The sequence below is a fragment of the Thamnophis sirtalis genome, unplaced genomic scaffold, assembly GCF_051295495.1.
Source record: "Thamnophis sirtalis isolate CommonGarterSnake01/CBP01778 unplaced genomic scaffold, rThaSir2_p1.2 scaffold_11, whole genome shotgun sequence".
In the NCBI taxonomy this organism is placed as follows: domain Eukaryota; kingdom Metazoa; phylum Chordata; class Lepidosauria; order Squamata; family Natricidae; genus Thamnophis; species Thamnophis sirtalis.
The window spans coordinates 48,792,500-48,936,678 of record NW_028261391.1 but is presented as its reverse complement, the minus strand read 5'-3'; the positions used below and the strand labels follow the sequence as shown (position 1 = coordinate 48,936,678).

Sequence of the window (144,179 nt, the reverse complement as noted above, 5' to 3'; positions counted from 1 at the left end):
CATGTCAACCGCTTCACTGAGTTGGCACGGGGCAGACAGATACAACTGAGTATCGTCCGCATATTGATGGTATTTTATCCCGTGCCGTCGAATGATCTCACCCAGTGGCTTCATGTAGATATTGAACAGAAGGGGGGATAGGACCGAACCCTGAGGAACCCCATATTTCAGGGGCCTAGGGGTCGACCTCTCTCCCCCAACTAACACCGACTGCAGCCTGTCCGAGAGGTAGGAGGAGAACCACCGAAAAACGGTGCCGCCCACTCCCACCTCTCGTAACCGTCACAGAAGGATACCATGGTCGATGGTATCGAAGGCCGCTGAGAGGTCAAGGAGCACTAGGATGGAGGAATAACCTCCATCCCTGGCTCTCCAGAGATCATCTGTCAGTGCGACCAAAGCGGTTTCCGTGCTGTAGCCAGGCCTGAATCCCGACTGAAAGGCGTCCAGATAATCAGCTTCCTCGAAGGACCGTCGGAGTTGAGAGGCTACCACTTTCTCAACAACCTTCCCAATGAAAGGGAGGTTGGAGACTGGCCGGTAGTTGTTCAAACTAGCTGGGTCCAACGATGGCTTCTTCAGGAGGGGTCTCACCACCGCTATCTTCAGTGCCGGTGGGAAGAAGCTCTCCCGAAGAGAAGCACTCACCATCGCCTGGATCCAGCTCCGTGTCACCTCCTTGCTGTTCGCGACCAGCCAGGAGGGACACGGGTCCAGTACACAAGTGGCAGTACTCACCGCTCCGATGGCCTTGTCCACTTCATCAGGAGCAACAGGTTGAAAGTCAGTCCAGAGATGTTGTTCAAGACCTTCCCCCGGTAACCCGGCTGGCTCTGCGCAATTGGAGTCCAGGTCCATCCGAAGCCGAGCAACTTTGTCCACGAGGAACTGGACATATTCCTCTGCTCTACCTTGTAAGGGGTTATCCGCAACCCTCGTATTTAGGAGGGAGCGGGTCACCCTAAACAAGGCGGCAGGGCGTGACTCAGCGGACGCTATCAGAGCGGCAATGTGATTGTTCTTAGCTGTCCGTATTGCCGATAGATATGCTCCGATGCAGGTTTTCAAAAGTGCTCGGTCTGACTCGGATTTACTGGCCCTCCAGCGGCGCTCTAGGCGTCTCTTTTGGCGCTTCATCTCCCGGAGGTCCTCGGTGAACCAAGGGCCCCTCCTGGATCCACTGCCGCGGATCGGCCGTAAAGGCGCAATCCGGTGGAGAGCCTCAGACGCTACCGAGTTCCAAGTAGCAACTAAGGTCTCCACTGGACTGTGGGCGAGAGTATCAGGCATAACGCCAAGCGCCGTCTGGAAACCCTGAGGATCCATAAGACGCCTGGGGTGGAACCACCTAATCGGTTCCTCCTCCCTACAGCGAGGGATTGGTCTCCTGGGCCTGGTTCCGGCCCTCGGTTGTGTGTGTCGAAGGGCCTGTCGATGAATCCGGCAGCTGGGGGAGAGGGTGAATGGACCACAGATGCGGGAGTGGGCCGGAACATAGGGGTCATAATGGGGAGGGGCAGATATGGTGGGAACTTCAGGGCAAGCCGTTACCGGGGAAGGAGGGTTCCCTATATTAGAGGGATCCCCCCTTCCGGCCCTGTGAGTTCCACTCCAAGGCCAGATGGCGTGAGTAGTCAGGACCCTGCTCTCAGGTTGCTGTTGCTAAATGCCAGATCTGTGGTTCATAAAGCTCCCCTCATCCAGGACCTAATTATAGACGAGGGGGCAGATCTGGCATGTATTACTGAAACCTGGCTGGGCCCAGAGGGAGGAGTCCCCCTCACAGAAATGTGCCCAGAGGGTTTTCAGGTGCTTCATCAACCACGATCCCAGGAAAGGGGCAGAGGAGTGGGCATTGTTATCCGACAGTCTTTAGTTCCTCGTAAGATCCCTGCTCCAGAGCTTGTCGGGTGTGAGTCCTTGCTGGTGAAGATGGACCTTGTGGGTCAAGTGGGCTTGTTGTTGATGTACCTGCCTCCCAACAGCGTGACAAGAGCCCTCCCCTTGCTCCTTGAGTCAGTAGCTGAGCTGGCAGTTGAGTTCCCCAGACTTATGATACTGGGGGACTTCAACTTGCCTTCGCTCGGTGAACACTCTGATGGAGCACAGGAGTTCATGGCTTCCATGACAGCCATGGGCTTGACCCAAGTAATCCAGGGTCCGACTCACTCAGCGGGTCACACACTCGACCTCGTATTTCTCTCGGAGCAGTGGAGTTGTGATCTTGGTTTGAGGGGTAGTGAGATCTTGCCCCTGTCATGGTCTGACCACTTCCTACTGAAGCTTGACTTTCTGCCAAAGCACTCAGTGCAGGAGGTCCCGGCTAAACTCCCGGCCCGCCAGACAAACCCATACATACAGCCAATCACTCCCCCACAATACAAGTTAAAAACAGAAACAGCAATATAATAATAAAAGTGGGACATTCAGTCAGTTACAGTCATACCATGCACTCCCCATACACATAAAATATAAAACTTGAATAAAATTTACCAATATATAAAAATTAAGATCATGATTATGATTATGAGCCTGCGCAGTCCAGCCAATTGTATAGTCCAAAGAGGCCGGGGATTAGTGTCCAAGCCTCCCGAAGAACAGATATCCAAAGTCCAAGGATAGTGGGGCATAGAATAGTAGTTCATAATAGTCCAGAGCGAAACCAGGCAGGCCTGAAAGTCAAGTGGGCTGCGGGTAATAAAAAGTAATGGCGAAAGTTGTAGGGCCAGCCACAGGAGACGGCGGCCAGCAGCACCCCCTCCCATCGGGGTCAAAGAACACCCGGGAGCCAGGGATAACCCCACGGTAAAAGGGGGGGAACCCCACTCCTGGCTGTACCGTGACACTACCCGTGGAAGCAGCCCATCGGTAGGCCATCAGGCTAGCAACCCCACCCCCTCCCTCGCCCTAATCCTAACCTTATCCTAACTATATTTTAAACTAACCCACCCTAAAGTCTAACCTAACCCTACCCTGTCCCTAGCCTGACCCTACAGCGGCACAAACAGCAGAGGAGGCGTCAGGCAATCCCGGGGGGGTCGGGGGCCCCCAGCAGTCACCGATAGCCGCTTCCACAGCAGCCAGACGGTTTTCAGCCTGCTCTTCCAGGTTCCAACAGGTGTCTTCGGCCCCGGTGGTCGGGGGGGCACTGCCCGCCTCTCACCACAGGTGGCCCAACAAGGTTCGCAAGATGATAAGGCCCACAAACTCCACCGCATCCAGAAAAAATAGCGTTATCAAACGGTCACAACGTTCGCAAGTGGCCTCAATAGTTCTAGCAGTTCTCAGCAGCTCACACGGAAAGGCTTAGTTCTCAGCAGCTCAAACACAGAAACAAACACATAAAATAAAATTAACTTTATCTCTGCACATTTAGAAAAACAAAATGCATATATATATGCAGTTACACAGTCATAATAACCAGTTTTTTTAAAAAAAAATTAAATATTTGCTGTCCTGCTAGATTCTAGCATTTTAAAGATCTTTTTCAATGCAGTAAGAACCACTTTCATTTTAATTCAAAAACAAATAAATTAATAATTTAATTGTGCATCATTTCTGCAGTTACTAGGGTATTAACTCAAGGCTGGAGAAATGATGAAATAATCTGTGAATCAAATTGCAAAGAAAAGAAAAGAAACAAAAAGAAAAGAAAAGAAAAAGCACAGTAAGTTATGTAAAGAAAGAATAGTAATTTTAAAAACTAGTAGGTTTCAAACTAGCAACACTCTATACACAAGACAAGTGCTATACCATTGTGGTATTACAGAACTATGTTTAGGATCAGATTTTGAAGACATTAGATAGTAAGGCACCCATTAAATCTGTCAAGGGGGCATTCCTGTCTCTTTGAAGTAGTCAATCAATGTGCAGAGATCAGTCCAGAAAAATGTCATGTGCTGCAGGCAGAACAGTCAGTATTGCTAGAGACAACCAAAGTACAGAAAGAGTACTTCAAAATCACAGCAACAAAACACTCCTAGAGGTTGTTTTTGCAGTGGGTGAGTAGTGAGTTCAGGGCAATGTCATCTATTCCTGCCACCCAGAAAGATCATCAATCCAAACCAACAATGCGACAAGCTGACTAGGAACCCTCAATCATGAGAAATACATCCTAGGTTCTATAGATTTGACTTGACTTCCTTGGCTTTATCAAGAAAATCCATGTTCAAGACTGCATGTTACCAAGTTACCCCTTATCTTTCAAAATTGGCACAAAATATATTGTTCTGTATTTCTAGGCTTTAAGTGAGAAGATCCAAAGCATTTCCTTTTTGTTTTGTTCAAGCTGGGCTGAAGGCAGAAATTCTGAGTAAAATTGCTAAGGGCTAAAATTTGACATACTAGAAGAGGTCAGCAGTTCAAGCTGACTGGTGACAAGCTATTATAATTATCTTTTGATGTGGGGCCATTGGCAGAATGTCTGCCAGCAAGATTTTAAAATTATCCCTCTCCTAGTTTGTAATACAGGATTTCTAACATGACAATCCAGCTACTGGCATTCTCTAGCTATCAACCTCCTTTTGTTTTAGACTTGCTTTATTTCCTTCACTGTGGTTCTTCTGTGCGGGTAGAGATAAGCAACTGAATTCAGAGAGAACATGAGAGGATACAATGGTAAAGGAGAAAAAGTGTTCCTTATTTCTATCACCACCTTAGAATAGGATTTATAAGGAGCATTTACTGATATCTGATCAAACTTGAGATGAATTTTCCTTAATCTGCATTCTAGTCATCTCCTAATTTACTTCACTGACCTTCGATGGGAAGTATATCAATGCTCTCAATGAGCTTTATACAGTGGGAGAATAGCGATCAAAAGCACCGTATTCCAACAAAGAAGTCACAAGGACATTGACAGAAGTATCCATCTTACTAGCTGGAAATTACTTCAACATATTTCATTAGGTTCTGGGGACAGATCAACATACTGGGAGACAAAATAAGTATTCCAAATCTAAACCTCATTAAGTAGTATGCCCATAATAAAATCTTCTAATTTCAGGACATTATTGTTCTGCCCAATTCAACAAAGAAATACACACATACTGTCAGGGTTCTAAGTAACCCCCAATGAAAGAAGACCCTGAGGTTTGAAGTTCCTCAAAGTTCCATTTTATTGAAGATGGCATATTGGCACATCTGGGAAAACCCGAATCTGAGAGTTCCAGTTTTCCCCACCCAAAAGAAAGTCAAAGATCCGTCCCCTTCACCCACAAGTCTGTCACATGGTCCAATCAATTTACCATCCCAACTGGAGACAACCTCCAGTCAGTCCCATCCAGGTGCAGGCCGAATGCCCTTGACTCCCAGAGAAAGGAATGTTGTGTGGCTAATCCTCCTCCACTCTATGCAATCCCCCCTCCCATTTTCTGAAGCACTAAATGTAGCATCATACACACACTCACACACACACACACACACCTAGATCCAGAATGTTGTGGCAGGACAATCAAGGCACACACAGTTGTGATTATGTTAAGCTGCTCCTACCTGGATATTGAAATCCATCCCTGCCAGAATTCTGGAGGATCTTAGCACAATATCTATCAGAGAAGGAAAAGCCTTTCTCGGCAATAGAAAGGATGGCACACAAACAGAATATTCAGGTGGTCGAAATATCCAACATCAGATACGAATACTCTCAGTTGGCTCTAGAATGGACAGGAAACCTGAAGAAGAAAGAACATTTCTAGAGATCACAATCACTTCCACTTCCTGATTTGTTTTTATTTGATCTGGTACTGCTCTGAATTGCCCATGGAGGCTCAGCTGAGTGAAATTTCCAGCTCTCCAACTGTAAGCTATATAAGTTATGCCAATCCTCTCACCCATAATCAAAATCTCCTTCTCCCCCCCCCAAAAAAACCCATAGTGATTTATTGAAATTTAACAAGGAAGAGTTAGCACACAATGTAGTACAGTTAGATGGGGAAAGCATGTGAACTCAAGTGAGAACAAAGAAACCTCACCCTCATCTCCACTCCTGCCAATATAAATTAAATACTACTAGCAGTGTATATGTCCAATAAATAAAATGTGTAACATCTCCTTCAGGATTTATCCCTATAAAAGTTGTGCTGCCACTTCTTTCAAGCCTTTCATAAATTTAAACATATCCTTTTGCAGACTTGTAGGGCCAGGTAATGCCAATATCCAGGTGGAAAACATACATGGAAACTGCAGGTTTTTGGCAATTTTTGATCTAGATCATGAGCCAGCAGGACTACTTGAAAATAAAAGAAGGAATATCAGATCCTTCATTCTTTCTTATTTCCATTTCAAATCCAGCAAGAATGATGGAAGTTTCAAAGCCAGTTCAGTCTACAGCTGCAAATTACATTTATCTGTTGCTTCAGTCCTGATTGAAAACATTTACACAAGGACTGATGCTTTGTAACTGCCTTGGCTGAATGACTGTGACATCTACATGACATTTTCCATGGCATGCAGATATCCAAGCAAATAAACAAGCAACAAATACATTTAGGATGCACATGAGGCACTAATTTAATTATATAAAAAGTAACATAAAGGTAAGTGGCTGTGCTGAGTGTTATCTTCAAGCACATTTAATGGCAATTTTCCAGAATGTCCATTTTTCCTGTCCCACTTTATCGCCAAGGTCTGGGAAGTTAATTGTATGACTTCTGCATGACTCACAAGGAAATTCTGCAGTCTTGAGAAAGGTCGGCAAAGATAAGAAGCAAGCAAACAAGATGTCAATCAAAGTCTTCAGCTATTTCATCAAAAAGCAACAAACTTCATCTAATCCTCCTTGCTGTTTTATGAGAAGTTGGATGGGGTTGAAAGATCAAAAAAGAAAGGTGGAGTAGCTCATTATATTATTTCTTAAAGATAGTCCTGGCTAAGACTATGTAGAGATTAAAGCTTGAAATCCCAGACAAGCTTTCCATACCACTGCCTCTGCTTTGAAAATACCATTGAAGGAAGTTTCAGTTTTCCTGAAATGTCCAGCAAAATAATATTACTTTGAGAGGGATTAAAGAATTAATAGTATAGTTCTTTTTGGAAGTTACATATACACAAAAACATAAAATTTTAAAAGCCTCAAACTTGCTTATATTTACCTAATTGGTAGAAATCAATTTGTTTGTATTGATGAGATTATATCAGAGTGGATTTCATAGTTTTTATTTTTCTTTCTTTTGCCTGGATGGTACTGGAAATCTATCAAGCTCACATTTCCTCTATATTGAATATTTACAATTGAAAGAATGTTCATCTTTCTTAACAGTAAATCAAAGCTGAACAGTTCCAAAAGAAAACCAATTCATTAAATCAAATTCATTAAACCTGATACAAACACCAGGTGGTCTGCTTCCTTGACTCTGTGCACAGCATCCTATTTGATTTCAGAGTCTGGAGATAGAATCAGAAAAGATGACTACTGGAAAAACTTTCTGAAGTCGGGTTGTTGTTGTTTTTTTTCATCTATTTCTTAGGTAATTGTTAGTTGTTTATAGCAGTGTAGAAGCACTGCTATAAAACACTTGCACTCTAGATCAGGGGTGTTAAACTCGCTTCGTCATGGTGGCATCTCGTATCGGGATTTCTCCCCTCCCCCTTTGCTAAGCTGGGAGTGGGCATGGTCAGCATGTGACGCACCCATCCCACAGGCCAGGAGTTTAACAGCCCTGCTCTAGATCATATTGATTCCATGAACAAAATTGAATTATTTTTATTTTTCTCTTAATTCCATAAGTGAATTGTATTTGTGTAAGCAATGAAAATATGAAATATTGATTCTATGGCATAGAGATATATAAGCTGTATGACTAAGAGCTTGGGAGAAATTTAATATCTTTCCAAAACTAATAGTAAACCGGTAATATTTCAATGTTTTAATTTCTGTGCTCATAGCATAATTACATGGTGCACCCATTAAGGGTATGTAGAATTAAGTGAATGCACTTTGTTGTATACCTGCCTGAGACTCTTAAATCCTATGACAGACATTGCTGGCAATAAGCTAAATTAACTCATTATTCTGACTCAGTATTCAGCAACTTTCTATGTTCTAAAAGTTCTTTACCTTTGCTTTGTTTGTAGGCAGGATGCATATTTTTTTACTGCTTTAAGCAACTATGAAACAAAAGGAAGGAATACAAATATACAAATAAAGACAAGGACTTAAGAAACAAATGAAACAAATACATTAAATAAATTATAATCATTAGGAAAACTACATAAAAACTTCAGTTTTTAACAAAAATGGTTCAAACAAATTTAAATCTTGACCATATGGAACTATATTGTTCAGTCCTTTCTTAATAGCAAAGAATCAGTTCAGAGGCAATAATATGACATAGTTCATCAAGCCAGCTTTTGACAGCTGCTAAATGAGTGTCTTTCCAGGAACACAGGACAATTGTGTTAGCAAAAATGCAAGCACAGACTAGATATAAAGGTCTTCATAGATAATACATCCAAAATTTTAAATTCCACATTCATACCTTTCAAGAATCTGGTTCATCACAATAAGCAGATTCAACCCAATTCAAGCAAAATAAAGCAACCTCAAAACAAAACCAATGCAGATACCGTACCTTCAAATGTGCTACATCTCCAACTTAGAGGATAAATGGTCAACCTTTCTGTGAGATGCATATGGGGTACTTACCGGGAACTTATACTTGAAAAAAAAAGTAGATGAGATCCAAGATCTGGAAAACACCTCAACTTTATTTAATCACAAATTATTAATTAAAATGAAATTATTCCATATGACAGGGTCCAAAGTGGGAGTCCAATATTCGAGTTCTCCAACATATTTTATTTCCTAATTTCTGACTTTTGCACGTTCCCATTATTCCCTCTGTAATTTTTCCCACTCCCAACATGTTAAAAGAACAAGAAAGTGATAGTATTTGATGAGGCTCTGGGATTTCAGGCATTTGGGTTGCATACCCTGGTACATCATATCTTGAAATGTGTTTATGGCTCCAGAGGTCTGAAAAGTGGATTATTGTTGTTTTAAGTCATTCTTGTCTACTTTCCAATTAGCTGCAAGGTTATGTTTGCAGATAGCAAATAGGATGCAGATAGCATCCACTCCTCTTTTTTGTCATGTGATATACAATATATGTAGCTTGAGTACAATGATGAGCATTGTACTTTCTAGATTTTGGCATATTTGTTGTAAATTCATTATATTCAGCTTGCTCATCCAAAAAGCCATCCATCCAGTGTAGGTAAACCAGTTGCATAGGCCATGCATGCATTGAAAGCCCTATGAAGCGGTATATAAGTCTAACTGCTAAAGACATGGATCCATCAACCAAATAGCCAATGCCTTACTCCAAAGTTAAAACCAAATGACTACCCAAAGGGACCAGCTTGCCCAAGTGATGAACCTTATAGCTCTCAACAGGTTAGAATAAATCGATTGCAACAGAAAACCCAGGCTGACTCTGCTGCTCCTCCAATACTGTCTGTGCCAGCTATATAATAGGAATCCAAGCATATTTACTGCCCTCCTCAATTAATATGAACTTTATATCTCTTTGGATTTTTTCATTGATCAGGCCCCATAGGATTTGTAATGAGCCTAATATATGAAGGATCTGTAAAGTGTAGAATTCAAGCCAGCCCAGATAAAGAGAATTACCTTAATTTTGTGACATGTCTGATAGCCATCAGACAAACAAATGATTGTCTGGTTTATCAGCTTTGATAAAGGTGACACTTTTGTGAGAGTTTAGATTGCTAACTAAGGACACGGGCTAGAAAGAAAAATGCTTAATTGGCTAGTTCAAAGAGTGACTATCAGATGAAAATGGAGATGAACTAATACATTGAACTTTGTGTATCAAACATACAAAGAGGGACTATGATTGCCTTAAGATAGATCAACTTGGCAAAAAAATTGAAAATTCAAAAAATTGGAGAGACTACAGATGAGAAAGAAAGCCACCCCTTCATGTTTTCCTATTCTCCTACACATGTGAGACTTTAGAAGTTGAACCTATTCATCAAGTCTTATTGAACTGAGAACAATTATGCTATTTCTCATAAGGTTGACTAGGAGGCAGGGGAAAACCTTACACTTCCAGATAAAGTAAAATAAAGGAGATGGGGGAGTAGTGTGAGAAATAAGTGGAGAGACAGTTATTTTCAGGACAGTTAGGGAAACATTCAATCAACATTCAGTATTAAGGCCACTACATGCCATGAAAAATTCCATTAATTCATGGGAGAGGAAGGGCAGAAATTATGGTCTTAAGCTACTGTGGGTATAAGAAGCATTTACCATTACCCTGCAGACAAGCAACTGATATGTATTTTTCTGTCTACAATAAAGATTGTTTTCTAGCTAAACTGTTTCAGTGATATTTCTAACTTAGGAATTAGGTGTAGTTAAGTAAGAATCAAGACATCTGTGATTTATTGTCAAATCCTAATCACAAAATCTGACAAAAATTTTGTGCAGCTGCAACTACACCTATAGAAAGCCATCTAATTATTTCCTATTCTATATAAATAGCTTGGATTATTTATTTATTTTACTTTCACATAATACATTTTCATCCTGTGAACATATCTAGAGTGTGCTTCTATCAGAAGTGCTATAAAAAATCCAAACTGCAAATGTGAAATGAAAAAATAAGATTCAATTTCTCTTACTAACCCATCTACATCATCAACCATGGTAGATGTTCAACGTGTTTCTAAATAAAGTATTCTAATATAAGCCTCAGCAGATGGTAACATCTGGGCAGATGTTTCTGATTTCAGATGTTAAGCAGGGTTGGCTCTTAATGAAATCTGAATGGGACTATATGAGAATTTCTGGGGTACTAAAACAGACTAAAAGATGAGAACACATTCCAGAAGAGAGCAATGGCAAACTATGTTGACAGTATTACCAACAAAACTGCATGGAATCAAACACTACTCAAGGGTATCTTTCTCTCCCCTCCCCACTTCTAAAAATTCAATATATTTCACTCCTTAAGAAAGGATATGGAAATTAAGTACTGTAATGAAAAAGTCTTAATGCTATTCAAGGTTATTTTTAACCTGACATTTCTCTGATGCTGATGTTCCTTAATTGATGATGTTGCCTGGAAATATTATGTCTGCCTCCAGTATTTATAGCTTTCTAATTATCTGGGCACTACTAAGAAGCTGCTAACGGATAGGGAGAGACTTTCAAGATCCAGATCTTTCTCCACTATGATACACACAGTGCTATTAAGCCATTCACATTTGCTAATGGACCTCAGCTACACCCTTCCTCTCCCTGTCCCCATCAAATAATGTATCCTTCTGCCCAAATTCAATTGCCCTTGTAGGAGACACTGAAAGAATTAAATAAAATAATGATTTTCTCTGGAATAGAGATGCAGCCAAGTTTCTGTCCCTTTTGACAATGTCCCTTCTTTTTCTCAACATTGTTTTGTAAAGAAAATTCAAATAACATGCAAGGGAGCCTGGTCAGGAATAGCTGCTATTAGAATAGCAAGTTGTCTAGGGAGGAATGCCACTGAAGTGACATAATTAGTTTTAAACTGGCAGAAATATAACAATTTTCTGGGTTCTTTTTCCTCTACTGAGAAAATAGAAGTTAGCTGAAATAAACATTCACAAAAGAGAGATGGGCAAGTTTTCAGGCTTCCCGTGGTTTCGTTTCTGCCATCTCTCTCGAGGAGCCTAAGAAATACTGCTTAGATTTGGAAATGTTTTCCATTTTTTGGAAATGGAACAAAGCTTCATGGAACAGTTTTATATTAAGAGAATCTGAATTGAGTTTGGTTTTGGCTTTACAGTACTTAATGTTGAGACTATCAAGTACAGCATTTTAGATCCACTTCTCCTAGTGATGACTCTTTTCTTACCTTCTGGCCTTTAGAAGCTTAAAAAAATGTAAATGGCCATCACCTAATACTATTCTTTTTCTTCATATATTAAGGTGTCACATTTATAAATCTATTTAGCCCTTGTTAAGAACTAATATCACTCCCATGAGCATCATGAATAATTACATAAGCTACTGTTATGTCTGATCTTCTAAGAAGCTGTATAAGACCAATTGTTCTGTCCCGAAATCAAAATGCTAAATCATCCTTAGCATTCTATCTTCGAAAGTTCACAGAACACGTAGAATGGACCTAAGGAACAGGGTTAATGAAGAAGGAAAACCAGCCATCCCTTTTCAGAGTTTGCATCTACTTCTCATAAAATTTTCATTAACTCCTTTTGAGGATATGACATGCTCCATAAATCATGAGAAATCCTGTATCGAGTAGCAAGGCATTTCTTTTTAAAGGTTCATCATCCCTTCACAGTGGGCAGATTGTTCCAGGCAGCTAAAGGACTTTATTTTCCCCACTAATGATAACACCCTATATATTTATCCCTGTGTTTGTGTAAATATGAGAAATAAAAATGAATCACGGTAAGTACTTAAACTTTTCTTGCACAAGTTAAATGATTGGTAATGTTAACAAATTAGAAAGTGCAGAATGCCAACCCCAAAATATTGCATTGAGTAGCAAAATGCCACTAGGTTCCTTTTATGATTGGAGCTCAATTAATGTCCACATTCAAAACAGAAACAATCATTCAGAATTACTGCTTGTGAGAGAGATGCACATTGCCTTTGGTGGCACTTGCAAACAAGCCTTCTTTCCTTCATTGTCTGCTGAAATCTGCAAGTGATTAGAATCAAAGGAAAACTTCTCTCCCTTCCTGAGTAAGCCAGTGTTGCCTTGTGTAGCAATAGCCTGAAATGTATAGACACCGCTCTGGAGTCGCTGACATACTCTGCTGTTTTAAGTTTATTCTCTTGAGGAAAATTTAAACAGTCTACCTTAAATGTGTTCACACAGAGTGGGAAGCAGACACTTGAAAGACATATAAATAGAGATGGTATTCAGCAGATTCTGACCAGTTCTGGAAAACCAGTAGTAGAGATTTTGAGTAGTTCAGAGAACCAGTAAATACCACCTCTGACTATGTACTGCCCACATCTATTCTCTGCCTCTCAAGTCCCAGCTGATCAGGAGGAAATGGGGATTTTGCTGTAACCTTCCCCTGGAGTGGGGAGGGAATGCCCACCAAGCCACACCCACAGAACCGGTAGTAAAAAAAATTGAATCCCACCACTGCATATAAACATAAGTGTTCGATAGTCTGCTGCCTTTACTGGACAGCACAATAACCACAATGCTTACTATGGCCATAAACCCACAGGAGATGAATTGTATGATGGTGTAATTAATTTGTGGAGAACCATAAACTCAAGGACAGGACTAAGCAGAACAGAATAGGCAGAATTTTATGAACTCTCTCTCAAACACAGCACTCCATTAACAGTAATTTGAAGGAGGTCATTGAAATATAATGCAAACAATGAAAGGATTTGTGCATTTTTATGGTGTAATGTCATGCTGCAAGGGAACTTTGGGAGTTGTAATGTTAACACAACTGGATGAAATCAGGTTAGAGAAGAATGCTCTAAAAGAATTAAAATTTATTATGTAGCTGTGCATAACAATACAAATAAAGAGGGTTTTTAGTGTGCATGACTATAGCAGTGCATTTATATAACCAAATGCTACATAGCTATTTCATTGAGTTCAACAACATCTGTTTTTAGGTAAGAATATATAGTTTTCTTTCTTTCTTTTTCTTCAACACAGAGAAAGAAAATGTTTAGAAACATTTGGTGATGGGTAGTGAAGGGATGTGGTGGCTCCGTGGCTAAGATGCTGAGCTTGTCAATGAGAAAGGTTGGCAGTTCAGTGGTTCGAATCTCTAGTGCTGCATAATGGAGGGAGCTCCCATTACTTGTCCCAGCTTCTGCCAACCTAGTAGTTCGAAAGCACATTAAAAATGCAAGTAGAAAAATAGAGACTTCGGCGTTTAGTCATGCCGACCACATTACCACGGAGACATCTTTGGCTCTTCAGCTTTGTAACAAAGATGAGCACCACCCCCCTAGAGTCAGCTAGCACATATGTCGGAAGCTGCAACTGATCCAGATCGCAGAGGCATGGATAATTATGGGCACATAGCAGGTCTGTGTAGTTCTTCTGGTCCATGAGATGCACTTGTTGCCAGTAGGCATCTGGGAACAATTCGACATGATTGTTATAATCTCTATGGCTTTTATAGCCTAGGATAGCTACCTATCCCCTGTAGCTTCTGCCCATTCACATGATCTGTCAAGTAAACAAGGTATAGGTCTTTTCAATTAAAAAATGCAGAGCCTAGGAATGGGTTGTTCTTTTCATGCCATCTGCCCTATAGAACAAGTCCCTGCCTCAAATTCATATGGGTTTCACTCTGTCCCTGTTTAAATGACTCTGGGTCAGAATGCATGTTAGACTTCTTGCTTAATGTTTTAGTTGTTGGTCTTTTCCAAACTTTCTCTCTTTGATGATTAGTCTCTGTTTTTACCTGTTTTTTGTTGTTGCTTTGTTCTGTAAGTTGTTTGGAATCATAATGAATTGTAGCAGTTTATAAGTCAAAAGAAAAAAAGAAAGAAAGAAGGAAGGAAGGAAGGAAGGAAGGAAGGAAAGAAAGAAAGAAAGAAAGAAAGAAAGAAAGAAAGAAAGAAAGAAAGACTCACCTGTTTCCTCACTCACTCTTCCTAAGATGGTGTTCATCTTAATTGCCCTATTTTGCATATAGCTCATTTTTTTCTGAATTTTTGTCATACTGCATTTCTCAGAATTATCATAGTTAGCAATCTAGCTATTCAAAATGTATGGAATTATTGTTCCCTATGATTTTTGAAACTATAAATACAACTTAGAGTTTTACTTGCCTTTGTAGTCTCATGCTTAGTTTTCATATTGTTAATTCATATTCATATTGTATTCATTTATAATTCCAAGATACTTTTTACAAATCAGCTATTAAGTCAAGCATACTTCATTCTATACAAGGGCATTTAATTTTTCTTCTATATGAGGATTTTGTGTAGTCTCTATTAAATTTCACTCTATTACTTTCAGTACAATGCTCTAACTTATCACAACCATTTCGAAACATGTTTCTGACTTCTACTATATTAGCTTTCTTGTCCATCTTCAGAGGGACAGAATAGCCTGATATAAATGTGCTTGCTTTGCAAGCATTCACAATATTGCTGGATGTGAGCCAGAAGTCTTCCTACTTATGTATATAAAGGCAGATATCTCATTCCCCCCCCCCCACTTTCTGAAGTTGAAAAATGAGTCCATTTCAAAGGCAGAATGCCAGAAAAGGTGGTTGAACTGAGATTGGAAAGAACAGAGTTGATTCCATCACTGCAGTAGCATCAGACACCCTGAAAATTTGAAGCAGATTGCTAGATACATCAAATAGCAGAAATAAAAATATTTAGCCATGATTTTGCACTAAATTCTTATTTATTTTTCTGTGTTGTGCATGTTTAATATTTTTATAGTTTTGTAAAAATTGAAAGTGAGTGAGCTTTTATCCAACCATCAAGCTATGAGACATTTAAAGAATGTCTTAATAATATATCATAATGATTTGAAAATCATAACCTGTCCCATTTTTACAAGACTTTGAACCAAAGAAAAAAACGATTTGTGTCATTGTATTTTATCTTGTATGTTTCTTCAAAATTACTTTTTAAAATCATGAACTGGACAGATCTGGAATTTATATTTATATTATAATGTATATGATTAATAAGGGATTCTAGGTTTATGTTTCCTTTTTTAAAATGTTTCTTTATCTTCATCACTGGTCAAGGTAGTTTATCTCCTGTATGAATCCAGTATTAGAAGTCATAATTGAAACCATCCTAGATCACATTTAAAACAGGCTAGAACCCATTTAAGCTTTGCAGAGAAAAAGCTGCTATTACAAGTTGCAGCTAAGGCACATAAACAAGAAGAGAAACTGCAAGTTTTTAAAGAAATAGTGTGTGAAAAGTGTGTCTGTTCAAGGACAACAGATAGTTACTATTTCACAGCTACTGCTTGCTCCAATAAGGTATATGTACAGGTATGTCAAAAGGAGTGCAGTGGTTCAGTAGCTAAGATGCTTGTCAATCAGAAAGATTGGTTCAGCGGTTCAAATCCCTAGCGCCACATAACGGAGTTAGATCCTGTTACTTGTCCCACCTTCTGCCAACCTAGCAATTCAAAAGGATGTAAAAATGCAAGTAGAAAAATAGGAACCACCTTTGGTGGAAAGATAACAGCATTCCATGCACGTTCCGCATTTAGACATGCTGGTCGCATGACCACAGAGACGTCTTCGGATAGAGCTGGCTCTTCAGCTTTGAAACAGAGATGAGCACTGTCCCCTAGAGTTGGGAACAACTAGTACATATGTGTGAGGGGAACTGTTACCTTTACAGGTATGTTGGAAATGTGGAAAACATGAAGGGTCATTTTATCACATGTGGTGGATTTGTAAGAAAGCTATAAAGTTCTGAGTTTAAACACATACAGGGATACAAAGAATTTTAAATATCACCATACAGTTGAAACCAATTTTTCCCCTTAGGAATTGGTGGATAATCATGTAGAAGAATACTCATAGAAGAATGTTTTTACTTATGGTAATTGCAGTGAGAGTATTATATGCATGAAGAGGAATGTTTGGTGAGTTGACAGAATTTATAAAGATAGCAAAATTGATTTGTTTGATTAGGGAGAAGACAGAAGCTATATTTATTAGTGACTAGAAACCCTTTTTGCTGAAAATGGAAGAAAATGAACAGGTGATTAATGGGTTTGAAAATAAAAAAGCTTCTGGAATTATTTTCAACTTTTTGTTGCAATTGTTAGGAATTAGCAGAAATTCTACATTCCCAATGAGGACAGGAAGAGTTGAATCCTCTAGTCCAGGGATGTCAAACTCCTGTTGTCATGTTGTCATCACGTGATGTATTGTGACTTTTCCCCCCCTTTGCTAAAATGGGGGTAGGCGTGGCCAGTATGTGACACATGTGACCTGTGGGCTGCAAGTTTGACACCTCCAATTTAACAAATGCCTCCACAAAACCTAACCAGCAGGTTGTACTCATGTTGTACCCAGGTTGTACTTGTACTATTTTGCTTATTGTATTTGTGTTAGGTAACAGTGAGCTCTCAGAACAACCCCAATTCTTTCTTATTCTTCTCCTCAGGAATTATAGTAATAGATAGGGAAGTAGTTCATGGTGACTAGTACTGGCCTATAAGGTTGCACTGTCCAAAAAAGTGAATCCTAACCCATTCTGTTTTATAGTAGGCTGCCTTGCACAAAATTCATTCATTCAATCACTCAATCAGTTTCTAAAGCTGTCCATCTTACTCCACGACTCTGGATGGCTTACAATTCAAAAAATATATTACAATTATAAATACTAAAAATAATTTGAACATTAAAAGCAATCCTCAGTATGGACTAACTTACCCATGATTTCAACCAGGAGATTTAGCGAGATCACTTTACTTATTATAGTACTAGTTAGTTGCCCCCCAAAAAAAAAACCTTAAAAAAAAAAATAGAGTCAGGCAGTAAATGTTGTTGCCTGAACTGTTCTGATATACCCAAGGCACCAAATTAGGGGAAATTGATACACTGTAAGTGATGTGTTCTTTCTGGTACCACATTGAGCTGTACCAAGTCCTCACCAATTTTTTTATAACTTTTTCCTACACACTTGCTGAGTTTATTTCCAAAGTACCTATCAGGGTTCCACAATAAAAAAGACCCCACACAGAAAATGCTAATGACAATGTGCATAATAAATTTGTGTACCAGTTTTCTTTAATAGTAAAACACCACTAAATTGGCATTTCTGAAATTTAAAAAAGATGCACAAAATGGCACTCACACATGACAATTATTAATTCTTTGTATCAAAGCTTCTACAATCTACTACAAACTATTGAAGCATAAAAGCATACTAATAGTCACTAGTTTAAAATTTAACAAGACAAAAAAATTGATTGAAGAAAAGCGATGGTGAAACTACATGTATGGAGACTGAACGTCCTAATGTAATTTTTGCAGGAAAATTGGTCTCAAACTTATATTGCCCTAATTTAAACTGAGCACAGTACTTTAGTAGTGTAATCTTTTTATTCCATCTATTTCTTATATAGAAAATAGCTATGATGATGACATTATTTTTGATATTTTCTAATTCCTAAAGGGTTTAAAAAAACAATTTCCTGTATAATTGAAAATAAAATTAAATACTGGGTAATTTTAATTAGCAAATCTGCTACTGAAACTAGAGGAAGGAAATCATTAGACAGAAGACATGGATGAGTTTAAGACAAAACTATCTAAAACAGCAGAGAAAAAGAAGTGATCCTATTGATATGTTTTTGAGAGTAACAATGGCTAAATAGCAGTGGTGGCACAGTGGTTAGAATGCAGTATTGCAAGCTAATTCACTGCTGGCTGTTAAGAGTTCGATTCTGACTGGCTCAAGGTTGACTCAGCCTTCCATCCTTCCAAGATTGGTAAAACGAGGATCCTGATTGTTGGGAGGCAATATGCTGACTTTGTAAACCACTTAGAGAGGGCTGTAAAGCACTATGTCTAAGTCCTATTGCTAGAGCTAAGCATTGGACTTCTGGATTCCACTCTTCTTCAGTGAAATCCTGAAATCAGAAGAATCCCAACTGGACCAGGTATAAGAAAGGTGAATATAACAACAGCAGATGAAAAAGTATCTCCACCACCAATAATAACTGAACTGAAAGAAGTGGGAAAATAATGGACAGTGATGTAGGTAAAATGGAACACTATATTTGCTCAAAATTCAAACTATAGAATTCAGTGATACCATTTCTTAGATGTGAATGTGTAGAAATGTAATCCATGTTTTTCCCAAGATATTTTTTTCACCAGAAGAATTGAAACTTGCAGAACAATTATTTCAAGTCAATATGAATCCCATCCTCTCATCTTCCTAATTTTACCTTGACTGCTTCCATTGCATATTAAAAGCTAATATGTTGATAACATACTATGATACATGTCATATGGTCCCATTTTGCTAATTGGTTTACCATTTTTAATTCAATGTAAGTACTTCTTTTTTTAAAAAAATCTGAAGGTCATAGTCTCCTAATGTTCTCTAAACTTAAGGTTTCAGTTAATAGATTAGAGCTATGAGCCAATGTGACCAAAAAAAAACTTTTTTAAAAATCACAGCTTTCTGATTATAAATGTTGACTTAGTCTTTTGTGTTAAAAGTGAGGTTATAAAGCCTTGGAATACTTTGACAATCTGAATTGAATACTGCCAACTAAATGAGGTTCCAAAGGGATGTTTATATTATCATATCTACAGAGAGATGTGCAGGAACGGAACCAAGTATTTCAACACCTTATACTAGATAACTTTCCTGACCTGCCCAAAATGATGTTTATACATTGTCTCCTAATTTAAGATGAGCCCTGCGATTTTTAAATTATGTCATGTTCAAATATTAAAGAGGATAATTTTAAATAAGGGGAAAGAAAGTCACCTGAATCTAAGAAATAAATCCAGGATATAAGCCTGTTATCTATTTTTGAAAAATCGCTGTGTTCTGAAAATAAGATGACCCAGTAAGTTGGTAAATGATCTAAATAATAAAGGAAAGGATGGAATTAAATTCATGTAATTGTTTAGATTTGTTTATGCATATTTTTCTTGCTAGATTTTTTTTATTTTTGCTACATTTTTAATAACTATAATATAGTTAACATTTTTATTCTCTTAATAATCACTATTAATTTGTTTATTTGTCACTTTTAAGTCCACATTTAAGTCAATTCCATCTTTATCCAGTAAAAAGTATTTCTCTTCCATATCATCATCTAAGTCTTTCAATAATGGCAAAAATATTTAAGAGTACCTTCTGAATCATTTTTACACATAATCAGTACATCCATTATTTTATTTGCTTCTGATGCCCTCTGGTGTCCAACCTTCAACAACTTATCACATTTTTTTTCCTTAAAGAATTCAAGCAGTCATAGTTTTCCATGGTTAGGATTTTATAATTAATTTCAAGACTTTTATTCCAAGTCTTTCTGGACCCTTAATCCATTTTTAATTTTCCAAAAGCATAACTCTAAACACTTTTTGCTGTATTGCCAAAAGTAATATTCTTCCAAATCCTTAAAATTGTATTTAAAACTTCTTTCTACGTTTTCTAGGAAGAAAACTCACCCAATGAATACAGTAGATCTTAATATTTTCAAAACAATAAAAAGATAATTCAAAAAGTGATTATGAAATGAGGCTCAGACAAGCTTTCTGTCTTCAAAAGACTATGTTATGACTGTGAGCTTAGATGGTATCCATGACTCTCAGCTATGCAATTTATAAGCTGACCATAAAATTGTGCTTTCTGCCATCTACTAACAAGAAGCATCTGTCCAGAGTCCTTTTGGTTATGTCATGATCTCACCTTTCTTTGGAAATCAAATATAAGCAGAAAAAATGAGACATTTTCACCAAGAAAAGCACAAAATGCCTCCTTCCTGTATTTGATGCAGTGGAAAAGGAACAGGGACAAGTGTGGATTTCTCATAAATTAAATATTGCTACTGTGCTGTATATTTGTGCTTTCAATGCTTGATGCAAATGACTCTCAAGGACATTCTACCATGAAATCACAAAAAACTGTATGTCTGATATGTTTGCAATTTACAATTTTGAAACGACTAGACAGTTCTTCCTTTTGATTCTGCCTGATTTGTGCTATGCCAAGATTCAGTGACAATTCCCCCTTTTGCATTTCTCATATCAGATAACTCTCAGGGGAACTGTTTGTAAGGTCTGGTTTCTAACATGCTTCCTTTCAACTTCAAACTCCATTATTATTTGCCAGTGATAAATCTCTATTAATACATTCAGTTCTATGTCCTTTTCTAACTGCATGACTAACAAATTGGAGTCTAAATCTGGACAATACTGAACATCTTTAACATGCAAAGTAATTCTCTTCATACACTTCAGTGTTACTTTATAGCAGCCTTTCCAATCCCCTGAGAGCTTATTTACTTTTCAGTTACACTATGCTATGCCCTTTGCAGCATGCATCTTTGTTTTGGAACAATTGCTTCTCTAGCCATGTTGATCTTGAATTCAGATTGTCACCACCTTTATTGGCTTCTGAAGTAAGGCTTCTTTGAGGTTTCTCTTTCAAATAATGCATCTTTTCCCATCCTTTGAGCTTAGCTCCAGCCTTCTCTTGATTTAACTATTTCTTCCTTCCTTCTTTTCCAACCTTCATTTTGGCCAGTTCTCCCTTCATTTGCATTTTTAATGTGCTGGGTAAGTTCTTTATCTGGAGAAAATGCCATTAGATATGATTTGCATATAAAACAATTTTTTTCTAGCTTCAAAAGCAGATGCTTCTGTTTACTTATAGGGTCTTCTTTCTAGGCATGTACATTGAAAATACAAAGGGTATGAATCATGCTGCCTCGTGCAGTCTGCATCTTCATTCCTTGATGTTACTTCCCAAACAGAAAAAAGAAAGGAAGAAAATCCATTAAAATTTTGCCTATTTACACTTCTCCTGCCAAACCTGAAATCACTGTACTTGACTTTTATAACCCTTTATTCCTATTATCCAATAGCAAGATATTCCAGGGGTAGGTACTGTGAATTTGAAGAGCTGTTCCCTAGGCCTCATCAAGTAATACTGTAGTCAGGATTGGAGCTGGTACATACATACATACATACATACATACATACATACATACATACATACATACACATGCACACAATCACACACAAACCCAGTAGTTAAACAAATGGAGGATTTTATTCTGGACATTGTGTCTACCAGTGAAATAGTGCGATCTAATAATATACAGAGGTGAAAATATTATTTACAAAACCAGGATGTGTTTCTTTGTATGTACAAAATAATATAAGACAGCCAACTCCAACCTTTGTGAACCAGTGGGGTAGGGGGGAGAGGGGATGGGTCCATGTGAGCGACGGGCAAGTACACACCAGTGGTGGGTTTCAAAAATTTTTAGAACCTCTTCTGTAGGTGTGGCCTGCTTTGTGGGAGTGGCTTCCTGGCCATGTCACTGGGTGGGAGTGGCTTGCCAACCAAGTGACTTGGTGGGCGTGGCCAACTTGTAAAATGTGGTGAAACTCACTTAACAACACTCTTGCTTAGCAACTAAAACGTTGGCTCAGAAACTCGGACATTTGAAGCATGGAAGTCTTAAAGCTCTCAAGTTACAAGACCCTTGCGCCCCTACCCCCTATAGAAAAAAACCCCAGGGGTGTTCAAACTTGACAGCTTTAAGACTTGTGGACTTCAATTCCCAGAATTCCTCCTCCAGTCATGTTGGCTCAGGAACTCTGGCATTGAAGTTTGCAAGTCTTAAAGCTGTCAAGTTACAAGACCCTTGCAACCCTAACCCTTTAGAAAAAAAACCTGGGGTGTTCAAACTTGACAGCTTTAAGACTTGTGGACTTCAACTCCCAGAATTCCTCCTCTCGCTCTTCATCTTGATGATGTGCGGATGGGCCGGGTGAGGGAGCTGGAACCGGTTCTAAACGGCACTGTAGATTTGTGGAACCTCTTCTATACAAGAGGTTAGAACTAGCAGGAACCCACCCCTGGTACACACCCAGCTCCATTTGTACAAGCAGCAGGTGCGTGCACATGCTGCTCACACAAATGGAGTTGCGCGTGCATGCTTTCCCCCCACTTCTGCATCCCAGTTCTGAATCGGCCAGGGGCCACTAATAGGCCATGACATGTGGGTTGGGAAGCCCTGCTATAAGAATCATACCAAATCAAATCTTTTCAAGTTCTTTTTCCCTTACTTTTATTACACCTTTTTCCCATCCTTATCTCAGTTACTGATACTGGCATATCTATGAGTTTTCTTCTAACTTCATTGCCATTTAAGAAAAGCCTTTGGTTCACAAAGTCCTACTGTCTACACCAGTGATGGGATTTACTTCCCTACTGATTCACAAATGTAAGTGTATGCGCATAAGGTCACGCATTATGCCGTGGTGGGTGGGCAGAGCCTCTCGCAGCCGCCGCTACCAGTTCACCCAAACCAGAGAGGACCAGCTGAATACCATCTCTGGTCTACACTCTGAATCTTCTTACAAAACACAGTTTGTCCTTCTGGTCTTTCCTCACAAGTCTCTCCAGACTAGTCCTCCTGGTCTACCTTCTCATCCCAAGGATGAAATCTCTGGCTAGCTAGTTTGTTCTTTCACTCCCTCCAAGTTAATGAGGTGGTATCCTCAGCAGCAGCATATACTACAGCATCTGCAATATAACTCCCTCCCTTCATCTTTGTCTTTTTATAAAGGCATGTATGTACCACTTTACAAGTGCATTCTAACATTTTCCCCCTTTTTTGCCTACCTGCTTTTGGTCTTGTGCTGCTGAGTAATCTAACTTCTCCACACACAAAAATCCATGATTTTGGCAGAGACTCAGCCATGTTCTTGTAGCCAGACCCTTTACCTTGCAACAGTAAACCAGTCAATGACTCATCACTTCTAAACAATTTGGCTTATAAAACCACAATGTATTTTAACAAGCCAAATTGCTGAGAAATAATGAGGTCAATAATATCTTTCTCTAATAACAGTGTTTTTTCCAGTTGAGCTTCATCAGTCAGTAAACCTAAAGAATGAGTATTTACAGGTAGTTAAGAACCGTTTAAAAATATTGGAATATCTCAGTACACATTGACACACATTGTGTGTTTGTTTGTTTGTTTGTTCGTTTGTGTGACTTTGAGTTGCTGCTGACTCCTGGTGTCCCTGAAGCTTTTGTGCAAGAATTTCAAAAGTAGTTTGTTATAGCCTGCTTCCTAGAGCTGAGAAAAAGTGATTATCCCAAGGTCATCAAGCTGGCTTCAGACCTAAAGTGGGACTAGAACTCACATATATATGGTATATTTCATTATCCAAAAATTAGTTAATATTAATGACAAATTTCATATGCTTTGTTGTTTTCTAAAATGTTTTTAATATATCCAGAATGGTGAGGTGGTTAGAATATTAACCAGGAAAAAGTTTAAGAAACAGACAGCTGCAGAAATTAGTGTTGGGCCATCAACTAAAGCAGAATGTTATATGCCAGTAACTCATCAGCTGGACTTACCATATATGTATGCTTTTCATTCATCTCAAATGACATGTCATGTTAGTAATGATAACTTCAACAATGACAGATGGGCCTCCCACAAAGCAACAATGTCTTTTCTGCACCTGCTTCTTCACATTCACCTAACTAAATAGATGCAGAAAATATTCCACCTCAATTGTTAATAACCAGTATAGGTTTGTGGGTAACCATTCTTCTAGCTTGTTTTACTAAACTTGGAACAGATGGCAAACTGGCTCCGGACCAGGTTATCTGAGGAACCATCTCTTGCCGGTTACCCAAGCCATCTGAGCAGGGAGGCAGGGAAAGTTACAGGATTTTATTATATTGTACTGTATTAATTTATTTGATTCTTTTTGTTAGCTTTTATTGTTTTAAATGAGGTTTTATATTCTGTAAGCCGCCTTGAGTGTCCATGGGTGAATAGGGTGCAATATAAATGCAGCAAGTAAGTAAGTAAGTAAGTAAGTAAGTAAGTAAGTAAGTAAGTAAGTAAGTAAGTAAATAAATAATAATGAATAAATAATGAATAAATGATAAATGATAAATGATAAATGATAAATGATAAATGATAAATGATAAATGATAAATGATAAATGATAAATGATAAATGATAAATGATAAATGATAAATGATAAATGATAAATGATAAATGATAAATGATAAATGATAAACGATAAACGATAAATGATAAACGATAAACGATAAATGATAAACAATAAATGATAAATGATAAACGATAAATAATAATAAATAATAAACAGGTAAACAGGTAAACAGGTAACAAGTAACAAGTAACAAGTAACAAGTAACAAGTAACAAGTAATAAGTAATTAATAAGTAGTAATAAGTAGTAATAAGTAGTAATAAGTAGTAATAAGTAGTAATAAGTAGTAATAAATAATAAAATAAACATTCCTAAGGAATGGAACTATGCAATCATTATTCCATTTCACTAAAAGGGGAGAAAAGCAGATCTAGCAAATAGACCAGGGGTGTCAAACTCGATATCACAACTTTTTCCCCCTTTGCTAAACTGTAAGCATGGCCAGCTCATGATGCATCCAGCCCATGGGCCGCAAATTTGACACCCCTGAAATAGACTATTCTGCTAGCTGTAATTAGTAAGCTTATGCTCAATATCTCTATTGGAAATTATTTGATTTACCAGAGCGAGGTAACTTTTTTTCAAAAAAGCAACTATGAATGTCTCTTTTTAATAAAACAAATATTATTATTATTCCACCACTATCCCATAATATTCTAGATTTTAAATCTGTTTTTAACACAATCATGCAGAAAATCTAAATTACCTTTTTCAAAAGATAATTATTTCTTGTTCATCAACTCCATAAAAATGCTTCCTTATTAATCCAGATATAGCTACTTGGGTTATGGACCATATGTAATTCAAAGAATTAGGGGTACATTTTCACCTTTATTTTTTTTTTTACATTGATCCAACTCACCATCTGTTATTTTATACACAGGTCATGCCACCTAGCCTTTCCATTTCATTGGGAATAAGAATAGTGCCTAGCCACATTGGAAGACTAAATTTAAAGTTTGAATGTGATTGTGATTTTGTGTATGTATGTGTGTGTGTGTGCATGCATGTACAATGAATCTAATCAAAAAAGTAAACTAGAAGAGCCAGTTTGGTCTAGAGTTTAAGGTACCAGGCTAGAAACCAGGAGACCATGATTTCTAGTTCCACCTTAAGCATGAAACTGGCCGGGTGATTTTGGACCAGTTGCTCTCTTTCAGCCCATAACTCAGACTTGCCAGTTGATTAATTCCTGTCACAACCAAATGGATCAATGCTTGGTTGATCTGAAAAGAATAGACCCTGAATTTGTATATAAAGCACTGGGTGGGAGGGGGGGACAAAATAAACATGAGTTACCCAAATATTTGAGATGTTCTTCCATGCATCAGTGAAAAGTGGGTACATTCCAAATATACTGCATTTCTGAGAAATCTCAGTGAGACTGCCATTAAAAAGTTATCAAATGATGTTATTATATACCTTTTGCCTTAAAGTTAGCATCATTGCCACAGATATCAAATTTTGAGGACTCATATATCCTATGGAACATGGAAGCTGAAGATATATCTTGGCATTCTTACTATTGCAGTTCCCAGTTATGTGCTAAATGTGTTACTATACTTGGAGACAGACTTAAAGGAAGTAGGGATCTGATTCTTCTTTTTCATCTTTGACTAAAATTTGCTTTCACATCATTTAGATTCACTGTAATTGTACATATGGATTCTATGTTTATATAGAAGAGAATCTAAATGGGAATTCCATTTTATGATTTCTCTCCTGAACTTGTTTCAAAACATGCCAAAACAATTAAAATATCTGAGATTACAAAGGCCTGGTGTCTATGAGTATTTGAAACGTCTTGATATAAGGTGTTTTTTTTCACCTTTGGACCAGGTTGCAATCTGAGCACCAGCCTGGACTTAACAGCTTTTGTGAATTGAGCCTTTGCATAGATCCATCTATTGCAGTAGTTGTGTCCATTCCTGGATTCAGACACTATTCAGAGACTCATTTATGTGGTAGTACTCTACATGGGGCCCTTGTTGCTTGTCCAAAAGATGACAATGTGGGCAGTGCTGTCATCCCATGCGTCATTGCTATTTTGTGAGCTGCTCTGGTTACCAGTTGCCTTGGGGCACAATTCATGGTGCTAAAAAGCCCTTAATGTTTTACAGCCAGGTCATTTGTGAGATTGCTGTCTCCAATAAAAATCAAGCAGTGTGTGTGCACTCCAGGTGACCTCAATTAAGCAACGTCATCTCTCAAGACCAAGTAAGTATGCCATGCACCATGTCAATTGCACTGCTTGCCCTCTGGAACATTTGCCCAGAGTGTCATCCAGTTCCCACCTTGATGATGTTTTGTGAGTGTTTGAAACCTTGGTTTTGTCTCAGGCTGCTGCTGAGGTGTTTTTTTTCCCTTGGGGTGCTATGAATGTTCCGAATGTTCATGATCTTTTTCTTCTGATTTTATTGTTTTTCACTTTTAAAATATATGTGTCCCAGAGTTATCGAGCATTGGGTGTCCTCTAATCTTCATTACATACATGAATAAATACTGGAAATACTGAAAACAATGTAGGGTGAGGGTTTTTTTCCTGTATGAAATCTAAAAAACATGAAGGCTAATTGCATATTGAAGTATGGTTGATAAGGAATGACATTTTATTCTGGTCTTTTTCTTCTTCCTATCCCCAAGTTGTGTGCTTTCATCTTTTGGTTAGCACACTTTATTTATTTTTCACATTTCTGAACCACCCATCTCCCTCAAAATGAATGTGATGGGAACAGATTGAAAGAAACTTAGACAGAAATAGAATAGGCTGCCCATATTCTTCAAGAGAAAAAGTAGGGAAATAACCCAAACATGCTGACAATATCTTTTTAGTTTTATGTGCATTAATAGGATGAAAGTCCCATTATTGCCTAAAAGCTGTTCAGCTTTTGCTATTAGATATAAAAAAATAAAATGGTAGTTATTACGGGCCAGCGTCATTGTCACAGACATCTGATTTGTTTACAACTAATCAATGCCCTGATAATGCATCAAATTCTGGAATTTTAACTCTGCCTCTTTTAATGAAGTTGCTGTGTCATATATTAGTCCCCTCAAGCTTCCATACTGAATTGTGTTGCCCATCCCTACCATGTCTTTATACTGTCTTGAAGAAGCATTTTCCCATTAAAGTTCTCCTCTGAATAGCAAATTCCATTCAGACAGAAAGTAATTATGAACATTCTAACAAACAGTAGGAGAAAAGATGAGTAAGCAATTACTGTGCAAAACTATCATTCCATAATCAGAAATATTATTCGGAAATAGAGTAGGGAAAATGCTTACTGAAACAAGTCAGGATCAGTAGATTTCAGTATCATACCTTAAAAAGCTAAAATCAATACTCTTAATTTTTTTTGTAAATTGACATCTATTTTTCTACAGAATTCAATATAAGCCTTTACTATTTTAGCCTTCTTTCCATTAAGTACAATCCATCCTTTCCTTGATCGTTCATCACCATAACCCATGCAATTTTGTATTCCAAGTATTTACACAATCTGCTACAGTCACTAGAAAATAAAAAGCCTGCAGCATGAATATCTTATTATTTGTGTTTAAATTTTTTTTTCTAAGGATATAAAGTATATAAAGTAAGAAATGAATGTCATAGAAATGATTGTATGATATTTAAAAAAAGAGCTGTCTTTGTTTTTAAATGCTCCAGAAAATATAAAAGCCAAATGAATAATTTGAAATTATAGGTATTACATATTACATGTATCTTTGTTACACTGGGCGGTGTTTTTTAATCAAGAAACAAAAGTGACAATCACTTACCAGTATGATTTGCAACATTTTCAGTGGTTTCATTTCTGTTGAAAGTAAACTCTGTTACTTAAATCCAACTCTATTCTATTTAACATGTCAATAAAATGCACATGATTTGAAAATTAATGAGAAATTTTGATAAGCTTGGAATCTTACTTTTCTTTGCCAAATAAAAAAGATGTAAACTATGAAATACAGGCAGTCCTCAATTCATGACCACAATTGAGCCCAGAATTTATGTTGCTAAGTGAGAAATTTAAGTGAGTTTTGCCTCATTTTATGATTTTCTTGCCACATTTGTTAAGTGAATCACTACAGTTGTTAAATTAGTAACATGATTGCTAAGTGAATCTTAGCTTGTCAAAAGATCACAAAAGATGATAGATAGATAGATAGATAGATAGATAGATAGATAGATAGATAGATAGATAGATAGATTGTTTATTTATATGCCGCCCTTTTCCCTGGGGGGACTCAGGGCAGCTCACAATCAAAAGGGAAGGGGGGACAGACTTTTACATATAAGACAGTACATGATTAAAAACGCAACATTCATACCATTCGGGCGGGTAACAATCTTTAGCCCCAGGCCTGACGGGATAGCCAGATTCTAAGGGCTGTGCGGAAGGATTGGAGGGTGGTGAGGGTACGAAGCTCCACGGGGAGATCGTTCCATTGGGTCGGGGCTACCACCGAGAAGGCTCTCCTCCGCGTGGTGGCCAGTCGGCATTGGCCAGCGGATGGAACTCGGAGGAGGCCTAAACGATGAGATCTAATGGGTCGTATGGAGGTGATCGGCAGTAGGCGGTCTCTCAAGTACCCAGATCCACTACCATGAAGGGCTTTATAGGTGGCAAGTAGCACCTTGAAGCGTATCCAGAGATCGACAGGTAGCCAGCGCAGCTCGCGGAGGATAGGTGTTACGTGGGTGAAATGCGGTGCACCCACGATCGCTCGCGCAGCTGCATTCTGAACTAGCTGAAGTCGCCGAATACTCCTCAAGGGCAGCCCCATGTAGAGCACATTGCAGTACTCCAGCCTAGAGGTCACAAGGGCACGAGTGACTGTTGTGAGAGCCTCCCGGTTCAGGTAGGGGCGCAACTGGTGCACCAGGCGAACCTGGGCAAATGCCCCCCTGGTCACAGCTGACAAATGGTGTTCGAAAGTCAGCTGTGGGTCCAGGAGGACTCCCAAGTTGCGAACCCTGTCTGAGGGGTATAATGTTTGACCCCCCAGCCTGAGAGATGGAATATTTGCCAAATTGGCGGGAGGGAAACACAACAGCCACTCGGTCTTATCCGGGTTGAGTACAAGTTTGTTAGCCCTCATCCAGTCCCTAACAGCTTCAAGTCCCTGGTTCATCACGTCCACCGCTTCATTGAGTTGGCACGGGGCGGACAGATACAGCTGGGTATCGTCCGCATATTGATGGTATTTTATCCCGTGCCGCCGAATGATCTCGCCCAGTGGTTTCATGTAGATGTTGAAAAGTAGGGGAGACAGGACCGAACCCTGCGGCACCCCATATGTTAGGGGCCTAGGGTTCGATCTCTGTCCCCCAACTAACACCGACTGCGACCTGTCCGAGAGGTAAGAGGAGAACCACTGCAACACAGTGCCTCCCACCCCCACCTCTTGCAGTCGTCGCAGAAGGATACCATGGTCGATGGTATCGAAAGCCGCTGAGAGGTCAAGGAGAACCAGGATAGAGGCGTGGCCTCGATCCCTGGCTCTCCAGAGGTCATCGGTCAATGCGACCAAAGCGGTTTCTGTGCTGTAACCAGGTCTGAAGCCGGACTGGAATGGGTCCAGATAGCTGATGATCCAATGACTCCAGGATATTGCGACTGTCATAAATATGAATGAGTTGTCAAACATCCAAATGTAAATTATATACCATGGAGATGCTGCAGCGGTCATATGTGCAAAAAATGTTCCTAAGTCCCTTTTTTCTTTGCCGGTGTAACTTCAAATGGTTGGTAAATGAACCAGAGGTGGTATTCTGCCAGTTCAAAGGTGTCCCTCTTTACCAATCTGAAAATCTGGTCACCTTAATCATAATTGTGTTAAATATTTTCTGGTGTGGGGAGAATGTAATCAGCATGTTTATGTATGTATGTGTTTATGTGTGTCTATGTATGTGTATATATATATTTGTGGTTATAGGTTTAAGCCATAAATAAAATGTATGAAATTAAATTTAAATTTTGAATATACAGGAAATTCAAAGCAGAACAAGTATGAAAGATAACAAAGATATGTTTTTTGGAGCAATATTTAGTTCAAGGTTAAAATGCTGCACTGCATTAAGATTCTAGTCAGATAAGTATATTATATATTTGCTTAATAGGTTCAAGAACCTAGAAAATGCTACAAAAGCTTTCTCCCCATTGAAAAATAGCTCTAAGATGCATAGATGAAAGAATTCTCTTCTACTTTGCTCTTCAAATTTGCAATAAAAATGTTTTTAAAACATTAACCCATAATGTTCAAAACTTCAGAAACAAGAATGAGTATACATTAATAAAATATTTTTCAGCATCAAAACAGTTTATAGTATAATGCAGTAAAGTGCTGTTTGATTAAATATACATTCAAACTTTAAAATGTATTATCTTGATTCATAAATATAAATCTAATGCTAGGTCTGAACTCTGATAATCATACATCATTTTTATAGAACAGTGTGTGCATTAATAATTCACCGTATATTAAAAAGAGTTCAGAGAAATCCTTGTCCATGCAAAGTTTTTATTTCTCCACTGAGAAATTAGTGAGATAATCTTTGCAAGTCAAGCATATGTTGTTTTAAGTCTTAAATTTTATTTCTCTGGCTATAATAATGATGACGTTTGATATACTACTTATCATTAAATTATAATCTCAATGTTTTGAAAGTTCTCTGATTTAATTACATTCCAACAATGCATGTAAGGATATAAGGATTCACAGTATGTTATCGTTCTTATTCACTTTACAGAAGTACTCCCAAATCCCCCCCAAAAAATAAATTTCAGTCATATACATTTCATTATTTTTTCTAGTCATCTGAGCTGGGAAAATCACAACCTCAGCTTCTACTTCACATGGGAAGAAGAATAGTGAAACAGTGCACCAATGAATGTTAAAAATAAAAAACCCAGAGAAAATAGGATCTGTTTTTTATATGTTTCTGCCAGTTTTTCAACTAAGCAACCTTCTAAAGTGATGGCTTGTGTTCTTCATATCCCTGGGAGAACATGATGTTATCACAGGAGCTCTGGGAAGGCTTGAAGAAATATCATGAATTTAAATATTATTTTAAGTCTTGGGAGTCCATGGCCACAAAAGGTTAAAGGGGTTCATAGTGAAGAGAAGTTTGAGAACCACTATTCTAATAGTAGTAGTCTGTAGTATTGGGCTACAGACATGTAAAGACCATTACTAAATCTAGTGGGGTGGGGTGGGGGTGTAAACTTCAGAATAAAAAGGACAACAATAGTTAAACATCTTAAAGAACATATTGGTTAGATATTTTGGAAAATGTTTAGAAAAGTTGGCTATCTTTGTTATGCTGAAAGTTTACAGAGAAATATAGCTTGTCTTATTGTTCTGTTTTCATTCAATAGTTATACATTTGTTAATATGATCTGATAAGAAGAATCGACTAAATATGTTAATGAATTATATACCAAGAGTTTGGAATTGATTAGTATATCAGAACATTTACTCTATGATACAACTAGGAATATTGTTGTGAAAATTAACAGATCAAGGTAGTTTTATTTGACAAAGAAAATGAAAGAAATGTATTAAATGATTATATAGCAAAAGACTAGACCAAGCAATTCTCTATTTTGATGAAATGTTTATTAACAGTGGGAACAATTTGTCAACTGTTGTAACAAAAATAGCTAAAATTATGAGGTCTGTTGTGAAGAATAAATCAAAAACATTGAAAATAATTGCACCTAACAATATATTTCTGCCCATTTGTTATATAAAAGAGAAAATTGGTTATGTCATGAGAATCATAGAATTTGAATGGAGTAGGCACAGAATATTATTCTGTAGTAAATAAAAAATTGTAGGAAGGTATAATAAACAGTATCACCACAAACAAACTGGGGATGTAGGTATAATTGCTCTTTTTTCCCTTTATTCCATGCCTTTAATTTCTTTGGCTTCTTATCTTATTCCTTGATTGTTTTCTTCTCCTTGCATAACATAGGTTACCTTGAAAAAATGGCAAAAACTAAGAAACCATATATTTGTATTTATCAAGAGCAGTAGTATAAATATCCTTACTAGTACATCCTTTTCTCAAGAAATCACTTCCAAATTCAATTATTTTGGATTATTATCATCCATTCACCGCTTTCCATATGTTTACAAAAGATTATGGGCACACAATTATAGGTAGTCCTCAACATACAACTGTCATGGAACTTGCCCATTATGATTATATGTCATAATGGTTGTAAATCACATGACCAACCCAATTTTACAATTTTTGGCAGTCATTGAGCAAATGCTGCAGTCATTAAGCGAAACTATTGCTATGTCATAGGTTGAGGAGTACCTGTATAGGGATATCTGGGAAAGCAGATTATCTGGACTGTTATCTGTCAGAATTCAGGCCAGGGTATGGAAATATGGGATACACACTGAGTTAGTCATGCACAGACAATCTCTGATAAGACTGGAACGAGCTGAGTAAAACCCTCTTGATCTTGAATGCAGGCTTCTTGATTTATCAATAACATTTAATACAATTAATATTATTAACTTGCTGGACCAGGTTTGAGAATGGGATGGGATCCATACATATGCCTAATTAACATTTTTAATGAAACTATGTTGCATAAACAAAAGGCTTTCTATTAATTTTTATTGTTTTTAAAGAAGAATTACTAAAATCTAAATTCGAAGAGGAAAAATGTAAAAGAAAGAAAAAGTAAAAGATAAAACTAAAAGTGAATAAATTAGAAATATATATATAAAGACAAATATTCTTCACAGAAGCTATTAGTAAGCTAGTATTAAAATGTTGCTGCAAAACTTGATCTCTGGTCTTCTTGACAAACTACATAACACCTCTTGGAATAGTTCTTAATTTTGCAAAGCATGTATAAATTCTATAAAACTTATCAATCACTGTCTAGTGTCTTCTTTTTCCAAGTCCAAGTAATTGATAAAGACTTAACAACTTTTTGTCTAGCATCTTCTCCATGTTGTCGAATATCTTTTCCATGAATTACTCTAAATCTTAAACAAAATTATTTTTCTGTCAATTGTAGTAATGCCAAATTGTCTTTCTCTGTTTATAACTTCTGTCCTACTTTCCAAAATTTCCAATTCATTGTTAATTTGTTTTAGGTTTCTGTTGTGACTCAGCAGCAGCTTGCTGTGAGTTGTTTCGGGATGCAGGAATAATGAGCAGCTGTTGCTTGTTAGGGTCGTCTTCTGCAGATAAAAGACGGATGGTGCCATGCCTTAGTTGCAGAAGTCAACGTCGTTCATCGTTCGTGGTTCGTGGTTCGTTTGTTCGTGAGTTCAGTTTCGTGTTTCAAAGAGGCACTTGGATAAGTGATTTGCTTTCTGTAACCCTGATTCAAAGAGGCACTTGCATAAGTGATTTGCTTTCTGTAAACCTGGTTTGCTGTAAGAGTTTTTTGTTTTTGCATTTGCTGTGTAACTTTTTGCCAGAGACTTTATCTACATTTATTTTGGGCTCGCAGCCAGCTTGAGCAGGACTGATAAAGATATTTCCTTTGAAGTTCTGTCTGACTGTCGTTTGTGAACGAGCGAAGAGGGGGGTCAGAACAGTTTGACTTCTGCCCTACAAACCTCCATTTATTTAATTATAGAGCAATTACATGCTGAAAATAGGCAACTGGCCGAACAGATAGCGGTATTGGCGGACCAAATTGCTCAGCTGCAGAGAGCTGAAAAAAAACCCAGCCAAGTAGGAAGTGCCCAGTAGCCATGCCAGATAAATTTGATGGGAGTCAGGCCATGTTTGCCGCATTTCTGGGACAATGCCAGCTGTTCCTGAGTTTGAGAGCGGAGGACTTTCCCACTGACCGGACGAAGGTGGGATTTATGATCAGTTTGCTCTCAGGCACAGCTGCACGTTGGGCTACCCCCTTGTTAACTCAGCCGAGCCCTTTGCTGGATGACTTCCAGGGTTTTTGTCAATACTTTAAATGGATGTTTGAGGATCTTATTAAGGGGGAAACATCAACTAGACGTCTGAAGTCACTGCAGCAGGGGAGTGGTTCATTGCAAGACTATGTCAGTGAATTCAGGCTGTGTAGCCAGGATTCAACGTGGAATGAACCAGTTCTGATGGACACTTTCCAAGATGGATTGTCTGATGCCTTGCAAGATGAACTGGCGAGGGTGGACAGGCCACTGACATTCGACGCATTGGTCCACTTGTGCCTCCGGATAGATGCCCGGCTGCAGAGGCGAAGGCCTCGCTGTGCATTCCAGGAGACCACCAGCATGCTGATTCATCAAAAGACTGCAGTGGACTGGGAGGAGCCCATGGTGCTGTCAGACCTCGAGTGTCACATACAGAGATGGACAGACAACGTGCTAAGGGATTGTGCTTCTACTGTGGGGATCTTGGACACCTGGCGGGGAGTTGTCCCAAGAAGAATAGAAGGGTTGCGTGGACTGCAGCCATCTCTCAGCCACAAACTATCGTGTCAGACAACCGGCACATTTGTGCAGCTGTGATACCCCGTTCACACAATGTAGCGTGCATTTGTGGGGTGTGGAATCCCAGGGCGGATGCCCTAACTAGGAAATCAGAGAACTCTGACCCGGCGAACTCGCTTCCACCTCGGACTGATCTACCCGTTGCATCCTGCGCTGCAGTTTATCATCCCGTGAGCATACAGTCTCAGATACAGGATGCACAGCGGGGTGACGAATGGGTGGAGCGACGAAAGGCAGAAGTAGGGTCGGCTTCCCCATGGACTTTGGAAGGGGATCTTTTGAAGTATCGGGGCCAGCTCTATGTTCCTGCAGGGCACATCCGTAGACGGGTGCTCTCTCAGGTTCATGGCGCTTTTGCATTGAGACATTGGTTTTTTTTTTCGGACATTGCACCTGGCATCCCGTCAATTTTGGTGGCCCCATTTAAGAAATGACGTACAAAAGTGTGTGGAGTCATGTGTCCAATGCCAATGGGCCAGGTCTGCGAGGAGGGCGCCAAGATTCCAGCCCTTGCCAACCTCGGTCCCCGCAGCACAGGACTTCGTTTCTAGGTTCCCGGCAGGGTACCAGTGTCTTGGACTGTGTTCCATGGAGGCCTCCACCAACCCTTCCGGGCTGCAGCCTGAGCATCAGAACTGGGGGAAGGGCCCTGAGGTGGGGGATAGTGTGGAGGCCCGGCAGGAGTCAGTGGAGCTGCCGCCAGACTCCGACTGCGAGGGGTCTTATGAGTTGGCCTTGGAGGAGGTGGAGGACCCTGGACCCTATTAGAGCTGCCGCCAGACTCCGACAGTACGGGGGCTGGTGGGTCAGCCTTGGAGAGGGTGGAGAACTCTGGATGGGGTGTCGACGCCACGCAGGGCGGGAGGAGACGTGATGGCCACCGGATACCTGGGGAGCATTGGATCAAGGGGAAGGTTACTGCAGGTATTTGGGAATCACGAAGGTGGAAACACAGGAGATGAGTGCGGGCCATCTTATGGATAATCCATTCCGATCGCATCCAGACCATCAGAACCCAGGGAAAGGGCCCTGCGGTGGGGGATAGTGTTGTGACTCAGCAACAGCTTGCTGTGAGTTGTTTCGGGATGCAGGAATAATGAGCAGCTGTTGCTCGTTAGGGTTGTCTTCTGCAGATAAAAGACGGATGGTGCCACGCCTTAGTTGCAGAAGTCAACGTCGTTCATCGTTCGTGGTTCGTGGTTCGTTTGTTCGTGAGTTCAGTTTCGTGTTTCAAAGAGGCACTTGGATAAGTGATTTGCTTTCTGTAACCCTGATTCAAAGAGGCACTTGCATAAGTGATTTGCTTTCTGTAAACCTGGTTTGCTGTAAGAGTTTTTTGTTTTTGCATTTGCTGTGTAACTTTTTGCCAGAGACTTTATCTACATTTATTTTGGGCTCGCAGCCAGCTTGAGCCAGGACTGATAAAGATATTTCCTTTGAAGTTCTGTCTGGCTGTCGTTTGTGAACGAGCGAAGAGGGGGGGTCAGAACAGGTTTCCAATCAGTTGCTCTAGAGATTCTTCAATCTTCTTAATTTCTACTTTCATATCTTTTTATTCCTGAAAATCCTTCTTTTGTTTCTTTTTTTAAAAAAAAAACATCCAAACTATTGGCAACCATTTTCAGTCATTCTTTTGCCAAATTCCTCAAACAGTTTCTGCAACAAATCTGGTGAAATGCCCTTATCTATAAATTGTTTTAGTGAACCTTCCCATCCTTCTCCTAATTTGACAGTTTTTCTTGTGATTGCTATTATGCGAAAGTGAAAAATATTCAGTTACTGTTGTAAAAGTAAAAGACAGATTTCTCCTTTTTTTCTTTTTTGCTTTCCCCTATCTTTAAAACTTAAATCCCAATTACCTCTCCTGAATTACAATCAAACAGTTTAGCTCATATTACCCTTCTCTTATTTTGTAAAGTTCACCAATTATCTATGTTCCCTAATAATAAACCATCAGTATTCCAATAGAAGTCCAGTTTGTCTTATTAATTTTGTTGTTTTTAAAGGCATTTTCATCTTTAAAAAAATCTTTTATTTTGTAAAATTATTGTTCTTTTATCTGTTTAAAACTTTCTTGAGTTACAATAGTAATTTTTTTTTGCTTTTAAATTAAAATCCTTTATGATAAGAGTTTTTCCTGTTCTTAATTCAAAGAAGAATGCAAATCACCGAGAGTCTTTCATCTTTACTGATGTTCAGAATCTTCCCCTAAGTTTGTAAATTAATTAAATCTAAAGGCATTTAAGAGTCTCTTTTTGATGGTCATATATTGTAAAGGCTGCAAAGCAGATCAGAGTATGTAATAATTCCCAAGCTATGAAGCCAGTCAACTGGTGATTGACCACAAGAAACTCAGTTCCTGTCATTTCCTCTCCAGAGCATAAATGGGAGATCCTCCAAACTCTCTTTTTCTTCAGGGAGATTTTCATTAGCTAGAACTTGGTTCTGGACATCACATTTCACCATGGAATTGTCTTCATTCATGAAACTGCTTGCAAGCAGCCACACATCTTCATCTGGAAGCCATATATAGTGTTATAAACAACAGACAGTTCACATTAAAATATTTCAGTTTATTTAATGACTCAGTATAGTTATTTAATATCCTAAATGATCTCTTTCTCTTGTTGTCTAAAAATAAAAGTTTTTTGCTTTCTTTTAAGATTAAAACTACAAGTTATAGCAACAGATGAGCTGCTCTTAACAATTCCCCATAACCTAAATCCCTAGAAATTTATTGTGAGAATGAAATATTACTGTTCTTACATGCTTTTGGTAAACGTATGTGCACAGACTGAGCAAAAATATTGGTCCTAATTAAACAAGAATTTAAAGATAGAAAAGTATAAAACCTACCATTGCCTCAACAAGATAAGCAGCTCCAAACTGGGTATAAAATGATTCACGTTCTATAAAACTGTTATTTTCTACCCTTTTGAACTATTTCCCCTTCCTCTATTTTCAGTGACATCCCAGCACTACAAAACCTTTAAGCCAGTACTATTTCACTCAAACAGAATGACCACAATCAACTGAGCATAACCTCTGTTTGTACAGGGTCATATTAGCTTCAAAATTTATATGCTGCACTGTTCTGCTATCCTGCTATTTTTATTTGCCAACATTCACTCATTCTTTTTCGGTTTATAGATAGATCAATCTCTACAAACAAATTTTTGACTAATCTTCCCTCCTAACCTGATTATTAGCATAGACCTATTTTGCCAACAGTAAAATTACTCCTTATCCAATTTGAAAATCATAGAAATATAGATAAAAGAAGTTTCCATTTTCCAAGGCGCTGCTCTGGAGAGTCCAAGCAAGGGTTAAATACAGCCAATCTGCCCAGAACTGAATTGAAACTTTAACTTTAAAAGAAACTTTAAGCCTCTGGTGCTGACTATCTTCAGTTTTTTTTTCAATTCAGCTAGCCCATTGGACGCGCTTTCGAGTTTCTCTCCAATTCTACAGATTGCTTGGACTGTTCTAGAGTTAAAAGTAGGAAAAAATTTCTTAAGATGTTCATTACGAGCAGGCTTGGTGAGGGAAAATTCCTCTTTTCAATTTGGCTATTTGCTCACCTTTTGGTCCTCCTGGTGCCCTGGGTTTGCTCAGGCACTATAGGGTCACGAGCAGCTGTCGTGGGAGGCCCGTGGGTCGGAATGCCGACATCAGTGCTGTCGCAGCACCCCTGTGTGGTGGGGACCCCCGCTGAAGGCTCCATTGCCGCCGTCCGCACTTTGCAGAAGCCGGTGTTTGCCGCGGTTCTTCAGGGCTCCTATCTAGTGCAGCAGCCATTTTAGGAAACAGGAAGCTCAGTCCGCCATTTTGTTTTTGCCATTTTCGCTTCTGAGCACTTTGCCGCAGCTGCCTGGTCGCCTGACTCATTGCAGGTAGCTGTGTGGAGGCTCTTTGTCCGGTTTGACTGGCGATTTGGCTCCTAATCTAGTGAAACCATCACATTGGTGCGGCAAAGGATCGTGGCTTATTTAGGTCTCCTCCTTACCTGACTTGCAAGGTGCTGGGAGCTGCCAATGCTCACACCGCTTTCCTGCTTGGCTGGATCTGATCTCAGTGACGTTCTGTGTCTCTCTTCTGAGCGCTTGGGTCCGTGGTCTGCAACTGCGAAGGTGGTGAGTGGAGGTACTCCTTGCCTCTTCAGTTAGACCCAACCTTTCAGCCATGGCAGATCAGATCCCTGAGAATTCAGAGAAGCTTGGGACCTCTTCCAGAGCTTTCTCCAGGCAAGCCGGCAGGGCTGCCCGGGAAGCCATCAGGGGCAGCTATTCTACGCCTGGACCCAAGCATGTATCAGGCCTGGATAAGGATGCCATCTGTCGCCAGAAGGCCTTAGAGAAGCACTTTTCCAAAGCTCAGTAGCAGGCCCAAACCTTCCAACCGGTGTCTCCAGTGGAGCCCTCCATGGGGGTTCAATCAGATCAGAGGCAGCCCATCTCGGATAGTGATGAGGAGGGCCAAGATTTTTCTCCCACTGCTTCCCTTGCCATGGCAGCTTCTCTAGGTCCATCAATGGTTCACTAGGCCGATCTCTTCACCTGTCCTTCAGACCTGGAGGAAGGGCCTGTTCCCGTGGGCCCCTTGGTGCCCAGCAGCCAGCCTCCTGACCTATTCCAGAGGCTCGACCCATTGAGGACCAAGATCCTAACCTTTCAGCAGAGATGCAGGAGGTCATTAACAGGGCTATATCCCAGGGCATAGAGGTGGGCATGCTGCTCGACATCTTCAGCCCCAAGATGCTCCTAGAGAAGTGTCCTTCACCCAGCCTTCTCAGTCTCCACATTCCTCTCTGGCCAGCGATGATTCTGACTGGGAGGAAGAGGACATCCTACCTAGGCACAAACCTGTGGGGACGAAGGGGTTGCGTCCGAAAAGCCTGTCTTTTCAGGTTTATTTAAGCTAGCTAACTTCAAAACCATCTGGAATAAGGCAAAGGTCTCAACCCGCTTGGGTCTACCCCCCCCCCCCAGATCAGGCGACTAACAATCCAGATGACCTATCTGGGGATCTCTTTGAAGAGCCCATGTCGGCCCAAGAGATAGTGCCAGTCCCCAAACTCTTTCTGTATGTGGTTCAAAAGCAATTGGCACAACCAGCCACCCTTGCTACTCTCAGTAGCAATGATAAGAGGTTGTACATGGTAGATGCCAGTCTGGAAGACTTGCTCAAATTACCTCCCATTGCTCCTCCTATGGCAGCCCTTACCTCATCCTCTGTACTCCTCCCGATTTACTGGAGGGACTTAAGGAAGAAGACAAGAAAACAGAGAACGCCTGCCATAAAATGCACCAGGCAGCAGCTTGGGCGATTAAAACGTCCGCCTCAGCGTCCTTCCTTTCTAGGGCCGCCCTTCTCTGGTTGAGACAGTTGCTGACCAAACTTCCAGCCGGAGATACCAAATTAAGGCAGGATGTCAATAAGATTATGGCGGCTACTGAGTACACTGCTGACGCCACACTGAGCATAGCCAAATTTGCCTCCTGGGCCTTGATGTCCAATGTCACTACTAGGCATCTCTTGTGGCTCAGGCACTGGAACGTCGACATGCGTTCCAAGTGGAAGCTTGTCTCAGCCCCCTTTAAAGGTGACAAGCTTTTCGAGGAGGTCCTGGACCCAGTCCTTGTAGAAAATAAGGACAAAAAGAAGGTGATGCCATCGGTCACCAGAAATCTGACCGGAAGGGCTCCAACTCCCACAGGAGGCAGTCTTTTCAGAATGCAGAGCCTCCATCCAGCTCCACCTCTTTCCATCGGCCATACTCGCAGCAGACTGACCAGTCCCAGGACCCTCAGCCATTTCACGACAGAGTTCACCAGCAGAATTTCTCTAGGCATCTCTTTTGAGGGGGGTCTGGTTCCTGACCTTGCAAAAGATGCAAGTGACCACCAATGATCAGCTCCCATAGGAGGGTGTCTTCAGTTATTCCAAGCCCAATGGGAGCAGATCACATCGGACCAGTGGGTTCTACAGACAATCTGCTTGGGTCTCACCTTAGAATTTCTCTCGTCTCCCCCCCCCCCCACGACACTTCATCCGCTGTCCCACTCCTTCGTGTCCTGTCAAAAGGACTCTTATGAAACAGGAGATCAGGCAGGCATCTCTGGGACATCAGAGCCATAGAACCAGTTCCACCAGGTTAGGAAGGAACAAGATTTTACTCCATTCTGTTCCTGGTCCCCAAAAGCTCCAGGGGGGGGGTGGAGGGGAATCCTAGATCTAAAAAGATTAAATGATCACATAACTTACCAGAGATTCAAGATGCAGTCCCTACAGTCCATCCTGGGCTGCATCAGGCCAGGAGATATCTTGACATCCATAAATCTCAAAGAGGCCTACCTCCACATACCCATTCGCAAAGCTCACTGCAGGTACCTGTGATTCGTTTATGCCGGCCGCCATTACCAGTACCGGGCCTTGTCGTTCGGCCTGTCATCGACCCCCAGGACATTTACAAAGATCCTTGCAGCAGTGGCAGCCTTTCTCAGATCTCATCCTGTGCGGCTCCATTGCTACCTAGACGACGTCTTCATCCAGTCATCATCGCCACAGCAGGCGATCCAAGACCTGAAGTACATCATGGACTTCCTCCAGGACCACGACTTCTCCATAAATTTGGATAAAAGTCATCTTCAACCAACGACCAGGTTGCAGCATCTGGGCGCCTTCATCGACACTGTCACCTGCCAAATCTTCATGTCCCCAGAGCGGGTAGCAAGCCTCGAAGAAAGGATCTTACAGCTACAGCAGTCCCCTCACGCCAAGGTTGTGCAGTTGTTGCAACTCCTAGACAAGATGATATCATGCCTGTCCATCATCCCATGGGCAAGACTCCATTCTCGTCCCTTGCACTGGCTCATGCTGCCCTACCAGAGGGCCAACGAAAGCAGCTCAATGAGGTTGGTACCGGTCTCCCCGAAGGTACGTCACTCCCTCAGGTGGTGGCTGTCTCCAGCCCTGGCGAGGGCACCCCGTTCAGGGAACCAGCACATCTCACCATCACGATGGATGCCAGCCTTTATGGCTGGGAATCTCACCTACACAATCAACTTGCACAGGGCAGGTGGTCTTCAGCCGAGGCCTCTCACAGCATCAATTGGCTGGAGCTGAGAGCAGTCAGATTAGCCCTCCTCCATTTCCGTCTCAACATACAGGGACATCAGGTGAGAGTGCTAATGGACAATGTAGCGACAAAGGCGCACATCAACCACCAGGGGAGTTGTCACTCCAGATCCCAAATGGCAGAAGCTGACACTCTAGGTCAGTGGCGGAGAAACGTCTCCTGTCGATACAAGCAGAGCACATTTCCAGAGCAAGCAACATCCAGGCAGACTGGCTGAGCAGGGCCACGGTCAACCACTCGGAGTGGTGATTACATCCACTTCTATTCCAACGCCTGTCCCAGAGGTTCGGCTGTCCACTGGTCGATCTGTTTACCACCCTGCCCAACACATACCTTCCCAGGTTCTTCACGAGGTTCCACGATCTGCAGGCCAAGGGAGTCAATGCCTTGCACTGCCCATGGCCGCGGTGGCTGTTGTATGCGTTCCTGCCATTACTTCTCCTTCCCAGAGTCATCCGGAAGATCCTGTCGGAGGCAATGGAGGTCTTGCTTGTGGCACTGTTCTGGCCCTGGAGAACCTGGTTTGCCGATCTGGTGAGTCTCTCCATCGACCCTCATTGGTGGATCCCGCCCCATGAGATTTACCTCAGCCAGAGGACCCTTCAACATCCAGAGCCCCAGTGGCTGCAACTGGCCGTCTGGCACTTGAGAGGGATCTTCTAAGCAGGGGCAGCCTCTCAACCAAGGTCATCTACACCATACAGGCGTCCAGGCGTCCCTCCACGACCCGTATCTACAACGCCACCTGGAGGTCATTTGTCACCTGGTGCTCCTCTCATGAGGTATCTGCGACTTTGGCCACGATTCCCATCATCCTGGACTTCTTGCAAGATGGACTTGACAAGGGACTAGCGCCCAACACTCTACGACGTTGGGTGGCCATGATTTCCACAATACTTGCGCCTGATGAACACTCCTCCCTTGGGTATCATCCTACTATCCGTAGCTTTCTGAGGGGCGCAACCAATCTGAGGCTCCCAGTGGTCCACAGATATCCCTCATGGGACCTCAACATTGTTCTCTGCGCTCTGATCAGTCCTCCATTTGAACCACTTCGGTCAGCCAGCATTAAACATTTGACCTTTAAGACCGCCTTTTTGATCGCCATCACTTCTGCACGGCGTATCTCAGAGCTGGCAGCCCTATTGTTTCGGGAGGACTTGATACAACAGGACAGGCTGGTCCTTCGGCTGGACCCAACGTTCATCCCCAAGATCAACTCCTGGTTGCACCGGGCCCAGGAGATCATTCTCCCGGATTTTTGCCCGCATCCCAGGCACCCGAGGGAGAAGCATTGGCATATGTTTGATGTCCGCAGGATGCTCTGCAGATACATCAAGCGCACGGTTGTGTTTCGGCGTTCCAAATCGCTCTTCATTTCTTTCCAACCGGCCTCCCAGGGCTGGAAAGTTTCCTCCTCTACTATCAGATGGTGGTTGAAGGCCTGCATTACCCTCACTCATGTTCTGCAGTCTAAACCTGTACCTAGACACATCACAGCACATTCTACTAGGAGTGCCGCCACCATGGCAGCCTGGGTGACGCAGGTGCCGATTGAGGAGATTTGTACTTGGACTTTGTTATCTCTGTTCGTTCAGAATTACAAGTTGGACAAGTTTGCCTTGGCGGAAGGGGCCTTTGGGAGGTCTTCATTGAAAAAATCTGAAGATAGTCAGCACCAGAGGCGTGACTTAAAGTTTCAATTCAGTTTTGGGCAGATTGGCTGTATTTAACCCTTGCTTGGACTCTCCTTCACAGCACCCTGAAAACAACCCTTCAGGTAAGACAACATTCTCTCTCTCCCTCTCTCTCTCCCTCATCCCTCCTTCCCCCCCCTCTCAATTATCTCAAATACAATATAGGCTGGAGAAAAACAATAATCTGAAAAGTATTTTTTTCCCAATAATTTTGCAGAAAGTGCAGAATGCTTGCCAAAGCCATTCGTCATCAGTAATTGGAATCAGCCACTTGTTTTTGTTTATATTGTGACTTCATCCTTATGCTCAGTGCAATTCTTTTCACCTAATGCACAGGGTGCATAAGAAGGGCATTAATACTGTGTATTAAAAATCTAAAACAGATTTCTAGATATACATTTCTACACAAGAATTGTCATATAAATTGTATTTAAAATCAGCTCCACTTCATTGCAGATTCAAACAAAGCACTCGTGAGAGTCTGCTTCCTTGTGTACATCAATGCTATTTTTTTTAAGATTTCCTAAGAACTATGATTGATACAATTGATGAGTTACTTTGGTTGGCATACACCAGTCAGCAAAAATGACTGCTTGCATAGAATGTTCCAGACATTTTACAGTCATTTAGATCTGAACTAGTGGATCCTTTCTCTTCATCTAAAACAGTTATCAACATTCTAATGAAATCATACTGCAAAGAATTAGGACTTGTACAACTACTGGATTTAAAGTATATAAATTTAAAGGAAAATTCTGGAAATTGTATACTGACTACTTCAAAAAGTATTCTTTCTTTTGTTCCCTTTGTTAGTGCCCCACTGAGGTCCTATTTGAAGGATCACGTCTCCCACTACAAGCTTGCTAATTACCTAAATCCTTTGGAAGATACCCCTTTTGTCAGATACTTTGTTACCTGACAAAGAAGGAAAAGACCTTCTCCAGGGTGGTTCTGAAACTATAGAAAGGAGGGCAGTTACAAAATGCTCTCAATTTTCTTCCAGTTGGAAAATCCATTATTAGGAAAATGTTCGTCCAGAATTACTGTAAATTCAGTGAAGCTTAGTTCACTGTGATTGTGGCTGGACTTTTAACATATTTCATCTCTAAATAATCTTCAAAACATATTTTACAAAATTTGTAAGCAAGAAAATGCTATATAACTCCAAAGCATGTGGATCCATCTGCAAGTGTATCAATCCTGGTAAATACTCCAAAGATGTGTTTACAACATAACCACTTTGTGTATAGACTTCTGTGTGCAATCTTTGCACTTTACAGCTCACTGACATTCTACACCTGGAAATTGTGTCCTTTTTTTTCAAAGCCTATGTAATTGGTTTTGTGAGCTTTATCTTCTTCAAGCCTGAAAATTTCCTGAACCTATAAATTGCTCTTTTTTAAAAAAAAAGATCATTCACATCATTCACATTATGAATTGATCTTCCTAACGTATCATTTAAAAATGATATGAAGAAAATTACAGAGGAGTTATAATCCATCTTCTGTGGAAGCAGTCTGTGTATTTTGTATCACTTGTCAGTGACACTTCATCTCGCTTATATTATTTTGTCTGTCTAGATCAATGAAGAGAAAGCAGCAATATGTTGATGTAAACAACAAGTTAAATATAATACAACTCTATACTGCAATAATAAGGCCACACTTGGAATACTGTGTCTAGTTCCCCACGAAAAGAAGACCTAAAGACCATCTTCCAATATTTCAAGGGCTGTCATGGAAAAGAGATGGGTTGATTTATTCTCCAACGCACCAGAGGGCACAACAGAAGCAATAGCAATAGCAGTTAGACTTATATACCGCTTCATAGGGCTTTCAGCCCTTTCTAAGCGGTTTTCAGCATATCGCCCCCAACAATCTGGGTCCTCATTTTACCCACCTCGGAAGGATGGAAGGCTGAGTCAACCCTGAGCCAGTGAGATTTGAACCGCCAAACTGCAGCTAACAGTCAGCTGAAGTAGCCTGCAGTGCTACACTCTAACCACTGCGCCACCTGGATGGAAGCTTGTCAGAGGGAAATCTAACCAAGGAGAAACTTCCTGACAGTGAGAACAATTAATCAATGGAACAGTTTGCCTCATGCAATTGTGGGTGCTCCATTACTGAGGTTTTCAAGAAAATATTGGACAACCATTTGCCTGAGGTGGAATAAGGATTTCCACCTTAGGCAGGGGGTTGGACTAGAAGACCTCCAAGGTCCCTTCCAGCCCTATTGTTCTATATTTAAATCTCATAAGCCTACACCATGTGGAATCTGCTGCAAAATTTTAATATGTTATAGTCCAACATGGCTTGCTAAAAATATGATTGATGGTTATGTAAGTCCTCGCGGGGAGCATACTGCATTGTCTTTAATCTACTTTGAGTGGGTATATCATTTTACTGATTCCATTACCCATTCATAGTCAAATCAGGATGTAAGGCACACAGATTTGTTGCTGAGGCTTAAATTCTGCTGCTTTCTAACTTACTCTTGTTTACTTAATTATCACTCTGGTTCCATTTTAGAACTTTCTAATTCTTTTTGCTTTTGAGTGCAATCTCTTCCCCTGTTTTAGTTGATTAAAAACAGTTTATAGTTACACACAATCTGCTGTATACATGCAATATAAAAGCCTTTTATAAATAGATACTCAATAGAATGGAGAAAACTTTATGCCACTCAGACATTACAGATTGAGGCAGAATTGAAGAGATCCAGACATTGATATCACTTTTCATTTGATTTTAAACCACACAACAACACATAATGTGTTAGTGGAATTCCTTCAACTTTACCCTGGCTATTTAAGCTTGATCTCTGCTTTTATTTAGCATATAATAGCACCAATTTCATGTTAGAAACACTGGAATTAATCTAGTAAGGATCAGTATATTTCTGATATGTATCTGTTTCTCAAATCTGCTTCAACTTATCTCTGCATCAATTTTAATTATTATTTCAAAACAATATAAAGTGCATGGGGATGAGCAGGAGAATGATCACTAGAGGTTCAAAGAGGTTAATGTCTAGAAGTTGAATTAATTGAATTCAGAACTTATTGGAGGGCAGAATAAGATATTTTTTGTTCTACTGTGGATTCCTAAAACAGCAAATTAGAGGAATTTGTTTCACATCTTACTTGGCAGGGAAGGGTGAAAAATAACAGGACAGTTGCTCCTGATTGGCCCATTAACAGAAGCCAGCTGTTCTCTGCAGAAACCATTGTTATAGATAGCATATTAGTCACTTCATTTTTATATATGTAAAATAAATTAGGTATCTGTTTCTAAACTATAGTATTTTAAAATAAAATAATAATATACAGTCATGTGAAAAAGTACGGAGCCCCTCACTGAGATTTCTGACATTTTCAAAATATTGCAACATATGGATGCTTGATTTTCATTTCAACAATACTGATAAAGGGGATAATAATAATATAATATAATATAATATAATATAATATAATATAATATAATATAATATAATATAATATAATATAATATAATATAATATAATATAATATAATATAATATAATATAATATAATATAATATAATATAATATAATATAATATAATATAATATAATATAATATAATATAATATAATATAATATAATAATATATAATATAATATAATATAATATAATATAATAATATAATATATAATATAATATAATATAATATAATATAATATAATATAATATAATATAATATAATATAATATAATATAATATAATATAATATAATATAATAATATAATATAATATAATATAATATAATATAATATAATATAATATAATATAATATAATATAATATAATATAATATAATATAATATATTGCCAGATATTACATTTATAGTCTGTGTAATTTAAATAAACATGAGTGCAAATTTCATGTGCAGAAAAACTAAGTATTTGTACGTCCATATACAGTATCTCAGATAGCTAAAATTATAATCAGCTACACCAGATTAGATGCAAATGATTAGAACATTAGAGAGGAAGGAAATTGCATATCTGTTAATTTTTTGTTGAATAAATGATTGCAAAGTCACATTATCATAGATTTTTTTAGTTACATTACCTTTATATTTATAAACTGTTTGAAGATAAACTATTTATATATCCAGACATTTAAACAAATAAAAAACTATATAATGTGCACTTATTTTTCATATGATTGTAGCAATATTATTGTATTGCTATTTGCTTTTTATGTAATATCATAGTTAATTTTTTGTTAATTGTAATGTTTTCTTTGGGTGTAGAGAGTTGTAGTCGCAGTTTAGGCACAAAGCTAGCTGGGTGACCTTGGGCCAGTCATTCTGTCTCAGCCCTAGGAAACAGGCAATGGCAAATTACTTTTGAAAAATCTTGCCAAGGAAATTTCAGGGGTTTGTCTAGGCAGTCAGCAGGATTCCAGACATGCACAGATATATTTTTTTCCAATTAAAATTAAAAACTAAAAGCCACTCTGTTAAATACTACTTACTGCTTGCTTCATTTTTGTTGCTGTTGTTTTAAAACATCAGCCCTTTAAGATAAAAGGTGTTGGTCTCAGTCACTAAAAGCAGCCTAATTTGATAGTTAAAAATCAGAATGCCAGTTAAGAATAAAATGCATTTCACTAACTGAAAAACGTGACTCTTAAAAAGTTTTGGAGATTGCAGTCATTGAAGAAAATTTAATGTTTTTAAACATTTGAAAAAAATTCAAGGTTTCCTGATTGGCTTTTTTCTTTCCTTTGTAGAATTAGGAAGCACTTCATTTCTTTATCAGGTTTATGAGCATATTTATACATCCACCAAGTTATTCCAATTATAAGGTATATAATATTATGCAAGTCACATAAAAACAGTATGAAATAATAAGCCTAAGAAATCAAGGTCAGGAGAGAAAAGGAACTTTAAATAAAACAAATATGCATCAACATTATTCACTTTATCTTTACATGCCTTTCTATCAGGGGTGGGTTTCAAAAATTGTTCAAACCTACTCTGTGTGCGTGTCCTCCTTTGTGGGAGTGGCTTGCTGCCCATGTGACCGGATGGGAGTGGCTTGCCGCCCATGTGACCAGATGGGAGTGGCCTGCCACCCATTTGACCTGGTGGGAGTGGCCAAGACGATGTTATTACTAGATATTACTAATTACTAGATATTATTAATATTACAAGATCATTATTAATGCGTAGATAACTCTGGGACATTACACACCCACACACACCCCCACACACAAACTATGACAGTGCTAGGAAAACACCCAAAAAATAAGAATTCCCCCCCCCCCAAAAAGACTGCCAATGAAACCAGTGTTTTTTTTTCCTAAGCCTAAGGATAGGAAAGACAAAGTCACTGGAATAAAAACCATCAAGACAATGTGGAAAATTATAAAGGACAGGCGCTCACAGAACCATCAACCACCTCAGAATTACCTAAACAAGGAGGGTGAAACACACTGCCTTGCAACAAACCTGGCCTGCCCATAGAAAAGCAGCCACTTTGAGACACATAAACCTGGTCTGAACACTTAAAAGCAACATATTGCATCACAAATAAAATATTTGCAAAAAGGAATAACATTTCTTGTACTAAACATTCTATAAACAATAAATAAATAAAAATTCCCTAAAATAATTAAAAACCACCACGTTCAGAGAACACCAAAAGACCCCACAGTCCTCTCCCTCCTTATCTTTTTCTTTTTTGCCCTAACTTTCTCCTCCTTCCCCCACAACCCCACTCCCTTCTAGCACTGATGATGTTACCAAACTAGGACTGCTGGAGAGGAGCTCTCACAGGGTGAAGAGCTTCCCACTACAGGCACAATCTATCTGCAGCCGTAAATGACTGCAAGCAGCAGCTTCAGGCACCTGCTCGCAGCTGACAGTTGCATTTGGGAGCGGAGGTGGAGGCAGCGGAAGTGGGCACAGACGGGATGTCCCCACTTGCTGAGTAGAAGGAGGCGGCGGGGATGCGTTGTTTCAGGGCGCCCTGGGCCGGCTCCTCTGAGTGCAGCCCATTCCCCCTCCCAAGAAGACCGTTTTCTTTTTAAAAACGCCTCTGCAGATGATCTTGAAAACCTGCGAGGTTGCTTTGGGAGGGGGAAGACAGGCAGCATTCCCCCCAACCCCATCCCTGGTTGTCTGCAGCCTCAGAGCCTTCCGCAACTTGCACAGTAAAGGCAATTAAGAACTTCTCTCGCTCGTGAGATTTTCTTTACTGTGCAAAGGCTTGCTTTAAGGCTGCAGGCTCCGAGGCTGCAGTCACCCAGGGAGGGGAGCAGGGGGAAATGCTGCCCATCTGTCCCCTTCCAAAGCAACCTTGCAGGTTTTCAAGATCATCCGGAGAGGCGTTTTTTAAAAAGAAAAACCCTGCAGGCACCCAGCAACAGGGGCCAGGAGCGGTACCGGCATTCCCGGAAGTTAATTACTTCTGGGTTCACCGACCATTCAGTTTGCGTGAACCGGGACGATCCAGGAGGAACCCACCCCTGCTTTCTATACTTGCAAATCATCTGTGCTTGTATCACATTCATATGCCAATCCATACGTTGCTTTTTATTTTTTTTAAACCAACCTCCCTCTGTTTCAGGATCACATCAGCTCCACGAAACCATTTGATCATTTTTTTGTTCCTTCATACATTTGCTTCAATCTTTATTAAGACCTCACCTTCGCATCTAGCTAACAAAAGCAGGAAGTATACTATAAGGGCAACCAATACCCACTTTCATTCCAACCATACTTTTGCTATTCATGGTGGCTCAGTGGCCAAGATGCTGAGCTTTTCAATCAGAAAGGTTGGCAGTTCGGTGGCTCGAATTCCTAGCGCCACGTAACAGAGTGAGTTCCCGTTACTTGTCCCAGCTTCTGCCAACCCAGCAGTTCGAAAGCATGTAAAAATGCAAGTAGAAAAATAGGAACCACCTTGGTGGGAAGAAAAAGTAGGCTGCTCCCAGTTTGGCCTGTATCGAGCGACCTGGTATTAGTGGAGGCGGGAGGCTCCACCACCCACCTGGATGCTTCTGCAAATGCACAGAAGCATTGCACATGCGAGCGAATTGGTAGTAAAAAAAATGGAAACCCACCGCTGGTGGGAAGGTAACAGCATGTTTAGTCATGCTGTCCACATGACCATGGAGATGTCTTCAGACAGCACTGGCTCTTCAGCTTTGAAATGGAGATTAGCACTGCCCCCTAGAATCAGGGACGACTAGCACATATGTTTGAAGGAAACCTTTGCCTTTACCTTTACCTTACCTTGGAGATAACACACTGTTGTATTCAAAAACTAGAATGTGAATGCAACACACTGACACACTCAGTGTCAGTTAAAGACAATTAAAGAGAATGCTTCAAAATAAATAAAAGGGCACAAAGAAGGTTAGAATTTCAAAACAAAAAAATGTATTAAAAAGTAGTTTGAAGTAAAACCTAAGAGGAAAGGGACTAAGATTTTTGTAATGGATTCCACCACTAATAGGATTATATACAGAAATGTAGGTCATATTAATTAATCCAGTGTTTGCTGTTTTAAACCTACTTTATTTTTAAAATAAAAACATGTCAATCTATGGGACAACATTTTTTCCCAATTCTTTTGCTACAGTTTGAGCTTCAGATACAAATATCTTCTAATCAGATTATTGTTCCACAATTTTCAGGCTTCTTGGCAGTAATTCCATGGCAGGCATTTCAACCTTGTGATTTCTGTCTTCTTTAAAATTAGTTTTTGTAAAAACCAGATTAATTTAAATTTAATGGACTCATAAGGGACTCACTGTTAGAGTTTGTGGCATATTTCTAAAAGGGGAAAAAAAAGCTCAAATCTAGCATTTCATTTTACAGATCCATTAATCAAACTGAATGGTATCCTACAAATAAGACCTCAGCTGCTGAAGGAAAAACAGGTGAACAAAATTATTTAAGTGATGAACAATGCATATATACCACTATCTTGATTTTACTTCACTTAAAGTATATAAACCAACTTCAAAGCAAACATGGCAAGGACAAAATGATGCAGTTAGATAAATATCAAATTGTCATCTAAAGAAACTGTTATAGCAAGCCTACTAGTTGAAATCTTCCAGAGTGTTTTAAACCTACTTTCAAAATGAAATTATGTGATAATTTGCATACTATAATTTAAATCTACATACATATTTTAATTGACCACAGGAAGGAAATAACCCATTCAACAAGAAAAAGTAGATTTATAAACTACTTTCAAATGGATTAGGGGACAATAAAACTGTAATATTCAAGTCAAAATGCTAAGCAAACGTATTTTTTTTAAAGTGTACTTCCAATCCTTATGGGGTAAGATCAAGTATGGAGGTTTTAGTACCCTTTCCATAATTAGATAATAGAACCAAGTACCATTTCTATCTAAATAGCCCACCCTTTTCCTAAATGTCAAAACTTAAAAAAATAAAATTTATATAAGCTAAATTGAGTGATAAATGCTACAGTGTTTCTATTAATATATTGGAGAAAGCAATAAAGAATTTTGTGAACTTTAAGAATATATTATTCTGTAGCATGAGATTTTATTTTGCCTACACAAACCTATGCCAAGTTAAAGTATTAGTCATTATTAGTTTACATTATTTCATCATCATGTAATCATAAACCTTAGTATATTCTTCCAAATTAGAGCACATTTTACAAATTTTCTAATATCATTAAAGTAAGTCAAATATGGTAAAAAAAATGAAGAAAAATGATAGTTCTGAGTTTATAAGATGGTGACTTTAAAAAGTAAAGGTACTCACATAGTGGTGGGTTTCAATTTATTTTACTACCGATTTGTTTGTGTGCGAGAATGTGCATGCTCAGAAGCATCCAGGTGGGTGGGCGGAGCTTCCCACCGGCACCACTACCAGTTTGCCGATTCGGGGCAAACTGGCAGAAACCCACCTCTGTTCTAACAGTAGTTCTGTTTGTCAACAGAGTATAAAGAGATGAAAAAGAACTAAAATCTACTACCACTTAATCATTGAGGGAAAAAGAAAGGATTGACATGTCAACATACACTAACTGTGCTATTTCATTTATATTATTATTGTTGTTGTACAACTGCTTAGACAACATGAATGGCTATCCATTTTAGCACTGTTTATAAAATTTATTGCATTTTTACAGTTTTCATTCTTGATCAAACTCAGCAAATTGCTGATAAATAGTGTATTTCCTTTATTACCTTGCCCCCACCACCAGTAATCCGGATAAGGAAATATATTAACTTACCTTCTTCCAGAAATACTGACAAGCAAAATTTTGGATGTAATATTGGGCAAATTCATTCCATAGCTATACAATTTAGACACTTCAAAAGCAAAAGCTGAATCCAAATGATTTCAATTCATGTTAATGAGACTAAATCTAAAAGTTATAAATTATGCATTGAGAATATTTTCTTCTGAAGCTGTTAATCTCTAGAAACAGGGTACAAGAATTGTATGGCTCATATTTTGCTTATACAGTAGTAAATATACTGAATAGATTGTTACAATTATATTTATCAAAACCTTAGATACCCAACGCTATCAAATACTCTTCAAGAAGTAAAATACATAATTTGGGGGGTTTAATAATTATTGTTTTAGAAGTATTCCTAACTAATCTAATGTAGCCTAACATTAAAGTAATTTGTTTCTATAAATAAAGCATGTTAATATTCTCCACAATAGTTTTAACATTTAACTCTGTATTCTTCCAAAGCAATGGAAGTCCTTTGGGAGAAGGGCGGCATATAAATCCAATAAACAACAAACAACAACAACAATGACCTTTCCAAAGATTGGCTTTTTTTAAAAAAATTATCATAATTTCTCTTTGGATTTAATTTTCATCCCTAAGGAAGAAACATTTCAACACAAAGCCACATTCAAAGCATTTTATTTTAACACACATTTCAGCACCTCATACAGTGATTCCATCATGTGACTTGCTACTGAATGATAACATCTTGTAAGTAAAGAAGTTTAGGTCTAGAAAGTCATACATAGTTTCATGCCTGAGTACTTTTTAAATGTTTCTTCAAGCTTTCTCACATGCTCCTATCTTCCTAATAAATTTTGTTATTGCATATTACACACGACTACATTGCTATAACTTAATGCTGTTGTATGGCATTTATAAATTTTTATTTTTATTTTTATTATTTCTTAAGATATTAATAATGTAAATATTTTTCCTGGAATATTAAGATATAAATTCAAGAAGAGGTAGTTGGAAACAGTGAAGCTTTAAAACAACTGCACATATTAATCCAATCCTCAGTGAATTTTTTTTTGCAATCCATTGACTTCAAGAGAACTAACTTCCAAATCAAGCATTTTTTTAAATGCAATATAAGATTATGTTGCTGTTATTTTTGTTTTTTATCCACTGATATCAATGCAGTAAGATGTATAATTCTTATGGATAGAGTCCAATTCACATGAACATGCCTGTGCCAGAGTTGTATAAAAAGAACACAGAGATCTTTGGAAACAAAGAATATGTGAAAAAGCAATATACTGTAGGGGGATGCCCCAACATGTGACATTATGTCTTGATGCTATAGTTATGCCACAATTTTGGGAGGTGGATTGCTAAGCGGGAAACCACCTCCAGTGAAGCGTGGAACTCTAGCTCTTTGTCCTGAGAAGTCATGTTCTATGTTACTCAAGGCTTTTTCCTTTTCCCTTGGAGATGAAGAAAAACAAAAGAGAAAGAAAATAAAGAAATAAGATGCATATTCATAATGGCAAATATTCTATCAAAAGATCATTTAAAATATGTTGATGAAATACATCAATATTTTAAGCACCGACAATTAGACATCTGTTTGAATCTAATTAAGTAACTGCTGATTGAAATGTATTAAAAATTGGAAATGAATCACTCTCCTACTGTTAACCCCTTGAAATCGTTTCTCATTAGAAGCTGAGTAATTGTAAATTAATTGCAAACTTTGTACTTCAGAAATTCTAATCTTAATACCACTTTTCAAAATGAGTATTTTTTCAAATAATTATCAAATGCAAAATGAAATGTGTGTGTGTATAACACATTTTGTATTAATTTCATGTGTTCGTTCAGACAAAACCAAGACTATGTATATAACTCTAAACTGTTATGTTGTCCAGAATATGTACCATAGGATGAATAAACACTGCTTAAATTTACCAGGCTAAAGAGAAAAAAAACAATTTGACTGTTTATTCAGCCATTTAATGAGTACTAAGTAGAGCAATGTAAGGAACCAATTTTTGTGCACAGAGATGCATGACTGCACAAATGCCACAGAATGTTCCATGAAATTCATTAAACCAATGAAAAATTATATGACCTTCATATAAAAGCTGTGCGACTAATACTGAATTCAACACACAGCTAACTAAGTTAAAAAATGCCTATATTGTTTTCTGCAATTGGTACGTTCCAATAATAAGATCACTTCCTCAGAGCCAAAATGTCTGTGATGATTTTAAATAAACTTGCATAACATTGAAAAAATTAGACACTACTCGTGTGTAATATACACACATGCATGTCCAAGCTAAATCGTTATAGGTGTTCAATTAAATTTTATAGGGTAGTTGTTGAATTAGTGACATACAATGGAGACATTGCTATTACTTTATCTTGCTATTTCTATTTCAAAACTGGTGCAATTAGAATATTTGAGAAAAACTACTGTAAACTCATGAAATTATGCAGTAAAATTAATCCTTAGTGGTGGAAGAAAAGGCAAATCTTTGATCACCCACTAGCCAACATTCTTTGCCCCTCTTTAATTTTCATGAAGAAAGAAATCAGGTCCAATTCACACATTTTGAAACCACCTGTTCTGTTTATCACAACAGTTGCAGAGTCCATCAGCAAAAGTTCTATGGTTTCTACCACATTGTAATATTTATCTTATACTCTTAGTTTGAACTAAATTGGTAAAGCAGAAAACAGAAATATTCTCAGAAGAGAACATTTTGGAAGAATAGTCTACTTTTTGTAATACTTTCATTTGGTGAAAACTCAGTATTTGCAAAACTATATAAAAGATTAAAATGTTTCTTAGTCTTATGCCACAAGTGAATTCTGTAGATGCATAAAAATTCAGAAGACCAAATGTAAGTACATTATCATCAATATAGATACTATATAAAATGGTATTAAATTTTGAAGCATGACAAAAGAAATAAATAGATTAGAAACAGAGAGAGAGAAATGGAACATTTAACTTAAAATAACATAAAATTCCAATTGTGGCCAATCTCAATTATCTAATCCTGGGAATATGTGTTCATATTCACCTATTCCACATAGGAAGCTTGAAAAATGCTGTCACTATTAGGGTTCAATGAGTCATTTTTCAATAAATGCTATTCTTGCAATTGTTCTTATTACAATTACTAATACTTCTTACCTGTTTTCCTGCTCCTTGCGTTTTTGAGTGAGATATTTCTTCTTTATATTCAGAAGTTCATTTGCAAGTCTTTCAATCTCGTATTTGTATTCTTGACTCTGTGATTCATACATATTCAGCTCAGAAGATAAAACCTTAAAAAGTCAAAACAAAACCCATTATAGTGCAGTAAATCAGTGATTTGCCTTTATGCTATTTCAAGTTTTTTTAAAATGTGATACAAATCCATCCTTGTTACAAGGAGAACCTTGAGTGTCTTAGCAGACAACCTTATGCAGGGAATGCTGCGTGCACCAATAGATTGGGACAAATGAAAAGAAAAGAGAGAATGACGGTTCTTTCTATTTTTACCCCGGTCTATAAAATTACTCCCTTAGAGATGCTCACTCATTCCTAACTTTGGCCATCCTGTTTAGAAAAGCCTTAAGATATGAGATAATTTCTTAATAAACTCATTACTATTCATTGTCAACATCTTTTTTTTACAATGTTTTAATCTGGGTCTTTATTATTTTGCATTGAATCATAGAAAGTAGAGTTTGGATGGGACTTCTAATCACTGTCTGTTCCTTAGGCAGTTTGTACAAACTGGTTATGAACAGAAGAAAAATAGTTTGACTGGTTTATTAGGAAATTAAAATGAAAAGAAAATTGAAAGGCATATAAAATTCTAGCATTGTCTCCAGTTGCCATAGAAGGATCTATATTTACAGCAATGATTTATTAAATTAGTTTTTCATAACTTAATTTGATAAACATTTCACAAAATGGTTATCTTGACACAATTATGAAATTTCTATACTAGCTTTTAGTTAATTGAGTTAATGCTGTCTTTTGCTCCTGTAGGAAAGGTAAGATGAAAACTCCAACAAACCAATGTAAATCTTCATCAATATTTATTTAAAATTATCCTTAATGTGAGTTACTAATATTATTCAAAACCTTCCTTATTTTTACAGATTTTTGTTAAACTGAAGAAATTAGCCCTGCAAGAGAAACTTGTATCAGACTAAAAATGAATCAAGAAGTATTCAGCTTTCAACTATTTACATTAGAATTTCCTAAAATCCTACAATGAAGACATAAATAGCAATAGCAATAGCAGTTAGACTTATATACTGCTTCATAGGGCTTTCAGCCCTCTCTAAGCGGTTTACAGAGTCAGCATATTGCCCCCAACAACAATCCGGGTCCTCATTTTACCCACCTCGGAAGGATGGAAGGCTGAGTCAACCCTGAGCCGGTGAGATTTGAACAGCCAAACTGCAGAACTGCAGTCAGCTGAAGTAGCCTGCAGTGCTGCATTTAACCACTGCGCCACCTCGGTACGTCACCATCTTGATTTTGATCAGAATTTGTTGTTTTTAGCATTAGGCTTCTCCCAGGCAAGACTGGGCTAAAACCCCTTAACCAATCATTCAAGAATCCAGGAACATCTGACAAGGAAGTTTTAGGAAAACTAAGAAGCCATTTCAAATACTGCTGTGTAATAGAAGTACATCCTTTTTATATTAAAAACAAAGTTCATTATATTATACATCTTTCTTCAAGCTGTGCAACAGCTTGAAACAGCCTCTCTTTTTGGTAGGAGATCTGGTTATCGAAAGTGTTTTGAACTGAAATTATTTTGTTTTGAGCTTGAAATTTCTGATTTGAACTCAAATACCTTTACTAAGATCAAAACAGTATTTCTTATGAGACTGTAACAAAAAAGTAGAAAAATAGCAATATCCTTCTAGCATACACTATGAATTTAGATGTTCAGCCCAAACTCCGAATGTTTTTGTAAATTACAAAAATCTATGCTTCATTATTATTAATCAGAAGAAATCACTATGCTTTATTTACAAGAAGTTTGAAAAAACAAACTCAAGAATCTTACTTTAAGCTGTTTTGTCTTCTCCCTCAGTGTGTGTCGATATAGCTGTAGTTGTTCTGCTGCTTCTGGCCCAGGCTGACGAGCTAAAATGTGTTTCAGTTCCACATACAATTTCTCCTTCTCCTAGAAGAAACCATTCAATATAATTCCAAAATATTATACCTATTCTATTTTAGAGAATAAAGATGCAAATGTGACAGCATAAGAAAGAAAAACAAGAATCGAAAAGTAAAGAAGTTATTAAGCAAACTTGTTTTACTTAAATCTTTGGACAATTCAAGCTTATCACTGTTATATTAATGAAACGGATTAATGATATCACAGAGGACGAGGCTTCACCTCTTACTCCTGGGAATGTAGGAATTTACAAAAGTAAATTTATAAGAGGGAGTCAAACTATTCTCCAAGGCACCTGAGGGCAATGTTCCCTCTAATTTTTTTTCAGTGTGAGCGGAAAAGTATAGTGTGTGAGCTGCACAGTTTCATGCCTGAGCACCTAAGAGAGCCACAGTTTGAACTGCTGTCGCGTCTGCTGGACATTTGCGCAACCTTCCAGGCGTCAAGCGCCAATTGCGAGCGAGGTTTCAGCCCGATGAATGCCAGACATGAAAAGTGCCACTCAAACACTATACTTTTCTGCTCACCCTGAAAAAAAAAAGGCTCTCTGCTCAGCTTTTAGATTGTTAGACTGGCTAGAGAGAGACATGGCACCAACAGGGTCCTGGCATTTTGCAGGCAACCTGTCCTCTCACATTCCTTTGGAATGCAACCCATCACATGTGAATTAGATTTTGCCAATTATCCTATTAAAAGATAACGCTATTATTCTAAAATATGACTAACTCAATATTAAAAACTGTAAATATGTAATGCTGATAAATAATAGCAGTAATTGTTATTTAGTATGATTAAAATCAGTATTGATATATCAATATAATATCTATCGAAATTGACAATATACACTAAAATAACAATACAAATATATAATGTGGAATATAAATGTAATAAATATAATATATAAATGCAACATAAATGTAATAAAATAATTTATCATGAAACTCTCCCCCTTTAAAGTAGTAAGATCAATTAAATAGTCTAGCAAGTTTGGACAATATGCTATATGTTATGTTACTTAAGAATATATATACCTCAGAATCAGATACAACATCCACATCATTTCCAACTGAGTCAATAAAATCATATGCCATGCCAAAACTATTTTAAATAAAGATATGAAATTAATCAAGTCTTGCATTTATTTTTCAAAATGAATGTACAATTTTTTTATTATTTAAGTTTTGTACCCTATCTTTTCTAACTAACGTTAACTTTAAAAAGATGTTACATCAGACTACAATACAAGTAATTAAATGAAGACTAAAATAAGTGTTTTGGCATATTGAGCTTTTTATATTTCTTTCTTATATTTCTTCCTTAGTTGAGAACTTGCTCCTCAGCTTACTTACGCATTAACTGTTTGTTGCTTTTATGGTTTATTCATTCACTGCTCCATCTTCAGTTTTTTTCACAGGGGGCAGGGCTTCCTTCCTCCCTCCCTCCCTCCCTTCCTTCCTTCCCTCCCTCCCTCCACTCCTTTGGCCACCAATTTTGATCCAATTCTCTCTCTCTCTCTCTCTCTCTCTCTCTCTCTCTCACACACACACACACACACACACACACACACACACACGTTCTTTGGGGGGGTTGAATTACTCCGCCTCACTGCGCAAAGTCGGCTCAGCATGTGTTCGGCCCCCACTTACGCCGAATCAAATCCGCGGCCAGCGGGACCAGGGGGTTGCATTTCAAAGCCGCCAGTCCTCTTGCTTCTTCTCCTTCACCGGCAAAGCTCCCGCTGGCTTCCCCGCCCATGGCAGTGGCAGTGGTGCCTCTCCCTCCACGCGGAGCACCTGAGCTGGCTCCCGCGTTATCCCTCCCCCTTCCTCCTCTGCCGTGCTTTTGAGGCCACGGGAGCTAGTAGGAAAGCGGCCGAGGTGGAGGCGGCGGCAGGGGTAACCCAGAGCCCAGCTGCCGCCTCCACCTCGGACGCTTTCCTACTAGCTCCCGCGGCCTCAAAAGCACGGCAGAGGAGGAAGGGGGAGGGATAACGCGGGAGCCAGCTCAGGTGCTCCGCGTGGAGGGAGAGGCACCACTGCCACTGCCATAGGCGGGGAAGCCAGCGGGAGCTTTGCTGGTGAAGGAGAAGAAGCAAGAGGACTGGCGGCTCATTAAAACAAGTCTGGGGAGGTCCTTTGCGGGCGGCCAGTTCTAGCCGCCTGCAAAGGACTTCCCCACGTTTGCTTTGGTAGAAATCTCTGCGCGGCAGTTAGAAACTGCTGCGCGGGGATTTCTTTCCATGTGCATGGCCGCACAGGCGCGCACCTTAGAGGGAACAGTGCCTGAGGGTAGAACAAGAAGCAATGGGTGGAAACTAATCAAGGAGAGAAGCAACTTAGAACTGAGGAGAAATTTCCTGACAGTTAGAACAATTAATCAGTGGAACAGCTTGCCTTCAGAAGTTGTGAAAGCCCCAACACTGGAAGTCTTTAAGAAGATGTTGGATAGCCATTTGTCTGAAAAGGTATAGGGTTTCCTGCCTAGACAGGGGGTTGGACTAGAAGACCTCCAAGGTCCCGTCCAACTCTGCTATTGTATTGTAAGTGATTTCAATTTCTTAGGTTATAAAAAAAATGTAGACTATCTCAAAGGTGCTTTTTCAAAAGGCAACTGGACTAGGAGCTTGTCCTCAGCTTACAAAGTCTCTTCTTCCTATCTCTGTCAAAGAGAGTTATATGTCTTATGACATATATAGGACAGTACTTTGTACCCTGCCTGCCCTATGCTTATTTATAGTTCAGTATCAGTTATTTACCTATAATGATCAAAATGAGGAAATGGCTATTTGCAGCCATTTGAGTAGTATGTTATTGGGAATGTTTGGTTTATTACAAACCAACTGCAACAAGTTAGAAAAGTCGGAACTCTAATTCATCTATCTATTCATTCATAGGAGCCACAGGGGCACAATGGTTACAATACAATATTGCAGGCTAACTCTGCAAGTAGCTAGGAGTTTGACCCTGACCAGCTCAAGGTTGACTCAGTGTTCCATCTTTCCAAGATTGATAAAATGAGGAACCAGATTGTTGGGGGCAATATGCTGATGTTGTAAACCGCTCAGAGGGGGCTGTAAAGCACAATGCAGTGGTATATAAGTGCTATTGCTATTGCTAGACAATATATCTGCCTTGCCACCTGTGAGTGCAGAAAGAACAACTATGTTAATGCTTTTTCCACTCAGCAACCAGAAACTATCTGAAGTTCTCTGCAGTTAGCTCATTAGCTGAAGAAACTATGTAACCAGTAATTATTCGTATATGCTTTTATCTACAAAGCTAGCTTGCTACCAGATTTGTTTCTAGTATGTATAGTTACAACTTAGTCATGGAAACATACTTAGAGGGAAAAATGTTCAAGCCTTTCATTGAAAAAAATAATTAATTCACTATTAATATTGTTGTCTACTGAACATTAAAAAGTAGCTAAGAAAGAAGTACTGAGGGTTTTAAAGCCAATGCCTAGTGAATTATCATTGGAACTGGAAGAATGGATTACACAATATATGAAGGAGAAAAGGGAGAATAAAAGAACCACTTGGATACATCTGTGCATTGAACTCTACAGAGCATAACCATTCAGTTTATTTAAAATGCAAAACATTTCAGAAAAATATAATCTTGATTTACTAAAAGGAACAAAAGAGGCAAAAATAAACCTTATTATTTGTATCTTCTTTGTGTTACCATTGTTATGCCCCATCCTTATTTTAGGGCACAGAAAGTAGCAGAAAGCAAAGTGTAGTGTAAATGCTAGAACACACACTGCCTAATAACACTTCAAAGTTCTGAGGCATATCATTCCTATTCATTACACTATGCAAATACATTCATTTTGGAAAATTAGCACAATTAATTCCCTGTGACAAAATAGAAATCCCTCTTACCAGATCTTACAAATATACCATAAATGATTGGTGTCAAAAACTATGGACGCACATATGACATTTTTGTGGATTACTAATATTTTTAGTAAAAGGTATATTAAGTGCAATATATTGAAATATTAGTTCATGATCTGTTTCAAAATTTTTGATACTTATTTTGTTGCACTTCAATTTTCACCCAAACAAATTGCAATCTCTTCAGTCTTACAAGCTTCAGTTTTACAAGAACAGTGGACAGACTGAATTTGACAGATGGCAGAATAAACATTCAAAATCATCTAAATAAATTCAGCAGCTAGAAGGACAAACATATAATGTTTCACCCAAACAACAAATGTATAACAATAAGAATCAGGAAATAATATTGGCAAGGATAATTTAAGTCTTAAAGTAAATCACATGATTAAGTGGCATAAAAGTTCAATACTATTTAAAATTGGAAATTTTAACAGAAGTTTTCATTCAAGATTCAGGTATAAAAATAGACCTCATTTGGAGCACTTGGCTCATTTTGCAACACAATGTCTCAAGAACAATATTAACAAAGTAAGAAAAGATCTAATTATATCTACCAATCTCAGATTCCAAAAGTCTATTTTGATCCAATAAAAATATAAAATATCTTCTTACAGATTACAAATGTGTGTGTGTACTGTAGACAGACAGACAGACAGACAGACAGATAGATAAGGGATAGGTGGATGGATGGATAAATACACATACACATACACATATAGGATGAATTCTAATAAAAAATATAGTAATTTTTGTAATTTATTTATCAACAAAGCAAATACATACATGACATCTAATACCATTTTGATTAATCATGGATATTTGAAACATGTGTTTGGCATAAACAACTTCTACTACCAGTGTCCCAATTTTTAATATGCTACACTTACAAACTCTTAGAGTAAAATTCTTAACAAACGTGGGCTTTTTCCTCTATAAAAATATTTTTTAAAGAATTGAACAGAAATATCTTCACGTATTAGTCAGAATTCCCTTTCTCCCAAAACTTGCAATGGGTGAAGCAGGTCATCAAAATTGACAGAACATTTGTGCTATTGTGCTTATTTGTAAACATTTCTCAATGCATGATGTCCCAGGTACTGACAAATGTGTTGTTATTATGTGTTTTATCTCTTTTTGTGCCAGAAAAGCACCAACAGAGTAGGGAATACCTATAAACCTTTTGTGATAGGGTTAGAAGTAGGGTTAGCAGTAAATCTCTGCACCCCAGAGGAAGGTCATTAACTCCATTACTTGGAGCTTTAATTTCAGGCTCCCTGATGAGTAATATCATTTAATCTTATTACTGAGCATCTTTTTCTGGAACTTACAGAAATTTCATAGAAATCATGTTTACTATGAAGAAGAGTGGAAGGATGTTGTTTTGTTTAGACAGTTATCAAAAAAATGTGGCAAGGAGTTTTTATGTACAGAACTCATCAAACTGAGCCTAGAATCTCCTGGAGAACTTCATACTGTTTTTCCTTCAGATCCTGTTGAATTTCTGGGGAGCAGTTTGGCAATATCTACAAGTAAATCCTCCAATATGAGCAGAATACTTTAAACTAGTTCCAATTCATAGAACAGTCCAATTCATAGAACAGTCAAACTAACAGTCTCTAAAATACCAGAGGGGGATCAGGATGTTCCAGAATTCAGTGAAGAGCTTCATTATCAAATGGGTGAGTTTTACATATCCCTGAGTGAAAGCTGTTGTTGAACTGATTATGTAGTAAATGTATTTGATATGCTTGCTAGAACTCTTAGTACTAAATTATATAGAAGTAATCCTCAACTTACAACAATCATTTAATGACTGTTTGAAGTTTCGACAGCCTGGAAAATGGTGCTTTACAATCTCTAAAATACTTTCAGCCATCATAAAATGTCATGCTTCCACCTACTCCCTAATTGCATTTCAGGGGCTTGGCAACCAGCTTCTATTTATGACCACTTGCAACATCCCACAGTCATATGACCAATTTATGACCTCTTTTTTTACAGTTTCTGGCTGTTTTTGCCAGTTTGCAACTAAACACACCTATTCAGGAGAATGAATCCAGAATTATGACCATATAGAATGAAATTGCAATTGTGTTTGTAAATAGAGGATTATCTGCGCTTTTTAATTAATTGATTTTCTCAAAGACACTATAAACCCTATAAAAGCATTCTTAAATGTTTTAGCATATAGGGAAGGAGAAACATTATATTATTTTCATATATTGAGCCATGAAAATGTTTAGGCAAACTAAACTAAAAAAAATGTTCTCAATAAAAAGAATGTACATTTTAGTGCAGGCTGCATAAACAGAGTTTAAAAAAGAAATGTACAAAAGGAATTTGCCAAATGGGTTGAGAAGTTTGTAACTAGTTTATATCCTGAACAAGGAGGAATAAAAAATAGTAGAATAAATTGATTGACAGATACAGAAATAAAGTCTCATGATCTAACACAGAAGCAGAACCACAGAATATTTTAAGCACCCCGAGGAAAAACAAAATCAGTCTGCTGAGATTTTTCTAAAAAAGAATCCTGAATATTATTTATATAAATTATATGGGCAGACACTAGCCGAAATTCTTAAACTCCTCTAAACCTCATTTAAGTAACAGTTATGTTAAGAAAAAGGCTGGAGGCTAGAAAAGAAACAAGAACATCTTTGTAGTAAACTATTCAATTTCTACTGTTTTCCACTAATGCTCTGTTCTTATTTTAAACAGATTTTTTTCTTCATGAATTGTACACTTTTATTATTTTTCTTCTCTATACTCCTTCATTTGTTCACTGGCATATACCCTACAAAGATATAGAATTCATACATACATGAATGTGTAGTCATACATGCACATCAGGGGTGGGTTGCTACCGGCATTACTGCCAGTTTGGCGCATGTGCACAGCGTGCATGTGCGTATTTACACCTAGAAAGGTCTGCGTATAGACAGAACATTAGAAAAGGGGGGGGAAATTACATGCAATGGAGATTGTTCCGCACGTGCGCAGAAGCAAAAGTCAAGATTGTGTCGCCGACAATAAAACCGGTTCGGGTACATGGGCAGCCGAATTACCACCTACTTGGGTGAACCGGGCCGAACCGGTAGGAACCCACCTCTGATGTACATGCATATGTATGTTTCTGTATCTGTAGCTACATCTATATATCTGTCCACTGTTATAATGTATTTAATAGAAGTTGAATTAAAAAGCATTATTAGTTTTATTTTATATGTATATAATTATCATCAATTAACATTGTTGCGCTCTTGTAAATGTTAGTGATAACTGATCAGTTTCATGCTAGAGAAACATTCTTCTTCCCTTAAATCTGAACCAGAACTTGTCTCTGGAATGAACAAAAAAATTTTCTTGTTGATAGAGCAGTAGTAAATGTTTTGAGCTGCAAAATGGCCCATATCAGCAAAACGATTCTCAAGCAATGGTTAAAAAGCAACTTTTAACTATAATTTAAGAATATTTACTGCAGTACTATAAATGAATCTATTTCAATTCAGAAAGCAATACACCAGCACTCTTGTGGAAGATTGTTTTAAAACCAAAGTCCTGCTTTGGTAGTGTAATACAAGAATGAGAAGTGATGTAATCACATTGTTTAGTAGATAAGGATATTAGGTATAACACAATATATGTGGTTTTGATGATGTTAAATTATATACATCATATATATTGGACAAGTCTGCTGGATTAGATGTGCTTAATTATTATTGTATATTTACAATAATCAATATATAATATAAAAACACCCTTTTTACGACCCCTGTAATCTTTTAATCAAATATCAAACTTATGGCAACATGTTTTGTTTTAGCTAAAGCATTGCTACAACATGCTTAATCTATGCAAAAACTATTTTACAACGTAATATAGCAAGACATTGTATGGTTATTGTTGCTGTTGTTGTTATTGTTATTGTATTCAGACATGCATAGACTTGTGTAAATTGAGTATATCCATCTTGAATCTTTACATAACTTTATCTAACAGGTTCCTACCAGTTTGAACCTGTTCGACCGAACCAGTAGTAGTTTGGAGGCCTGGGTTGCTGGAACTAACAGCGACACAGGCTTGCCATACCCTCAAACTGGTTCCACGGGCGGCGCCATCCTGTTTTTCAATTCTGCTCATGTGCAGAACAATTTTAATTGCATTGCACGCACAGCACATGCACGTATGCATGCACAGCGCACACACAAGCAAACCAGCAGTAGTGGCTGCCGGAACCCATCCCTGTCTCAGACCTATTGGGTATGATGATGTTAGCTAAATTTTAGAATTGATTCAGTTTTTTCATGCTTTCACTGGTTTATTTTAAACAGGAGCATAGCTGAGTTTCTCTTTCTTAATGCTACATATTGTATCTGGGTTTTTTTTTAGTTCCACTGGCATTACATCCAAACTCTTTCTCTCAGTCCCTGAGCTTATGCAAGTCATTCTGTTTCAAGGTACCTGGTTGTTTAAAAAAACCTTCAATAGCTAGACATTTTACAAGGGACAATTGTTATAATTTCACTCCATGCTCATTTGGGATGTAAGAAGATCATGAATCAAAACAACCTGGGTCAAATGTGGCTGCATTTTAAGATAACATTTCTAGAGATTATCTACATCGCTTAGGATTTATCTATTTCTATTCCACTCCAACAGATATGGTAGCATCCAGCCATAATCAGAAATATTGGGGGGAAACATCTAATTGCAAAATTACGACCATATCATTACACCTTCAGGTGTTTTTATGCAGTATACATTTTAGTAATGGTGAATAGACAGTTTAGAGATTTTTCTGTTTGTTTGGGGGGGGAGGGTTTTTTGTTTTCTTTGACAAACCATAGTCCCTCACATAGCATCATATTATTACAAGGTCTGTTCTTTTCCCTTTTTTATATGAAATAGAGAGCAACAATTTTACTTTCTTCATGGCACACACGCAGAGCTGCTCATGGATTTCATGATTACTTCTATTAGGCAACAGACAAATTTGTTTGTTTTGCCATTATTTGCATACCCTAAAATAGAATCATATAAGAAAGAGACCAATATGACTCATACATGCATATGCACATATATCTATATTTGGACCAATGAGCCATAATTTATTAAAACTCTGACATGCAGATCTATTCTGTATTTTACTTTGTATTTGCCAAACCTTTACCTATTTGTTAGGATAATTAATGATTAAGAACCGGAATCTTTATGATGTGTTTTCTCAACTTTCCAAACAGATTTTAATGCTCCCTTTGTCTTGTTTTAGTTGAAAGAATGGCTTGGAAAGAAAACAAGCAAATAAATAAAAGCTATTCCATGCAATAGTGCAGAAAACAGTTCTAAACTTGTTGCTGCTGTCTTATAATGACTTGCCACTTTCTGAGGAAAAATCATTCTAAACCAAGTGGTTAATTAGATTTGCTGGGAAAACACAATGCAGTTGTAATGTTGCCCATTATACTGACTGTGGCAGAACAACTGGTGTTAATTATAGAGTCAAAGCTCTAAATCGTTTTGTGGAGATATTTACAGAAAGACTGAAGTGGTAGATGATGTTATCCATTTATGTCTTCCTGAAATTGTTAACAAGACTTGTCTATCACAATTAGTAACCTTTCTTTTAAACATCAAAGGTTAAACTTTCTTTGAGCTGAACTGGCTATTGTTCCCTACATATATAATGAACAAGGAATAAAGTTAGGTCATCTTGAACCTTTCAGTCTACGTTCCTATTGAAAGTGAAATCTGGACATCCTTTATGCAATATTTCCAAGCCTGGTATTAAAATAATACACTAAAAAATACAGCATCATAAACTCTATCTAAGCATTTTTCTAAACATGCCAAAGAAGAAAAGGCTCATGCAAAATCCTGCTCCAAATGTCTTTGTGCATGCCAGCTCCACTTCAGATCTTTAAAAATTCAAGAAGATACCAAAAAGATTCTGGGCTTCTAATCATGTTCATTTTCAAATGTACTTGGAATCCTTCTTTACATCTTAGTGCTAAATATGCAAAGATGGAAATGGAGATAGCATGCTCAAAACTTTCATTGATTTCTCCTCCAATCTCCAGTTTTGGTCTTCATAAATTCAGCAGATCAATTAAATGAGGCTCTTAACTGGCACATGATATGAAAAATATGCTTGTCATATTCACCAATTCCATTTTATAAAGGAACATTCACAGCAAGCAGGACAAAATACAAGCTGTTTTTATGCTGAGGGACTGGAAGATACCCATCTTACAACATGCAGCTTATGTATGCTTTGACCTAGTTTAGGACTAGATCAAAATACTTCTCTGTGAGTCTTTCTGTAAATAGTAGTCTTTAACAAATAAATATTCCTTGCTCATTCTTATTCTGTTCTGTCAATTTTCACAGTCACCTTTCTGTACTATGGTTATGCTGTGCTCTATTTAAATCTTGAGTATAGGTAACTTGAATGACTAGAAAATTTTGGAGCCTTTGTGCTCCATGTGTTTGGTTGTTAGCTTGCAGACATTTCCCTACTCAGCTACATAACATCATCAGTGCTGGCCCAGATAATATTACCTACTTGATTAATTAAACATCAGCATTGCTTAAAGAGAATCCACAATTCAACTTAAGCTACATATATTTTCTTCTATTGAAATTAGAAAATGGATGAAATGTTACTGTGGCTCATTAATCTGAACATATAGTTAAATAAGCCAGACTTTTAGCCAGTTAGGGATAATATCAAATTTTAAAAGGGAACTGCTTTTTCAAAGTGTGTAATGTTTTTTTTTTCAAACTGCTAAGTTTTTGAACAAAGACAAAGCTATATAATTCAATTTACTGGGACAGTTTCCTAACTATCTTTACAAAATTACTTTGTTAATTACTGTTCACTAACATAGTTTAATAATAGCATACAAATAAACACATGTTCCAAACAAGCAAGTAAAGTACCTCTAGTACTAACCATGCACCCTTGGTGGCAAACAAAAAACAAAAAAACCCTGATACTGGGAAATTCAAGAAATTAGAAATATAAGCAAAGTTGCCTCAGAGCTTTGCGATACCACTGTAGTTATGCTTTCCAAACTCAATTATTGCTTGATGAGTACACAGTAATGAATTAGGCACCGTAACTGCTATATCTGTAATATGATCAAGTGTCTCGCTCTAGTGCATAATGTTGCTTTTGTGTAACAAAGGGTGGTCATTTCTAACGCATTTGTTTTTATAATGTCAGCACAAACCACTGTAAAGCTACACACTTTGAAAAAAGTAGGGTAGCATATTCCATTTTAGATTTATTTTTATTAACCTGGTAAATACACATGCAAGTACGCAGCTATGCATTTTTAATGCAGGCTTACAAATAAATATTGTATAGATGTTTGCAATTCTGTAGGTGCACAATGAAAAACAGCTTACATTAACAATATGGTGTGGGGCGGCGGGGGGGAGATTACAGGGATTTCCTGCCTCTCTTCCTCTCTGCCCGAAGTCAGAGAAAATTATGCAGGAAAATTCCACTAAGCAAAATTCTATATTTTCCAACTATTTCTACCAATAAATATTATAGGGCTTGTAGAACATAGTAAACATGTTGGATGAAGTTAGCCATTCTGGTTGGTAAACTACAATTCATTTCTTAAATTGCTCAGATTCAGTTAAAACTTTAGTAGGACATAGAAACCCAAAACAGTATATAAAATCATAGAAGATATTTTGTCAAAAATAGAATATTGAGAAGTGGGCCAATCCACATTACAGTAGTCCAGGAGATGACTAAAATAAGATATCCTGATCCTGGAATGGGCACAATTGGCATATAACCTGAAGTTGTGGCAAGGCCTTCAACAATTACTACATTTTTTTTTATCAAGTAGGACTTTAGAAACCAGAAGAATTCTCAAACTGCACACTGAGTCGTTTGAGGCAACTACAATAAAGTAAATCCCAAGATCCAGGTGACCCCAAAACGTAAAGCCACTCAGTTTGCCAGAGTTGAGCTGAAGCCTGTTGTTCCTCTTTCGAGCCCCCACAGCCTCCAAGTACAAGAGATGATATCAGCACCAATGCTGAGATTTTCAGTTGTTGATTTTGGCACATGTTCATCTCTAGCCATATCCACTATACAGATGGAAGCACTGCTGCTAAAAGGCCAGCACATTTGCAGTATTTCTGATTCAAGTACCTTATAAATTCAGCCCCAGGTAGAATATTTTGTGGATGATAGAACCCAGGTAGGATTTATTATCAGTCTGATGACAGTGGCAACTGCTAAATAGAGCCGAGGTGGCGCAGTGGTTAAATGCAGCACTGCAGGCTACTTCAGCTGACTGCAGTTCTGCAGTTCGGCTGTTCAAATCTCACCGGCTCAGGGTTGACTCAGCCTTCCATCCTTCCGAGGTGGGTAAAATGAGGACCCGGATTGTTGTTGGGGGCAATATGCTGACTCTGTAAACTGCTTAGAGAGGGCTGAAAGCCCCATGAAGCGGTATATAAGTCTAACTGCTATTGCTATTGCTATTGCTATTGCTATTGCTAAATGAGCTATACAGTTCCTGCTATAACAAAGCCCTTACTTAATGATTTTCCAGGATTTATATCTGAAATTATGTTTAGGGACTATAAAGAGCCATGTCAGCAAAAGTGTTCAATAGTACAATGCACTGTAATTTCTCGGTTATCACACATTTAACCTGAATCATGGTGGCACTGATGCACCATGAGAACCTTGGGAAAGAGACTTTGAATTGGCAAAGATGAAACAATCTACTATACTAAAATTAATCCAACTGGATAGATGGCTAGTTTGAATCTTCATATACTCAGCATTGCTGGAGTGTGTTTTATAGCACGGGCAATAAAGAATATTCAAAACGGATTGAAGTGATAGAGGAAGAACTCATGCAGTTGAAAGGAATCAGACCTTGCTTTCTGAAGAAGGACACCATGGGAACATAGTTGAATGGCAGGTATTTTTACAACAAGGACCCAGAAGAGATTAGGGAAACATACACCAGAAAGGAAACAAATGCTCTGAGGTTCAGAAGGGGCTGCTAGTATGAGACAATGAAAGTGCTTCTTTGGTTTATACTATTCCTTTACACATTTCCTGTAAGAATCAAAGCCAAGTTCTCTGTCTTAACTAAGCTGGATCCTGGGGGTTCAGGTAATCTCATGGACTAAATTTTTACTTATTCCAATCATATAGCATTAAAAACATTACTTCCATTTAAATGGAAACCACTGCTAGACAACCATTGTTAAAAACAACCAGTACCCAAAGAACCTCCCTTTTGCCTTTACAAGTAAAGGATGAAAAGAAAAAAGCCAATTTCTACATAGCAAAAGTCATATCTTTCTTAGTAACCTTAGGGATGGAGTTCACAGTGCCCATTATCTTCTCTTAAATTTGTCTCAAGGAATAAGTACTATTCAAGTGAACGCATGGAGTCTTACTGCTCTCTAGTGGCAAAATTTATTTTGACAAGTGAAGAAAATGAGCAAAAAAGAAAATAAGCATTGCTACTTTCCAGTGTCATGATTTGCTGTTAAACTGGAGTGGAATGCTAGGGGTGGGGGAGGGAGGGAGGGAGGGAGGGAGGGAGAGAGAGAGAGAGAGAGAGAGAGAGAGAGAGAGAGAGAGAGAGAGAGAGAGAGAGAGAGAGAGAGACCACCCACCTTACCCCAGATATTTTCAATATACAGTGATGCCATTCAGTAACTGGAATAGAATGGAAAAGAGAATCAAAGGAAGCTTGTCATCCTACGCTCAACCTTACTAAAGGCTTGAGAGAAGGCCCAGGTTTTCAAGCCTCTTCAAGTCACCAGTGGGTGCCATCCAGATCTCAGGGAAAACCTCATTCCAGAGTACAGAAAAGATGCACTTCTAGGGTACTGGTATAATATATATTGTGCCAACTCTGCTATTTTAAATCATCTGGAAAGATAAATGAACCCTCAACTAACAGGTTCTATGCTATGTATAGGTAATAATCAGTATCTTGAATCACATCTGGAAGCTAACTGGCAAGATGTCAGCCAGCCCAGATAAACCAAATAGAAAAAAATGGCCTTATAAACTCATTTTACATTAATATAAGGCTACATTAAGAGAATCTTGCAAGTCTGAACATACAAATCTCCTGCCATCATTTTTAACAGCCTGATAAATTAGGACAGGCTGACTATTCAGCAACTTTGGGCTCTTTCCTCTCTTGTCTGATTGTTCCCTAGGCAACATCTCTTCCCCTCACCCCTGGTCAATCCTGCATACCAGTACAGCTCATAAAACAGAGGTATTACATAGGCATACCAAGTATGGACTAGCTGAAGATTCTGATAGTCTTCAAGGGCAGCCTCACTAGTCTCATTGCAGTAGTGAAGCTATGAGACAATCACGGCATAAGTGACTGCCTGAAGTCCCCAAATTTAGGAAAGACATAACTGATACCGCTTTGCAAAGGCATCCCTGACCATAGATGCCCTTGCTCATTGAGCAGGAGCTATGCATTTAAGGAGACCCCAAAATTTTGCATCACTCTTGAATGGAGAATTGCAATTCCATCCAAGGTTAGCTATGGAATACTCCAGATCTGTAGAAGGCAAAGAAGATCTCAGTGGCCCAAACACTACTTGGTCTTGGTAAGATTGAGTCTGAGACAATTCTTCCTGATCTAAACTTATACCATCTCCTGGCGCAGGGGCAGAAACTTGACAGTCTCATTTGACTGGCCTGGATCCAAAAGATAAATGGGTATGATGAGCATGTTTATGATACTGAACTACAAACTGGCAGATGACCTCACCCAGTAGTTTCATGTAAATGTTAAAGAGAATGAGAGAAAGAGTAGAACTCTGGGGCACTGCCTAAAGGAGAGGTCATGAGAATGATCTCTCCTCCACAATTAGCATTGATTGGAACCAGCTCCAGAAAAAGTGTCCCCAGTCCCCAGCTCAGGAATCAGCTCAGAAAGATACTGTGGTTGACAGCATCAAAAGTGGCTATGAGATCAAGGAGCACAGTAATGGATGCACACCTCCATCCTGGCTCTACTACAGGTCAACTACAAGCACAACCAAGTTCTCTGTCTTAACTAAACTTGTAACTGCAGACACTATTTTTTTGCAAATTATATATACCCTTTACCTGTCTTTCCTGCTACAATGCCATCCTCTTCTATGTCAACAGTTGACAAGTTGATAAAAAGAATTACCCCTAGCCTGTAAAATATTAATCAAACAAGTATCATAAGGAAACAAAATGTACACAAAAGATGGCAGAAAAGCCCTGCATTGGCAGTCAGAACTAAGGATTGGCTGCCTATAATAAAGAACACTCAGTAAAACACCAGACCTGAAAACAAACCTCATGTTTTAGTGCCCTCTTCCCTACAGAGATTCAAATCATCTTTATCCTCTATAGCAGTGTTTCTCAACCTTGATGACTTTAAGTCCTGTGGACTTCAACTCCCAGAATTCTGGAAGTTGAAGTCCACAGGACGTAAAGTCGCCAAGGTTGAGAAACACTGCTCTATAGTTATCAACTTTAAAAATTGCAAAATAGAGCATCAAAAAGAAAGCTAAAAGATAAAAATATACACTCAGGCTCACATTTTGCTCTTCAGCCATCTGTGAGTTTTACAAACCCAAAAGCAAACTTTGCAATGCCAGGAGTTACCTGGGGGTCCTTATCTGGTAGTAGAAATGTCATATAAAATTCCTCAATGCATCTCAGAAATGGAATTGGAAGAGATAGTAAGAGGTACCTTCGCATATATCTCAACAGAAATTACAATATAACAGAATATGAATTTGTCTTTCAATATTACCATTTCTATAAGATCAGAACCATTCGTATATGAGATTCTAAGAAAATTTCCCTCCAGCTATGCTGATGGTATAATATTGAATTGTACTAACGTATATAAACTTGTCAAAATTAATTGTTGTGAGTTGGTATTTTATCCTAGCCAACAATACTATACTTTGACTCTAATTCTATATATTGGTTGATGTTTATCTTTCTGTGCATCCAGCCTACATGGAGCATGCACCTCCCCATGAGCTGCACCTATTTAATAAAGCTAGCAGTTATGGGATGGCAAATGTGAAAAAAAAGTAAAGCCATTGGAATAAATGGACAGTTTTCTCAATGGAGAAAGGCACCTTAGATCCTCGAGAAAGGTCAATCAAAAAAAGAACAAGAAATTCTGAGAGAGGTGAGAGAGAGGAGAAGAGAATACCAATTCCTGACCAAAGTACTGATAAAAAAGGTGTTAATTACAGATGGCTCATACCGGAAGGTCTGCTATGTACATGGCAAGGACAAAGACACAGGATAGATACAATCGAGAAGGCAGAAGCTTTTTACGCAGAATACTTTAGAGAAATGGCTGAGAAAACTGGGAAAGATGACTCGGTGGCACAACTACTGGAACTATCCACAACAGCGACCGAAAAAATAGAAGGAGCAGTAGGTGGAATTGAGAAAGAAGAAGGTGCGGCGGGGATGGAAGCTGTAAAGAAAAACGAGAACCCAGATCTACTAGAACGATAAACCCTGTATATAAAGTATAAACATGGAAGAAAGAAAAATGATTACAATTAACATTAATGGACTTAATTCGGTAACTAAAAGAAAGAAAACATTTCATAAATTAGAGAAGTTACAACTTGACATAGTTTGCCTACAAGAAGTACATATCCAAAAGAAATATGAACATTTATTAATTCAACCAAAGCTTTGGAATATGTTCTCAACACTGGCAAACTGCAAGAAAAGAGGAGTGATCTTCTACATTAAAGGCAACATTCCAGCAAAATTAATCTATGCAGAGGAAGAGGGAAGAATTCTGATGGTGGAAATTATGGATACTAAAAAAACACTCCTAATTGGAATTTACGCCCCCAATGAAAAACAAGACGAATTCTATAAAAAATTAGATAAAAATTTTTTGGACTTAGACTATGTTGATATTTGTATGATGGGAGACTTTAATGGCATTGTGAACCAAAATATGGACTATAAAACACACAAAACAAAAAAATTAAATAGAAAGATTCTGCCGAAATCCTTCTTTAGGATGATAGATGAAGTAAATCTAAAAGATATATGGAGAGAAAGAAATGCTAAAAAAGAACAATACACTTTCTACTCAAATAGACACTCATCATTTTCTAGAATAGATATGATATGGGCCTCAGCAGAGTTGAGCTGCAATATAAAAGAAATTGAGATTGGAGCAAGTACCTGGGCGGACCACAACCCAATTTCAATTAAATGGAAAGGCCAAAGGGCAAGATCCAGATGGACATTAAATAATACTATATTGAAAGAAAAAGATTTTGTACAAAAAATGGAAAAAGAGTTAGTCCTTTTCTTTAAAGAAAATAGGAAAGAAGATACATCACTGCAGAATCTTTGGGACACAATGAAGGCTGTTACTAGAGGTTTGATAATAGACTACACAAGGAAGAGAAACCTAAAGAAAAGACAAATGCATAAAGCTTTAGATAATGATTACAAAATACTTGAAAGAGAACTACAGAGAGCGCCACAAAAAAAAAGATGTCAAAATAAAAATGGACATAATTAAACAAAAAATGGACCTACTGGAAAAGGAAGAACTGGCACAAAAAATTAGAGGTGCTAAACAGAATTATTTTGAAAATGCGAATAAACCAGGCAGGTGGTTGGCATATAAGCTGAAAAAAGAGACAGAATGTCAGCCCTTCTTCATTCAAAAATCAGGAAAGAAAACCACAGGACTCCATTGGTAGAAATCAAGTGTACTTTTACTAATTATAAATGAATAGAAGCGATGCTAAGTGAAGTCTGATTATTTAGGCGCGAAAGCGAATAATATATTGTATAATTCATTCCCCTCCCCTTAGCATCCCGTGCACAGTCCAATCATAATTCTCCCAATTGTCAGGTGTGAGATAACTTCAAAAGGCATCACCAGGATGGAATGCTGGTTCCGTTAGCCTTGGCGGGAAACACTCCTCCTCCACATGCGCAGTAAGGTGGACAGTTCAAACTCTAGAATCTTCCTCCAGCACAACATTCAGTCCCTTCCCAAATACCATGCCCCCCCTCCCTGTTTCAATGGCAGCCGAAGCAGCAGCAAAGCGGAGGCTGACAGAGAAACAAAGAAAATATTCCAATTAAGAGATAAACAAGGACAAATTCAGTATGGAAATATTGAGAAAAAAAGTATTATACAAGACTACTATGCTAAGCTCTATGAACAAGAGAAGGTGGAGGAGGGACGAGTCAAAAAGTACTTACAAGATGCTAATCTCCCCCAGATATCAGATGAAATTAGAACAATGCTAGAAAGTAAAATAACAATGATGGAGCTAACAGATGCACTTAAAAAACAAAACAATGGGAAAGCCCTAGGACCAGATGGACTACCTGTGGAATTTTACAGAACATTTGAAGAAACATTGACCCTTCCACTCCTACAAGTCATGAATGAACTGATGTTTGAGAGCAAAATACCGAAGTCATGGTCAGAAGCGTATATTACATTACTACCTAAGGAAGAGACCGATCTAACACAAATTAAGAATTATAGACCAATTTCCTTATTAAATTCAGATTACAAGCTATTTGCATCTATACTAGCTGAGAGACTTAAAAAATATTTAAATGGCTTCATCCACTCAGATCAAAATGGCTTCTTACCTAAGAGACAAATTAAAGACAACATGAGAATGATTTTGAATACTTTGGAATATTATGAGGCCCACCCCGAAAAACAAATGGCATTGATGTTTCTTGATGCACAGAAGGCTTTTGACAATGTGAATTGGCAATTTATGTTTTTACAACTGGAGCAGATGAACTTTGGTAAGAAATTTACTCAAACCATACGAATGATATATCAGAAACAAGCAGCAAAGATAATGGTAAATGGAGAATTAACAGATCCTATTGAAATAAAGAGAGGTACAAGACAAGGTTGCCCATTATCACCACTACTCTTTGTCCTAACATTAGAGGTCCTAAACAGAAAGATCAGAGAAGAAGAAGAAATAAGAGGAATGAAAATTAAGAGAGAAGAGTATAAGCTATAAGCGTTTGCAGATGATCTAGTTTTTATTCTTGAAGATCCACTAGAAACAGCACCCAAACTGCTAGAAAGAATAGAGGAATATGGAAAAGTAGCAGGCTTGAAAATAAACAAAGATAAAACAAAGATTATGACAAAGAATATCCCAGCAACACAAAAGGAAGAGTTGTCAGAAACTTTGCAGATTCAAACTACAAGTAAGGTTAAATATTTGGGGATATACTTATCACCTAGATGTAGCACTCTTAAGGAGGACAACTATACTAGACTAAAACAACAAATAGCGACTGATCTGATGAAATGGGAAAATCTGCACTTATCAATGATGGGAAGAATCTCTACAATTAAAATGAACATTTTACCTAGAATTCTATACCTGTTTCAGACAATCCCAATCAGATTGGGTAAGGATTTTTTTCAAGATTTAAATAAAATAGTTTTGAAGTTTATTTGGCAAGGGAAAAAAGCTAGAATAAAACTTAAATTGCTACAAGATGCTAGAACTAGAGGAGGACTTGGCCTACCTGATTGGGAGCTATATTATCAAGCAACAAACTTGATGTGGATTAAGGAGTGGATATCATTAAAAAAACTCTAGATTATTGAATGTAGAAGGTCATGATTTACTGTTGGGATGGCATGCTTTCTTATGGTATAAGGGAACTAAAGCACATGGTTATTTTAGAAGACATTATATTAGGGAGGCGTTGTTATTAAACTGGGAAAAGGTAAAAAGATTACACTACTTAAAAATTCCAGTCTGGATATCAACAATTGAAGCATTTTCATATCCAATAATATATAAAAAGGAACAAACAGTTAGATATGTTGAATTATTGAATGTAGAGGGTGAACTCAAATCTATTCAAGAGTTGAAACAAGAAGGGATAGAAATGAACTGGTATTCATATGTACAGATACAATCTAGATATAATGAAGATAGAAAAACCGAAGGTTTTTACAATAAAATGACTGAGTTAGACAAAATTTTAACAGGTACTGATGAAAAAATAATTTAAAAACTATATGGATATTTATTGGAGGTTAAATTGCAAGAAGAACAAGTTAAAGAAACTATGATAGCTTGGGGGGGGGGGAATTTTAGGTATGGGATTGACTTAGAGAATTGGCAGGAACTGTGGTCTCAAAATTATAAAATGACAATGTCTACTGCATATAGAGAAAACTTGTATAAGATGTTTTACAGGTGGCATCTACCCCCAACTAGAATTGCAAGAATGTCCAAGAATAAATCAGAAAAGTGTTGGAAATGTCATCAGATACCGGGCTCATATTACCACATGTGGTGGACTTGCATTGAAGCTAAAAGATACTGGACTAAAATCCACATGAGGTTGGAGAAAATGACACACAAACAAATAGACTTTAAACCAGAGGTCTTTTTATTGGGGATCATACCAGAAATCTATAACAAAGACTTAAAATATCTGATTGTAAATGTGTTAACAGCAGCCAGAATCGTATTTGCAAAAAACTGGAAAAATGAAACAATACCAAAACAGGAAGAAGTTATCCGAAAAATAATGGACTGTGCTGAAATGAGTAAATTGACACTTGAAATTAGAGAACAAGAGGACGAGCAATTTTATAAGATATGGGACTTGTTTTATCGGTGGCTAGGGGGAAAAAAACTTGGAAATGAAAAATGATTTACTCATGCTTTAATTGAAGAAGTTAAATGATGACACAACTATGCTGTGAAATAAACTAACAATGATACAATGAAAAATTAATACATCTATGAATTGAATATTTTAGAATTTTTTGCTTTAAAAAGGATAAGGATAACAATGATTTTATGTATACTTAATAGAGGACTGGTGATATAATATATAATGTTAAGAACGTATTATAATGATATCCTGTTGTTCATAAATAATTTTAATAAGGGAATAATTGAAAATTGGTATATATATGAAGTGACTATTTAGGACATTTTGTTGAAAAATGAAGGAATAAGACTTCTGTTTGAAAGTATGAAGTAGAAGGATAATAACTAACATAAGCATATTTTCTGGGGAAAAATAATATTAATGGTAATTGAATATACATTGTAGAATGAAAGTGAGGTATTTAGTTATACTAGATGAAAAGTCTGAGATGGTAAATACTATTAGAGAATATCGACGTTAAAACACCTGTAACCAAACGACATGCTGTATGTGATGATGTGTTTTTTTTCTTTGTGTTTTTTTTTCTTTTTTGTGTTTTTTTTTATTGTTGTGTGCATTAAATATATAAGTATATATATAACAGAGAGATACAAAGTGTGTGTGGGGGGGGAAATATAGTTAGGATAGATTAACACAGGTAAGGGAATAAGAAATGATATTAAACTATGTCTGTGTTGGCGGAAATATCATCCCAAGGAAACATAAACTGAGATTTAAAATAGATACACCGACAACAATAGAAAAAGAAAGGGAGAGAGGAGGAGAGAATGAAAGGATGACAGGGGAAAGAAGAAAGAGGTAAGGAGAGGAGGATGGAAAGGAGAGAAAGAGGAGGAGAGAGGGTAGAAAGGGGAAGAGGAAGAGCAGGAGTAGGAGAAAGGTATGGGAAGAAGGAAGGGGAAGGAGAAGAGGAAGGAGGAAAGTAGAGAAGGGAGGGAGAAAGGGAAAGTAAAGGAGGATGGAAGGGAGAAAAGAGGAAGGAGAGAGGGTAGGAAGGGAAAGAGGAAGAGCAGGAGCAAAGGAGAGGTAAAGGAAGAAGGAAGGGGAAGGAGAGGAGGAAGGAAGAAAGTAGAGAAGGGAGAGAGGGTGGAAAGAAAGAGGTAAGGAGAGGAGGATGGAAAGGAGAGAAAGAGGAGGAAAGAGGGTAGGAAGGGGATGAGGAAGAGCAGGAGTAGGAGAAAGGTACAGGAAGAAGGAAGGGAAAGGAGAGGAGGAAGGAAGAAAGTAGAGAAGGGAGGGAGGGAGAAAAGAAAGGGAAAATAAGGTGGTGTTATAACAGGAGGAAGGGATGGTAAACAAAGCAACCCAAACTGTATATTATAACCTATTAAATGAAATAATAAATGTACAAGAATGATAAATGTTAAAATACCTGTAACCAAACGACATGCTGTATGTGATGATAGGTTTTTTCTCTTTTTGTGTCTGTGTGTTCTCTTTTTTCCTTTTTTTATTGTTGTGTGTATGTGTTGTTTATGTAATAAAAATAAAAAAAATTTAAAAAAAGAACAAGAAACTATAAATTAATTACAAAATGCCAATCCAACAATAAAACAAAGAGAACCTCACAAATAGGAGAATTCCATCCATCCTACCCAGGATCTGGATAAATTGCCAGGCATTCAAGGCAAGGTTCCAGAACATCACCAGGAATATTTTATTAGATAAAGGGTAACTTAGATAAACATAATAAACTTAGCGAAAATACTAGAGTAAAACCAAACATACATATTGGCATACAGGAAGTCTGTGGTTACAGGAAGTAGAAGAAAACTGTTCCTATCCTTCTTGTGCCTGTCTATATATTTCTAGTATACCATTGCTTCCTAGAGCCCTTAGTATCTTATAGACTATTTTATTGTAACTGTTGCATTTTCCATCAATATTTACAACTTCAAAAATTCAAAGTGTTCAGAGTAAATGCTTTTTTTCCACACAAAAGAGACAGTGTAGTTTGCTAATAAAAGTGTTAGATTACCAATAGGGAGACTCAGTTACAGCCTATTTTCAATCATGGAAGCTTATTTGTTGACTTTAGGATACTCACTCATTCCCGGCTCAATCTATCCAACTTTCTTGTTGTGGGGAAAAAATCAGAGGAATTAGCGGTATAAATGGTATTTTGCGCCCCCAGAGGATAGGTGTACGTAAACCAAATTAAATAAATTTAAACTAAGTAATCCTTATTATGCACCATAGCACTCTAATGCACTGTAGTCAATTAAATAAAAAGTATAAAATGGTTCCTTTTTTAGTCTCTTTTGTGTGTAAGCTTTATAAATACACATTTGCTATTAAGGAAGATGAATAAGTTATCACAGTATTATGCAGAAGGAAACAGACAGGTTCTAATTTATTTTTCAACTCTCCCTGAACCTATTAAATTATATACTGTGTATATTAATTGCTTAGTGGCTGAAAAAAACCAAAGGTAGCTCTTCCATCCTTCTGTTCTTCATAGTAATCACTAAAGAATCAAGCTGCAAATTTCTTCCTCAACCTTTTGTCCTGTGCATTTTCCTGAGGGACAAACAGTTCTTCCAGGAGATCCATGCTCATAGCAATTACTCAAAGTAAACAGAGCTATAGCACATAGGTATGAAACAGGCTAACCAGAAATTCAGAGATGACTGGAATGAATAAAGATTAAGGCTACATTTTATTATCTATATTTAATTTACATATTGTCCTTTCAACCTCTTATTGTTGTATGAACACAGCACAAATAGACTGACAATTAGCTACTATTGTAATTTTTCTTATGAATATCAAATCTACTTAGCATTATACTCCAGGTGCTAAAGTGACCTGGATGAGATCTATATTTCTCAGTGCTCAGAAAGCTACTGCAGATATTTGAACAAACTCTAATGAAGCTATAGCAGTGATAGCAATATCGAAAGGAGATGAATTCCCAGGATTGAGGGGTACATTCCAAAGGCGGAAGAAGCAACTCAATCCAGATGTTAGGTGTGAGAGAAAAAAGGTGAAAATAGCCCCTCCCTAATAGTTCACAGAATATAGATGCAGGTAGTAAAGGGCTCAGTCTGGCAAGATTTTGTCTAAAGGTGTGAAACAATAAAGAACTCGGCTTAGAAGAATCTCCATGTTATATTATTGGTTTGGGGCCTGAAAGTCTCTGTTTTAAAGTATTCTGAAAAAATAAAGGTGCCATGCTGGTAAAAATACGAGATTAACAGTAACAGAGTTGGAAGGGACTTTGGAGGTCACCTAGTTCAACCCCTTGCTCACGCAAGAGACCTGTACTACGGATTCGAACTGCTGATCTTTCTGATAGACAAGCTGAGTATCTTAGCCATCCAAGTACCCTTGGTTTTGTAAATTCAACTGACCCAGCCACAAAAAACAGGGATTAAAATGTATATATTTGAGGGAATGACAGATTTTCCTATATAGCAAATCAATAACATTTACAACTTAAGTATATAGGGAAGCATTTATTTTCATATATCACCTTTACCCATAGCAGAAAATCTTAGGGAATAACAGAAATTATCAAAAAAGGATATTTTCCTATAATCACAGTACAATTCCTGAGAGAGAAAGTCAAGTTGGAATCAATAGTAATATATCATCTATCTATAGGCACAAGGGCTTTAATCAAATTATTCATAAAATATGGCAGAAATATTGTTGGTTTGAGCTCTGAGCTTGGCGAGTTGGTTGCAAATGTTTCGTCCCCATTCGAGGAGACATCTTCGGTGCACTTTGGATTGTGCTTATCTGAGGGACACTGGCCTTTAAAACCTTTCTGAGTCCTGGTCTGATTTCGGGTTGTGTGATTGGCTGGCTGTAGTTGCTGAGTCATAGTCCTTGGTTTTAAGTTCTTGGTACCATCTCCGTGATGTAAATTAGTGCTGGTAGCGTTGTCTCCAAACTTGGAGCTCAAACCAACAAAATAACTACCAACTCGAACTACTGAGATTCAAAGATATTTCAATATGGCAGAAATGGCTGGGGTACAATATATTCCTATGTACTATTTTAACAGCAACTACTGTCACAAGAATATTTTATTTATTATTTATGGGATAAAATCCTAATGGGCTTAACAATATCATCTACAATAGTCAGCAATCAAATTTCCAAATATTTAACAGCAGTGTAAGCAATAGTAGCCTTTATTTCAATTTGAAGTTTGAGAAGATAGTCATTCATGAAAAACTCATAAGCAATGTAATGGCATCATGAGTCTCTAGACTGTAAGATTTTTGTTACATTTTTAGTTTCATAACTGTAGAAAAAAATGACTATATTTCAGAACCTGCAAATCACAAATCCCAGTTTGAATGTTATGAATTACCAGAATCAGGATGTTTTAATTACTCTGTTGGGTGTTTTACTATTCTGTTGTTTTACTGTAATTATTCTGCAGATCAGAGAGAGTTAGTTTAGTTTTAATTATATCAAAAATTCCTTCAAATATCAGGAACATTTGGGGAAAATGCCTGTCCCACAACAGAGAAGATGCAGGTGTTGGTTTTGAAAAGCAAATATAGACATTATTCTATTAACAAAACTTTCAAATTGCAAACTTTTGCTAATATGAACAAATCTATCCATACCCAGAAGTTGGGAGAAGGCAGGAAAGGGTCAGCCTTCCTTGCACCTCATATGTCATAAAAGAAACCTCTTGACCCTGGGATTCTCTAGGCTGGAGTTGCAAACAGGCACATCACACTGACAGCCTCACAGAAAAATCTTGCTTGCTTATTGAACTTGTAAACAAAATAGACTTACGAACACTTTCTCAGTATATAACCATTCATAAATAGGTAGCAGATAACCAGTAGCAGATCTTTTTCGAGAGCCAGTTGGGTGTACAGGTCACCAAGTATAAAGAAAAGAGAAATGGAAAATTTGAACAAGAGTGATGATTTCTCAATATTCTACATGTATTCAGATTTGAAATCCTGAGAGAATTTTTAATTATTATTTTTGATCTTAATAAGTTCCCCTATATACCTTAAAAATGTTACATTTGGTTCTGCTTTGGAGGGCATATATGCATTTGCTATTCTGTTACACATTTCTGAAAATCAAAATGTGATTTTTAGAATGCCTATATAGGGCAGAGATCTCCAGTTTTCTTGTTCCTAAAATCAAACCTCTTTTTAATCATTGGAAGTGATCCACAGTTTTAATGGTTTTGCACTATTTAACATATATTGCAAATGCCTCTCTGTTCATTTATAGTTCCCTAATGCATTTAAATGCATTCAGGTTCATTTATTGCTTGTAATTACAGAAAAAAAACTCTTGGATTACTCTCCCTTACCATCCTAAATCCTTGTCTAATAAAACAAACAAAAAAATCTAGTCAGTCACTGAAATGTTTCACCAACAATAGATTCTGTTAACACATATATTCAGGTAGTTTTTGAATTTGAGAAGGAATGTATAAAACAAAACTATATTCCATCAACACTGGCTTCCTGATGAAAGAAACAAATTTCATTTTATTGATTAAAGAAAAAAGATGCACTAAAGAACTGTAATAATGAGGTATCACAGAGATATAGCAAGAAATATGTTAAATTTTCATCTCTTACTCAGAGAGCCAGAATAAAGTAGCAACAGAACTATTCAAAACACCAAAGTAAATCCCCCAAATAATCTACAAGATGCTGATGCTGATAAAAGCAGCAAGAAACAGATCACACCAAGGTAAAATCAACAATCCACTTAACTCTTTTGATACTATACTGACTGCTTTTTTTGTTTGTTTGGTCGTGTGTCTGTTTGAGAATAGCACTTAGCAATAGCACTTAAGACTTATATACAGCTTCTTTACAGCACTCTGTAAGCGGTTTACAGAGGCATGAACTTTTACTATTTGAAAAAGGGATTAGGGGAAATTTTGTAAATTAAAATAGAGATATAAAATACTAAGTGGTTATTTTTATAACCCTTGCTGGACTTTTGATTATTATTAACATACACTGAAGATTTAGAGATGGACTTATAGAAAATTGGGTGAAGATTGAAATGAAAAAATATTTGGTTGACTTTTAAGAAACAGTGATAAGTTATTGGTGTTGATTACACTTGCTGGAGATGGACACTTTATTATATTAGTTTTACTTGTTTAATATAATCCTCAATAAAATTACTGAAAGGCTATTAATTATAGTGTGTGGATCTAGTTAATATATAGTACAAACATACAAAACATTAATACATTTACTGAAGAAAATTGCCTTCTATAATCTGGAATAGAATCACAAGCAATACCAAAGAGCATATTGGATGCATTCAATGTCAAATGTACCTGGAGAAGTAATTCTTTTTCAACAACTTCTTCAGTCTTGCTGATAAGTCGTTTCTGAAGTGCATGTATCTTCTGTATCAACTCATAAGTACTTGGGTCACTGGCCTATACAAGAGGAACATGTTCCCTGGTTAGATACAACATCTATGACTTCCTGTATAATAGTATTGGTGTAGATCAGTGATGGCTAACTTTTTTGTCCTCGTGTGCTGAAATTGCATGTGGGTGTGTGACACTACACATGTGTGTGCCCACACCAGGGGTGGGTTTCAACTGGTACGGACCGGTACAGGCGTACTGGATGGTGAAATTTAGCATGCCTTCGCGTACCCGTTGTTCAGGAGGCCCAGTACTGGAATGCTCCCTCCACTTGTTCGCTCTTTGACTCGCCCCGCCCATACGCACCATGCTGCCAAAAAGTTCTTAGAAGAAGAACCAGAAGAAGAAAGAACTAGAAGAAGAAAGGCTGGGGGGAAGGATGTTGGGGAAGAGGGAAGAGGCAGAGGGGCTGCTGGAAGAGTGTGTGCATGTGCACAGGCTGTGGGTTTTAAAAAACATCTGAGTGAATCCAGGAAGAGGGAAGAGGCAGAGGGGCTAGAAGATACTATAGGAACACACACTTCCAGCCCCTCTGCCTCTTCCCTCTTCCTGGATTCACTCAGACATTTTTAAAAGTTACAGCCTGTGCACAGCACACACGCTTCCAGCCCGTCTGCCTCTTCCTGGATTCACTCAGATGTTTTTAAAACTCACACCCTGTGCACAGCACACACTCTTCCAGCCCCTCTGCCTCTGCCTGGATTCACTCAGACATTTTTAAAACTCACAGCCTGTGCACACGCACACACTCTTCCACTCTTTTAAAAACATCTGAGTGAATCCAGGAAGAAGGGAGAGGCAGAGGGGCTGGAAGTGTGTGCATGCGCACAGGCTGTGAGTTTTAAAAACATCTGAGTGAATCCAGGAAGAGGTAGAGGGGCTCGAAGTGTGTGTAAGGTGGTCAGTAATATTGAAGACCAGCAAGGACAGCCATATTTCCTCTGTAAGTAGCTGTTTTATTGTTTTGTGTACTTATTTTATTCTTATTTAAGTAGTAAGTGCACAAAATAATAACTTTCCTTTTTTATATCTTCTTTTTGTAGGTCATTCTTTTAGGCAAAGAATTCAGTGACATCGACTTGGCCACTCCCACCCAGTCACATGACTGCCAAGCTACTCCCACCTGGTCACATGATCACTAAGCCACTCCCACCCAGTCACATGACCACCAAGCCACTCCCACAAAACAGGCCACACCTACAGAATAGGTTTTTAAAAAATTGAAATCCACCACTGGCCCACATCCATAATGCAGTGCGCCCCACCCCCTGCGCATCAGTGTACAACCTCCATCGCCCCCCACGCATGTGTGCATGACACCCCTGCCCCCCCATGCATACATGGCAGAGATCCAAAAATCAGCTGACCGGCAGGAGGCGCACACACGTGTGTGGTAGAGCTGAGTGGGGCAACAGCTCACGTGCTGACCGAGAAGGCTCCACATTCCATAGGTTCGCCCTCCCTGGTGTAGATACTTTCTACACCAATATATTAAAACTTGTTAAAGAATAAATAATGAAACTTTGTGTTATTAATAACTTATTATAAGAAAAATGGAGCAGACAAGACAAGTTTGTATCGATAGTTGGTGACAGCTCACATGAAATTTCTACTTCTTAAGTTACTAACTTGGACTATCAGGTCTAAATTGCTTCCACAAAAGCAATTGTGAAGTCTTCATATGGAATATATTTAGAGCTTGAACAGAAAAAATATCCAGGCTCAGAACAGACTGTTGGAAGATCCATTTTTAAAATGTCTTATATTCTCCTTTTCTATTCTTTAACCAATTATCAATTCAAGGGAATTTTGGATTTAATTATACCTCTAATTTTCTCCATCTGTGAACATTCATTGGATTTTCCAGCTCTTCTTCCAAAGCTCTACAACGTGTCCGTTCCTTCAATAACTCCTTTTGCATATGATAAACTTCCTGCCTTCAAAACAGATTCAATGTAAGTATCATGAACTTGGTTAACAAGCTCATTTAAAAACTTGTTTAGCTCTCTCCTCTGCTGAAAGATATTTGTACAATCATCATTAACTCTCATGCTTTCTGACATATTTATACTGATCCTGATATGTTGTGTCGGATATATTTTGTAGAAATTTCAATTACTGAAATAAAATAAATTTACCAAAAATTATAAATGAGTTTACTAAACTATTTTCAGATTCCCTATTTGCTTCTTGCCAAATATTATAGTAAATGTCATTATATAAATAAAATTCACCACACCTTCTCTCAAGAGAAAAGTAGAGAATCTGAAAATAGTATAATGAAACTCATTTATAATCATTGCATATCAACATAGCAGGATCAGTAAAAATATGTCAGAAATCCAACTCTAATTCTGTTATATATACATAAGTTTTCTAAATTAATGGGATTTAATGGGATACTGGCACTCTGATTTCAAAAACAAATGAAATACAAAATGGTAAAAGAAAACATTTTGAAAACTTTCTTTCCCAATGCACCTTAACCCCAATTTCTCCTTTGTGTAGTGGCTTGATAGTTTTTGTTACTACCAATTATCTTCCAGGGAGCAGTTTACTTGCTATTTTCTCCCTAACCCTGGCTTTGTGAGTACAAGTGGAGATGCACACGCATTGGCCCGCCACTTCTGCAGCCCAGTTCTGAACAGTTCAAGGCCTGGAAATGGGCTGTGGCCTGAGATTTGAGGACCCCAGATCTAAGTATTTCACGGAGTTGTAATACCTTCCTGTTGCCGTATCACATTTATTTGCCAGAGATATAAACAAAAGGTAATATTTGAAATTAGTATAGTTTGCTATCAGAAATTTTATCTTAAATCATTATTACTTTTTCATGACTAGTTGTCAACCCAGCTAGGTAGACCACACCATGAAAATAACTCTAGCAGAACATTAAAATTGTTTTTATTGAACCAGCTATAATAACAGAACCTTGCAACTCTGATTTACTGTATCTCCTCATATTTCTTACATTTCAATGAATTAGAGAGGTGTCTGTCTGAGATGCTTCCAAATGTTATCTGGATGTTCTGGCCTTAAAAAATATTTAAGCCCTTTGCTAAGTACCAGATTCTTCATATCTCCACCAAGTTCATCTTCCATACTCTGCATGCTACTGACTGATTTGTTTTAATTTAAATCTATATTATATGGTCACCCAAAGCAAATCCTTTTCTAACATACTGTAACTGATATGACAATACAAATATTTGTGATATGGGAAAAGAAACAATGCCAGGGAAATACACAGAGTTTCTACCTTAGTTCTTCCACATTAGCTACACTCTTGCCAAGTATGGCCTTTTCCCGCCGAAGTTTTTTTATCTCCAACTTAAGTAATCGGATGTCTTCTATTCTTTGTCGATACTGTATTTCTCCCTTGTTGAGAATTGATTGCTGAATTTTTATCTTCTCATACAGAAGAGCCAATTCATCATTACGACGAACTAATTGGCTCCCCAAAATGTCCCTTTCGCTAATAACCTGCAAATAATACCAACCAAGACATAATTTTACTATTCATATTAAAACATCTTCACTGACAAAAACATACAGCTTCAAAATGTTACAAGTCATCAATACACTATTGTATTGATTGGAATGTATTGCCAATTGTTGTTTGTTCAGAGGGCTAGACTTTCAATTAGACTTAGTATGTTATTTCTACTTCTGATAGATTTCATTCAGTGGGTTAGTGCAATACTCTCCACTAAGTTACATTGAACATTAAAAAAAATGTTGTTGTTATAACCTACTTGATCTAATTCTTTCTTTTGTCTTAATCTTTCTGCATCAGCTTCGGAAATAATTTTCAAGAGCTTTCTTTCTTCTTCCTCTTGTTTTTCAATAAAATGCTTTGTCTCCAGAGCCTGTTGTCTCATTTTAAGTAGTTCACCCTGACAGAAACAAAAGAAAGAGGAAAATAAATTGTGTTTATAACATCTTTCCACTTCATAAATCTGGAAATTTAAGACTGTTAAAGACACAATCTCATACGCTTATTTGACTTCTCCTGCTTTATTTGATTCAATTAGCTGATTCTCAAGAACAAATGAGATTTACTACACAAATGTGGAATGAACAAATGTTGCACTGCATGTCATACTGAAAAGAAACATATATGATTTAAGGTCAATATGTAATAAATACAAAGAAAAGGTTAATCATAGAGACTCAATGATTCATTGTATGCAGAAATAATCCACCAATACTTTTACAATTCAAACCTAACCAGAATTGTTGCCAATGAAAATATAATAAAATAGTGACTGGTGTTATTTGTAAAATTATAACCATTTAACATTTATTTTAAATTAACAATAAATCATAAAGAAAGCTAATTATGATAATAAAACATTATCTGATCTCTAAATAATATGTTCAGAAGGATGTCAGTACTTTTAGAAAAAACTGACAATTATGGCAGCAGTCAGGGTCATTTTTCAAGTTTATAATTGAATAGACAGCAAGAGAGAACATAAAAGTATCACAATATATTTGAGCACTAGAATTTAACTACATCTGCTTCAATGAGTTGTATGTAGAGTTTTCATTATGAAAAGTTTGCTTATATTGTTGGACTATAGCAACTAAAGGTATGCAGTATAGAGATGAAGGATGATGTCTTATAACTACTGTTTGTAGACAAGGAGAAAGAAGCATAGATTACCTCCCTTAACTAGGGGTCTAGTCTCATTTTAAAATATTTAACAATGTAGACAGGACAAATGTGGTATTAAACATAGCCCTCATTTCTCCAGTCATTCTGCCACATCCATAATTATGTAAATATTAAGTCAATTTATATCCTTCCTTGGACAAGACTTCAATTTACAATTTGATATCTATAAGGAAAGAAGGTAACCCAAAATATAATCAGTTTCTGAGATTACATCTCTGTTGCCTGCCCCAATACTTGAGTCTGTGTCAAGGTAAATTTCACTGAGTTTATTCTCAAAGGATGATGCAAATTGTGTATAGCAACCCACCAACTATTTTAGCTCTCCTCTAAAACATATTGATGAAAGCAACACCACACAGTATGGAAAAGCAACACCACTTTGTTATGTGTATATGAAGTTACAGCAATATATTTGCTGTCTCCAGGGTTGTAGAGCCTGTGTCTAAGTAAGCTTCAATTTTTGCTTAATCTAATATGTCCAGAGAGGTCCTACACTTGCACGCCAATGTTGTTGTATCCCCTTCATTATTCTCAGATCCCTAGCAAATCAAAAGGTTCTGTATTGACAACCTCAAAAACTGTCATATTTAATCTAAAAAGGGGAAAAATAACAAAAGTAAATGGGAAACAATTATTTTAACAATGGTTTCATAACTGCCCAGCTAGTAGCCATTTTTAAACAATAAATAAGAATAAGAATATTTTATTTAGAAAGCAAAGATTATGCCTTTATTTTCTTTATGAAGCCAAATATGGAAAAACTTATTGAATACTCCTCGGCTTATAACCTTTTGTTTAGCAAAGTTCAAAGTTACAACGGCACTGAAAAAAGTGATTTACAGTTGTTTCCAGTACTTACAACTGGAAATTGTATTTTAACTTTTTGAATAAAAAAATAAATAAAAGGCAACCACTGTAGCATCTCACATCATGTAGTCAAAATTCAGGCACAAAATTCAGGCATGCATGGTCCCGGCTTCCAACAAGCAAAGTCAATGGGGGAAGATGGATTTGCTCAACGACCATGTGATTCACTTAACAACCATGGTAATTTACTTAACAGCGGCAAAAAAAATCATAAAATTGGATGATTCACTTAACAACTGCCTTGCTTAGTAATGCAAATTCTGATCCCAAATTTGGTCATAAGTTGAGGACTACCTACAGAAATATAAAGGAATAAGAAATAGAGGCTTGTTTCTCTATATTCAGCAAATCTTCCCTTAGTGAATGTTGCAAGGTAATATCATTTTCTTATTTGAAAGCATGTAATATTAGAGGCAAAGAAATAGTCTTCCTACATCTATGAAAGGGAAGATACAGCCAAATACATAACATGCAAAGCTTAGGATAAAAGAAAATATCCTGATGTTTTTCAAGAATTTTAAGGTGACTGTGCAAAAAATTAAAATCTTAAACCCTTATCAATAAAATTTTGTCACAGTAAACAGCTATTCTTAAACTTCCAAGAACCCTGCGATCAATGCAGACCTAAACATACTAATTTGACAATGCAATGTTTTAGGTATTCAGCAGAAATTCCATTCATATCAAAGTATATAACTTCAAGCCAGTCACTAAATGACAGCAGACCACAGACATTTTTATTACTGATAAAGCAATAAAAGAGAAGAGCAATCAAGCTGCTGTCAAATTGCTGGCAGATGACTCCATAATGATAATGCAGCCTTGCCATCTAGTTAAAACAGGTTTTGTGCAATCTGAAGCTCTGAATGCCTTCTCTATCATTGATATAATAATCTCAGGCAGATAGAGAATCCACATTCTTTACCTTTTTACAAAGTTTTATTGATATCCTGTTATAACAATAAAAGTGCTGATAATGACAGAAAAACTCCATAACAGTAAATGAGCAAAAAGAGAGTAAACCCAAAAAATGGCAAAACAGATTTTTTTTTCCTTTTTATTGAAAATAAAAGTCATGTGCTCAAAATTGTTTAATCTTTAAAGGAGAAAATTGGACTGAATTCATGGGTTAGAATCACAGAGTCAGACTATATACTAAATTCTGTGTCTTTCACTAAAAGAAATCATGTCTTACTTTTCTTTTTCTTTTTTTTATTTGTTATTTTTATAAATAACTCAAGGTGGTGAACATATCCTACACACCTTGCTCCTCCTCATTTCCCCACAAGAACAACCCTGTGAGGTTGGTTCATCTGAGAAAGAGAGTGACTGGCCCAAAATCACCAGCTGGTTTCATGGCTAAGGCGGAATTGAATTTACAGTCTAATTTAAATGTGTAGTTTTCCACTGCTTTTCAATCGCAAATTTCTTCCTGAGCAATAGAAATACCTTTTACAAAGATTCATTCACATGGAATTAGTAATTAAAATATATTGTATTTCTAATATATTAATTGTGTTAATACAATATAACTAGTAGTGCCATGTAGCTTTTTAAAGGACAAATGTAAACAGTTATCAACACTAAACATAAATCACCTCAAAGTCAAGTGAATCCACATAATCAATTTTCCAAAACCCGCAACTTGAACTTTTTTTTATTTCTTGGTTTTGCCTTGTTTTCTATCAGCATTCTTATTTCCTTGATGTTCTTTGCCACTAAATATGCTCAGAGATCAGCCTGTCATTTTAAAACTATTTTATTCTCAGATTAAACTCATTGGATAACAATTAAATGATGATTTCCTCAAGCTACCTTGAAAGCATTAGCTACAAAAAGTTATGTAAATATTGTTGCTTTATAAAGAATTGTGTATAAATCATCAGCAAGATAGAAATTAGTAATTGAACTGATTATAGGCAAATCAATTGATAAAATATAACAAGTTGCTGTTTAGAAAAAAGGTATCAATTGGCTCACGTACTATAGTAGCTTTATGCCCATGTTCTCGTTCATTTTTTTCTTTGAATACAACTCCAATATATTGTTTCCCCAATCTTATAACTAGCCATTTTTCTTGATGGGAATTCCCTTAATTTGCTGGTAAATATAGGAACAGGGATTACACTGACAGAAATGGTTCCATTGGCCATATGAATTTAGATTACAGAGGGTCAGATTTTTCACCCAAAATCTGTATCTAGCATTAAAAGATCAGAAATTGAAATCCTGAAAGCCCTTTCTTAGAAGGCAGTGTACAAAGAAAAAAAAAGCAAATCATTATGCTCCTTTCCATCTCCATTCATTCATATTTTCCCCTCTCTCATGATTTTTATAATATGAATGCAACTTTATCCCTCCAAAAGGAGAAGATCCTAAGACACACAATAACATACCATGTGCAAGTACAGAATGGCACTAGGGGAGGTGATATAAGAAACATACTCACAAGGAGGCTACATCATCTAAAATGATCCTTTATTTCTAGGGAGCTTAGCTGTACTTTTTCTGTTGAAAGTACCTTACCTTTAAGGCTTCTTTCTCTTTTTCTATCCGCTGGTGATCCAGATGCACTTTCACAAGAGCTGCCTCCTTGACAGAAATCTCTTCTTTCAGCTGATCAACTTGGTGTGTCATAATCTTTAACTTCTTTCTCATTTCATTGATTTCATCCTAATTGCAGAAAGTCAATGCTCATTACTGGTAACCTTTGTATAAATACAGGTAGACCTGAATGTTACAACTTTCTAATGCTAACCACATCTCTGCCTTTTTACAAAGATGTCAATGAGAAAAGAAAAGGAACAGGTTTTATAAAAGCACCTGGTGTACTTAATTTGTGTAGTACGATAAAAACTTAAATATTATCTATCATTTTCCCCCTCAGTAAAAATAGATTACGGCTTGAAATTTTTCCTTTCCTTTCTTTGAAAAAAATGAATGCTTAAAAAGAGGCTAAGGCTGAAGCAAATTAATACCAGGGCTTTCATTTACACTTGTTATCACTTACAAAGAAACCTCTCTTTAAAATGAATAGCAACAAATCAACTATTCAGCCTCGTAAAATGAGATTAGTATTACTCAAAAGACATTTTAAGTAAAAATAAAACATTTTTAAATTAGCTGCTACGTAAGAATGACAAATGATCACCAATCTTCTGAAATGCTGTATGTATTTTACAATGAGTAGATTCTTAACTCTATCATCTATAAAAAAATCTGTATCTGTGAAATTCCATACAGTACCCATGGCTTTAATTTTAAAAAAATATGGCAAATGCAAGTTCCCTCAATAGCAATTGGGAAATATGTCATGAGGGTAGAGCTGGGAAGGTCAAAGGCAAACAGCTTTGGCACCAGACCAATTCATTATCACAAGAAAGTGAAGCCTCCATGGCTTCTATTGTAATATCAACCAAGAGAAGCATGGCGGCTAGAAAAATACAGGATTTGAGGAAAAATATGTACTTTTGTGTACTTTTTCAGGATTTGAGGAAAAAATGTACTTTTTTGATGATAATGATGAAGGTGATTTTCAACTAGCCGAATTGCCTAAAATTTCATCTTTATTTTTCTATGATGTCTAATTCAGTTCAGAAATCTATCATTTCCAGAGCATTGCATTCAGCAAAAATAGATAATAGTAGGTAAGACCAGTAATCAATTTCATCTTATAAGGAAGGCCCTCATTCCTTATTAAGTAAGGAAATAATTCACCAAGTAATATAGGAAAATCAGAAATGGATATAATGTTATTTTTGAATAGAATGGTAATAAATTTTCCAGCACCGATTAAAAGAGCTACCTTTTAGTGAAATAAATACAAGGCTTTGGAAAACAAATTTCCTTAAATTCTTGGTTATTTTTGAACAGAAAACCTGTGTCTTGGTGAATAAATCTTTGTTTCAGAGAAATCAGATACGTAGTATCTAAGAATATGACATAAAACAAGAAAACTTTTTATGTAAAGACATAAAATTGGGTAGCATGATAATATGCATTAGTCATCACTAATACCAGTTGAACAATTCTAATGAAAACTGGAGACATTGTAGTCTTGGGTCAATACCCAAAATACTCCATAAAACAACAGCTGCATAAAATTAATGTCAGGTATTTGACAGAATATGGTTTCTAAAACATAAATCAGATAATGCTCACCTATGTCAAATGTTTGGTAAATAGTCCTCTCATTTGCTACTATAAATCTCCAGATCACTTTTGGAAGACATATCATTCAGCAACACTACTGTACCCCTGGGACTACATGAGATCTGACTCAACGTGCCTCTCGGTGTCCTTTTGTCATCAAATACATATGCAAAAGGTTGTCCTCTGACAGCATTTAGACAGAAAATTATTTTCATAAGTACCACTAACTAGGGTAATTAGTATGCTTAGTATAATTAAGAAAAACAAAAATGCGGAAAATATCATATTAGCATTGAACTTCATTCAAGAATATTATCTCAAACCAAAATTAGGAAAAAGAAGCCAACGAAAGCGCTTTTTGGTACCTGAGCTTCAATTAAGTTTTTACTATAGAGGTTTCTATCTGATCTCACAGCTTCATACAGATTTTGTTGCTGTTTTAATTTTGTTTCAGACTCTGCTATCTTCTTTTTGTAATCAAAAATCTGCATTTCCCGTAGTTTGATATCTTCCATGTGATGAAGGACCTGTTACAGAAATCATAAAATTAACACCACCTGTATATAGAATATGCTATGGATAGATAAAATTGATTTTTGTAAGAGCTTCCCATCATGTTATCAATAAAGCAATATTGCGTAGCTTGGACTGTGAATGAGTGGCCCATTCCCAGTAAACGCTTAGGAAATTGAACCCAGTGTCAACATTTCAAATTCAATATCTTAACACTTTTGTGTCCAATAAGGAAGGTTTGGCTTGAGGATGAATTTTTTTCAAATTGCTTTTATAGAACATAGCCACTGAATTTACAATTTAAACACGGAAACAGATACTATGGATGCTTGCCTTATCATTTTCCAACTTAAAATTCATTAATTTGTAAAGAAAGAAAATAAAAGATTTTTTTTTAAAAAAATGAAAATGTATATACATAGTATATCTTACTGTAAACCTAAAATAAGCAGTTCTTCCCGTAACATAACTATTTGTATTTTCAAAAATTAGCCCATATTTTCCTTTGTTATTGATGTTGTTCCTGCTGTTGGTTTTTAAGGAAAATAAGCATATTTTCATGGAGAAAATATAGCAACACATAAGCTAAGTTATTGCTTTAAGGGGTTGTTATATTACAAATCTGGAAAATCTCTTGGCCACCATTTCTGTATAAACACAGAACTACACAATTTTAATCTAATGCCTCAAGAGTTGCTTGATGACTTCATGAAAATATGTAGTTCCCTAAATATTCAGCTCTTCTTTTTTTGGACACAACAGCAGCTATCTTCACTGCATGTAAGATATTGGATAGGTTGGAAGACATTATTCACTTTGAGAAAGAAGAGTTATTTCTCCTTCATGGTAAAGTTTTGTTACAAGTTATATTTTATTCCATAACATTCATAGAACTGTTTCAAAATAAAGGAAGATAGAAATAAATAGCTCTCCCTGCAAAATAGCAGGTTTAGCTACAAGCTAGAATTAAACCAAGAAGTCTCTTATTAACCAATATTTCCTAAATTGTCACAATAAAGACACTATTGTTATCAAGCAAACAAATTGGTTTGGTAGGTAAACTTAATTTCCAAAACACATAGTTAACCAAAGTATGGTTATCTACATGTTTAAGCAGGAAGTAAAGGATTGCATATTTGAGCAAAAATTCATTAATATCTCAATTACTTTGAACCAATATATAATTATATTAGTATAGCATGTGATATGGTTACTACTTTTCAAATGAATTTACCATGGCCCAAACTCAATTTGTTTCTATTCCAGAATTAAATTTGTACTTTCTAAATATATGTTAATAACTGAAAGTATATTGTAATAAGCACTTTTGAGGTAATACTTATTATTCAGATCTGAAAAGTTTGTCATGTGGTCCCATCTAGATAATAAGGAATTGTGTCTTCTTTTCTTATACATTATAATAGTTATATATTAAATATCCTTTATTTTGAGAACTAATCTTATGCAGTGGACAGACTCTCATTTTGGTTAAAAACAGCTATCATCATATTACCAACCCACTGTGTCTGAAAAGGAAAAATAAGCATAGTCATTGTTATTCTTTCATAATAATCCTTGGGAATCATTTTGCACATTATATAATATTCACAAATCACAGTATTAAAATAACACACAACCTTCCACTTCAAAGGGAATTTAAATGACTAGTTTCTTTGAAACTAAGTCAGCAGAAGATTATTTCTTTTTGGCTACCTCAAGAGGAAGTATATATTTAAGTGGTCACATCTCTCTCAAGTAATTTTATTAGCAAAAATTACATTAATTCTGTAGTTATGTAGTCTGAACAAGTTATCATCCACTATAGTGTTTCTCTTATCTCCACACCTGATCTACATAAGTTTCTCGGCTAATTTCTAGGGAATCCTACATTTCAAATTATATTTGACAGCAATTAGTTTGCTGATGGGAAAAGTACCAAAAAAATAAAACAAAGTGAAACAAATACAACAATTTTGTTGTTGTATTCATTCCCTGATTCAGAAAGTCTTTGATATTATGTTCTTTTAATCTCTTTTTCATGCTGAAACTGTTCAAGAATCATTAAATACTAAGTCTGCTAATTTAAATATATACAATTGTATGCCTAAAGCAAATGTGACTTGAGAAATATAAAATGAAATGATAGAATACTGGTTCTTTTGAGCAAAAATGGTTCAGTCAAAACTTCCATTGATATACTGGTACTTGCTTTAAATCACATATCTTTTGATCATACAATACAGATACGTTTGGAGGGTGATTGGCTGGGTAATTGTTATGATTGTGAGCTTGATGTCACTATATTTTGGACCGAACATACGTATAGATCTTTTTTTAATCCAAAACTGACCAACCAATGAAATCACATGCCATCTTTCTACCCTTCTCTCATCCCACCGTTTGGCTATTGTTCCCTTCCTCCTCAGTCCATTCTCTCTACCTATCAGAGAAGTGGTTCTAAAGGGAAGCTATTCAGCTGAGCAAGGAGGAGGAGATAGAATATCAGCACTTAACTATTCCCTCCCATAAAGAAAAAATAATATTTTTAGCTTCCTTTCCCTTCCTTTCAATTACTCTTCTGTCACACAACAAAATCTTAAGGAATATCTAATTATATACAATGTAATCAGTAACCCATACTTGGTTAGTAGAGAAAAAGAGGCTGGAGGATGAAGCATAATCAGCTGAAAGAGCGATTGCAGAGATTTTGAAACAGGCTAGGTGTCTTGCAGCTGATATTTGAAAGGGCATGGCTAGCCCTTTAGTGAATTAATTTCATGGTGGCTGGAAATGAAATGGCAAAATATATAAAGAAAGCATTTAGGAGCTATAAAGAAAGAGTTGGACGGCCATGTTTTCCATAAGGAGAGACCGACTTACAACTTATTTATCATAACAGCATAGAGGAGCACTATCCAGAAACCAAGAAATGTTTAGAATATCACTATTTTTGAATGGTACTAGGGTACTTTTCGATGGATGAATTGTGCTTTTAGTGGCATAAAAAGGGGGAGAAAACAGCTTCATAATGAGTTACAAAAATAGGCTTGGCATTAATAGGATGACTAATAAAGTTTTTGATAATAGGTATTTTGTTAGCACTGTAATCCATTTATGCAGAAAGTTAGTTTACCCTGTTAAATACTTGTGTGTTAAAGAGAATAGACTTCACAATACTTCCTAGTTATTCTGGAACCTTTCATTTTAATTTTCCATTCCTACACGTCTGCTAATTAACAAAATCTCATACAGCCTTCTCATAATGGACATCAAGTTAGGAAAGGCTAGTTTTATTATCTACAGATATCAAAGTAAGAAGTTATATGAATAACACAGAGGAATTTTATTAAAAGCCTTTTGTTTTAAAGACCATTGAAATGAATGAAATAAAATCCACACTCACAATCACAGAATTAAGTGTATCTTTCAAAAAACTTTTTCCTACCTTCTGTGTTAGATCACTAGCTTCATTAATGTAACGATCTCTCTCTTTCTCCAGCTGAAATATAATCTTCCTCTGTTTCTGAGCTTCATCTTTATAATTCTGAATTTCTTCTTCTAGGTTTTTCTTGGACTGTTCATGGAGCTTAACAAGGTTCATCTGTTTTTGGGTGACGCTAGCAGCTTTCAGTAAGTTCTATAAAAATAAAAAATCCATGCAGCGAAGTTTAATAATGCCAGATTCTCAGAATCAAACTAAGCACTGTATAGTTTCTAGACCAATGCCTTTAACTGCTTTAACTGCTATAGCAAACAGGTTCTCATACGAGAGATCTATTCTTACAAAATACATGTATCTCTGAAACAGCCTGAATATACTGTAGAGTAATCAGTATCAGTAAAAGTGATAAATGTGTAGAAATGAAACATTAAAACTACTAAAAAAGTGGAAGGAGATAACCAAATAAGACAGAAAAAAATTATCATTCCATGTAGAATCCTTTGTGTTCTTTGATCATGGTTGAGTTCTTGCAGATCTTTTAATATCCAACTAAATAATTTAATCAGTTACCTAGATTACATCAGTTATGTAGGTAAAATCTCCAAATCTTTCTACAGTGGAACCTTGAGTTATACTGTATTTTTCGCACTATAAGACGCTCAGACTATAAGACAGACCTAGTTTTTGGGGAGGAAAATAAGAAAAAAATATCTGCCTCTTTCTGTCAACAATTTTCTTCCTTGCAGTAAACAGCAAACATCTGGTGAGCTTCAGCACAGCCTGATTTAACACAAGCAGCACAAGCAGCTGATTGGCAGTTGGATTGGCCTCCCGGAATACCACCTCTCAACTGTTCCAGCTGATCAGCAGTATTCCAGGAGGCCGATCCAACCACCAATCAGCTGCTTGTTCTAAATCAGGCTGTGCTGAAGCTGACCAAGCTGTTTGCTGTTTGCTGCAAGGAGGCAAACTGCTGGGAGGCAGAGGCCGAAGCGGGGGTAGGCAGGGCATTGGCAACATTCATACATAAGATGCACAGGCATTTCCACCCAGACATTTGAGGGAGGGGGTGTCTTATAGATGAAAAATACAGTATATATTCCTTTCTATTGGAAGGAGGATATCATTTACCTGTGTGAAAAAATAAAGTTGTGGAGTAAAGAGGAATATCTTTGGATAAGAGATAAAAATCATATGGTTTAGGTTTATTAGATTTATATGCCGCGCTTCTCCCAAGGATTCAGGGCGGCATACAACATTAAAAGAAACACATAATACAAAAGTTTAAAAAAAATTAAATAGAATATCCCAAACCCAATTAAAATTGACAATGACATTTTTTTTAAAAATTCGAATTAAAATTAACAGTGATCAATAATTTATTTTGTTTTGTTCAGGCCAGGCTGGCTAGCTGGAAAAGCCAACTTTTTAGGGCGCGTCGGAATGACCGGAGGTTGGGGATTATACGAAGCTCCGGGGGCAGCTCATTCCAGAGGGAAGGCGCTTCCACAGAGATAGATGGCCCTTAATTACTAAGGGAGGGGGAGATTTCTTCTGCTAACCATAAAAAGATGAATTAACCAACGTAAAGAGGGGTGGAAGTATAGGAAGAAAGGGAGGGTAAAGGATAAAGTGGAATGGGTATTCTGTCTTGTATCAAGGCCAGAAAAAAATGAAAGCAAGCAGTTTGCACTAAGTAAGTTATCATTTACATGTTCCTGAGACCTGGAGCAGGCAAAAGCACCAACATATCATCTTATGCCAACCAAAATATCATCTTATGCTACTTTAAAATATATTATCACTTAATTGGGCCTCAGCTGCCGCAGCATTCCAGGCCGCAACCAAGGACTCTGTCGGATTGTGGGCAAGGGAGTCAGGTATCCCTCCAAGCTCCTTCTGAAATCCTTTTGCGTCCATCAGGCGCCTGGAGCGGAACCACTTAATCGGCTCCACCTCCCTGCAATGGGGGAGTAGCATCCCAAAGTCGAGCCTCAGCAGGAAGTGATCTGACCATGACAAGGGCGAGATCTCTATTCCCCTTAATTCAAGATCACGTCTCCACTGCCCCGAGAGAAATACAAGGTCGAGTGTGTGTCCCGCTCTATGAGTTGGACTCTGAACTACTTGGGTCAAGTCCATGAACTCCTGCGCCCCATCAGAGTATTCACCTAGGGATGGCAAGTTAAAGTCCCCCAGCACCATTAGCCTGGAGAACTCCACCGCCAGCCCGGCTACTGCCTTTAGGAGCGTAGGCAGGGCTGTTGTGACACAGCTGGGAGGTAGGTACGTCAGAAACAAGCCCAATTAAACCCCTAGGTCCAACTTCAGGAGGAGAGACTCACACCCCACAATCTCTGGGGCAGGGATCCTGCGAGGAGCTAACGACCTTCGGATAATAACTGCCACTCCCCCACCCCTTCTCTGTTGTCGCGGTTGGTGGAGCACCTGGAACCCATCTGGGCACATTTTTGAGAGGGGGACTCCTCCCTCTTGGCCCAGCCAGGTTTCAGTTATACATGCCAGGTCTGCCTCCCCATCTAATATTAAGTCCCGGATGAGGAGAGCTTTGTTTACTACAGACCTGGCATTTAGCAGCAGCAACCTGAGACCAGGGCCTTGATCTCCCCTGCCACCAGGCCCTTGAGTTGAGCCAGCAGGGCCGGAACAAGGAATCGCTGTGATGTAGCGAGTCCTTCTTCCCCGGTAATGGCCAGCCCTACAGCTCCTGCCATATCTGCCCCTCCCGGTTGTGACCGGGATGCTCCGACCCTCCCCCATCCCCGTAGACCTCCACCCCCCTCCCATGGCCCCCATTCTTCCCGACAGGCCGTGCACATCATTCATCTCAGGATGGGGGGGGCAAATCTGGGCCCCCATCCACTTCTGCGTCTGCACTCAGTGGAGGGGGCTCCAGGTCGCACACCTGGTCCTACCATACACAACAAGCAGGCACTCTCCTCATACAAATCCCACAATAATTATTAATATACAAATAATTGTATAAAAATTAATCAAATTAAAAAGTGGGAACATTCTCTCACACTTTCATACATACACACACTCAGCACACAAGATAAAACGCAGTTCTTAGTCCTCAGTGGCGGTTAGCACAATTTTGAAGTGGGTGGAATTGGTAACAGTCTGAGAGGGGGGTTCCTCGCTCTCACTCTTCTTCCTGCAGAGTCCAGAAAAATACAGGAGTCTGAAAGTCTGAAGTGGCTGAGGGGGCCAACGTCAGCCAGGGGGGCAGGTTCCCTGTCCACTTCCCCCTCGTCCCCCGTCCTCTCCTTCTGCGAAGGTTGTGCACCACAGAGCGAAGCGCAAGGCTACCAGCGTGGCCAAAGATCTCCATGGCCGCTGCAGCAGCTGGAGCAACGAGCAGAAGATCCCTCGCGTCAGCGCCGTCCAAAGACCAAAACGGAGGAGAGAGAAGAGAGAGGAGGGAGGGGCCATTTCAGGGACCAGAAATGGTGGGGGTGAAGGAGACGGTCACTTGGTCTCAAGGCACCCCAGCTCCCCCAAGATGGGGGCACTGAGGGCGAGGGCAGCTGAAAAAGCAATGTCGCCTGAAGAGGCGCGCCCCAAAACAGTGGCGGATGGCAGCGGCAAACAGCAGCGGGAAGCCAGCCGTAGCGTCTCAGAAGAGCCAAGGTCTCAGGAAAGCCAAATTCGCAGCAGCCAGAGCGTGGGGCAAAAGAGCGAAGGCCCTCAGCGGTGGTAGCAAAAGGCAAAGAGGCCACGATGGAGAAAGAGGGGGGGTGCACCCGGGATAGCGGCGGCGGCGGCAGTAAACATACCGGCCGCCCAGTCCCACAACACCCCCAGCACCAACTCACCCACCCACTGAGGCTGTGGAGGCTGTAGAGCACAAGCAAAGCTGGAATTCGATGCACCAATACAAGCCCCGCGGGCCAGGGATAGAGGACATTCCTCTATCCTAGTGCTTCTTGACCTCTCAGCGGCCTTCGATACCATTGACCATGGTATCCTTCTGCGACGGTTGGAGGAGGTGGGAGTGAGAGGCACCGTTTTATGGTGGTTCTCCTCTTACCTCTCTGACAGGTCGCAGTCGGTGTTGGTCACGGGACATAGGTCGACCCCTAGGCCCCTTAAATGTGGTGTGCCGCAGGGCTCAGTCTTGTCCCCCCTCCTATTTAACATCTACATGAAGCCGCTGGGCGAGATCATTCGACAGCACGGGGTTAAGTATCATCAGTATGCTGATGATACACAATTGTACTTCTCTGCCCCGTGCCAGCACAGTGTAGCAGCGGATGTGATGTGCTGATGCCTGGAAGCTGTCAGGATCTGGATGGGGGTGAACAAACTCGTACTCAATCCCGACAATACTGAGTGGCTGTGGATGTTGCCCCCGAAGGACAGTCCAGACAGTCCATCCTTGATCCTGGGGGGGGGGGAACTTACACCCTTCAGAGAGGGCCCGCAATTTGGGAGTCCTCCTGGATTCACAGCTGACACTGGAACACCATTTGTCGGCTGTGACCCAGGGGGCCTTTGCCCAGGTTCGTCTGGTGCATCAATTGCAGCCCTACTTGGATCGGGAGGCACTCCAAACGGTCACTCACGCCCTAGTCACCTCAAGTCTGGATTACTGCAACGCGCTCTACATGGGGCTACTCTTGAAAAGTGTTCGGAGACTGCAACTAGTCCAGAATGCAGCCGCGCGAGCGATACTGGGTGTACCTAGGTACACCCATGTTACACTGATTCTCCGCGAGCTGCACTGGCTACCTATTGGTCTCCGGACACAATTCAAGGTGTTGGTTATTACCTTTAAAGTCCTAGATGGTTTAGGGCCAGCAAACCTGCGAGACCGCCTACTGCCACATTCCTCCCTGCGGCCGGTGAGATCCCACAGGGTGGGCCTCCTTCAGATGCCGTCAGCCAGACAATGCTGGCTGGCGGCTCCCCGGAGGAGAGCCTTCTCTGTGGCTGCTCCGACCCTTTGGAACGAGCTACTCCCAGAAATCCGGACCTTACCCACTCTCATGGCCTTCAGGAAAGCTGTTAAAACCTGGCTATTCTGACAGGCCTGGGGCTGTTGACCTCATTGTTGAGGTCCAGCCCCAATCGGAGTGAATGTATGCATGTTGATTTTAACCTGTTTTTATTTTCTTTTTTTATTATTTCTTTTCTTCTGTTGTAAACCGCCCGGAGTCCTTCGGGACTGGGCGGCCTATAAATTGATTGATTGATTAATTAATTAATTAATTAATTAATTAATTAAACAAACAAACAAACAAACAAATAATTATAAAACCATTCCTAGGCTTCCTGGTATCTTCCACCATGTCATCATTTTAAACTACTATCATAGTGATCTTTAATCCTGTGTCAATTCCTCAAGTATATTTCAGCAAATAAATATCAGTGCCCTATGAAATAGACACTATGATTTTCATATCTATATGACACACTATCATAAATGTTTTCAAAATCATAGCAATTTATTCTGTGCACGTATATGTGAGTGCTTAATATTTGTGTGACAGCACAACAGCTAAAAATCAGATAAAGAAGATAAAGATCAGATAAAGACTTGGGTGAACTACAGAATCAGATGTAGTATACAGTATGTACGTACCTTGTTCAGGATGTCCCTTTCTCTCACCAGTTCATCTATAGCCTTCTTATCAACCTCTGCTTGCTTTTTTGCAGCTTCCAGTTCTAAAGTACAAAAAAAAAATGATTTATGTACTTAAATTGTATGGAGAAATGAAACCTAATAGAATTGTTTCATTTTTCAAAAAAAACCAAAACCACTTGTTTCAATCTTCCCAAACCCCCCGTCCTTTACAAACATAACAGAATGTTGCACTGTAGAGTGCCCTTGTTCAAGACTGGGACATCTTGCCCTCTTCTGAGATACTTCTTTCAATTCATCATTCACCACCAGTTTTTCATTTCCTTTTTTTTTTCAATAAGTGATCATTTCTTTGCCACAAGGAATCTTCGGTCCAAAGAGTTGGGATGCTCACCAAGAATACCGGACAACAGGGCCCTAACCTGTAAAAATGGGGAATTGACCCTACTTAATATGGTGGGAGATGCACACAGGAGAGGGTGTGCCTTCAGATAATAAGTCTAGAGCCATGTATGGGCATGGCAGTTAATACCTTGAATCGCATTCAGAAGCCAATTAGTAATCAATGCAGCAATGTCACCTGAGTTTATCAAAACATGCCCTTCCCTGCCCAGACTATCTGATTCTATGCTGGCTGTGGTTTCCAGGGTGTTTTTTTAACAACAGCCCGTGTAGAGTTCATAACAGTAGCCCAAATAGAAATAATCAGGGCTTGAATGACTGTGTGTAAGGCTTTCCAATCTAAGAAAGGTTGCTGTTGATAAACAAAATATAATGGGGCAAAAGGCTTCCTAGCCACAGGTGTTACCTGCCTTCACATAGAAGCTGTGAGTCTAGAACTCCCAAACTAGACAACCTCTGAGTGGGGGAGTGTAACTTCCCTAGTTATTAAGCCCACAAAGCCACTTCATGTTGGCCAAATTCAGTTCTCCTTCCACTCAGAACCTATTTCTGTCTTTCTAGGGATCACTTCATATGAACACCTTCAATGGGTCTGTAGAGAAGAAAAATAAACAATAATGACTTTGTGTTGTTGTTATTGTTGTTATTATTATTAGGCATTGGTGTCAATGGAGGTAGAAATGGAGGTTTTCTAAAAGAAAAAAAAAAGCAACAGTGTATAAAATGATTTAAAGCAAGCAAATATTAAGAAGCTGGTGGGGAGCATCGATTTTATCTGAATGCAAGTAATCCAGGTCAAGCCATCATATGTTCACCTTTCAATAAGTAAAAAGAGAAACTGGAGCAGAACCACAAAAGAAACATTGTTTCTGACCCTTTTCCAGTCCAGTTATCTGATTTTTAAGGGTGTCCCTTTCACATTCTGCCTGCGTTTTGTTCTCCTCCACAACACGTAATTTTCGCTGCATTACTTCTCTCATTTTGGTTAGCTTTGCAATCTCCTGACGCATCTGAGACACTTCATCTTCTCTTGCCTTTGAAATACGAGTGAATAAGAAAGGAGAGATAACAATTAATACACATTCTATCATATCCATTTGCTACTCTCTATAGAATTGGGAAAATGAAAAAAATGATAAAATTAAATCACAATATTATAATAAACTTCCAAAAATATATAAGGCATAACTTGATTCCCTCATACTTTCTTTTCAAAGTTTTTTTTTCTTATTTAAACAAAGAAACAAAATCCTGAGACAGGAAACTTTTGTCACTACATCTAGCAATACATATCTAAGGACAACTGGAAATAACTGCTAGACATTTTTTCTGTTTAGCTTTCTCTAGCATCTTCTCTGCTAAATTAAATAACTACAGTAAAAGAAAGGCCTGTGACAAATCAGGATGCAGTCCTAAATATCTACCTTGCAACAGATCTTATTTAACCTAGGGTCTATTTTTGAGGAGGCATTCATAAGATCATATTACCAGCCGCTAAAAATTGAAATTACATGTTTTTTGTATGCATGAATTTATAATGTGCCAAATTAAATATCTATATTTTCTCCATCCTATTGACTCCTAAACATGGGATATGCCTGTATTTAAATCTAAAGCTGAATATATATGTGTGTGTGTGTGTGTGTGTGTGTGTGTATTTAGTGTTACAACCCCTGGTATGCCCCAATTATGGGAGGAAGCTAACTGCTTCAATTATCTGTCAATCAGCTCATCACAAGAGTCCATCACGACAGAAACCCAGGCTTCTGCTGATAAGGAGGAGGGCCTGTGGCTTAATGGCTAAGACGTCTGCCTAAGATGCAATACACCACAGGTTCAAATCCCAGTAAGGGTATGGCTAGCTGATGAGAGCTAAATAGCTTGAAATAGATCTATACTAGCCTCCCTTTATTTATTTATCAGCACAAATATAACACACACACACACACACACATATATATATATATATATATATATATACACACATACATACATACATACATACATACATACATACATACATACTCTCATGCTACAACTTTCAGCATCTCCTAAAAATATGTTTCAGCGAAGGGACATTAGCAGATGAGACAAGGTGCATTGGGCAGACCTTGGGCATGTTGTCATTACCTTAACATATTTTCCTGAATCGAATATTAAGTATCCTAGACTATGAAACATCAATCAACATGTTCTTGATAAATTAGAAAGTGGGCTGAAAATAACAGAATCAAATTTGACAAAGGCAAAGTTCTTTGCTTAGAGAAAAGAATACAAATGTACAGACAAATCATGACAAACACTAACTTGATAACAGTAATTGTTATAAAAAAATTAGGAAGTTGGTTGATCACAAATTGAGTATGTTTCCTCATGAGGATGTAAATGCTCTCTCCATCACTAAAGCCACAGAAAGTATGTCATTATACTTAGTGTTGCATCCCTAGCCAATCTTTACTATGCCTCAGCAATGAAAAATGAAGACTGGTGCTTCCTTATATATTTATTATGGGATAGTTTTCAAGGTTTCCCTAGCTTCCCTTTTCTTTCCACCAAGCACATCTACCAGCAGGAAACCAACCATGAATCATCCTCCATAATTTATAGTGAAGCAAGATTGGTGGCTTCTGGAATTTCTGTTCAGTTTAATTCATTCCCACCTTACAATCAGCAACCAATCAACCAAAAGAGGTTAATTTGTTTTTCTTTTCCCCTATACAAAAAATACTATCTGCTGGAAAGAGCTGATATCCAGAAGGTTTTGGCTAGATTAAATAAAATAATACTGATGAATGATAGTATCATGAGTTTCATTTTGGAAAAAGATTGTCCAATGTTTTCAGACATGAACTCCCCCCCCCCAAAAAAAAAGAATAGCACTAAATAAAAATAAGAAAAGGGTTAGAGACCAACATGGAATAGAAAAGACCCAGTAATTTAAAGAGCAAATTACAAAAAATAGTATGCATTGTTACGCAAAATTCTTATACATGCTTATATTCAGGATCAAAGTAGACATATTAATTTTGTGAATTCATATTTCTGTTCTGTAAATAGCAGCTTACATGGGGAGAGAAAGAAGAAACACTTCACACTCACATGTTTTTCTAAACCTATTCTTTGAATTTCAACAAAAATCTTAGTGCCAAATATTATTATGGATATTGCCCTGAACCTACTCTCAGTTCAGTGGTTTTCTGCTGATTCTCCTGCATTAGTTGTTCAATGGCTAGACTGTGTTGCTCATTCTCTAGCTGAAGCTTGGTATTTCTTGCTGTAGATTGTTCCAGTTCTTTTGTGGCTCTTTCATTCAGAATCTGCAATATTATGACATAAAGAAGTTAATTTCTTTGTAATCAGATTTTGCTGTACAACTCAGTTTGCTTCTGGTTATTACATGCTACTTATCACCATAACAATAATCTAATAGATGAGATATGTGATAATTGCTTGACATCTGTAATAGGAATGGAGATTCCAACAAGTAACACTGTGGATATAATTCTTTTTCTAGAATCAGTTGAAGGATAAATATTGTAATGACAGTTTGGCATCTGGGAGACAAAGTGTACATTTTTAGTAATTATTATAAACAAACAGGATAGTTTATCCTGTTTTAATCAGCAGCATTTTTTAAAAGTAATCTTTATTGGTTATACATTATTTTTAAAGAGTAAAACATACAAATACAGTTTTAAACATGCAACCCCCACCCCACCCACGCGGTGACAGTCATTCACAGGCCAACTTTTTTTTTTCCTTCCTCATTGTTTAGACTCTAAGCCGCATCTTCTCGTTACAAAATTCAGGGATCTATTACAATACCAATGTTCATTTTTAGTTCCCATTGTTAACAACTACTATTTGACTTTCCCTGTTTTAAGTCCCTGCTGTTCTCCTTGTCGCCCACATATACCATAGGTTCCAGCTAAGATAATGTTCCGTTTCTCCTTTGTCCCTCAGCCAACCCGTCATTCTGTCCATTTCTGCACATTCATAGATCTTTTTAATTATCGCATCTTCCGACGGTATGGTAGTAGATTTCCAAAATTGTGCATAAGTTATTCTTGCGGCCACAATTATATGTAGGCTCAAACACCATATTGATTTACTCATGTTTTCTGATTTTATGCTTAATAAAAAATTCTCGGGTTTCCATTCCATGCTTGCCCCAGTAACCTCTTTAAGCCATTTTTGAATCCTTCTCCAGTATTTCGTGGCCTCAGTACAAGACCACCAAATATGGTAGAATGTGCCATCCCTTCTTCCGCATTTCCAACACAGTGGAGATAACCCAGGAAACATTTTGGCTAACCTCGTTGGGGGGAAGTGCCATCTATAAACCATCTTGTATATGTTTTCTTTAAATGCTGTAGATATTGTAAGTTTAATAGTCTTACTCCATAGATCCCACCATTTGCCCATTTCAATCTCATAGCCAAAGTTTCTCTCCCATGCTATTAGAAGGCTTTTATCCATCTCTTCTTTAACATCTTGACCGGTCAAAAATTGATAAATCTTCGATAACATTTTCTTATCTCCGCCAAACAAAATCTTATCTAGCCCCTGAGGGTTTGGGTAGATCCCAAACCGTACCCTATCGCTTTTAAATCTGTTTCTAACCTGTAAATATTCCCACCATTCCAGATTCCTGCCCTGCTGCTCTAATTCCATCTTAGTTTTCATGTTGCCATCTTCTGTCATAATGTCTTTATATGTTATGTTTCTTGTCCAATTAAATACACTGGGATGCGTTAAGGCCTCTAACGGTGCCAACCAGCACGGAACCCTAAGATAGTATTTTTTCCTCATCTTTTCCCAGACCCCCATCAAAATCTTCCAAATGTAATGTCCCATGAAGTACCTATGGGGGGTATCTCTTTCTTGCCAGAGGGAGGCATGCCATCCCTGGGGGAGGTCATGTCCCTCTATAGCCAATAGGCGCCTTCTACTCAACATCACCCAATCCTTCACCCATGTCATAATTGCTGCATTATAATATGCTTCCCAGTTGGGTACTCCGAAGCCTCCCAGTTCTTTACGTTTTTGCAACATTTGGGCTTTAATTCGTGCTTTCTTGCCTTGCCATATAAATCGAGCCACTATTGTCTCCAAAGATTTAAAAAAAAAATTGTCCAATTTAGTTGGTGCCGTTTGAAACAGAAACAAAAATTTCGGTAATACATGTGTCTTAACTGTCACAATCCTGCCCATCAAAGACAGTTGTTTACCACTCCAATTAGTCATATCCTTAGATACCTGTTGTAGCAATTTCATATAATTATCTACCTTGATAGAGGAACATCTCTCCGTGAGCCAAATTCCCAAGTATTGTATTTTATGGGCCATGTTAATCCCTAACAGGCTTTGTACTTCCCTTTTCTGGTTCAAAGTCATATTCTTAATTAACAGTTTTGTCTTCTCTTTATTTATACGTAGCCCTGCTATCCTACCATAATCCTCTATTTTACGTAAAAGTTGTATCCCAGAAGCCATAGGATCCTCCAGAATATAGTCAGCAGCATTTTAAAGGATCTATTAATTTTAGCTACTTCTATATTAATGAAAAATGTTTATTGCTCAGTAGTAGAGGTCCTTCTTTATCACTGCAAATAGATCCCAGATCCAGTTGCATCAGACCCAATTAGGACGCAGGTAATCAGAAATTTTAACACATGATAATGGCCAAAAATATTTTTAAAAGATCTAAAAAAATGATTAGCGATAGGGCCATGGTACTTTACTAGTCAAAATGGCTTAACACTACCTGTTGAATCAAATCTTGGTTCATGAAGTAGAAAAAAAAGCATTTTCACACAGTTACTACCCTCATATGTTATTGTGGGATTTTTATAGGCAATTTGTTAAGCAATAGGGAAAAATGGAATGCTAGAGTTAAATGGGCATTGATTCAGCAGAGTAATTTTTGGAATTTATGGTACTCACATTCCTAGTTTTTCCTCCCATCACTAATCCAACTTTATTGAAAATAGCCCTTTTTTGCCCTGAAACTATATTGATTATAAATATAATTGGATATGCATATTCTCTAGACCTGCATATCAATGAAGTATAATATTAAAATACAAAATAACAGTAAATATTTAGAAAGTGTAACATGCAATTTTCCCTTCTGCTAGTCGAATATGAAAATTCTTCATTCAAATTATCAAAGTTCTTTTAAAAAAACCAGTCCAGACTGTTTAAAACAAATAACATATTCTGTGAAATTAAAAAAAGATACATTCACTTTACAGCTGGCATTGTCTTCTGCTTTGCATATCTTTAATTAAGAACTTACATTTTTGTGAGGAAATAATTTGAATGATCAAGCATTACTGTTTTAACTGAAAATGCACAGTACGTTGTAGATGCAGAGTGTTATAGTAATGTGTGGAATATATAGTTAGTCCTTGATCTATGTCCACAATTAGGACTGGAATTTTACTCACTAAGGCATTCAGTTGTTACAGGAGTCATCAGATAAACAGACTTGATTTTATGACCATGTTTACCATAGTCATTAAGTGAATCTGGCTTTCCCCATTGATTTTGTTTGTTGGATACCAGCTGGGAACATTGCAAATTGTAATCACAGGATGTTGTAAAGTTGCCTAAATCATGCTAAATGATGATGAAGTGACCAGGGGAGCCATAATTTTGAGGGCAGTTTATAAATCTCTTTTTTCAGCATCATCACAACTCTTAAACATCATTAAATGAATGGTTGTTAAGTCGAGGACTGACTGTATTGTCATTTGATCCCTGAAAACAACCATATCAAAACTGACTTACTGATATCACCCAGAATTTTTAAATAGATCCTTGTATGTATATATGTATATGTATGTGTGTGTGTGTGTGTGTGTGTGTGTGTGTGTGTGTATATATATATATATATATATATATATATATATATATATATATATATATATATATATATATATATATATATATATATATATATATATTTGTTATATTTATGCTGATATATATATATATACATATACATATACATATATATATATATATATGTATGTATGTATGTATGTATGTATGTATGTATGTATGTATATATTAGCTTCCTCCCATAATTGGGGCTTACCAGGGGTTGTAAAAATCTAATAGATACCTTTCACCCTGGCTTCGCTGATAACGGATAAGAGCCTGTGGCCTAATGGCTAAGATCTCTGCCTAGTATGCCTAGTATGCAATATAGCCCAGGTTCAAATCCCAGTAAGGGTATGGCTAGCTGATGAGAGCTAAATAGCTTGAAGGTCTCTAGTTGTTCGGGTTTTCTCCCGCGTAGAATTGGAGATGTCTTGGCGACGTTTCGACGAAGTCACATTCGTCATCTTCAGGCTGCTGTTGACTACTTCAGGTTTGGTGTTTCCAGGAGTAGTGTGGAAACACCAAACCTGAAGTAGTCAGCAGCAGCCTGAAGATGACGAATGTGACTTCGTCGAAACGTCGCCAAGACATCTCCAATTCTACGCGGGAGAAAACCCGAACAACTAGAGACCTACATACTAACACCCGCGAAAACCTCAGAAAATATATATATATATATATATATATATATATATATATATATATATATATATATATATATATATATATATATATATATATATATATATATATATATATCACGCAGGGATCAAGAAATCTCCAGAACCATAAAGTAAACTCCACTCCCTCCCACCCTCCCCCCCAACCCCCCCAACCTTCCCCCACCCTGACTTCCCAGAACCAATACAAGGTATAAATCTTTAACAAAAACAGTTTAAGATATACTTAAAGAAAACGTAGAAAGTTAATAACATCTTTGAATTGAGCTTAGCTCCTCCTTGCTAAGCTAACTATAAACAATTTGTATCATTTCTGATCTTAATTATAAGCTATCTGAAATTTCCTAGACCCATATTTATTTTGAATATAGTCAATCCATTTTTCCCAGTCTCGTTTATATCTCTCGTTTGAATTACCCTTGAGATATGCAAATATTTTAGCCATCTTTGCTAAGTTTGTGATTTTCAATGTCCATTCCTAGATAGTAAACAAATCTTCCTTCTTCCAGTATTGCGCCACCAACAATCTAGCTGCAGTTATCAAATGCAAAGTCAAGTTAATCTCTACTGCTGTACAGTCAGTAATTATGCATAACAAAAAAATAGGTGGGGGTAAACTTTATCCTTTTTTTTAGAACATTTTGCATAATCCATCATATTTTTATCCAGAATACCCTAACCTTTTTATAAATCTACCACGTCATTTAATTAATATTGATGTTTTTTCCCAACCCGTAGCAAGGCATTCCCCAGAGCATGACCTTTAAAATTCTCACCCACCTCTTTATTATATAGCAAACAAGCAGCCATATACCAAATCATACCCTTCAATACTGAGCACTCCATTTCCTGCTAAATTGATCCAATCGCTTAACATTCCATATTAGAGACTTAGTTACCATCATTAGCCCCCTGAAAGTTTTTAATAGCCATCAGAACATCTTGGAGTTTAACCTTTGGCCTAGCTCCTCCCACTGTTTCTGATGTAACACCTGTATGCTCCTGAACGGTGGCTTGTGTATGTTGCTTTCTTAATTCCTATTCCATTCGTCTGGTAACCACGCGGTCTTGTCTTTGTTCTTTAGCTTCTTGTACCTCTTGTACCTCTGAAAAAACAAGTTGATCCTCCCTTGTTAAAACTTGAGTGGTTTGCTTTCCATCATATCCTTCTTGTTCTCTTTGTCTAGATCTAGAGGAAGAGGGTTGTCCACCCTTCAGTATGTTGGTGTAGAAATCTTGTGCCTTCCATACTGTATTGAGGCGATGTCTTTTTCCAGGGTAGCTAAATGCGATGCCGGTTGGTGCATCCCATCTAAACTGTATCTGGCGATTTTTAAGCTCTTCCACTAAAAAGGCATAGTCTTTCCTAGATCTCAGCATTTTAGGTGGTATCTCCTTCAAGACAGCAGCTATCTCTTCCTTAAGTTTTGCTTCCATCATAACAGCATGATTTTTTAACGCATCGATTAATTCCTTCTGCAGAATTTCCCTTGTCAGGGGGTCCCCTGCAGAAGTAGAAGGGAGTGATGATTGTATTTTAGCAGAAGGCGTTGGTGAATTTCCGGCACTTTTCGATGCGGGGGGAGGAGGGGGAGAATTTTTGCTTAGAAGCCATCTCAAACTTAATCTTCTTTAGTCAGTTAAAAAGTCCAGGCAATCCAGTTATACAGCAATTGCTATTTGTTTTGATAATAAATCACTTCTTGGTAATAAATCACTTTTAGGCTTTGCAAAAGTTCTATCCGAGACACGCCCCTCCTGCACAGCTCGGCACCATTTTTATAGAGCTTTCAACAAGTAATCAGCAGAAGGAATTCTTTGCAAATGGAGCTAAGGATTTATACATACAATTAAGATGTTCACAGGTATTGGTTCAGCTCGGCTTGAAGTCCATAATAAATCATTGTGCTAAGGATGAACGAAAACCTTCGTTCTGCAACAAAAGGCAGAATGAATCCCGGCTTGGAGCTACCATGCTACAGCCGGTGCTTACCCCCTTCCTCCCAGCGTTTAGACTGAAAGGGCTAGTTGGAAAGCTTCCGATGCATAGCTTCTCATCACTCTCTTCTAAGCCCAAAGGGAGGATAAATAAACTGCCAAACAGCTTGATAGAGTGCTGTTTAGACAGATTAACGACACCAAGATTCCAGAGCTGTTAAGGATAACAACCCTCTGTCAGCTCCGCCCACCAGAAGTCTATTTTTTTATTTTTAACTTTTACTTTTATCTTGTTTCTGTAAGCCGCCCAGAGTCCTACGGGATTAGGCGGCATACAAATTTTTTTATTTTTTTTATTTTTTTATATATATATATTTTATTATGTTTTCATTCTATACAATCATATATTTACTGTGCTTGATCAGGGCATGTAACATTGAGTAATAAACACGGCCTTCACTTATATAGAAAATGCCCTCTACAATACAAACCCAATATACCACCTTGGCCCACCATACACCCTCTTTCAACCCCCTCCAACTTTCATTCTTCCTTCTCACACACCCCTCTACGCCTACTTCCCCTCCCCTTCTTTCTAACCCTAACCCTGTCACTCCCTCTAATCCATTCCCTCCCTCCCTTCTCCTCTCTCTCACCCTCTCCACCCTCCTTCTTCTTTCACTCGACTCTTTCCTTCGGTATATTTCTATTATCTTCCAGTATATTCGGTTTGTTCTATTTTCGCACTAACATTGAAAAGCCACAGTATACAAATGCAATCATGGAATTTAACACATATTGTATTTCCCCCCTCCCCCCTCCCCCTAAATCCCCACCTCCCTTCCCTCCCCCCGACTTCCCAAAGACCATACGTGGTATAACTTTTGGACAATCACAGTCTAAAATATCTCTACATTGAACTCAGCTCCTTACTGTTACCCAAATTTTAAGCAATTTAAATTGTTACTGATACTAAGCATAAGCTATCTGGAGTTTCTTAGTCCCATATTTACTTTTTATGTAATCAATCCATTTTTTCCAGTCTCATTTATATCTCTCGTTTGAATGTTCTTTGAGATATGCTGAAATTTTGGCCATTTCGGCTAAGTTCATAACTTTCAAAGTCCATTCTTGAATTGTAGGTAAATCTTTCTTCTTCCAATACTGCGCCACCAAGAGTCTTGCTGCCGTTATTAAGTACAGAACCAAATTAGTCTCTGCTGCTGTAAAGTCAATACATATACCCAGTAAGAACAACTGGGGGGTGAATTTTATCCTTCTTTTGAAGATGTTTTGCAGGATCCACCATATTTTTATCCAAAATGCCTTGACATTACGACATGTCCACCATATATGAAAATATGTAGCATCACAGAAACCACATCTCCAACATTTAGGTTGAACATTTGGATACATAGAGGCAAGCTTTTTAGGATCTAGGTGCCATCTATAAAACATCTTATAAAAATTTTCTCTCAAGTTTTGTGCTTGTGTAAATTTCACATTTCTTACCCATATTCTTTCCCATGTTTCAAGCATTATTGGTTCCTCGATATTCTGAGCCCATTTTATCATACAATCCTTAATCAGTTCCGTTTCAGAATCCATCTGTATTAGTACATTATATATCCTCTTTATATGCATTGAGCTTTGATCTCTTATTTGTTTAAACAAATTATCCTCAACTTTTACAAAGCCAATTTTTTGATCTGTTTTCCACCTAGCCTGTAATTGACCATACTGAAACCACGTTTGAACTACCTTCTCTTCTTTAAGTACCTCTAAAGATTTTAGTTGCATCACCCCTCTTTCTGAGATAAGAAGTTGTCTATAGGTGGTTCTATCGTGTTTTTGTTCTACATTCATATTTTCAATTGCATGTCTAGGAATTGCCCACATGGGCACTTTATCCTTTAGTTTATGTTGATATTTTTTCCAAACCCGCAATAAAGCATTTCTTAAGATATGATTTTTAAATTTCTTATCCATTTTTTTGTTAAATAACAGGTAAGCATGCCAGCCATATAACAAGTCATATCCCTCGATATTCAAAATTCTGTCATTAGTTAGATGAATCCAGTCACTAATTGCAGATAATGCCACTGCATCATAGTATAATTTTAAGTTAGGTAATTTCAATCCTCCTCTTTCACGTGCATCTTGCATTATTTTCATCTTTACCCTCGGCTTCTTTCCTGCCCACACAAATTTGTTAATACCCTTCTGCCATTCTGAAAGATTCGCATCTCTTTTAAGTATTGGTAACATTTGAAAAAGAAATAAAAATTTTGGTAAAATGTTCATTTTTACTGCCGCTATTCTACCCAGCAAGGACAAATGCAGTTTTTCCCACCTTTTCAACTCCAACTGTATACTATGCCAAAGTGGTTCATAATTATGCTTATATAATTTCCCATTTGAGATTAAAATATTACCTCCAAGATATTTAACTTTTTTAACTACCTCACATCTTAGCATCGCCCCCAGTTCTTCCTTCTGTTTGATAGTCATATTTATAGCTAATATTTTGGTTTTTCCTAGATTTATTTTAAATCCCGAGACTTGACCATATTGATTGATCGTGTTCAATAATACCCTACTAGATTCCTGCGGTTGTTTCAATATTATGACCAGATCATCCGCAAATGCACGCACTGTATATTCTTGCTGTCTAATTTTAATCCCTTTTAGACCGCCCAAGCCCCGTATCTTATTCAACAGTATTTCCAAAGTTATAATAAACAATAATGGGGACAGAGGACAGCCCTGTCTTGTACCTTTTTCAATTTGAAAGGAGTCTGTCAGACTTCCATTGACAATGATCTGGGCTGTTTGCTGCTGATATATTGCACCAATTGACCGTAAAAAGCCATCTCCTATCTGCATTTTTTGCAATGTCTTCAGCAGGAATTGCCAATTAACTCGATCAAAGGCTTTCTCCGCATCCAAAAATATGAATGCGGCTGGGATTTGATTGTTCTTTCCCAGGTATTCTAAAGCGTTAATAATTAATCTAACGTTGTTCTTCATCTGTCTGCCCTGTATAAAACCAGTTTGATCGGTATGTATCAATTGTTGAATTACCACCATTAGCCTATTTGCTAATATTTTAGTAAAAATTTTATAATCTACATTGAGTAATGAAATAGGTCTATAGTTTTTTGGTTGGGTAAGGTCTTGGTCTTCTTTGGGTATCAACGATATGAACGCAGTCTTCCACGAGGGGGGCACTTTCCCTCCCGATTGAATTTTATTGAATAGTTCTCTGAGGGGTTCTACCATTTCTAACTGTAAATTTTTATAATAAACAGCTGTTAAACCATCTGTGCCTGGTGCTTTCCCTAACTTTAATTGTTTAATTGCCTGCAAAATTTCCCCAGAGGTTATAGGTTGATTCAGCTTATGCCTATGTTCTTCTCTAACTAGGGGAATTTTCTCTTTATCTAGGTATTTGTCTATATCTACGTCCTTAATTTTATCCCCTTTATACAACTCTGTAAAAAATTCCCGAAATACCTTTTGAATCTCTTCCTGTTGAAACACTTCCTTCCCTCTGTAACACAATTTGGATACATTTCGAGCTTTCCTTTTTTTTCTAATCTGATAAGCCAACCACCTACCAGGTTTATTTGCATTGCTGAAAGTATTATGTTTAGCATATAATAAACTGGTGGCTACCTGGTCAGAGATCAGCATATCAAACTGAGATTTTAATATAGCAATGGTTTCCCTAATCTTTGTATCTCCTGGATTCAATGTTAATTCTGACTCTTTCCCTTTAATTTCCTCTTCCAATTCTTTTCGTTTTTGCCCTTGTTTGTGTCTATGTATTTTGTTTATATTCATTAATACTCCTCTCATATACGCTTTGCTTGTATCCCATACATATTCCATAGATGTACCCTTATTCATATTGAGAACAAAATATTCCGATAGCAATTTTTTACAATCATTAACATACTTTTCATATCTAAATAAGTTTTCATTCAACCTCCAGGACCTTCTTGCCTGGGCTACCCTTCCCAATTCCATCCAGACTGGATTATGATCTGAAAGAACTCTCGCCATAATCTTTGTCTTCTTCACCCTGCAAAGTAAATCATTTGTAATTAGTATAAAATCAATCCTTGAAAGAGATTGATGTCTGTTGGAAAAAAAGGTAAAGTCATATTCTTCTGCATGCCTCTCGCGCCAAGCGTCTCGCAATTCAAAGTCGTCCAGCATGTCAAAAAAGGGTTTGGGTAACTTAGCTCGGAATTTGGTGTTCGGGCGAGATGTCTTCTTATCTCTTTTGGTGTCAATCACGCCATTCCAGTCACCCAATAATATACAAGACTCAAAGTCCCACTGTACTAATTTAGCATGGAGATTTCTATAAAATCCATCTTGTTGTTGGTTAGGAGCATAAATTCCTAAAAGTAACGTCTTTTTCCCTTCTAAGATTAAATCTAATGCAATATATCTTCCGAAGGGATCTGCTTCAATTAGCTCAGCTTTAATGTCTTTTCTTAAATATACTACTATGCCGTTTTTCTTTTCCATGGCTGAGGTCGCAAAATGTTGGCCCAGTTTGGGGTTAAACAAATATTTTTGATCGGTTGATTTAATATGAGTTTCTTGCAAACAAATTATGTCATTCTTAAACTGTTTGAGATAATGAAATATTTTCTTTCTTTTCTGTGGAGAGTTCAGTCCGTTAACATTCCATGTCAAAATCTTAGTTGTCATTTTTGGTTGCCTGAAGCTTTTTTAGAGCCTCCCGCAAGGCCTGTCTCACCTTTGGTTTGGCTCCTCCCACAGCTTCTGAGCTTGTTGCAGTAGCTCCTTGATCAGTGGCCAACGATTGTTGAGATTGTTGCATGGTAGTTTGTTTATCCGTTTGTCTGGTGGTCATACGGTTGGATCTTTTTTCCTTGACTCCTTGCCCCTCCGGGAGAGGGAGATGATACATTTTATCTGATGGTTGTGTGGTTTGCTGTTTATCTTGTTCGTCTCGTGGTTTTTCACCATATCCCGAAGATTCAGGGTATCCCATCTTCAGAATCTTATGATAGAAATCACGAGCTTTCCATACAGAACTGAGACGATATCTTTGTTTGTCCATTGTAACTATAATACCGAATGGGGCATCCCATCTGTACTGTATCTGACGCTTTCTGAGCTCTTCCACCAGAAAAGCATAATCTCTTCTGGCTCTTAGCATTTGAGGTGGTATTTCTTTCAAAACAATCAGATCCTGTCCACCAATTTGAAGCTTAGTATTATAAGACTCCTGTAATATCATATTTCTAGTTTCTCTTGTAACAAAGTATATTACCACATCTCGGGGAAGTTGCCTTTGTTTTGCCGCCCACGAGTTAACACGAAAAGTCTTGTCAATCTGCCAATCAAAATTGGATCCCGGTTTTCCCACCAGACGGTCAAAAGCTTCAGAAAACATTTGCTTTAAGTTCTCCTGCTTTTCTTCACGCAGCCCCCTCACTCTTAATGCAAGTTCCATCTGCTTATACTGTATCATGATAATTTGTTTTTCAGCATTATCAATTTTTTGTTCCACCACTTCAGTTTTGGATATCAGGTTAGTTTTAGCTTCATTGAGAATTTCTAAATTATCTTCCATTCCAGAAATATATTCTGTTATCACATTTACAATTCCCATCATATTATCATTCATTTTAGTGACCCTAGTATCGAATTTGTCATATAGAACTTCCATCTCATTCCTTATTTCATCTTTGAAAACAGAATTTCTAGATTCTGTTCTCTGGACTCTCTAAACATTTCTAAGTTCTGTTCTCTGGATTCTTTGAACATTTCCAAGAAAAATTCTTTTGTTAGTACGTCTCCACTAGGGGGCATAGATGGTGGGGGCTGCACCTTTGTGCCTGGTATGGGAGACGTTTTCGGAAGTAATTTCACAGAGGTTGATTTGGATGCCATTATATTTTGCTTTTAATTATTTATTCTAAATTGCTAATCCACTGTGCTGTTTGGAGAAAAAGAAATTCCTCCCCCCACCCTTTTTTTTTTTTTTTTACAAAGGGTTTTATGGAGGGTTTCAAAAGAGAAAGTCCGTTTGGAATGTTTGGAATGTCTCTGTATCAACAACAAAGAGTCTTTGAAGGTTTTAAGGGAGTAGATCTAATTAGATTATAAGAAGTTATTCCTTTGATTCTGTACCAGGAAGCCGGAGATAACAAATGCAGAAGCTGTAAACGCCATTTTGAAGACAATTAAACAAAAGAGATTTTTATAACATTGAAGCTGGTATTTCAGATAGGGAAAAATTTTAAAGTTCACAAGTTTGGTCTTTGCTCGTATTGATTTTCAATAGTCTGTTTTCTAAAGATTGTCCTAAGGGGGAGGGGTTCCTGTCTTGTGCTGTAAATAACAGCTGCGAAGTTCAGGTCGGAGTTGAATGACTCAGCTTTGGGTTGATCCTCCCCCTCCGTCCACAGCCCAAAAAGAAACAAACTGTGAACTTCAAAGAAGATTCTTACCAGCTGAGATTCCTCACTGCTTTTTTCTTGTCTGAAAAAAGAGTTATCTTCTTGATATTGAGTAGATAACGAACCAGAACTCTGGGGGCAGCTCTGTTAAGCTGCCGACAGCAACAGGTCCCTCCCCGGAGAAGCATAGCTTCTCATCACTCTCTTCTAAGCCCAAAGGGAGGATAAATAAACTGCCAAACAGCTTGATAGAGTGCTGTTTAGACAGATTAACGACACCAAGATTCCAGAGCTGTTAAGGATAACAACCCTCTGTCAGCTCCGCCCACCAGAAGTCTATTTTTTTATTTTTAACTTTTACTTTTATCTTGTTTCTGTAAGCCGCCCAGAGTCCTACGGGATTAGGCGGCATACAAATTTATTAAATTGCTAAATTGCTAAATTGTATTCCTCTCAGGGCAGTGGAGACGTGATCTTGAGTTAAGGGGAATAGAGACCTCGCCCTTGTTATGGTCAGATCACTTCTTGCTGAGGCTTGACTTCAGGACGCTACTCCCCCATTGCAGGGAGGTGGAGCCCCAGGCTCCTGATGGACCCGGGGATGGGATTTCAGAGGGAGCTTGGAGAGATACCTGACTCCCTTGTCCGTAATCTGACCGAGTCCTTGGTCGTTGCCTGGCATGTTGTGGCGGCTGAGGCACTGGATCGGATTGCGCCTTTGAGGCCTCTCTACGGTAGTGGATCCAGGAGGGCACCTTGGTTTACCGAGGAACTCCGGGAGATGAAGCGCCAAAAGAGACGCCTAGAGCAACGCTGGAGGGCTAGTAACTCTGAATCTGATCGAGCACTATTAAGAGCCTTTATCGGGATTTACTTAGTGGTGATGCGGGCGGCAAAATGTACACATTTTTCAGCTCTTATTGCGTTTGTTTTGTTTTGTTTTGTTTTATTAAACATTTATAGGCCGCCCTTTTCCCTGAGGGGACTCAGGGCGGCTTACAATAATAGGGGAGGGGAGTGCAGGACAAAACACAAAAAGAAAATGTGAGTAAAAATAATTAGCGGTAAAAACACAACATTCATTCAACATTCGGGAGGGGCGAGAGTAAAGTCTTATCCCCAGGCCTGACGGGATAACCAGATCTTGAGGGCTGTGCGGAAGGCCTGGACGGTGGTGAGGGTGCGAATCTCCACGGGGAGATTGTTCCATAGCGTCGGAGCTGCAGCTGAGAAGGCTCTCCTCCGCGTAGTCGCCAGTCGGCACTGACTGGCGGATGGAATTCGGAGGAGGCCTACTCTATGCGATCTGATGGGACGGAGGGAGGTAATTGCGTCCACGGAATCTCGCCCAGCCACCCTGTTTAGTGTGACCCGCTCCCTCCTGAAAGGTGAGGAGGCGGGGGAACCCCTGCAGGGAAGAGCTGAGGAATTTGTTCAGTTTCTGTCGGATAAAATCACTCAGATTCGGACAGACCTGGACTCCGCATGGGCATTACCAGCTGAGATGCCGAGGGTGAGTCTTAATCAGATTTGCTGGGATGAGTTCGAATTTGTCACCCCTGAGGAAGTGGACAAGGCCATGGGAGCGATGTGTGCCTCCACCTGTTTACTGGACCTGTGCTCCTCCTGGCTGGTTTCAACCAGCAGAGAGGTGACACGAGGCTGGCTCCAGACGATTACGAACGCATCTTTGCAGGAGGGGTCTTTCCCGCAACCATTGAAGGAAGCAGTGGTAAGACCCCTCCTCAATAAGCCTTCCCTGGACCCAGCTATCCTAAAAAACTATTGTCCTATCTCCAACCTTCCTTTTCTGGGGAAGGTTGTTGAGAAGGTGGTGGCGCTTCAACTCCGACGGACCTTGAATGAAGCAGATTATCTAGACTCCTTTCAGTCTGGTTTCAGGCCTGGGTACAGCACGGAAACCGCTTTGGTCGCACTGACCGATGATCTCTGGTGGGCCAGGGATAGAGGACATTCCTCTATCCTTGTGCTTCTTGACCTCTCAGCGGCCTTCAATACCATCGACTATGGTATCCTTCTGCAATGCCTGGAGGAGGTGGGAGTAAGAGGCACCGTTTTATGAGGGTTCTCCTCTTACCTCTCGGACAGGTCACAGTCAGTGTTGGTTGGAGGACAGAGGTCGACCCCTAGGCCCCTCAAATGTGGTGTACCACAGGGTTCGGCCTTGTCCCCCCTCCTATTTAACATCTACATGAAGCTGCTGGGTGAGATCATACGACAGCACGGGATAAAGTACCACCAATACGCAGATGATACACAACTGTATCTCTCTGCCCCATGCCAGGTCAGTGTAACAGCGGACATGATGTGCCAATGCATGGAAGCTGTCAGGATCTGGATGGGGGTGAACAAACTTGTGCTCAATCCCGATAAGACTGAGTGGCTTTGGATGCTGCCCCCGAAGGACAGCCTAGATAGTCCATCCTTAACCCTGGGGGGTGAAAATTTACACCCCTCAGAGAGGGCCCGCAATTTGGGGGTCCTCCTGGACTCGCAGCTGACACTGGAACACCATCTGTTGGCTGTGACCAGGGGGGCCTTTGCCCAGGTTCGCCTGGTGCATGAATTGCGGCCCTATTTGAATCGGGAGGCACTTCAAACGGTTACACACGCCCTTGTCACCTCAAGACTGGATTATTGCAACACGTTCTACATGGGGATACCTTTGAAAAGGGTAGATAGTCCAGAATGCAGCTAGTCCAGAATGTGGCCACGCAAGCGATATTGGGTGTACCGAGGTACACCCACATTACACCTGTCCTCTGCGAGCTGCACTGGCTACCAATTGGTCTCCGGTCACACTTCAAGGTGTTGGTTATTACCTTTAAAGCCCTACATGGCTTAGGGCCAGCGTACCTGCGAGACCGCCTACTGCCACATACCTCCCTGCGGCTGGTAAGATCCCACAGATTGGGTCTCCTTCAGATGCCGTCAGCCAGACAGTGTCGGCTGGCGGGGCCCCGGAGTACAGCTTTCTCTGTGGCTGCTCCGACCCTTTGGAATAAGGTACCCCCAGAGATCCGGCCCTTACCCACTCTCATGGCCTTCAGGAAAGATGTTAAAACCTGGCTGTTCCAGCAGGCCTGGGGCTGTTGACCTCATTGTTGAGGTCCAGCCCCGATTAGAACGAATGCATGTGTTGTGTTTTAAATTGTCTTTCTCTTATTTTTTTTCTATTTTTTCTTCTCTTCCTCTTTTGTAAGCCGCCCGGAGTCCTTTGGGATTGGGCGGCATATAAATTTTAATAAATAAATAAATAAATAAATAAATAAATAAATAAATAAATAAATAAATAAATAAATAATGAACTGTTTGGTTTCACTGGAACAATTCTACTGAATTAATAATTTTCTTTGTCACCTGCATGGCTCATGAAATTTCCAAAATAAAGTTCCTTCAAAAAGAAACATGTTACAATTACATAAATTCTTTTTCTGCTGACTAAAAAGCCCCTATAAGGTTTCTGCAGCATCAGGGGAAATGGCCTGGAAAAAAATCAACAAATTGCAGATGATACTTTTAAGTCTGGGACAGAAAAACACTAGGAAATTATATTTTATTTTTTTAAAAAAAACATATTGAGATCTTACAGTATTACCTGCTTACAAGGGGGGCAGCATTTCAACTAATTTTTTTCACCACTACCATATCCTAAAGCCAGCCTGGATGAACACATATAGAAATACTGAAATTTCTGGAATATTTTTATCCATGATTCAACTTATTATCTTCTGAAGTTAGTAACTCCTATTATGTTTTAAATGTGGTCTTGGTATAAGAACTTAAAATGTGTGTTAATGAGAATTTTTAAAAATACCTTTTGTTCCTTCAGTTGCTGTTCACATTTCAGGAGTTCTTCCTTGCTTTTATTTAAACCCTGCTGCATTGTCTTTATATCAGCCATTTTGAACTCTAAATCATTCTGAAGTTGTTTCAGTTCTCTTTCCATTTTTTCTTTCTTTCGTGTCTCCCGTGAAGCCTCATTTTGACGCATCTGGATTTCCTGATGGAGCTATAACAGCACCAAGCACAAAGATTCTAAGAAAAAATCAATGCTATCTTAACCTGTTAAAATATCTTAACTAGACTCAATATTTTCTTTTTAAAATATGTTTGGAATTGTATAATGTACTAGACAAATTGTGATTCACTTGTCAATTCCTTTCAGAAATATTTCCTTACAAGATTTTTCAATGCCTTCAACAAGGACAAACTTCTAATGTCCTGCCTTCACTGGAAATGTTGAGAGACATTCAGAGATGTATCTGTTTCAAACTTTATAGTCAAACATCAATATAATGTTTTATCACATTTTGTATTATGTCATAAACTGTTTTCTGATAATTTTATGTCATAAAATGTTTTATAAAATTTGCCAATTTTCAGTCCCATGCTAGTTACGGGTCACAGATGTTAGACACATTCTATAAATTAACCCCTTTGAGATACCTTGATTCAAAATTTGTTGTACTGTGATGCACTTCTTTCACCCAGTTGAAGGTTACAGAAATTAATAGTTTTAATACCGTATGAAAGTAGATTAGAAATGGACAAGGTAATGGCAGAAATTGCAAAGCAATATTTGCAAAACAGCATTAAAGAAATGAAGTTAAGGTTAACATGAAAAAATGATGGCAAAGATTAAATACCAGATAAAAAGCAAGGAATACATGACTAGAATATGTCAAAAATAATTTTGTCCAATTAATTTTATTTGACAGAAATTTAAAGGAAACATGAAATAATTAAAATAGAGTAGGATTCTGGGATTGAGAAAGCAGAAGCAAACATTTCTCTTTTTTAAATATTAATGTTATTAAAAGATACAACTACAATGATAAAAAAACTAATAGGAATTAAAAATAAAATAATAAAGGAAATCATAGAAGATTATATATATATATAATCCCTTTATTTATTTATCAGCACAAATACAACATATATATGTATGTATGTATGTATGTATATACATACATACATGTATGTATGTATGTATGTATGTATGTATGTATATATATTATATTTTTTTACAACCCCCGGTATGCCCAAATATGGGAGGAAGATCACTACTTCCATTCTCTGTCCTTCGGCTCGTCACAAGAGACCATCCAGGCAGAAACCCAATATTTTTACTGTTGCCTTTTTGTTACATTTTGTTGTATTTGTGCTGATAAATCCTTTATTTATTTATCAGCACAAATACAACATATATATACATACATACATACATACATACATACATACATACATACACACACACACACACACACACACATACATACATACATACACATACATACATATATACACATACACAATATTGCCCATCTGCGGAGCTTGAGTGGGTGTGTCCTGCGCATGATGCATCCGGCTTGAGGGCCGCCAGTTTGACACACCTCCAATTTGCTACCCCTGCTATCAGTGGTAGGTTTCAAAAAATTTTAGAACCTCTTCTGTAAGTGTCGCCTGTTTTGTGGGAGTGGCTTGGTGGTCATGTGACCAGATGGGAGTGTCTTGGAGGTCATGTTACTGAATGGGAGTAGCTTGGCAGTCATGTGACTGGGTGGGCCTGGCCAACTTGCAAAATATGGTGAAACTCACTTAACAACACTCTTGCTTAGCAACCAAAATGTTGGCTCAGAAACTCTGGCATTTGAAGCACGCAAGTCTAAAAGCTGTCAAGTTACAAGACCCTTGCACTCATAACCCTTTAGAAAAAAAAAACCAGGGGTGTTCAAATTTGACAGCTTTAAGACTTGTGGACTTCAAGTCCCAGAATTCCTCAACTAGCATGGCTGCTTGGGGAATTCTGGGAGTTGAAGTCTGTACATCTTAAAGTTGCCAAGGTTGAGAAACACTGCTCTAGAGGTAGCCACTTTAACTGCGAATGTTTGGAGATGGGAGGTATTAGGAGGGATAATTCCTCTGCTATCCCCTCAATCTACTCTTACAAAAGCCTCCAGGTTAAGATAGCCTTTGTTGTCACGTCTTTACGGTGAGCACACTGGCTGGCATCTATTAAAAATGAAATGGTGTTGTTTGCTCTCAAGAGAAAGTATACATCTACTTTGAAAGAGCCAAAGGCAAGGTCATTTCAACATTGCTTAAGAGTGAACATACTAATTGTGGAGCTTGACAAAAGAAGGCATGCACTCAGGTAAACAAGAAGGAGCAGAATTAATGAAGACAGCAAGAAGGCACAGCCACCAGAACTGAGAAATGGGGAAGGTGGGGAGGGATATAAACAAAAGAAAAGGCTTCTTATTTGCCATTCATCTTTTCGTCTCAGCCCTCAAGGGGCTTCCATCAAGCAATGCCAAGGGAGTGTCCTAAAGATAGGAAATCGACTCTTTCAGCTTGATCCTCGTCATTCACACATCCACGCAGCCCGCGATCACTTCCAGGAGGCTGTGCCCAAGCGAACCAGAATGAAAAGCCACACCTACTCCAGGCACCCTTGACTCCCACCCACCCCCATTTCCCCCGAGGTTTTGCACCTGTTGCCCCAAGGAAAACCTTTCAGCTCCGACGAAGCAGCGGCGAGCCCTCTCCCAGCTGGTCTCTTCCCTCTCACTATTCATCTTGATGATGTAGCTGCAGCTGCCAGGCCAGAGTGGCACCGAGGCTGTCCGGGCGAGCAAAAGACTTCTCGGTGAGCAAGCGAGCAACAGAGGATCAGGCTGCCTGATCCTCCCTCGCTCGCTTACTCGCTGGGAAGTGTGGAGAAGAGCATGAAGTCCAGCAGAGGCAGGAAGATTCTAGGCACTCTGGGAAGCCTGGGGAGCGCCGAGAACCTTTCTGTCTCGGCTGTACTTCGCACTCTTCTCCACATGCTCGTCATGACTGCAATAGACATCCAGAAGCGGCTTTTGGGGCTAACGGGGCTTGGCTTCCAGCCTGACAGCCCCCGCCGCTTCTGGATGTCTATTGCAGTCATGACGAGCATGTGGAGAAGAGTGCGAAGTCCAGTGGAGGAAGAAAGGTTCTTAGTGCTCCCCAGCCTTCCCAGAGTGCTGAGAACCTTCCTGCTTCCGCTGGACTTCGCACTCTTCTCTGCGCGCTCCTGGCAACTGCAATAGACATCTAGAAGCGGCTTTTGGAGCTAATGGGGCTTGGCTTCCAGCCTGACAGTCCCCACCTCCCACCGCCACCCCACCCCCTTTCAGCCACATGGTGTATGCCATCCCGCGGCTTTCACTAGTCTCCCACTGTCGCCACGCCCCTTTCGGCCACGATGCTAGCTTCCCGCCACCACTGCCCCCCTTTCCGCTACGCGGCATATGCCAGCCTGCGACCTGAAGACCTTCCCTCACAAAAGCCGCTGGCTGGCATACCCTAGCCTCCTGCCGCTGCTCCCCCCCCTCGCGCTTAGTTGCTTACTTGACGGAAGGAGCAAGCTTCTGGAAGGCGAAGCAAAGGGAGGACCTGATCAGCAAGCGTGATGCGACAGCTGCTCGGGAACGAGAAATACCCTTTTCAAAAGAGAAAGACTCTTTTCAAAAGAGGAATGTTGACCATTGGCACCGCGCTTTTAAGCAGGTGTTAGAGGCGGGTGGATCAACTCCAGCCCACTCACTGATTGGCTGGACTCCAGCCAATCAGTGAGCAGCAGGCTGGGCTAGTTTAGTGCGGATGGGAGGGGGAACGAGCGAGCTGCGACAGAACGGGCGAGGCGAGCGAGCGGGCAACTTCCAGGTCTACCAGTGGAACCTCTTCTGACCGGTATGGTAGATTTGTGGAAGCTCTTCTACCAAACCGGTTAGAACCGGGAGAAACCCACCCCTGCCTGCTATATACGGTATGTATGTATATATAATAGTATCATATAGTGAGATGGGTGGCAATAAATAAATAAATCATCTATCTACAATAGGGAATTATTTCTTCTTTTTTGGTAAAGATTATTTACATAGATTATGTATCTAAATTATAATAGACAATAATTGTCTCAAACAGGAGGAGTATGTGTAGTGTCTCTACAGAAATCCACTACCTACTACTTCCTTCCTTTGATATGTTCACACACAAACTTCCTTCAGGAAAGGCTTACTGTTCTTAAGAACCATGGTGCAGCCAATGAATCCAGATGAATTCATGACACAAGTGTGCATTTCAACCTTCTCTTTCTTAAATCATTTTTCTCTTTTAAAAAGGCTGATAACAGAAGAAAAAAGGTTCACCAAAAGTGTGTGTGTGTGTGTGTGTGTGTGTGTGTGTGTGTGTGTGTGTGTGTGTGTGTGTGTGTATATATATATATATATATATATATATATATATATATATATATATATATATATATATATATATATATATATATATATATATATATATATATAATAGCTGATGCACATATGAGCATTAAACTTCATGATGAAGTTAAAAAAATCAATGATAATGACTAAAGAAAAATTGAGAAGTATGAGAAAAATTATGTGCATTACGAAAACACAATTCAAATTACCCTATATCTCAGCCAGAAATCTCTGATTGGATAATAATTAGAAGGAAAGCAAAACAAATTATTATCAAGATCATAGTTATAGAATGGAAATCTAAAGAACTGGAGCTACTTCCATCTCAAATAATTTAATATTTAGATTTCCATAATAGTTACAGTAGCAAATATTATTCAACATTCCATTTTGCAACTTTTTAAGATTTGAAATATGAAATTTGAAATATAATTTTTAAAAATTCTCAGATTAGTGCAAATCTGGCAAAAAAGAAGTGCCTTACAGAAAACAAATTGTTCACAGAAACAGGGCATTGCCCTATTCTTGACATCCTCCCACAGAACTGCCAGAAAAAGAAGGGAATGAAACAACAGTTATGAGCTAATAAAGTAAAATTAGCTCATAAAAAGGCAGACTACCAATCTAGTCAAAGCAACAATGACTTTAACACAATTACACAGACCTGAGCAATAGTAGATTCTGCTTCAAGTTTTGTCTTTTCTGCCTCTTGCTGTTGATCTGCCATATTCGCTACACTGTCACGTAACTTTACAACTTCTGCCAAAAGCTGGTCTCTCTCTTTTGTTACTTCTTCTTTAAATTTTAACAATTCCCGCAAACTGAAAGAAAACAAATCTCTTTTCTAAGTTGAAGTTTCTTAGAAAATAATTAAGTAGCAAAATTTGTTGGCATATTACTCCACTTTGATTACCCCCATTCCAATTGTTAATTAAATTACATATGTGATACAGTTACTAAAAACATCCATATTGTACAATGGTTTCTTCAATGCATCTGGAAATTTTCCTATATCCTCTTTCGGCACTACTGTTGAAAACTTGGCCTGTTTATGGAACATGATAATAATTAGATCAGTTTACCCTCTTTCTTTACACAGTGTAATGTTGAGCCCCTTGGTTTCATGGGGAAGTAAGGCCAATGAAGCAAGAGAAGTGCTCATTTGAGCAGAAATGGAGAAAATCTCAGAATGAATCTGACCATAAAAAAAGGAGGCAGTGAAGAATTTATCCACAGTCAGAACAGATTTGTGTTTTTTCTTCTGCACTGTGTTGTGGCAGAACAATACCACAGGGTTAGTAAACAAGGATAGCTAGTGTTTTGCTGTGAGCAACTTGATTTTATGTACATAGGAGGTTTATCACAATTGCTATGATTTGAATTCTATTGTCAGGGTAGGGTATAGTCTCAGTAATGCACTACTTCTCTTTATAGAGGAAAAATTTGATTATTGTCTATTTAATTATTTCACTCCTTATTTATGGTCTCAAATAGCATAGTTTACAAACAGGTTTAACTTGCAAGCCATTATCCATTCTAAGGATGTAAAATACAATGTTTTGAATACATAAATCTAAAACAAGGACAGTATTTACATAACATTATGCATAAATTAATACATATAGACTCTATAAGAAATAATCATGGATAACAATATTTTCTAATCTCTCATAGGCCCAACTTACTTGTGCTCTTGACCCAATGACAATCCAGATCCTTGTTCTACTAATTTAGTTAAGTTCAAAATTTCTTCCTTAAGAGACATGATGGTTTCTTTTGCTTTCTGTTCTTTCTCATATGCTGCATCCACCATTTTCCAAGCCTTTTCGATCTCCTATTGTTGGGAGACAATAACAATTACACATCATACATTCTTTAATTTCCACTTTAAATAATTTCATATTTAGATTTCCTTAATAATACGTAATACTATTCAACATTTCATACTAGAAAATTTTGTAATTTTGTAATTTTTATTATTTTTTATTTATTTATTTATTTATGTCAGACTATGAGTTTTACCTAGAATTCATTGGAACAGAGCTTTTATGGGTAATAGCCAAACATATAAAAACTCTGAACTACATTAGGAAAGATTTTAATATATCTCAGCAATTACATAGAGAGCTGTCTAACAAAGTATGCAAGCAACAACACAGAAGCAATATACCACTAAATATACCACTGAGTAGCTTCCTCATAAACTCAGTACAACCAGGAATGGATGTTTATTCTTCTTGTTTTTTAATTCAGTTGTTTTTTGGTCTAAGAGACAGATGAAAACAAGGTCATCCTGTATTTATGGTCTTATGCTACATTGCCCGCTGTATCTCACAGCTCTATTTCACTATCCACCTTGAGGAAAAGTAGCTTGAGAATAACATTATAAAGAAAAATAAGGAGACTTGACCAGATGAAAGAGTAAAACAGCTCACAACATCTGTTTTGATGATTCTATGGTGAAACAAAGTCTAATTTTTTCTTAGGTTTATTCATTGAACATCCTCAGGAAGTGATAAGAGGTAGTGAACAGCTGATTGTGGTTGAATATATGAATGTTTTTACTAATCAGTTGCTGTCTAATTTGGGCAGATGAAAAACAGATCAAAGGAACTCCTGACAATTCAATGCCACACCAAACTTGCTTGGAATCTGCAAATACTGAGGATGAAGGGTTGGGAGGAGGGATCCCACTGTGTTTACACTATCTTCAGGATGCTTCACAAATGAAATAAACAATGAACTAGCCTAAATCTTCACATTAGTGTTTTTTAATGCAAAATCCTTATTTGAAGTATCCCATTCTTGATCATCTTTAACTCAGTATCATAGTGGATTCTGTAAATTGATATGTATTTTACTTGTATTTTTATTTTATTTATCAAATTTTTAAAACCACCTATCTCCCCCATAGAGCAACTCTAGGTGGTTTACAAGTAAAAAATTAATATAATTGTAAATTATATGAAATTTACAATTTAAAAAAGCAAGTGTGGATTTAAAAATAATATTAAAAGTTAATTAAAAGGCAGAGGGCTTTTACAATGCTAACCAGCCCCATGGCCATATGCTTTTCTATGAATCCCAAGTAAGGCCAAAAAGCCATGACCAGGTGGGACGGGCTGATGTAATGGGAGGAAGATGGCTCTGTGGGTAACCTGGCCCATTCCATGTAAGGCTTTAAAGATCATAATGAACAATTTGAAATAGATCCAGAAGCAAGCTGGCACCCAATGCAGCTCATGCAGTAAAGGTATTACATTTGCCACTCTTTAGATGCCCAAGATTGCCCATGCAGTCATATTTTGTACCAGCTGAAACTTCTGTATACTTTTCAAGAGTAGTGGAACACACTGCTATAATCGAAACACCAAGGCACAAGTGACTCCCTATCTGCTTGTTCTCATGTGCATTTTTGTATTTCCTGCTTCTGAACATTGTTTGTTGGTTGTTTAGTCAATGTGTTTAGGTTACAATTACAACTTTGATCAACTAACATAGGATTCAGTTTTAAAATATCGATCAAAAGAATGAGACAGACAGACAGACAGTATGGCATGACTAAGGCCAACTCACAATCAATCAATTTTAAACTGTTACAGGTAGGTTCATCCAGTACCCAGGCCAAATGTTTGGAAAAATTATTACAGCATTACTAGTAGCCCTTGGTTAATGATGGTATCTGGGTCAAACAATTCCATCACTAATTGTGACATTCCCAGTTGCCTTTATCAGCCAAATCCTGTATCGTTGCAATGTCCCATAGCCTTGTCATTGCCCTTTGTGACCTCCTGCCAGCTTCCCCATTGACTTTTTTTGCTGGAAGCCAGCAGAGAAAGTCACAAAGGGCAATTACATGACCATGAAAAGCTGAGATGGCCAGAACTATTACAGAACATAAATCTCTCTTGTTCAGCACCATTATAACTTTGTTTGTTTAGTAGATTAATAAATAAGCTTTTCAACAAGTGGTCATTCAACAAAGACTATCTATAATCACACAGGCACCAGATAATTTACCAAGAGGATCACTTTGATTCTGACTTAAAGCCAAATTCAGGAAATGGGATTTAAAACTACCACATTTTTCAGAATATAAGATGCACTTTCTCCCTCAAAAAAGAGGGTGAAAATCTGGGTGCATCTTATACACTGAATACAGCATTTTTGGCATTCTGAAAACCCGCTCCTTCACCAAAATGGCCATGCAGAGCCTTTAGGAGGCTTATAGACTGCTCCTGGGAGCTGGGGAATGGGCCATTTTTTGCTCAAATCCCCCCCCCCAGCAGCACTCTATAAGCCTCCTAAAGGCTATTCATGCCCTTTTTTTACCAAAAAAAAAATGGCCCATTTTTACAACAAATTGAGCATTTTTTTGCTCATTTTTATGGGGCCCCACCCCCTAGGAGCACTCTACAAGCCTCCTAAAGGCTATTCATGCCCTTTTCTTGAAAAAAAACCAGGCCCATTTTTGCGAAAAAAGGGCTGTTTTTGGAAGGTGTGCAGAGTGCAAAACCTTTTTTTTTAATTTGCTTCTTCAAAATCTTGGTGCATCTTATACTCCGATGTGTCTTATGCTCCAAAAAATACGGTAAGTTCTTTCAAGGCAATTTTCCCCCACATCAAATTGGAATAATAAACCTATGAAGATCAAAATAACAGGTAATGTTAAATCAGAGGAAATATATTCAAGTTACAGCTAATATGGAAAATGCTTTCTGATTTTATTTTTTCCTGGAATTTCATCCATTTCAGATATCTAAAAGCAATGAACCATCACACTGTTTCAGAATCACAGTCTTGGACAACAGAACCAAAATATATATTTTAATAGTGCTTTGGAATGAGTAGTAGAGCACTGCAAATTATTGCTCTGACTTTAATATCTACATTCTCTTATGCATAAGGTAACTGAATTAAATATTCAGTTGACATACATAAGCTGAGATTAGTAAAGTGGGTCTCAGTTCTAATATAAACTATTAGATAATGTCATTTTAGGAGAATCGAAAATCATAAAAATACGTTTTACAAATTTGTTCTCATAGTTGAGAACAATATTGTCTGATACATTGCTCTATATTTGTTAATCAAGATCATGTTTTACTTTACCCTTTTCAATGATGTTATTGTTGTCTGATCATCCTGTGAGAGCTTTAGAGCAGTAGCCACTTTAGCCGAATTCACCACAATCTCTGCATTCAGTTCCCTGCATTTTGCCATGAGACGTTTTTCATTCTCATAGGATTTTTTTAGCACTGCATGGAGCTTCTCGTATTCCACACGAAATTTCTCCAGGCTTTGATCTCCTGTAAGTTCACTGATGACTTCTTGGAAGTCTTTTTCCAAAGCTTCAAAAACATTTTCTTCTATTATAGGCTTATCATACTTTTCCTGTATGAGAAGAAAGGAAAACTATTATATCCTAAGCAAAAATATCTTGATCTGAATGGTGACATATTAGAGATTGTGTATCCTCTGTATATGGAAATTCTGCTCTAATCCTGTTTTAAGCTTTTGCTTTTAAATAAATATTTGGAATATCATATAAGCATATATAATAAACTTCTACAGTTAAGCAAAACATCCCATATATGCCCAGTAGGCATTTAATCTAATTTTAATCTATTAATCTTGGTATTTAAAATCATACATTTCACAAAGCTCCTATTTTTATTAATTATTTCTTCATGTAAGGTAAATGCACAGAGATACATACATTGCTCTAGATGTAAATAATATTCCAGCTCTGATGACACCATTTATAGCACTACTAAATTTGTTCATTCTAAAATAAGACCAAATTGATCCTAATGATTCTCCTCTGTGTCCTGAATGAATTGTTCATTTTTCTCTCTTATTTTATTATCATTTTAGATATGAACAAAATTGTTCATGTTGTACCCTTGTATCTGTACTGAACTTATAGCCCACAATAAAACTATTTTTATTCTTAAAGCTTGAAATTTAATGGTATTTTGTTTATGATATACTACTTGATGACAAGAGAAATATGAAGGAAATCAAGCTGAAGTAAAGTTTTCTGTGGGCTAAGCAAAGTAGTACAATTGTTTCTGTTTTATTTTTCCAGACTGAATTCATGCCAAGCCCCGTTTTTCAGACCATAAAACATGCTTTATAGTCCCCAGGTTAGCCCAGAGTGTCAAAAAGCACAGACTGAAGCTAAATGAGTGGCAGAAGGAAAGTTTATAACATAGAACAGTTGCTGCAAACACCAAAGGAAAATGGGTTCATCTAAAGAAATCCCTGTAGAAAGAGCACAAACTCAGATTAAAGAAGAAAATAGAAAGTGGGAGGAAAAGAATGGAGAAATGAAGGGAAAAATACACTGGATTAAAAACAATATTCAGGAATTACTTTTGAACCAGAGAGATAGGAGACAGGGCTGTAAGAAGAAAAAGAAACAATAATAACAAAGAACAAGGAGAGAAGCTATGAGTAATGAACTGAATAAGGAAGATCTAGTACACTGAATAGGGAAGGAAGGAACGAAGGAAGGAACGAAGGAACGAAGGAACGAAGGAACGAAGGAAGTTAGGAATGAAGGAGAGGGATAGGAGGAGGACGAGAAGGAAAGAAAGTCATACATAGGTACATTTCTAAATCAGTGACGTCCACAGGGGGCATCAAAAAAGAAAATATGTGGTATCTTCAGCATAATCAAAGCTCTGCCCATTTTGTGTGTGCGATACACATACACTGCTGCAACCATCATCTTGACTGTTTTGTTCGCCCATGCACATGCCCCACCTTTAAACTCATTTTAAACATTTTCCATTCTAATCAATGTGAAAGGATAATGTGAAATAATGTAGCATGGTTAAAGAAAGAGTCACAAATCCATATAGCAAAAGCATTACTATGGATGAAAAGAGAAATTTGGAAATAACCAAAGGTCATAGAAGGAGCAAACAGTCTGGTGCACTCTAAATATTTTGGATTGTGGACCATTCTGGTCCAGGCTGATGGAACTTGAAAACATCTGAAGGACTAGGAATATAACAAGTTATAAAATAAGTGGGGGGAGCAATGATTAAGAATGGAGCATGAAATCTGTAAGGGTGAGTAATGCTTATATTTTATCCCAACAAAATCATTTCCTGATAATATTCTATTTTCTTTCGTTGTCCCCAGGAGATTGACTTCATCTCCTCCCCACACCATGACCAAAATAGCCTTAAGATCTTATTAGTTGAATTCATATTAAAATGTTTTTCTTTAATTTTATCTCACCATAACTTAAGGTTTCTAAATTTTAGAATGCTTTGTCATTCATTATCTTGAAATGAGGTTAGTTGATCTTTGACAGTTTTCGTCAGGGATATACATGATCTAAGGCAGCATAAACAGAGGTATGCTTTGCAAGTGAATGGGAAGTGTGTACATGACTCCTATTCGTAAGGTGACCAGACGTCCCGCATTTGGCGGAACAGGCACGCTTCTTCATAATTTTTCCCGCGTCCCGGGCCGTTGTCAAAAGATCCCGCTTTAATTTTGGTGCCTTCTTTGATCGCTCGCTCCCCCGCCCATCCGCTGCTGCTTGCATGGGTGGGGTAGTGTAGCGAGTGAGCGGGCGGATGGGCAGGGGAGCGGCTCGCCTTTCCAGCCCCACTTCCACCCGAACAAGCCATGGGAAAGCCTCCGCTTCTTCGGGGGACAATGGGCGAGGCGAGCGCAGCGGCCGGAGACTCCCCCATGGGACCACTGTTCCCTCTAAGGCAAGAAAACACCACGCAGCACTTTTCAACTCCCGCGCAGCCGCAGTGATTTGTTTTGATCAGCATGGGGTGACTGGACTGACGGTAAGCCCTCGCCACCACCAGACTAACTGCTGCTGCCTCCTCCTCTTCTAACAGTACCGCTGGATTTGCTGCCCGGCGCTGCGGCTGAGGTTAAGCCGCAAAGCTCCCACCATGCTTTTGAGGAGCCTTCAGGCCACGGGAGCCAGTAGGAAGGCGGCGGAGGGGCAGGAGCAGGAAAAAAGGCCCGATGGCTCCTCAAAAGCACGGCGGTGAAGAGGGGGCAGGGCAGGGGTAACGCGGTGCCCAACTCAGGTGCTGCGAGCAGAGGGGGAGCCACCCCCTCTGCCAGCGCTGGGCAGCAAAGCTTAACATCTCTGCTGCCCAGCGCTGGCAGAGGGGGAGGCTCCCCCTCTGCTCGGAGCACCTGAGTTGGGCACCGTATTACCCCTGCCCTGCCTACTCAGACCAGCTGAGCCTCCCTGGACGTCACAGCAGCAGCAGCCCCAAGTGCGCCGATCTCGGTGTTTTTCGCATTGGGGCGTGCTGCAAGAAGAGGGAGTGAGTGAAGACCTTTTTTAGCCGGCGCAAAGGACTTCCCGAGACTTGCTTTGCAGCAATCCAGACTCACTCGCTCCCTCTTGCAGCCCGCCCCATTTGTGCCGGGTAGAAAAGGTCTTCACTCACTCCCTCTTCTTGCAGCACGCCCCGATGCGAAAAACGCCGAGATCGGCGCACTTGGGGCTGCTGCTGCTGCGACGTCCAGGGAGGCTCAGCTGGTCTGAGTAGGCAGGGCAGGGGTAACGCGGTGCCCAGCTCAGGTGCTGCGAGCAGAGGGGGAGCCGCCCCCTCTGCCAGCACTGGGCAGCAAAGCTTAACATCTCAGCGCGCCGCGTTACCCCTCTCCTCCTCCCTCGGTCTTTCCCATGGCCGCCTTGCCAAAACCTGCGCTCGCTCTCCCTCCACCCACTTCGGCCGCTGCTGGCCATCGCCCAGCCGGGGCTGCTTGGGAACAGAGAGAACCTGGGCACGGAGGGAAAGAGCAGCGCGCGCCACACCCAGCCCCGCCACGTCTTCCCTGCAGTGGCGCGCCAGGCTGGTCGGGCAGCCTCGCCGGGTCTGGAGCGCTGCTGGACATCGCCCAGCCACCGCCTCCTCCCCTTCCTCCCTCCCTCCCCCTTGGACTCCTCTTCCCGCCCTCGCCGCCTCAGTTTGGAAGGGCCGGGAGAGCGAGAGAGAGAGAGAGAGAACGGGGGAATCTCTCGGGGCTCGACGGAGCGCTGCTCCTTTCCCAGAGCGAGGGCGGCGCGGGGAAGATGATCCACCAGAGGAACCTTCAGAAGTGGCCCTTATTTCGTGCTATTCCATGCCCGCCGTTGGGACACCGAGACAAAGCGCCCGAGGAGGGAGAAGGAAAGAAGGGGGAGGGAAAAGGGGGTGCCCAAGCCCTTTCCCCACATCCCTATGCAGCGGGGAAAGAGAGGTCGCTCCCGGTGAAGCGTCGCCCCCGTGCTCGTTGCTTCTGCCTCAGCCACACCAAGGCCAAGATGGGATTCGGGGTTTTGACAGATGCCCGTTTCCCCCCCCCCGGCGTGGCTCCCTCCGGCCAGAGAGCCATGTAGATCCCTTGTAGGGGGAGGGGAGGGAGGGGGGGGAAGAGGCTCCGTGGGTGGGGGAGGGGAGGGGAGGGAAATGGGGGATGCTGCGGAGGTCAAGGAGATGAAGAAGACCTTCATTGTGCCAGCCATCAAACCCTTCGATCACTACGATTTCGCCGCCACTTCCTCCTCTTCTTCTTCCCTGTCTGTGGTTCCGATTGCAGTTGCAAGGAGTGGGAAGGAGAGGAAGGAAGGAGGGATGGGGGAAGGAAAAGAAGAAGGGAGGGGGGAGAAGATGGAAGGAGAAAAGATGGATGGAAGGAGAAAGAATGGAAGGAGAAGGAGGAAGATGGAAGAAGAAAGGAAGAAAAGGGGTAGAGAGGGAAGAGAGGGAAAGAGCAGAAAGACAAAGAGGATGAAGTTGATAGGCAAGAAGAAAGAGGAAGGAAGGAAGGAAGAAAAAGGGAGGGAGAGAGGAAAGAAGAAAAGATGGAACTAGAAAGGAAAGAAGGGAGGGAGGGAGGAAAGGGGAAGACAGGGAAAGAGCAGAAAGACAGAGAAGGTGAAGGTAGATAGGCAGAAGGAAAGAAGAAGGAAGAAATAGGAAGGAGGGAAGGTGAAAGGATGGAAGGAGGAAGGAACAGAAGCGAAGAGGAAGAGAGAAATGGAAAGAGCAGAAAGACAGAGAAGGTAGATAGGCAAAAGAAATGAAGCTGAAAGAATGGAAGGAGGAAGGAAGAGAAAAGGAGGAAGGGAGTGAGTGAGGAAAGAAGAGAGGATGGAAGGAGAAAGGAAGGAAGAGAGGGAAAGAGCAGAAGACGGATAAGGTGAAGGTAGATAAGCAAGAGGAATGAAGGAAGAAGTGAGGTGTCTCAAGGAGGGGGAAAACATTTAGTGACCAAAGTTACAATGGCATTGAAAAAAGTGCCTGATGACCATTTTTCACACTTAGCGACCGTTGCGACCATTTTTCACACTTAGCGACCGTTGCAGCATCCTCATGGTCATGTGATCAAAATTTTGTTTGGCAACAGATTAGTATTTATGCTGGTTTCAGTGTCCTGGGGTGACCTTTTGACAAATATAAATTTTTTAATCAAGCCCCCACCTCCCCCCATCAATGGTGTCCCTTTTTACCAATCTGAAAATCTGGTCACCTTACCTATTCGTCATTCACTAACCAGCCTTGGCAGTTGCCTTCCCCCCCCCCCCCACAAGCACTTGCCCACTCCATTAGTACTCATTTTCCTGAGTTTCTTTTATAGCTAAAATCAACCTTGTGTTTCTAACACTAATTATCTCACATTTAAAAAGAGAATAAATCTGCAAATCTTCACCATTTTACTTGTGGAAAAAGAATAAGCATGTTTGAATTAATCTACCTTAACACAGTTCTGAAATTATATTTATCTTAAAATGTAGCACTTCTACCATACATCAATGCACTCTCCAAAGAATAGAGAGACTGAATCTCTCTCAGCTATGGCTTATTTACCAATTTTTTTATTTGTCAGTTTCCATCACTGTTCCAGGAAGTGAGATGTTGCCCTCCAGCTAGTCAATTTCGGCATATTCTACAATGTGGCAACTTCTCCTACTTCTCTATAACTATTTCTGCCTTGGAGCTTTTCCAAATGTTTATTTCATATCATTTTAATTTGGGAGATGCTCGAATAAGTTATAGGAGGAGGGACAGACAAAATAATGAATGTAAAGAAAGCAGAAAAGTGAAAAACAACCAATATTTGTTGCAGTTCTCACATTGGTGAAATCTGTCTGGTGAGATATTGGAAAAAAAGTAACAAAACTAGAGGGAAAGCCAGATACCTTGACAGATGATGCCACTTTGAATGATTCAGAACAGACATAAGAGTGGCAAGATACAGACCAATGAGGCAGTAAGTATAATGTTTGTGTTATTTTGTAGAGTTTGTAGAACTCTAATTCAATAGCAGGAAGGAGCCCTACAAAAAAAATTCTCAGAGAATCTTATTTCCCTCTTCTTGGTGGGAATTATAGTCTAGGTATCAGGTTAAATCAACTTTTATTGGAGAAATTTATCAATGGGGTTTCTAGCATATGACACTGGTCAAGAGAAAATAACAGGAAGTACTGGATGGGTGGGGACCCAATAATGTACAGATCAAAAATAATAACAATATACTTATTCTGGGACAATAACAGAAAATAAAAAACTATCCATAATATGAGAAATAACCTTATTCTAAATTATCCATTTTGTTATTTACATGAACAATACTGTGGAGACTTTGACTTGTACACCCCCTGAATTCTGGGAAGATTGTAACATTCAAGGAAATAGATCATAACTTTGCAAATTAAAATAAACGGAACTTTATTTATTCCATTTCTGTAGCTACCCATCTTAATCCAATTGAATCCAATTAGTCATGACTATCTTTTCCACAGATCTATTGCAAGCTTGAACCAATCCAAGATTATTAGCAGCTTGAGTGTGGGGAGATGAATCTAGATAGTCCTCGACTTAGGATCACAACTGAGCCCAAAATCTGTTGTTTTGCCCTATTTTACAATCTTTCTGGACTGTTGTTAAGTGAATCAATGCAGTTGATAAGTTAGTGTTGTGGCCCAGCAGGAGCCGTTGGAGCTGCCGTTGGACTCTGATGGCAAGGAATCCTATGCGTCTGCTATGGAAGATGTGGAGAACCCTGGACAGGGTTCAGACTCAGAGCAGGGACCAGAGAGGCTGGTTAGCCATCAGGAGGCGCCTGAGGCATGGAGCAGTGAGGAAGATCAAAGGGAGTTTTTCCCTGACGTCAGGCAATGGAGCAGTGGAGAAGATCAAAGGGAGTTTGTCCCTGACGCCCGGCAACGAAGGGCGGAGAAACGGAGGCAGCAGTTATGGAGACAGACTCATAAGAGATAATCAAGCCCAGGTGGTTGTGGCTTGGCACCTCCCAAGAGAGTATATAAGAAGAGACTTTGGGAGGAGCCCTTTTGCAGGACACAACCGTTCATAACAAGCTGGAGAAGTTCTTGTTTGTATTGTATCTCTTGTCTGTGGGAGTCTGGGTTGCTGCCAATGTCTTGTCAGTGAGTCGTGTTGGGCTTTCAGCCAACAGGATTGTAATTGCTGTAAATAAAGAGTGGCAAACTGCTAAGCCTGTGTCGGCGTTAATCACCGGACGGAGGGGGGTCAGAACAAGTTAGTAACACAGTTGTTACGTGAATCTGGCATCCCCATTGACTTTGCTTATCAGAAGGTTGCAAAAGGGGATCATGTGACCTTGGGACACTTGCAACGATCATAAATATGAATAGATTTGTCAAGCATCTGAATTTTGATCACACGATGATGTGGATGCTGTAAAGGTCCTAACTATGAAAAATGGCCATAAGTCACTTTTTTTAAGTGACCTTTATTATCTATTATGGATGTGTGATAAAGCAAAGAAACATTGGAGTAAGATTCATATCTTAATACAGAACATTCTTAAAGTGAATATAGAAAGAAAATCAGAGACTTTTCTTTTGGATTTAATGGAACAAGACCTGGAAAAAAAAATTCAGAACTCTGGTGTTATATATGTTGACAAGCAGCAAGACTATTCTATGTACAGAAATAAAGTCACTTTGATTCCCAAAATAGATGAATAGCTACAAAAACTGATGGAGTTAGCAGAGGTGACTAAATTGGCTGCTTTGATCAAAGAAAAGAATACAAATACTTTCATTTCTACTTGGAAACCACTTCTGGACTTTGTGCTTGAGGTGGAAAAAATGAAATTTTGTTTTTTACCGATTAGATAGATTTGTTGTTATAGAAATGGCTAGTTTCTATTATTATGAAAAAGTAAAAAGTTGAGGGTAGATCTTAATGCCTTATTTTACTGCACCAAAAGAGTCGGAAATCAATGCCTTCTTTTTTCCCCCTTTTTCCTTGCTTTTCCAACTATCCACTTCCTTTTTTCGTTTCCTAATTTCCCTAATATTTGCTTTGGTATTCTTTTTGTACATCATATTATAAATTAATAAAACTATGAATAAGGAAGTCACTTTTTTCAGTGCCGTTGTAACTTTGAACGGTCACTAAATGAACGGTTATAAGGACCACTTGTACATTTTTTTCAGTTTCTAAAAACTTGCAAGTGAATCTGCACTGTGATGTAAAAGATGATGTGACTGAGAAGGGAAAACGATCTTCTTTCCATGGGTTGAGGAGCACAAAACAACCTCCGAGGAATCCAAGCAAAGCTACCCAAGGCTACTCTTCATGGGTCGCTTCCGCTCTCTTATCAAAGAGGGCGAGATCTGGGGAAGGAGACGTAGAGCGATCTAAAAAGCGCCAGCATGGGGAAAGGAGAGTCTCACTCTGTTGATAGGAAAGATACTGGGAAATAAACGGAGGGGATTGCATTGCCTGGACGGGATCTCACCTCAGCCATGTCTGCAGGAAGGGAGCGATAGGCAGCCCCGGCGCCCGAAGGGGAGAAGAAAGAGAGCGGAATCCCCCACTGACTGAGCCGGGCGGAAACCCTGAATGTCCCGGCTGGGTCTCCGCAGCTGTGTACGCGGCCGCGCTCTCGTCTCTTAGCAACCTCCCCTCCCTCTCTCCTTTCCTTCAAGCGCCCCCTGGTGGGACACGTCAGGCATAGTTTACACTCGGCTTGTGGAAAGAAGGCGGGAAAGGCCGCTTCTCTCCCGCGGGGCTGGTTATTATTCACGCGCACCCAGCCCGTTTAGGCTTTCCTGGTTTTTCTTTGTTTCCCGCTCCATGCTCGGAACTGGCGTTTGTTTTTCTAATGCGGCGTGTTGCCTCTAGGATTGGGGAAGTGAGGCGTTTAAGAAAACTGTCGAATAAAACACATTAGGCAAAAGGCGCCGCAGTATCAAAAGAATTGTTGGTTTATTTCCACGGTTTCTGGGCAGAGAGGGCCGCCATCCTGCAAGTTCTTCCCTTATGATTGTGGAGGGACGCAACCGTATGTCCGTGCAAAATTGAACTACCTAGTTCACATCGATTCAGCACCAAACAACCTGGAAACTTTACGCGATGCAGATCGCTTGTATGGAATCTATCTGGGAAGATAAGAAGGGCTCCCGCGTTCGGGATCGCAAGCAATCGACAGCATGCATTTGGCAGCTCACCAGCCTGGTTGGGCTGGAGAGTTTACAGATGTTTTCCATTCTCTTCCCCGCATCCAGGTTTTAAGGCTACCTACGATTCCGAAGGCCTTCGTTATTAGTAGCCGTTGATATCCTGATTTTCTGAGAACCCGTTTATTTATCTTTAATTTTATTTCTAAATTGACCGTTGTCAAAATGGTTTACAATAAATGCTAGCGTTTAATTACCTTCTATGTCATAATACATTTCTTTTTGTCAATCTTGACTCTCCTAGCACTTAGTTTCAAGAAATGCTTATGAGTTCTAACGCTGAAAAAGGGGG

General features: G+C 38.5%; 1 protein-coding gene across 1 annotated transcript; it reads right to left on the bottom strand.

Annotated features, from left to right (window-relative positions):
* Window positions 1-53,907: 53,907 nt before the first annotated feature.
* Window positions 53,908-143,293, bottom strand: CFAP58 (cilia and flagella associated protein 58). Its single transcript, XM_014073855.2, has 18 exons — window positions 143,167-143,293; window positions 134,503-134,784; window positions 131,076-131,224; window positions 130,055-130,211; window positions 124,956-125,150; window positions 108,339-108,476; window positions 106,034-106,193; window positions 104,758-104,840; window positions 99,153-99,344; window positions 95,560-95,721; window positions 93,569-93,715; window positions 89,250-89,390; window positions 88,754-88,977; window positions 87,320-87,431; window positions 85,396-85,500; window positions 58,318-58,437; window positions 56,436-56,569; window positions 53,908-54,714 (listed from the first exon to the last, which is right to left on the bottom strand). The coding sequence occupies exons 1-18, from the start codon at window positions 143,173-143,175 to the stop codon at window positions 54,594-54,596; spliced, it is 2,631 nt and encodes an 876-aa protein (XP_013929330.1). The 5' UTR covers window positions 143,176-143,293; the 3' UTR covers window positions 53,908-54,593.
* Window positions 143,294-144,179: the final 886 nt, after the last annotated feature.

Coding starts and splice junctions, on each gene's coding strand:
- CFAP58 (XM_014073855.2), bottom strand. Junction 93,716..95,559: donor AAAACTTAATTGAAGCTCAG/GTACCAAAAAGC, acceptor TTCTGCAATTAG/GATGAAATCAATGAAATGAG. Junction 89,391..93,568: donor AAGAGAAAGAAGCCTTAAAG/GTAAGGTACTTT, acceptor TGTTTCTGTCAG/GGTGAACTACTTAAAATGAG.